We start from the raw sequence: 115,879 nt of genomic DNA, 5'->3' as shown, positions 1-115,879 counted from the left end.
TACTCCTGGCGGAGCTCGGAGCCTGGGGGACCATGTGGGATGCTGGGAATCGGACCTGGGTTGACCTCATGCAAGGCAAACACTCTACCTGCTATGCTATTGTTCTGGTCCCAAGGGAGGTGACACTTTTTTTTTTTTTTTTTGATTTTTGGGTCACACCCGGCGATCACAGGGCTTACTCCTGGCTCTGCACTCAGGAATTACTCCTGGGACCATATGGGATGCTGGGATTTGAACCCGGGTCAGCCACGTGTGAGGCAAACACCCTATCCGCTGTGCTATTGCTCCAGCCCCGGGAGGTGACACTCTTTGCCCGTCTGAACACTTGTTGGCCATGCATGTTGCCGCCAGCCATGCTCGTGGGAGTCCACACCCATGCCCCGGCCTGCGTGTTCCTGGCAGGATCCCCACACAGCAAGATGCTCGGGGCTGCTGGGCGCAGAGTGTGTGGGAGCCAGGAAGGAGGAGGAGGAGGGCGGCCTTCACAGCTGTGCTGGATGGGGAAGGGGGAGTGTTGTGTGGGCTGGGCCGATAAAGACCTAAGCACAGAGCAGTGGGTCAGGCAGGGGTGCGGGGAGAAGAGGCTGGGAAGTGCAGGGCATCAGAGGGCCAAGGGACACTGCGCAGGCGGGGAAAAGGGGACGTGCCTGTACGGGGCACAGGGACCCCAGCCCTGGATATGGGTCCCCCCGATCCCCGCTGGCTAGCCCAGGAAGCCTCCCCTGCCCCCTCCCCTCCCCGCCCTTCGCTGCTCCAGCCCAGGCCAGCCTGGCCCTGCCTTCCCTCCCTTCCTGGGCCACATTTGGGGGGTGGGGGATACCGGGGGAGCTGGAGTCACTCTCCTGAGGCCATTTCCCTAGTGGGCCTCAGTTTCCCTATGGTCATGGAAATGGTGAGACTGGACATGGGTCTGGAGCACAGGCCTGGCTGCAGAGTCCAGATGTTTCGCTTCAGTCCAGCAAACAGGACGGATGGGACACAGCGGGCTGGGCAGGGCTCCAAGCAACTGCAGTTTTCGGAAGCAGCCCCCCCACCCCCGCCAGATCCCCCGTCACTGCGAGCTGGAAGATCCAGTCAGCGGGCAGCCTTGCCCAAGCCGCCCCACCTGGTTCCATCCACACTGACCATTGCTCCCTCCCCACCCCCGACTCTTGCCAGCCGATGCTTCAGAAGCCTGACCCCAGGACAGAGTTAAGGTCAGCGTAAAGCAGGGGCAGGACGCGGGGGCGTGGGGGGAGCAGAGTCTCCTATTGTGTCCCCGCCTCCTCCAGCTCCGGAGAAACCAGCTGGGGTCCAGCTCATTTGCAAGACGAGGGGGCTCCCACCGGGAGCACCGATGTGCACAGGGTCCGGCTCCCGAGAGGCCATGAGGTGCTTCCCTCCAGCTCCCCGTGGTCTGGGCCTGGGAGGGGCCACAGAGCTCCTGGGCAGGCACCCACCTCCTGGGCAGCACCTCGTTCTACCAAGGGTGGTGCTGAGGCCGGTCTCCCTCGGGTGTCTTGCCCGGAAACTGGGCCTCCCTCTTGAGGATTCCTCCCGGGGCTGGGCTGCTCGGAGCAGAAGCGAGGCCTCAGTTTCTCAATCAGTACAAGTCCCTGAGAGAATCACCCTACCTACAGGGGTTATTTAGTACTCTGGTCAGTTGTTTTTGTTTTTGTTTTTCTTTTGGGGATAGCACAGCGGGTAGGGCGTTTGCCTTGCACGCAGCTGACCCGGGTTCGATTCCTCCATCCCTCTCGGAGAGCCTGGCAAGCTACTGAGAGTATCTTGCCCACATGGCGGAGCCTGGCAAGCTACCTGTGGCGTATCTGATATGCCAAAAACAGTAACGACAAGTCTCACAATGGAGACGTTACTGGTGCCCACTCGAGCAAATTGATGAACAATGGGATGACAGTGACAGTGACAGCTTTTTGGGTCACACTTGGCGATGTACAGGGGTTATTTCTGGCTCATGCACTCAGGAATTACTCCTGGCAGTGCTCAGGGGACCATAGGGGATGCTGGGACTCGAACCCGGGTGGGCCGTGTGCAAGGCAAATGCTCGACCCGTTGTGCTATCACTCTAGCCCCACTGGTCAGTTTTTTTAAATACACGCTAAAGACTCAGTGTTTTATTCTGCTGCAGGGGGAAATGGTCTCCTGCCTGGGCTTCTGAGGACACTGGAGTTCAGAGAGGGGCAGGAGTGGACTCTCCTCGACACACGGTCTGGAGGGGGAGAGAGATGGGCTGCTGACCAGCATGAGGCAGGTCCGGGGTCTCCACCCGGCCTCCACTTTCCTTCCTCCCCACCCTCAGCAAAGCTGGGCCCTGGAGGAGAGCAGGGCTGGGAATAGTGTTTTAGACCCCTGCGGCTTGTGGGTCAGGGTGGCGGCTGTGCTTTGTTCTAAGGGGGAGAGTCAAAGCCTCGCCAGGTGCCCGCCAAGGACCCTTAGGTGGCCCTCGAGAACAGGACCAGCATCCGGGAGGCCTCAGGCCCCAAAAGTCAAACTTTCCATGAACCACCACTAAAAGAATGAGTGTGGGGCCAGATTAATAGTACACACAGCCGGTCGGGCGCTTGTCTTGCATGTGGCTGACCGGGGTTTGATCTCTGGCATCCCATATGGTCCCCGAAGCACTGCCAGGAGTGGTCCCTGATTGCAGAGCCAGGTGTGAGCCCCGCGCACTGCTGGGTACGGTCTCCAGACAAGCAAAAGCAATTCATGTCGAGGGTCCCACAGATCTAGGCCCTTGTCGCCGAGTTCCACAGCATCCCAGGGGCCCAGGCTCTCTGAGCTCCACGTTGGCTGGCCCAGAAGCCAGCAGCCTAACACCTCCCGTGCAAAGCTGGAGGCCAGCTGTGCTATGGTCCTTCCGGCCACACACCAGAAGGACAGGGAGGGCCCACACCCAGGAATCTGAGTGTCCACCCCTGGCGCAGTGCTGCGGCCCTGGGGCTAGAAGCATGCGGGAAAGAGCCTGGACTCGGCTCAGCAGCGGGGCCAGCTCCCAGGATTAGCAGGTGTCAGACCCTGGCAGGGAGATGGAGGAGTGGCCTCAGGGGAGACAGGAAGTTAATGGACAGGAGGGACAGGAAGTCCAGCTGGTGAAGGGAAGGAGCTGCAGCAGGGAGCCTGGGCTGCTCACGGCCCACGCAGAGATGAACTCGGCTGGGTGGTGAAGGCTTCCGGGCCCCGTGAGGCTGGATCTCAGTGTGACACCAGGAGTTGTCTGTTGACCTTCACTTCACCTGGGGAATATGGCTGGCTTCCTGGTAGGGTGAGGTGCCCGCCCCCCATTGACCCCTGATCCTGGGCTCAGCAAATCTCAGCCAAGTTACAAAACAGGAAGGAAGGTTCCAGGAACCTACCCCAGACCCCAGTCAGGCAGATCTGCTTCCTCCCAGGGTCCCCCCATCGACCCTAGTGATCTGCTGGGACAGGAAGCTGAGCACTGAAGGGGGAAGGAGTTCTAGCACATTCTCCTAGAAAACATGGGCAGGTCCCACTGAGCTCAGGCTGCCTTGCATCTTCTGAATCAGTTCCCTGCATTAAAAAATGGGAAACTTCAAGATCTGAGTAATAGTATAGCGGGTAGGGCTTTTGCCTTGCAGATGGCTGTCCCGGGTTTGATTCCCCGAATCCCATGTGGTCCCCCAAGCACTGTCAGGAGTAACTCCTGAGTGCAGAACTGGGAGTAGCCCCTGAGCATCTCCAGGTGTTTTTTTTTCTTTTTTGGTCACACCCAGCGATGCTCAGGGGTTACTCCTGGCTCTGCACTCAGGAATTTCTTCTGGCAGTGCTCGGGGATGCTGGGAATCGAACCCAGGTTGGCTGCGTGCAAGGCAAATGCCCTACCTGCCGTGCTGCCGATCCAGCCCCAGATCATCTGCAGGTGTGACCCAAAAGACAAGACAAAAAAAAAAAGAGGTAAAAAAGTAAAAACTAGAAAATTTCTCTTTGGCACCTAGCATTTCAGCTTTTCCCTCTGTGCACAATGCCAGCACCACAACCTGGGACATTAGTAGCTTGGATAAATCTGTGCTCTCTCTCTCGAACCCTTTTCTCTCTCTCTTTCTTGCCCCTCACATTTCTCTACATAAATTTCTTTATTTCATTGAAAAAAAAGTGTAGAGTTTTAACTCCTCTTAAAAAGTCAGGAGGGGTCAGAGAGCTCTGGTAGAGCACTTTTCATGCATGTGTCTGACCTGGGTTCGATCCCTGGGACTCCATATGGTCCCCCGAGCTGGCCAAAAGTGATTCCTGAGCACAAAGCCAGGAGCAAGCCCTGAGCACCAGCGGGTGTGGTCCCCAAACAAAAACAACAAAAACAAATAAAAAGTCAGAATACCTGGAGCTATGCTTCCGAGGGGCACCTCCCTGCCCCCCGCCCCACACACCTCCTCTCATCACGAGTCCCACCTCTTCTCTTGGCAGCCACACCTTGTGGGGCCCTCCTTGCTCTCCCACACACCTCCTCTCGCTCACAGTCGCCCCTCCTTTCCCTGCAGCTTCTGCTGGGTTTGGCTCCTCACTCCTCCCCTCAGCTTTGCTCTTGGACTCCCTGCCTGGCCTGCGGCCCTGGGCACGGAAGCTTCTAGAACCCTCTAGAGCCCCTACTGGTCCCCCCACCCCACCCCACACAGGGCTGATGACCCTTCTGGAGGGCTCACTGCTGTCTCAGGACCAGGGAGACTGAGGCCGGGGAGGGGAGCAGTGGGAAGGGGCAGAGCAGAGCTGCAGGAGGGAGGGAGTGGGCGCAGACCCCCAGGAGTGTGTGCAGTCGAGTGGAACACGCAGGGTTCTGGCCCCACAGTGGGAGCGGTCTGTGAGGGGTCAAGAGCTCCAGAGCAGAGGCACCCTGAAGGGTTCCCTCAGCCTGTCCCCGGGGGACGGCACCCCAGCCTGTCAGGGCCGCCCTTGTAGCCTCTGCAAATGAGCATCCCTGCCCCTCTGGGTCCCACAGTGACAGGGACGAGGGCTGGCCCGAGGCTAGGGGACTTTTTTTTTTTTTTTGCTCAATGCACAGAGGTTACTCCTGGCTCTGCACTCAGGAATCACCCCTGGTGGTGCTCAGGGGACCATATGGGATGCTGGGAATCGAACCCGGGTCGGCCGCATACAAGGAAAACACCCTACCTGCTGTGCTATTGCTCCAGCCCCAGAGGCTAGGGGACATTTACCCATGTGGCAAACACACAGCCCCTTCCTCCCGCTCTGCCCTCCCCACTGGGGCCTTCAGGTGCCCCAGGCCTGGTCTTCCTGCTCCCCGCACTGGGCTGGGGGCAGCCTGGGAGGGTAGAGGGTCCTGAGGAAAGGAGGTGCCCGTCCCTGGCATGTCCCCTGGGCCACCGGCACAAGGCTCATGCCTTGGTGAGTCCATAGAATGGAGGCCTGGGGGTCTCTGAGGGGCTTCCTCCTCACCCCTCGCTCCCCACCCCCGAGTGCCCCCCACCACTGGCACCCCAGCCCCCAGCCCAGCAGAGTGGAAGGCGAGATGTCCAGAGGGCAGCATCACTGGTGTTTATTAACAAGGAGCCAGGACACGAGTGGGCTGGGGACACAGCAGGACGGGGACAGGAACCCACACGGTATATGCAGGGGACGGCTCAGGCGTTGTCCCTCCCTAGCCCATCTCTCGGGGGAGCGGGGCCCCCGGAGCTGCCCCTCTCAGGCCGGGGCGCCGCTGCCCTCCACGGGGCCGAGGACGCATCCCGGATCAGAGAGCCACAGGCACGGGCCCCCTCCGACTCTCTCCGAACCCTGGGCCGTCCACAGCCGACGCCAATGTCCTGGCAGTACCTGGAGCTGGAGGGGACAGTAAGGGCCACCAGGGCGAGGGAGAAGAGAAGAGAAGGGACCTGCAGCCTGACCGTGCCCGCTCAGAGCATCCCCACAGCTCGGGGTCGGCCTCCCCAGCCCCACCAGCCCAAGGTCCATGGGGGGCCGCTATGGGCCCCTCTCGAGTGCAAGTTCCCCTCCCGCCTGCCAGCTCAGTCACCCAGTGCCCTGCCCTCCTGCACAGGAGTCCCGCCCCCCACAGTCTTCTAGCTGAAGCACAGCCAAACCATGCAGAGCCCCACGTGCCCACCCGGCTTTTCCCCTGTGGCGGCTGCCTGGCTGGGGTGGGCTTCGGCTGAGGCACAAGTTGCACTTTGGTTGTCTTTGCCCCTCCTCCCAAGATCACCCACCCGCCACCCTTCCCTTGCCCCATCTGCCTCTCCTCCTGGACCTTGCACCCCCCTGCTGGAGACGCCCCCCCATGACACACCCAACTGTAGACCCTCCCTCCAAGGGCCTCAGGTTGCTCTGAGCCCCCCTCCACTGTGTTCTGGCTGGGTGAGGGCAGGCACCCCCAGAAAAGAGAGGGGCTGGGCCCTCGGCAGAGGTCAAGGGTGGTCCCGGTGGCAGTTTGGAGGGGCCTGGGCTGGGGTGATGGGTGGAGGAGAGATAGGAGGGGTCAATATCACTACGCACCCCCCGCCCCCCGTCGTGCTGCCCCCTCCTCCTGCCTCCCGCCTCACATCATAGACTCCTCCTCCTCCTCCTCGGCCATCTCGCGGTCCACCTCGATGGCGGTGTTCTCGAAGCTGGTGATGCCCCCATACTTGCGCATGTGCACCATCAGCGGCTTGGGCGACTGGCTCCCAGCCAGCGTGGCCACGTACATGCCTGTGCGGTTCTCCTCCAGTGACGGGCCCCAGTCCATGGCCGGCCGGCTGGCCTGCTGGAGCCGCTGCAGCACAGCAAGGAGGGCTGAAGCTCTGGGAGTGCTCCCTGCCCCCCACAGGCCTTCTGGGAGTGCTCCCCAGCCCAAGAGGCCTTCTGGGAGGGCTCCCTGCCTCCCCACAGGCCTTCTAGGAGCACTCCTGGTCCTACAAAGACTTTCCAGGAGTGTTCCCACCCCCCACAGACCTTCCAGGAGTGCTCCCCACTCCATAGCTCTTCCAGGAGTACTCCCCACCCGCATAAACCTTCCAAGAGTGCTCCCCACTCCATGACCTATCAGGAGTGTTCCCCACCCCCAGACCTTTCAGGAATGTTCCCCAGACCCCATAGACCTTCCGGGAGTGCTCCCCATCCCATAGACCTTCCAGGAGTGCTCCCCAGCCCAACAGGCCTCTGGGAGTGCTTCCTGGTCCCCCACAGGCCTCCCGGGCTCCCGGGATTAATCCTGGGACACACCCTAGGGAGGGTGCTAGTATCCCCAGGACGCCATCTCCCACCCTCAGAGACCATCCTGTGGCCACACGCTTGGAGGCATTTGGGGCACAGATCAGCTGCTGTTCCTTCTCTGCAGGGTGCTGAGGACAGGCAAGGCCCATCAGAGGTGCTCCCGCCTCGGAGCTTCTGAGGCCCCAACTCGGGCCTCATCCCCAGCGCTGAGCACAGAGGCCCGGGGCCTCCCCAGGGAGAAGGCCTCGGCTCGGCCTCTGCCTCAGTCTCCGTGGAGGAGGGCAGGGCTCGAGTGGGGGTGCAGCCTGGCAGCCCTAGAGCTCTTCCTTCCTCAAGCCCACTCTCGAAGCCCTGCCCTGCCCCCTGCCCCCTGACCCACAACATGACTCAGCCACCTTAGGTGGCACCTCAGGGCGCAGCTTCTGGGAGGGCCTGTGTGTGCCTGCAGCCCAGGCCTGAGTCCACAGGAACACAGAACCCGGGTACTCCCGGAGCCCGAGAACGCCTGCCCGGGGCTGGCCTCTGCCACGGGCCCTGCCGTGCTGACCGCGGCCACCGGGACCCCTGCTCCAGCTCTGCTCAGTGGCCCGAGTCCTGCCACTCTCCTCACACCCCTCACTGTGTGCCTTTGCCTCCAGCTCACCCTGTCCCTCAGGTCAGGCCTCTGTCACATCTCAGAAAGCCTGACCAAAGCCTGGCCCTCTGCTTGGTCCCTCTGCTTCTGCTTGGCTCTGAAGCATGGCACGCCCCTGCCGGATATGCCCGTCGCCGTTTCCTCTGCTACCATTCGGGCCCGAGAGCAAGGACTGGGGGCCGGGGCGATAGTCCCGAGGGGAAAGCATTTGCCTTGCACACAGCCGACCCGGGTAGGGTCCCCTCAGCAGCACCAGGGGTGATTCCTGAGTGCAGAGCCCAGAGTAGCCCCTGAGCATTGCCTGGTGTGGTCCCCCAAAATAAAATAAAATAAAAAACTTAAAGAAAAAGAGCAAGGGCTGGGGTTTGTTTCTGCTACTGTAACCCCCGCAAGGGGTTTCTCACCTGCAGGCTGCTGACCGCGGGTGCCGGAGCTCTACCACCTCTGTCCCCAGAACCAGGGCTGCAGACAGGCCGGCAGTCCCCAGAGGGCACTGAGAACCCGGCCTCAGCGCGGGCTGCTGCCAGCTGTGCCCTGCCCCACCCTGACAGCTCAGGGCCTCGCACAGACCAGCTCATCTGCCCCTCTACACACTACCCCCCGAATCTCCCCTTACCCCCATGGCCAGGCTGCCCTCCTCATCCAGCCCATGAAGAGCTGCCAAGCAGAGAGGGGCTTCACTGCGTAGCAGAGCAGCTGGCGGCCCGGGACCCCTGCAGCTACCCCCTGATGCTCCCCGTGCCCAGCAACACAGCCCAAGGGGAGCGGAGGCAGAACAAAGCCAAAAATCAGCTTCTGGGGTGCAACCCCCACTCAGCAGCCCCCTCTCCTGCTCTCGTGTAATAGATGGGGGAGGGGGAGGGGAGGTGCAGAGACGGGAAGGGGCTGCCTAACAGCAGACAGGGACAGACGGGCAGCCTCAGGGACGCGGGGACAGGCGTGCAGGCAGGAAGAGACCAGACCGTAGGGGGTCAGGGCAGGCTGGAGGCGGGGTACGGGGTTCTCAGAGTGTGACTCTATGCACACATCAGTGTCAGCTCTCAGAGGTTTCATGGGCCACCGCACCTCTGAGGAGTGACCGTCAGGGCTAGAGGGTCACAGGAGCTCCGAGGGCCTGTGTTGGGCTGGGGGATGTATAAGAAGCACAAAGTCATTGTGGGCTATTGGGGTGTATGGTGCTGGGCGAGGTCTGGGAGTATAAGGGTGCATAGGGATGTACAGAGGTGTGTGTTGGGGCGTGTGGGCATATATTGGGGTGTGGGGGGTGTTCAGAGGTGTGTGTTGGGACGGTAGGGGTGTGTCCCAGGTGTGAGGCTGTGGAGAGATACGGGCGTACACTGGGACTCCAGGGGTGTTAGGGGTGTATGGGAGTGTGTGGGGCCTGTGGAGGAGGGGACTGTATAGGGGCGTGAGGGGGTGGGGGTGTGAGGGGTGGGGGTGCTCAGTCTCTCCTGCAGGCCAGGCTCACTCAACACCCCTTATTGCGGGGGGTCTCCATGGGCTCAGGTTCCGGTGCCAGTGCATCCCTCTGGTCAGATCTCACATTGTCACCCCCTCCCCAGCTCACCGACTCCCCCCGACGTCTGAGCAGGGTGCAGGGGCCAGGGTTAGGTCTGGCCCTGGCCCACCTCCCGCCCTTGTCCACTCAACTGTCTCTGAGACATGTGGACACTGGCCAGTGATGGCGTCCTCAGAGCGTGCCCCTCCACACCAGAAGGGGGGCGGCTAGAGTCCCACAGGACAGGATTCGAGCGCCCCCTCCTCCCGACCCCCCACCCCCACCCCACAGGCCTGAACCACATGGAGCTCAGGGGACAGGCTGCAAAAACTGCCGCAGGACCCGAGTGAGGATTTGGTGAGGTGGGAGAGCCCTGGTGGAGGGGGAGGGGACAGGACAGAAAGACAGACAGACAGACAAGAGACAGATGGACTCACCTCCCCGAGCGGGCCCGCCTCTCAGTACAGCCACCAGCATGCCGGCCGGGATCATGAGGCAGGGCAGACAGACAGACGGACGGACAGACGGACAGACTCACCTCCCAGAGTGTGCCCTCCCCTCGCAGGACAGACAGACAGACAGGCAGATGGGCAGACGGACAGACTCACCTCCCAGAGTGAGCCCTCCTCTCGCAGCACGGCCACCAGCATGCCGGCGGGGACCACGAGGCAGGACAGACAGACAGACAGACGGACAGACGGACGGGTGGGCAGGCGGACAGACTCACCTCCCAGAGCGAGCCCTCCTCTCGCAGCACGGCCACCAGCATGCCGGCGGGGATCATGAGGCAGGACAGCAGCCCCATGAGGATGCCCAGCAGCTCGGCCCAGGCGGGGAAGCGGTAGCTGCCGTACTCGGACGGCTGGTACTTGACGATGCTGTACACCAGCAGGGCCTGCGGGCAGGGGCTCCCACACTCACGGGGGGGCTCCGCAGCCCGCCCAGAACCTGCCACACCAGCGCCTGGCACGGGCCCCGCTCCCTGATGACCCCACCTCAAGGTAGGGGACAGACGTGCTGCGAGGCACCGGGCGGACTCCTGAGAGAGCACCTTCAGAGCCGCGCCAGGCGCCCTGCAGAGCAGACTGGGGGATGCCCCGCCCCCACCCCACCCTGCTGGTCGGCAGTGCAGCCAGATGCAGGGTCGACAACTGCTGGGACGGGGAGAGCAGGTCCTGACTCGTGTCCCACCCCCAGGCCCTGCCTGCCGTTACCAGGAGCGTGGCCGGCGACAGGAACAGCCAGCAGGCCCTGAAGTAGAGGCCCGGCTTGAAGCCCAGCATCATGTGGATGTCCCTGCAGAACCTCTGGATGCCTGTGCGGGAGGGAGAAGGGCCACACGGAGCTCCCATGCGGGCGGGGACCCAGGGCAGGGCCTCCCACGACCCTCCCGCCCCGGAGCCCGGCTCACCATACACCCGGGTGACCGCAAGGCACGTGGTGATCACCACCACCATGAGCCCGAAGCTGGCGCTGTAGTCATCCAGAAGCACGAGCCAGTACATGCCCCCCTGGAACGAGACACAGAGCTGGGGCCCTGGCCTGGCACCTAGCAAGCATCTCACGGCGTCTCCCTAACTCCAGATGGGGTGACCCCTGGGTGGGAGGGACCGCAGGCTCTGGGGACATCACACAGCAGGGGCACAGCACTGGGGCGCAGGCCTGGCTGTGCTTGGGGCCGAGGGTCTGGGGGGAGAGGCCCGGCCTGGAGTCAACCTGGCTGCAGACCCCCACGGCGTCTCCTGCCCTGCCGTCCAGACCGCCACTCACATCAGTGGTGAGGACCAGCCCCATCAGGTACATGGACACACAGATGAGCCCCGAGAACACAGCCTTCTTGGGCCGCAGGTAATAGGGGAATTCATCCGTCACAGCTGTCACGATGGTCTCCAGAAAGGCGAACTGGTGGGGGTGGGAGGGAACGGTGTGATGGAGTCCTGCTCCGTGTACTGACACACAGCACACACACACACACATGCACACACATGCACAGACACACAGTCTCACATCTCACACAGTACACACATGCGCACACATGCACACACACACAGTCCCTAATCTCTCACACACACATATGCACAGATACACAGTCCCCCATCTCACATGGTACACACACATGCACACACACATGTGCACGCACACACACATGCACACAGTCCCACCTCTCACACAGCAGGTACACACACATGCACACACAGACATGCAGTCCCACATCTCACACAGTACACACACATACATGCACACACAGACATGCAGTCCCACATCTCACACAGCACGCACACACACATACATGCACACACAGACATGCAGTCCCACATCTCACACAGCACACACACACATACATGCACACACAGACATGCAGTCCCACATCTCACACAGCACACACACACATACATGCACACATAGACATACAGTCCCACATCTCACACAGCACACACACATACATGCACACACAGACATGCAGTCCCACATCTCACACAGCACACACACACATACATGCACACACAGACATGCAGTCCCACATCTCACACAGCACGCACACACACATACATGCACACACAGACATGCAGTCCCACATCTCACACAGCACACACACACATACATGAACACACAGACATGCAGTCCCACATCTCACACAGCACACACACACATACATGCACACACAGACATGCAGTCCCACATCTTACACAGCACACACACATACATGCACACACAGACATGCAGTCCCACCTCTCACACAGCACACACACATACATGCACACACAGATATGCAGTCCCACCTCTCACACAGCACACACACATACATGCACACACAGACATGCAGTCCCACCTCTCACACAGCACACACACATACATGCACACACAGACATGCAGTCCCACCTCTCACACAGCACACACACATACATGCACACACAGACATGCAGTCCCACATTTCACACAGCACATACACATGCATGCACACACAGACATGCAGTCCCACATCTCACACAGCACACACACACATACATGCACACACAGACATGCAGTCCCACATCTCACACAGCATGCACATACACATACATGAACACACAGACATGGAGTCCCACATCTCACACAGCACACACACACATACATGAACACACAGACATGCAGTCCCACATCTCACACAGCATGCACACACACATACATGCACACACAGACATGCAATCCCACCTCTCACACAGCACACACACAGACATGCACACACAGACATGCAGTCCCACATCTCACACAGCACACACACACATACATGCACACACAGACATGCAGTCCCACATCTCACACAGCACACACACATACATGAAAACACAGACATGCAGTCCCACATCTTACACAGCACACACACACATACATGAACACACAGACATGCAGTCCCACCTCTCACACAGCACACACACAGACATGCACACACAGACATGCAGTCCCACATCTCACACAGCATGCACACACACATACATGCACACACAGACATGCAGTCCCACATCTCACACAGCACACACACACATACATGCACACACAGACATGCAGTCCCACATCTCACACAGCACACACACACATACATGCACACACAGGCACGCACACACATGCACACAGTCCCACATCTCACCCAGCATGCACACACACGCACAGACACGAGCACCTCACCCCACCCCCACAGCAGTGTGGACGAGGCCCACCTGGCTGTCCAAGCCGAGGGTCAGCAGCATGAAGAAGAAGAGGAAGGACCAGAAGGGGGCCAGTGGCAGCATGGTCATGGCCTGTGGGTACACAACAAAGGCCAGGCCGGGGCCTGGGCCCAGGGCACACGGTGTCAGCAGCCAGGGCATGCACACATGCACCTCTCTTGACTCAGGCGCATGACACGAGTCACACACATGCTCACACACAGACACAAGGCCCAGGACAGTCCGCACTTGAATACAGTGCTACAAAAGCATCACACCAGCCGTCACACGCACACACCCTGCACGGGACACAGCTCTCTGGGCAAACAGGAAGCCACGCAGACGTGTTGACTCTTGAGCGAGGGGCCAGAGAAGAGAGGAGCGTGCACAGAAGCGTGACACGGTCCCCTGCACATGTGGACAACACGGGCCCTCGCTGGCCTCGATGACCAGGTCTCGCCCTGGGTACCTGGCACCCTGCACACCTGCTTTGGCCACTTGGTCCACAGGCACGTCCAGCTCCTGGGACATGTAGCCCAGCACGGAGAAGATGGCGAAGCCCGCCAGGATGCTGGTGATGGCGTTGCCCAGGGTGACGATGAAAGTGTCTCTGCAGCAGGTGGGAGCACAGGCCAGGTGAGCCTCCCTGCACCTGACGCCCCCCGCCCCCGCCACCACCATCTTTCTCCCCCCGTGTCTGAAGGCTGTGCTCACCGGTAGATGTTCTGGTGAAACGTATTGTAGGAGGCAAAGGTGAGGAGCCCCCCGAAGCCCACGCCCAGGGAGTAGAATATCTGCAGAGCAGCTTCAATCCACACCTGGGGACAGGGGTCCTGGTCACAAGCTCAGGACCTCGCACTGGGCCTGTTTTCCCCCCTCCAGAACCTGGGTGGTCCCTGAGCTGGGTGGGCCCAGTTCTGAAGGAGCCAGCACCCCGAGCACCACCCATGGGTTCATGTGCATGGGGAGCCCATGGGAGCTCTTGCCCTCCTCCCCAAAGCTGGGGGGCCTGGGACCCCCACTATGTAGCCTGCACAAGCCATGTGGCCAGCCTGCCCCCTTCACCTGCTACGGGAAGTGATGGGGAAAGCATGTTCTTCCAGGGAGGGGGTAAATGACTGTGGCCATGCCAACACCCCTGTGGTCTCTGGGGCCCCAAGGAGACGCGGGGTGAGACAGACCCAGCTGGACTCCCCCGTCCCGGATCTCCCTGCTGTGTGACCTTAAGCTCCTGCTGGGCCCTTGGGGCCTTCGCTTCTTCCCTCCCAGGAAGGAGAGCCGTGTCCCCTTCCCTGGCTCCGCGCAGTGCTGGGTACTGGGGCGGGCTCGGGGGCAATCCCCAGCCTGCCCGCCCTCCCCGCGCCCGCCTCACCTTGGAAGACAGGAGGTGGTGGAACTGGGGGGTGAGATAGAACTGGATGCCCTTCCAGGCCCCCGGGAGCGTGACCCCGCGAACCAGCAGCATGAGCAGGATGAGGTAGGGGAACGTGGCCGTGAAATACACCACCTGTGGCGGGGGCGCACGGAGGGCTGTCACCCCTCACACCCCGCTCCCCTCACCAGAGCCCTACCCCGCCCCCACTCTGCAGCTCCCACCCCCCACCCCCCGCTGTGGGGCCTCCCGCTCTCCAGGGTGCCCCCTGCCTGCCCTGCAAAGCCACCTTGAGTGACTGTGGACCTCTGGCAGGTCTGACCTGCTTCCCTCTGTTGCAAACGTCCCGCCACCACCTGAGCCCTCCCTGCCTCCTCCACACCACCTTCCCTCGCCTTCTTTTTGCTTGCTCATTGGTTTGTGTTGGGGGCCACACCCGGTGATGCGCAGGGGTTACTCCTGGCTCTGCACTCAGGAATGACTCCAGGTGGTGCTCGGGGACCGTACGCAATGCCAGGAATCAAACCTGGGTCGGCCGCATGCAAGGCACACGCCCTCCCCTCTGTGCTGTCTCTCCAGCCCGTCTCCTCACCATCTAATGCTCCCGCCCCGTGCCTCTAGTCTTGGCACACAGATGCTTCTCCACACTCACAGGGGGACACACTCTAAGTCACGAGTGAGGAGAGAAGTCCCGCAGGTTCCCTAGTCCTTGCCGAGCAGCTGGGTGGCTGACACGCGCACCCCTGGCTCCCCCGTCTGCAGCGATGCCCTTAGAGGACAGGCCCAGCCCAGGGTGCTCTCCACCTTCTGGGCCACGAGGCAGGCTCCGTTCTAGGATGTCTGCACACTGGGGAAAGGTCGGCTCCTTCTCCAGGCAGAAGGGCCTGCAGCGGCTAGCGGCAACCCCACAAAGCCTGAAGCCTGGGAGGAGCCAACACTGGGGGAAGAGTTGCCGAGAGGCCAAGAGAACCACATCCTGATAAACCAATAAAGCCCCTTGACCGAGCTGGGCCTGAAGTCCACCCTCCGCACTTTCCAGCTGCGCATGGACACTGGGCTCCAGTCATAGCATCTGAAAGTGTCTGATGATATTTACCCTCCAAGCTTTTTTTTTTTTTTTTTTTTTTTTTTTTTGCTTTTTGGGTCACACCCGGCGATGCTCCTGGCTCTGCACTCAGGAATTACTCCTGGCGGTGCTCAGGGGACCATGTGGGATGCTGGGAATCGAACCCGGGTCGGCCGCGTGCAAGGCAAACGCCCTACCCGCTGTGCTATTGCTCCAGCCCCGCTTTCTCTTTTTTTTTTATTTTGGCTTTTTGGGTCACACCTGGCGATGCTCAGGGGTCACTCCTGGCTCTGCACTCAGGAATTAACCCTGGCAGTGCTCAGGGGACCATATGGGACGCTGGGAATTGAACCCGGGTCAGCCATGTGCAAGGCAAACGTCCTACCCGCTGTGCTATGGCTCCAGCCCCTTCCCTCCAAGCTTTCGGCACATTTGGCCCCTTTAGAGCGGCAGGCTCTTTTTTTGTTTTGTTTTGTTTTTTGCTTTTTGCTTTTTGGGTCATACCCGGCAATGCACAGAGGTTACTCCTGGCTCTGCACTCAGGAATCACCCCGGCAGTGCTCAGGGGACCATATGGGATGCTGGGAATCGAACCCGGGTAGGCTGAGTGCAAGGCAAACGCCCTACCTGCTGTGCTATTGCTCCAGCCCCCCAGGCTCCTTTTTAAAGATTCCATCTTAAATAACAATAGATCCTTCTCTTGGCCCCTTAATAGTCTAGTGAGCCCACCTAGCAGTTATATCCCTGCCCCCCACCTCCTTCTTCCGGCCCCCCACCACCCCCCATGCCTGAACCTCCTTGTCTTCCCCTTCTCCTCCCAGTCAAACCCTGTATCCCCCTCCCCAGCTCCCACCCGGCTCAGGCCCCACCCCGCCACCCCCACATCCCGCTCCCAGTGTCACCTTGCCCGAGGACTTCACCCCCTTGAGGATGCAGAGGAACACGATGACCCAGGCGAGGAGCAGGCAGAGGCAGAGGTTCCAGCGGATGTCACCGGGGCTGCCGATGCCCTGGCTGCCTTGGATGTGCAGGACGTAGCGACTGCGGAGGGAGACAGAGTCTGAGTGAGCCCGGGGTCCACCCCGGTGACGCTCAGCAGCATCCTGTAGGTGGTACCGGGGAACCTGTGTGGTGCTGGGGGTTGCCGTGTGCTCCCCCACCTTGCCTGGCCCCTCCCTCTCCCTCTGCTGTCCTTACTAACAGAGACCCAGGGCTCTACCTACGCAAAGAGGGGTGCTGCATTAGTCCTTATGAAACAGTGAAGGAGCGGGGAGAAGCCGGTGGGGTCAGAGCTGCCAGGAGACTGGGCCCCAAGCTCCCTGTGGCCTCCGTTTGTGATCTTCTATGCCAGGAGCACCAGAAGCACCAATTCGGGCACTCACGCCAACCAGGCCACCACACCATTTACTTGCACGCCTGCTGCCTTCCCTTGGCAATCATGCCACCATACCCACATCAAAGGAGAGGCCAAACGTATCATCAAAAGGCCCAGGAGCAGCCAGTGTTGGTTGGGCTGTGGTGAGAAAGGACCCCCCTCCACCCACTGCCAAGGGCGTTGTCAGGTTCAGCCTAAGTGGAAAGCAACATGGAGATCCTGCCAAAAATTGGGACTAGAACTGCCACGTGACCCAGAAATATCACTCACTGGCACCTATCCTCTGGATCCAACAGCATTAATTTAAAATTATGTGATGAATGGGGCCAGAGTGATAGTACAGCAGGTAGGGCATTTGCCTTGCATGTGGCCAACCAGGGTTCGATCCCTGGCATCCCACATGGTTCCCCAAGCACTGCCAGGAGTAATTCCTGAGTGCAGAGCCAGGAGTAACCCCTGGGCATCGCTGGGTGTGATCCAAAGAGCAAAGAAACAAACAAAAAAATAAAATTATGCACACACCGAGGTTCACCGCCGCACAGTAGCCAAGCTCTGGGAATAGCCCACAAGCCCAACTCCAGGTGAACAAATCAAGAATGACACGGCTCTGAGAAAGAACAAAAGCGTGCCATTCATAGCACACAGAACCAGAGGACATCATGCTGAGTGAAGTGAGTCAGAAAGGAAAGAGAGATATAGAACCATCTCTCTCATGGGAAATACACAGCAAGGTAGCAACACAGTGCCCAAAGAGACATAACGAGATGGGGCTGGGGGTGCTTTCAGAGGGAAAGTCCTTGGGGAGGGAGGTGGGTGAGGGGTGCAGTGCTGGAAATATGTGCATCAGACACCATTATTAACAGTATTGTAGGGCCGGAGGGATAGCACAAACGGGGAGGGCGTTTGCCTTGCATGCGGCCAACCCAGGTTCGATCCCTAGCATCCCATATGAAATAATCCCTGAGTGGAGAGCCAGGAGTAGCCCCTGAGCATTGCCGGGTGTGACCCAAAAAGCCAAAAATAAACAAACAAAACCCAAACCAATAATATTGTAAACCACAGCATTATTATTATTATTATTATTATTATTATTATTATTATTTTTGCTTTTGGGGTCACACCCGGTGTTGCACAGGGGTTACTCCTGGTAGTGCTCAGGGGACCATTTGGGATGCTGGGAATTGAACCCGGGTTGGCCGCGTACAAGGCAAATGCCCTCCCCAATGTATTAGCTCCAGCCCCAAACCACAGCATTTCAATCAACGGCAACAACAATTTTATATATATATTTTTTAAGAAGCCGAATAAATGGTTCAAGGTCACGCGACTGTTCAGGTCAGAGCCTGAGTCCACCTGCCCCAGGGTCGCCCCCTGTGCTGAGCCGCGCACGGCCAGCTGCGCTGACCTCCAGTACTCCTCGCTGGGGCTGACGGTGCTGCTGAGGTTGAGGGCCAGGGCCCCGTTGCCGCCCCGGTGCTCGCGGCACAGGTCCGTGTTCCACCAGTTCCCGCAGTGCTCCCAAGGCAGGTTACTGGTGAGGGAGGCGAAGAGGTAGAAGAGGACGTAGGCGATGATCATGTTGTAGTAGATGGCCACCAGGCCTACGATGAGCAGCATGGCCGCACCGGCACCTGGGGGGAGAGGGCCTCAGGCCTCTGGAGGACACCCCCCCTGCTCTGCCGGAGGGGGTGGGGGGCATGGTGGGGCGGGGTGGGGGGGGCACGGGCGGAGGCCTCACCTTTGAAGAGCGGGCTGAACTTCCACACAGCCAGCGGCCCCAGGCTGGAGAACTGGCCCAGAGAGAGCTCCAGGAAGAAGAGAGGGATGCCGCAGATGGCCAGCATGAGGAAGTAGGGCACCAGGAAAGCACCTGCGGGCACAGCGGGACGGGGAGCACCCGGCTCCTGGCCTGCCCCCAGGCTCCCCAGCCACCGGGAGGAAACCCGCTTCTTCCACACCAGGAACCCCAAAAGACCAAGGCTGGGGTGGGCAGACCACCCTCCTCCTCCCCGCCATATAGACACACACAGACACAGACACACACACAGACACACAGACACACAGACACACACACACAGCCCCACACCCGGACCAGCACTGGCTGCCACGTGAAGCATAGAGGAGTAAATGAATGAATCAGTGGATTCCCTGCCCCCTCCCAGGTATCCTTCTGCCTTCTCCCCACTTGCTCATACGCCCCAGCCAGGCCGCTAAGGGACCTGGCCGCCCTCCCCCCACCTCCAATTCTATCCAGATTCACCCAGACAGCGGCTGGGAGGGAGAAGGCAGCCCAGAGCCGCCTCAGGACAGAGAGGGTAGGCACAGGCGGTGGTGTGGGGAGAGGGGGAGCCGAGGAACATGAGCAGAGAGGCCCACTCAGAAACCAGCTCCAGGGGCTGGAGTGATAGCACAGCAGGTAGGGCGTTTGCCTTGCACGCGGCCGACCCGGGTTCAAGTCCCAGCATCCCATAGGGTCCCCTGAGCACAGCCAGGGGTGATTCCTGAGTGCATGAGCCAGGAGTGACCCCTGTGCATCACTGGGTGTGACCCCAAAAAGCAAAAAAAAAAAACAGCTCCAGCCCCCCAGGGAGGGTCTTCCCAGCTTCCCCTGCTTCTCTCTCTCTCTCTCTGAATTCCTGTCCCCCCACCAGTCTGTGATAAGCTGGGAGGATGGGGAGGGGACCTAGGGGTGCATGCACGGTGGCTCTAGAGGTTCGGGGGGGCCTGTGGACACAGCCACCCTGTGACGGTGGGCAAGGAGTCCGATCCCACCAGGCTCCATGTCCTCATCCAGACAAGCGACCCTCACTCTCACCCCCGCTGTCACCAGAGCATGGAGGGTCCAGCCCGGGTGAGTGTTCAGCCCACCCGGTGAGAGACCAGAGACCAAGACTCACGGGACAGTCAGGGCTAAGATGGGAGGAAAGAGGCTGGAGCAACAGTATGGCAGAGAGGCCACTTGCCTAGGGCTGACCTGGGCTCCGTCCCTCCATTCCATGTGCTTCCCCAAGCCCACGAGCAGTCACTCTTGAGTGCAGAGCCAGACGTAAGGCAGAGCCCAGGAAATGCCCATCTAGGGGCGAGAACAGCGTGGTCTCCATGGGAGAGGAGAGGGGCCGAGGAGCCTGCCTGTCTCCGCCTTAAGAAACCCCTGAGAGGGGCTGGAGCCATAGCACAGCGGGTAGGGCGTTTGCCTTGCACATGGCTGACCCGGGTTCAATTCCCAGCATCCCATATGGTCCCCGAGCACCGCCAGGAGTAATTCCTGAGTGCATGAGCCAGGAGTAACCCCTGAGCATTGCCGGATGTGACACCCCCCCCCCCAAAAAAAAAGAACCCCCTGAGAGGCTGGAGTGATAGCACAGTGGGTAGGGCATTTGCCTTGCACACAGTCGACCCGAGTTCAATTCCCAGCATCCCATATGGCCCCCCAAGCACTGCCAAGAGTAATTCCTGAGTGCATGAGCCAGGAGTAACACCTGTGTATTGCCCAATGTGACCCAAAAACACACACACACAAAAGGAAGTAGAAGCCCTTGAGAGTGAGCGCCCTCCTCCAGCCGCAGGGCCCTAGAAACTGCCCAAGTCTGCACAGGAGCGGCCAGCAGCCAAAGTCTCAAAACTTCAGTGGGCACTGGCCCAGGCCCTGGACACCCCTTGGGCAGGCCCGGGAGCCACGCCTACCTCCTCCATTGGTGTAGGCGCGGTAGGGGAAGCGCCAGACATTACCCAGACCCACGCAGTAGCCAATGCATGACAGCAGGAAGTCCAGTTTGCCTGTCCAGTTCCCCCGGTCAGCAGCAAAGTCCACATCCAGGTCCACATCACCCTGGTCACTGGGTGTCATCAGCAGGTCTGGGGTGACCGGCTGCCAGGGAGAGACCAAAGGGGCGGGTGGGAAAAGTGAAGTCAGGTTGAAACATGACCCCCTACTGCCAAACAAGAATTTAATTGAACAAGGGCTACAGGGAGATGAGGACTACCGGTTTAGGTCACTAACTGCACTCCTGGCTAGCATCAGCATATGTGGGGGTGGCCTGGGGTTTGGGGCAACAATGTAACAGGTTAGCAGGTGGCCTGGGGTGTGGGGAGGCAACAATGTAACAGAGTCAGCAGTAGCCTGGGGTTTGGAGGGGCAACAATGTAACAGGGTCAGCAAGTGGCCTGGGTTTAGGGGGGCAACAATGTAATTGGGCCAGCAGGTGGCTCACCTATAAGAACAGTTGCTTTGGGGGCCAGGGAGAAAGCACAGGAGTCAAGATGCACAGGCTGGGGCTGGAGCAATAGCACAGCGGGTAGGGCATTTGCCTTGCACGCGGCCGACCCGGGTTCGATTCCCAGCATCCCATATGGATCCCTGAGCACCGCCAGGGATAATACCTGAGTGCAGAGCCAGGAGTAACCCCTGTGCATCACCGGGTATGACCCAAAAAGCAAAAAAAAAAAAAAAAAATGCACAAGACCCTAGTTCCATCCCTGGTGTCACATGGTCCCCTGAGCCCACCTGGGTTAATCCTGCAGGTTCAATGAGCACAGCTGGGTGTGCTCATTGGACCGACCGGTCCCCACCACCACAGAATGCTAGCACTGACCACTACTGTCCAAGCTATTTATTGAAGTATTGCTAGGAGAGGTTCCAGGGACCCCTGAGGATTATTTGGGAGCCCCTTGCAACCCCGCAAAAAAAAAAAATCTGCTTTGATCTTAGTCTGGTTCACACAGAGCCCCAGTGGAAGGATGGTCTCGATGGCAGTGATAAGATAATAATGGCGGTGGCAGTGGTGGCGACTCATGAGCACAGTCTCTGCTCAGGGGCCCGACTCGCTCTCAGAACAGGCGGACTGAGCCAAGGAGCTCTGTACTCGCTCCGATGATGGTGAGGCTGGCTGCGGCTCCCAGAGGCAGCAGGCAGCGGGGAGAGCTCGCACCCCAGCCTGGCCTCTGTCCTGCCCCAGCCCACGTCTTCAGCCTCCACGTGCTGTCTTGCTGTCACACTTTGTTTTGTTTTGTTTGCTTTCTGGGTCACACCGGCGATGCTCAGGGGTTACTCCTGGCTTTGCACTCAGGAATTACTCCTGGCAGTGCTCCGGGAACCATATGGGATGCTGGGAATCGAACCCGGGTCGGCCACATGCAAGGCAAACACCCTAAGCTGTACTATCACTCCAGCCCTGCAGCCACCTTCTAAGAAGGGCAAAGACAGGTGGAGCGTGTCCAGAGGAGAAGAGGCCAGACGGAACAGGAGGGAGGGGAGTGGGGTCATGACACAAAAAGGAGAGGCTCTGGGGGTCCATGGGCCTCGGGAGGGAGGGCTTAGACGCCAGCTCAAGGACGTCTATGGCGTAGTTCTTGGGCAGCAGGAAGCTCAGCAGCCCTGACAGGTCTCGGAAAGAGCCCTGATGGATGTGGCCCCTGGCACAGAGGGAAGCTGGCCGGGACCTCCATCTGGCCTCCTTTCCTCAGGAGCTGGCCCCAGGACTGTGAGTTGGCACGTCCAGGGCTGTCTGGGTATAGGGCCTGGCCAGCAGCCACAGCTACCAGGACTGTCTGGACCTCAGAGCCAAGCTCAGCAAGTCACTCCAGGAAAGGGTCTGGAGGAAGGGACAGTCACACCATCCTGCCTGTCTCGGAGATGCCAGCCCCTGGCGGGAAAAGGCCTAGTAGACCCCAGCGCTCGGGCAGGACCCTGTGCCCCCTCAGCAAGACTCCGGGCTGGGAAGCAGGACACAGACACCGAGTCCCCAGCTGGCTCAGGGTACTGGGCCGCTTCAGCGAAAAGTCCCCTGAGCCGAGGTTACCCCGGGAGGATACTGTGCACATCGGGCATACCAGTGTTCCCCAAAACACATCGTGTGGGGTTTTGGTGTGTATCGGTTGAAATGAAGTTTCTACTTGGGAGACTGGGGAACGCTGGGTTAACACAGTCAACAGTCTCTGCTGCAGGGCAGGCTCCCACAGACCTGGGGACCCCACCATTCTCCAAAAAGGACATGGAACAGCCTATGTTCTCCAGTTCTAGCTTAAAAATGGCCCGCTGAGGAGAGACAGTATTATATGGGCATGGCATTTGGCTTGCACGCAGCCAACCTGAGTTTTATCCCTGGTACCCCATAGAGTCCCCCCAAGAACTGCCAGGAGCGCTCCCTAAGTGCAGAGCCAGGAGTAAGCCCTGAGCATTGCCAGGTGTGGCCCCAAACCCAAATTAAGTGAAAAGGTCAGGGGCCAGTGAGATAGTACAGGGGTCAAGGTTGCTCTGCACATATTCCCAGGCACTACATAGAGTTCCTCTTGCCAGCAGGAGGAAGTCAAGAGCACTTCCAGGTGTGGCCCAAACCTCCCTCCCCTCCCAAACAGCTTCAGTGAGTTACTAGCTTAGACCATCTACAGTAGCTGTGGGGCAAAGGTCATGAAAGCAATGTCCCTGGAAGGGCTGGAGGGACAGTACAGCAGGTAAGGTGCCTGTCTTGCACGTGACCAACCCGGGTTTGATCCCGGGCTTCCCATATAGTCGATCCCCTGAGCATTGCCAGGAACAATCCCTGAGCGCACCACTGGGTGTGGCCCTCAGACAAATACAAACAAGAAGAAATATCCCTGGGGACACTGGCAGCAGTGGGGGGACCAGACCAGACTCCCGCATGGGGACTTGGCAGCTGGATCAGGCTTTTCTCTAATGCCACCCTCTGCCATGGCAGGAGAGGCTGTGCGGGGCCTGGGCATGGAGCCAGGAGGGAGACAGCGAGAACAAGTCAGGGGGTGAGGGGGGCTGGCCACAGCAAGGGGCAGGACAGGCGGGTCAGGATGGGTGACAGTCGGCTGACTCACACTGGCAGTGACAATCAAGGGGGGGGGGCATCCTGCTGACTTCCGAGTTGTGACAAGGGGGACAGCCTGGCACAACATTGGGTGATGGTGACTGTGACGAAGCATGTGAAAAAGCTGCTTTCAAAATCACTGTGCTGCAAAGCTTGAAGTGATTATGTGTCAGTCCCGAGAGGCGATCCCAGGGGTGCAGAGGGAAGAGGAGGGGACAGCAGTTCCCACATCTTTCAGCCCTCTCAGCCCACCCCCCAGGTCTCTCTCCAGCTGGGTGAGCAGCGCCAGTACCCCGGAAAAACCCAGGTGGGCCCCTGAAAGGCCTGTCACCCTGCGACCCCAGCCCCATGCGGGCTGGCTGGCAGGAGGGCCCAGGAATGATGTTCCTCTGATCCCTCCGAGGAGAGACAAGGCTGCCCTTTCTCTGCTGGCAGAGCAGGTCCCTCTGTTTCCATGGTGACAAGAGTTCCCAGAGCAAGATGCTGCTAGTTCTTCTGTCCCCTCACCCCCAATCACAGAGGAGCCAGCTCCTCCCCAGGCCAGGATATTGGGGTCCTCCAAAGCTAAGCCCATCTAAACCCCAGGCGGCCCCCGGAGCCCTCTCCCTCAAACCACCCCCCACTGGGTGAGCCTTGGTAAGCGGGCATGGACAGGACCAAGGGCAGGGCTGGAAACCTGGGTGAGGTTCCTGGCTGACTTCCACAGCAGAAGTCACACCCGAGCATGGACCCTATCCGTATCCTCATAGGAACCAGCAGAAGGACCCTGGGAGACAGAGTCTTAAGGTAAGGCCCTCAACCTTTGCCAGGGTGAATGAGACCAGGCTTCAGGGGCCAAATTCCTCATTGTACAGCCTGAAACAGAGCGATGGGGAGGGGTGGGGAGGGTGGAGCCTGGCTGTGGCTCTCACCGAGAGCTCCCCTGCCTGGGCTGAACAGACCATCGAGGGCAGGCGGACCCACGTCCCCCATGTTGGTCTTAGGAGGCGGCACCCCTCTATGCCTTGGTTTCCTGTTCTATCTAGTGGGGGGGGGTGACAATGCCCCCACTAAATTGTGGCAAGCTTACATGAGCAGAGGCTTTACCAAAAAGCCACGCAAACCCCTAACGTGGGGTCCAGAGTGGGGTAGGGGAGGGGAGGAAGGGGAGGCAAGAACAGGGGGCAGGTTCCTGGAGACCTGAGAGCTTCAGGAATGATCGCCAAAGTCACTCAGGTCAGTGAATTACAAAGTCCTTAGGGGTGGGAGAGAGGGTATAGCAGGTAAGGTGCTGGCCTTGTACATGGCTGGCCAGGGTTCAAGTCCCAGCATTGCCTCTCCTTCCCCAATATCACCAGGAGTGATCCCTGGGCATAGAGCCAGGAGTATGCCCTGAGCACTGATGGGAGCACTCCCCCACCCCCCAACACACAGACCCTTTAATGACAGGGGTGCTCAGGTCGGGAGGACTGCAGGCATGAATGAGTGTGTGATGGGCAGGACAAGAGAGGGGGAGGAGGCCAGGGTGCTTAGTGGCAACCTCTAGCTATAACTCTCTCACTGCTTGGGGGAGGACGGGCCTCGGGAGATCTAACCCCCCCCCACCAGGGTGGCAGGGCTGCTCTGGTGCCCACACTCAGACCAGTGCAGCCCAAAGTCACAGGGTGGGTGGCAGCTACAGAAACTGCACCCAGGGGTCCCCACTCCTTAGCCAGAAACTGCCCCCAATTTTATCCCTCCCACTCAGCTAGGCTGGGGGTCCAGCCCATAGATGCTGGAGAGCTGAGCTCTGCCCCCCTGCCCCCCCCACACACACTCAGGTCTGACCAGCTCTTCCGCCCCACCCCCCATCGTGTTGGGTCCCCTCATCTCACCTTCCCTGTCTTTGCCCTTCAGGGCCTTGCCTGGGGTCCCACAGGGAGTGCTGGGGGGAGGGTGTTACAGCTACCTGGCCAAAGAAGGGGGTGGAAGGAAGCTGGAAGGAAGCTGGAAGGAAGCTGGGTCCCAGGGCAACCGGGCAGCCGGGACCCCTCCGCTGCCCCCCCCCCCAGGCTGCACCAACCAACCGGTAAAGATGTGGGCCAGATCCGTGCCCCCGCCCCCGCGGGCAGCCTCCCCTCGGGGGAAGGAGCGGGCGCGGGAAGGAGGGGTGCCTCCAGGGACCACAGACACCTGTTCCTGGGTCTGGTCCCTCAACCCTACACGGCGACCCCCAGACAGGTAGCGGGTGAGGTGGGGGCTCCCCGCGACCCCGCCCCTCCCTGCAACCTGCTCGCGGTCTCTGTGTACCCTGAGAGGGGCAGGGTCCCCTAGTCTCCTCCGCTCCCGGGCCTCGCCAGCCGCGATGGGGGTGGGTGCTGGGCGGGGGAAGGGCGGGCCGCGCCCGGCCCTCCCTCAGGTGCGCCCTACCTTGCGGAGGTGAGCGCCCTGGAGCTTCTTCATCCTGGAGGGCGGGCGCCCGGCTGGTCTCCGGGATTGGCCGGGGCGCCGGGAGCGAGCGAGCCGCGGGGAGAAGCGGCCGCGCCTTGGCCCCGGCTGCGGGCTGGGGGCGCGGGCGCGGGCGCTGCCGTCTCGGCGGGGCTGCGGGAGCGGGGCGCGGGGAGGGGCTGCACGGCTGCGCCCGCCGAGACTCGCAGACGGACGGCGCGGGATGGACCGCGGGGGGGATGCGCGCGCCCCCGCACGCAGAGCTGCGGATTGGAGGGGCCGGAGCGCGGGAGGTGGGGGGGGGGGCCGGTGGTTGTCCGTGACGGAGATGCGGGAGGTCTGGAGGCCCTGGCCACCACCGGCTCCTGTGTGACCTTGGGCAAGTAACCTGCCCTCTCAGGTCTCCCTGTTGCCCCGTTGGGCTTGAGACAGGCAAGCAGTGGTGTGGACACTGTCCACCCTGGGTGGGGGGTGGGGGGCAGGGAGCAGGCACTCTGTTTCCAGCACCCCTGTGCCTGCCTCTCTTCACTGTGTGACCTTGCCTGCCTTACCAAGATCGGGGGCCACTTCTTCATCTGCAAAATGGACAGAAGCAGCTCAAACCCCTTTCAGGGACAAAGCTTGTGTGCAGAAAACCATTTTGCCTGTGGCTAAATACAGCATTTACTGACAGGCCATGTGGCTGAGGGCTGCTCTGGCTGCCCGTGGAAGGACAAGGGCATGCATCAGCCTTCCCTCCAGAGCACTGTCTAGAGCACGTAGAGGCACATCCATGGCAGGGCTCGTGAGCACTGCGCAGTGAGCAGGAGAGACGGAGCACTTAGCTGCATGCAGATGAGGAAGCTGAGGGGATGGTTCCTCACTCGGGGCTGCAGAGCTAACCTAACTGGCTGAGTGTGGCCTCAGGGGCCTGCCTAGCCGTGGGGGGTCTTTGCCATGCCTATTCTGGGAGGAGGAGGACGGGGAGTTCCGGGCAGGAGGGGTTGTGACTTAGATCTTGGCCCAGGTTTCTGGCCCCACCTCAGGAAGGTTATGATTTCGCGTCTGTGCCCTGACTACCTGCAGGCCCAGGCCCGACTGACCTGTCAGCGTGTGGACAGGGGCTGGGGAGGCTGAGATGGGAAATGATTTAGCCAGAGCAATTGTTCACAGTGGCTGATGGGAAAGAACCAGGATATGCACGTGGAACTCAGCTATGTGGCCGGGCATGTTAGGAAGCAGACTCCTTCCTTCCCTCAGTTCAAAGGGTCACCCTCCATCAACCCACACGCACATGCGCACATGCGCAGGCCTTGGGGAGGTGAGGGTTCCTGGCTCCAGGAAGGAGCTGCAGAGATTAGCTGGAAGCTAGAATGAGGGCTGCCAGCCTCCAGGGGTCCCCACACTCCCAGGTGCCGCCAGCTGCTCCCTCCCTCAGGGAGGACCAGGGACTCGGGAGAGGAAACCTTCCTTTGCCCCTATCGCTGCATTCCAAGGTCCACTCTTCAACTCTTTCCAGCAGTGTGGAGAGACAAGGGCTGGGAGGCTGAGGGGGGGGGGGTCCTTTCACTTTGCACCTGAGAAAATACCTCAGAGGGCCAAAGCCAGATGCTCTGGCACAGCCTGTGACCTCTTCCAAACGTTGCCTAGGACAGGGACAGTGTAGCCCTGCTGAGCTCCTCCCTGGAGTCGGTGTTCCTTCATTAAACCCTAGGGGAGGCCAAGGGGCCCCAGGGACCAGGAGCAGAGCGTGGGTCAAGGGCCCCAGGGGGCTGCTCCGCCCAGCAGCACCTGCTCGGACCCTGGTACAGCCCCGGGTGTTGTGCAAACAGGGCCCTCCCCCCCAACCTTGCACACAGATGTACGTATGCACACACACATGTGCACACACACACACACACACACACACGAGGACATTAGCCTCCCTTGGACAAACACATCAAAGGTGAGCACTGGACATCTGCAGCAGCTGCTGGGCTGTGAGAGCAGCCAAGGGGGTCAGGCCCAGAAGGGGCACCACTTGCCAGATCTCAGTGGCACTGTGGGAGTGTCAGGCCTGGGGTCAGCCGCGCCCAGGCATTTGGTTGGCCCTCCTTTCCCCTCCAACACAACCTTGTTGGCCAAGCCCGTACCTTCACGCAACAAGCAAACCACCCCCAAGGTTTTCTAAACAACACTGTCCATGTCAGCCGCTGCTCCAGCCACCTGGCATGGCTGAAAGCCAGTGGCGGCTCCCCTCGCCCTGTCCCCAGGAATCTGAGTTCTGCTTGGCAAAGTTACTCCTTGGGGATGAGGCCCAGTAACCCAGCTCTGGCTCCCTCCCTCCCTCCACTCCTTTTGTCTCTCCCTCTCTCTGGTTTTCTGGTCTCACATGGAATCACAAGTGCAAAGGCGATGTGTGCTGATTTAAGGCAAGTGTGAGATGAAAATGTCCTTCCTTTTCGTATACAGGGAGATATTTTTATATGCATATAAATAAACACTTTTAATTTGCTTCGACGTACAGACTTTATCACAGCAGAGCATGTGTTTTGTTACCCCAGTGAAGGGAGGCTGTGAGAAATGAGGCTCCAGGCAGCTAATCCATCTGGTGTGGCTCAGAGAAAGTGGTTCCGGAGCAGCCAGGCCAGAACGGAAGTGCTCCCTAGCCCCACTGTGCCCCCAGGCCTCCCTCAGAGAGGAAATATTAACTCAGCAGAGGCACAGAGGAAGCAGCAGAGGCTGCCCCGGCAGGAGAGATGGACAGCTCCGAGCAGTGGGCTGGGCACAGGTTCTGCAGGAACCAGGGGGCCCCCTTTTTGGATCATTGCAATAGTGGGGTTCAGGACTGGAGACATAGTTCAGCAGGCGGGGTGCTTGCCTTGCCGACAGCTCCCGAGTTCCCACCAGGAGTGATCCCTGATCACAGAGCCAGGAGTAAGCTCTGAGCACCACTGTGGGCCAAAAAAAATAATGCAGGGGCTGGATCGATAGTACAGCGGGTAGGGCGTTTGCCTTGCACGCGGCTGACCCAAGTTCAATTCCCAGCAACCCATATGGTCCCCTGAGCACCGCCAGGAGTCATTCCTGAGTGCAGAGCCAGGAGTAACCCCGGTGCATTGCCAGATGTGACCCAAAAAGAAACAAAAGAGGGGGCTGAAGTGATAGCACAGTGGGTAGGGCGTTTGCCTTGCACACGGTTGACCCGGGTTCGATTCCAAGCATCCCATATGGTCCTCCAAGCACTGCCAGGAGTAATTCCTGAGTGCAGAGCCAGGAGTAACCCCTGTGCACCGCTGGGTATGACCAAAAAAGCACATCCAGAAAGAAAAGAAAAGAAAGGAAGGAAGGAAGGAAGGAAGGAAGGAAGGAAGGAAGGAAGGAAGGAAGGAAGGAAGGAAGGAAGGAAGGAAGGAAGAAGGAAGGAAAGAAACAAAGGAAGAAAGAAAGAAAGAAAGAAAGAAAGAAAGAAAGGAAGGAAGGAAGGAAGGAAGGAAGAAAGAAAGAAAGAAAGAAAGAAAGAAAGAAAGAAAGAAAGAAAGAAAGAAAGAAAGAAAGAAAGAAAGAAAGAAAGAAAGGGAGGAAGGAAGAAGGAAAGGAAGGAAGAAGGAAAGGAAGAAAGGAAGGAAGGAAGGAAGGAAGGAAGGAAGGAAGGAAGGAAGGAAGGAAGAAAGGAAGGAAGAAAGGAAGGAAGAAAGCAAGCAATGGCTAGCCTCTGGGAGGGCTCTGGCCACAGGGAAGTCCTCCTCTCCTGGTGCCGTAGTGCTCCTGCCATGGAGCACGTGCTCGAGAGCAGGGACTGTGAGCTCCCCTAATCTCAGGGCTTCCGAGTGGTGACCAGCTCCCCCAGCCCACACCCTCCTGGCTGGCAACGGTCTGCCTGTGGCTGGGGAGCACGCAGACCTTCACAGTCACCGTGTGTGCTCCGTAGCTGGGCTGGGAGACGGTTCCCAGGGCTGAGTGCACGCTTTGCGAGTGGGGGGGCCAAGTTTCGTGCCCCGAGCACCAGGCCCGGAGTGGTGCTCAGCCCAAGCCCGCCAGCCCCTCCGGCTGCTGTGTGCCGGGCAGGCCTTCATCCCTCTGCCTCTGAAGGGTGCGGAGCAGCTCGTGCTAACCTGGAGCCTCACAGCTGGGAAGGAGGAACCGGGCTGCCTCCAGCACCCGACACTGCAGGGGACCATGGGTCCTGCAGGGCTCCTGGACGGTGGGGCCTGGGGAGGGCGGCATGAGGCAAGCTCGGGGGGTTCCAAGGCTGCAGGACTGTCTGAGCCTTTGATGAGCCAGGGAACTGCCCCAGAGGGCTAAGTCACATTTCTCCCCCAAACCCAGTGGCCTGGAGTCCCTGCTTCTCGCCCACACAGGCCTCCCAGCTTGATTGATGTGGGAACAGGAAGAGGAAGCGATTACCCCGGGCCACACAGCAAACGTTTCTGAAGGTCAGGAAAGCGTGTTGGCTGGCTGCCAGCCCCTCCCACCCCCCCAGGCCCTCCTCCTCTGCTGGGGACACCTGGAGTCCCCCTAACTCTGTGTGCTGAGCCTGCCTTCCATGTCCACCCTCCCTGGAGAGACGACAGTGTCCTCAGGACACCGGAACAAGAGCAGGACCTGTGAGTCCAGGGGTCCGAGTGGGGAGGGACCCCTGCGGGTGTGGCTGTCACGGGCTCCAAGTGCAAAGGGCAGGCAGGCTTTGCACGTTATGGGCCGCCTCCCAGAACAGTAAACAGAGGCCCGGCCTTGGCACGGGGTCTCCAGGGAGGAGGCCCACTTGGACACGCTCACGAGAGGGGATCTGAGAATAGCCACGGTTGTTTTTTTCTTTTTGGGTCACACCCGGTGATGCTCAGGGGTTACTCCTGGCTCTGCACTCAGGAATTACCCCTGGCGGTGTCAGGGGACCATATGGGATGCTGGGAATTGAACCCGGGTCAGACACGTGCAAGGCAAACGCCCTCCCCACTGTGCTATTGCTCTAGCCCCCAGCCGCTTCTTTATGCTTTTATCTCTACACTCTAGTTTGGGGGTGGGGGTGGGGCTGGGAACCACACCTGGCAGCGCTGCGGGCTACTCCCGGGCTCAGCTCTGGGCTTGCTCCAGACGGCACCCAGTGGATGGAGAGGTGCCGGGGATGACAGGGGCGGGCTGCGTGCGGGGCGAGGGCCGGACCCCTCACCTGGCTCACTCTCCTGAAGTCCGCTGACTCGGACTTGTGCGAGATTTCCCTCCAGTGACGTATAGTGATTTTTATACATTTTTGAAAAACGAGTCGAACGTTTATTCTCCAAGCTTCGTCCCAAAGATTCGGCTCTATGTGCGACAGGCATGAGGCCTGCTCGGGGGCTCCCAGGGGGCCGGCCCAACAGCAACGCCTTTCTCCCCCTCCCCAATAACAGGAGGGAGGCAGGCAGGGCAGGGAGCCTGGGCTGGAGGCAGGGGTGGGGGACACTGTGGGAGAGCAGTGGTGGTGGTGGGGGGGGTCTATCACCCGGTGTCCCCAGGGGCTGGTCTGGAATCATCGCCTCCCCCAGGGTCAGTTCTAGCAGCCTCTGGCAGAGGGGGGACTGTGACCTTATGAGGGGTGACCGCCATCCCGGGTCCCTGATAGCCCTGAGCCCTAGAGCTCAGGAGCCGGAAACTGTCTTTCTCGGCAGCTCCCAGGACAGCCGGTCAGCAGGGCTGGGGGGTGGGGAGTTGGGGGGGCTCGTTCCGGGTGAGCAGAGGTGAGGGTCAGGGCTGGACTGAGGCCAGACCGCCGGGCCCCGGGGGAGGCACAGTCCCGGCACCACCCCCACAGCCGGGCCAGGCTAGGGCAGAAACTCTTCCTTGACAGGCAGCGGGGAGGAGGCCCCCAGGAGGACGGCAGAGCCGGGGCACAGGCCCCCGAGGGGAGGCCTCGGTGCTGGAACCTCGGGGGCCGGGGCCGGGGGCTGGGCCGGAGGCGGAGGCTGCTGTTGCTTCTTATTCACCTTGCGCTCCTTCGCCCGGCGGTTTTGGAACCAGATCTTCACCTGGGAGAGGGAGCGCAGAGAAGGGGTGGGAGAGGGGAGCAAGGGCCGGCAGCGAGGGGGGCTGGAGACAGCTGAGCTCCAGACCCCCAGACACCAGACCCCCCAGACATCGGTGGGTCCCGCACAGGTCCCTCTGGAAAGAAACCGCCCCCACCCCACACCTTTCAGGACGCTGTGCCCCTGTGACACCTTCCTTCACTCCATCTTCTCAAGACAGCGCTAAGTTGCCGCCTCCAGGAAGCCCTCCCTGTTGTCCCCATAAGTGGACCCTCTCATCTACAGAGAGGGGATCACAGACCGCTATAACCAATAGCTAAGAGACCTCCTTTCTTCCTAGTATAGGCCAGAGAAGTTGGGTTTGGAGTAAGGGGCTGGGTTTTGGCATTGGCTCAGTTGCGACTGTGCTGTGCGGTCATGGCCAGGAGCAGCAACCTCTCTGTTGTTCCTCAGCTGAGTTTGCCAATCTGCCTGGTAGGAGGGAGGAGACTCAGGCCTGGGGCCCCACGTACCTGCCGCTCGGTGAGCCCCAGGTTGGCAGCCAGCTCTGACTTGCGCCGGATGGTGATGTACCGGCTGTAGTGGAACTCCTTCTCCAGCTCCAGGCGCTGGTGGTCGGTGTAGACCACGCGGTACTTGTCCTTGGTCCGGGTCTTACCTGGGAGCAGCCGGGCCAAGAGGGGGGGTGAGTGGGGAGAGGCGGCACAGGGCCTGGGCAGCTCCCCGGGGGCACAGCAGTCTGGGCCCCGAAGGATCCCGGGAGGGCAGTGGAGGAAGACCCAGCGCTTCGGGCACTCCCGGCCGGGCACGCAGGTGCTTCTCCCAGGGAGGGCCAGCGAGCAGGGTCCTGCTCCAGAGCCGGGTTCTCGTCCCTGCCTCCTGCCCCCAGCCTGTCCTGATCACGGGTCCCAGCTTGGCCCAGCAGTGGCCACCGCGGCCTTGTGGGAACAGCTTCTGGGACGGCCCTGAGCGAAGGAGGCAGAAGCCTGGGAAAGACATGCGTGTTGTGTGTTTGGTCGTTTTTGTTTGTTGGGGGGCCACACCTGGCTTAGCCCGGGCTCTGCACTCAGGGATCGCCCCTGGCACTGCTCAGGGGCCCCTAGGTGGTGCCGGGGAGGGAACCCGGGCCAGCCACATGCAAGGCAGGCAAGCGCCCTCTCTGCTATAGGACTGCTCTGGCCCCGGGAAGGTGCATTTTTAACAAACTGCTCAGGTGGTGTCTCAGGTCCCAAGTCTGAGCGAATGCCAGAGGCACGGAGGCCACCGGCAGGCCAGGACGAAAGGGGCACTGAGCACTCTCGTTCCCTGTGATGCGGACGAGAGCTGGGGAGGAAAGGCACCACAAGCAGCGTAGGTCGAGGGGCTCGGCTTCTGCAGGTGCCTGCAAGCCGCGGGCCCCCAAAGCCAACCAGAAAGGATAGAGGCCTCAGAGGGCCCCGGCGTGGACCCCACCCTGGGCTGGGGCTGCTGCTGGCCACCGGTCACCACACAGACCCAGCACCGGCCTCGGCAGGGGGCAAGTGCACCCTGGACCGTGGGGCACTTCTGCTCTCACGGAGGCGGCAGCAACATGACGAGAAGGTGGATGAGAAATGCTCTGATGAGCCTGTATTGATCTCGGGACCGCAGGCTCCCCTGAGTACTGCTAGGGAGCAGCCCACCAGCACCAAACCGGGAATAGCCCCTCGAGCGTGGGGCCGGGAGATATTTCATCTGTTATTGATCTATTTCAGAGAAAAGAAAGACAGGGTGGGAGACTGAGGGGTTAGGGAAGATAAGAGTGCCATCTTTCTCTTTTTCTACCTCTCTTTTATTTTTTTTCTTTTTGGGTCATACCCAGCGATGCACAGGGGTTACTCCTGGCTCTGCACTAAGGAATTACTCCTGGTCGTGCTCGGGGGACCACATGGGAAGCTGGGAATCGAACCAGGGTCAGCCACATGCAAGGGAACTGCCCTGTGCTATCACTCCAGTCCCGCCCCTTTCTCTCTCTTTCTTTCTCTCTCTCTCTCTCTCTTTCTTTCTTTCTTTCTTTCTTTCTTTCTTTCTTTCTTTCTTTCTTTCTTTCTTTCTTTCTCTCTTCCTTCCTCCCTTCCTTTCTCTTCTTCCTTCCTTCCTTCCTTCCTTTCTTTCTTTCTTTCTTTCTTTCTTTCTTTCTTTCTTTCTTTCTTTCTTTCTTTCTTTCTTTCTTTCTTTCTTTCTTTCTCTCTCTTTCTCTCTCTCTCTTTCTTTCTTTCTTTCTTTCTTTCTTTCTTTCTTTCTTTCTTTCTTTCTTTCTTTCTTTCTTTCTCTCTTCCTTCCTTCCTCCCTTCCTTTCTCTTCTTTCTTTCTTTCTTTCTTCCTTTCTTTCTTTCTTTCTTTCTTTCTTTCTTTCTTTCTTCCTTTCTTCCTTTCTTTCTTTCTTTCTTTCTTTCTTTCTTTCTTTCTTTCTTTCTTTCTTTCTTTCTTTCTTTCTCTCTTCCTTCCTTCCTCCCTTCCTTTCTCTTCTTCCTTCCTTCCTTCCTTCCTTCCTTCCTTCCTTCCTTCCTTCCTTCCTTCCTTCCTTCCTTTCTTTCTCTCCCTCTCTCTCTTCCTTCCTTCCTTCCTTCCTTCCTTCCTTCCTTCCTTCCTTCCTTCCTTTCTTTCTCTCTCTGTTCCTTCCTTCCTCCCTTCCTTTCTCTTCTTTCTTTCTCTTCTTTCTTTCTCTTCTTTCTTTCTTTCTTTCTTTCTTTCTTTCTTTCTTTCTTTCTTTCTTTCTTTCTTTCTTTCTTTCTCCCTTCCTCCCTTCCTTTCTCTTCTTCCTTCCTTCCTTCCTTCCTTCCTTCCTTCCTTTCTTTCTTTCTTTCTTTCTTTCTTTCTTTCTTTCTCTCTTTCTTTCTTTTTCTTTCTTTCTCTCTCTCTTTCTTTTTCTTTCTTTCTTTCTTTCTTTCTTTCTCTCTTTCTTTCTTTTTCTTTCTTTCTCTCTCTCTTTCTTTTTCTTTCTTTCTTTCTTTCTTTCTTTCTTTCTTTCTTTCTTTCTTTCTTTCTTTCTTTCTTTCTTTCTTTCTTTCTTTCCTCCCTTCTTCCCTCCCTTTCTTTCTCTTTCTCTTTTCTTTTTGGGCCACACCCACTCCTGGCTCTGCACTCAGGAATCACATCTGGCAGTGCTCAGGGGACCGTATGGGATGGCCAGGTCGAACTGGGCTGGCCGTGTGCAAGGCAAACGCCCTCCCCATTATACTACGACTCTGGCCCTGAGAGTATGATCTTTCAGTGGAGTGGTCAGTCCCTGAGGGCCGGGGGAGAAGGGGACTGAAGCAAAGATAGAGAGATGAGAGAAGACTCGGGTGCCACGGTGGAGGGGCAGGAGCAGAGTTATGTGAGGGCAGCGGGGGACACCGCAGAGGGTGCTGAACCTCCAGGTCGCAGAGAGGAACTTGGGGTCCACTGCATCTGGGATGTCTGCCCTGGCCGGGTCCTGGCAGGAGACAGGCCTGACCAAGTGAGGTCCAGTCTCATTCTGGCCGCTGCTCAGATCAGGGACAGGAAATGCAGGCCGGCCCCATGAGCCAGGGCCTGGGCTCAGTCGAGTCCACTGGGTTGGTGGCCAGGGCTGTGTCTGGGGCCCGAGCTGAAGGCCTGGGTGGAGAAAAGCCCGAGAGTCCTGCTGGGCCTGGCTGGCGTGAGGGTCAGCTAAACACATCTCCTGGGTAAGATTCTGGACACGGGGCTATAAATAGGACGGCTCTCGGCCGCACCATGTACCCCAGCAGGCCTGGAGACACACACCCCCTCGGAACTAACGCTGCCCTGCCTCGCCCGAGAGCCCCCAGCAGTCCTGGGGGACCCTCGTGTCCCATCTGCCCCTCTGGGCCCTTTCGCTCCAGTTACTCCGTCCCGCAAAGCCCAACAGCTTGGCAGGGAGGCGAGGGGCTCCAGGAGCCAAACCCTGCGTCTGGCAGGAGGCGGCAGATGTTCCCGGGTCCCTGCCAGGGCGGCGGGACTGCCCCGGACACTTCCACATGCACTGACCTCAGCCCACCGCCCGACTCAGCTGCGGCCCCCGGCCAGGCCCGGCCTGGCTGGCGGTCAAAGGGAGGGGCTGCCGATGCCTTGGCTCCAGCGGGGGCCCCTCCTTGGGCTGGAAAATAGAAGTCAGCCTCCAAACCGGCTCTGCGGACGCTGCGAGCCCGCCCCGTGACTTCATCGTGCTGGAGTCAGCAGGGATCCCGAGCACACGTCCCCTCCCTTTGTGCAGACGGAGCAACCACGGGTCAGAGTGACCATACGGCTGCAGGGGCCCGAGGGACAGGGGTTCTCTCCCATGTGACCCTCCGGGGCTCCTCCTCTGGCACCCACAGCCCCCGCGTCGGGGTGTCCACTCCCCGTTCCTGGGCAAAGAACTCAGGCCTCCGTGTTGGGCACAGAGAGCTGCTCTGGACACCCCCCCACACCCGAAATGCTGGCAGCAGAAGCTTAGATGGCCGAGCACCCCTCTACTTGTTCTGGGAGGCCCAGGGTCCAGACCATGGTGTGGGAGGGGCTGATGGCCATGGGCAGGAGCCTCAAGATGGCCACCCACTGTCCAGCCCAAGCGAGAGACTGGTGGTGGAGGCAGCTTCTCCTGGGCACCCGGCTCCCGGCCCTCTCTGAAGGGCACGCAGGGAGCTCTGCACCCGCCGGCCTGCGGGGCTGTGGATGGACAGGGCCCCGATGGCTGCCTCCGCCCAGGCTCTCCACAGAGCTGAGGGGTGCAGAGGGGGGCAGGCGGTGGGGACAGCTTTCACTGCATGATTGTTCCTCTCCTGCTGGCCACCAGTGCTTAGCCAGCCAAGGGCCCTGCTACCCCCTCTGGGCCCAGGAGAAGGAGGGTCCAGGAACCCCTTGGCCATCCTCTGTCTAGGGGAGCTGCCAAAGCACGCAATGCCATGGCTAGGAAGGGGGACTAGGTGTCTGGGTACCACCCTGTGGGCCAGGGACTAGGACCCCACCAAGTGCAGTCTAGGGAGGGATACTGGAGCCTCCTCCTTGGAGCCCAGCGTGGTGACTTCTAGCCTCTGGGAGCATTCACATGACCTTGAACCCGTGAGTCATATTTCCAGAAACCCATATGCAGATTGCTGGCCAGAGCCAAAGCTCTGCTAAATGATGCAAGCCCCCAGCACACGTGCCTACTGCCAGGAGCTGGTTGCCAAGGGTGGCACAGCCTAGAGGGACATAGCGGGCTTAAAAAAAAAGACATGACAAAGGCCCTTGGTTACAATATGGAGCAAGTTCTCGTGTGCTATGATGAAGAAAGCAAGAGTCAAGCAAAAGTCAATAGTTCACAATACACAACTGTTTTTAGACTCTGCGTAACTCCTGGCTCTGTCCTCAGTAATCAGTCCTGGTAGACTCGGGGGACCCTATGGGCTATTGGGGATTGAACCGGGGTCGACTGCATGCAAGGCAAGGGCCTTACCTACTGTCCTATCTCTCTGGCACCAAGAGAGTCTTTGCAACGTTTGAATTTTCACCTCGTGCACTTGGGAGTTAGTATTTTGTAAGGACAATCAGGAGACCTGGGCTCCCTCCCTGTGAGCACCAGTCCCTCAGGGAGCCCAGGAAGGAGGCAGGTGGTGTGTGAGGATTGACTGAGCCAGAGACCGAGCTACCCGCAAGGGAAGGAGAGGTCAGGTGAGAGATTTACAGGCCCTCAGGACAGCTCCAAGGGGGAAGTCCAAGCATTCGGAACAGGTGTCCTATGAGAGCCAATTGCTCCCAGTCACCTAATGACTAACCTCAGGGCCCATCCCACGGCCCTGGCAGGGAGGGAGAGTGGCAGAGAGGGTGGGAGCCGCCAGCTCTCCTAGGATGAGTGCCCTAGGGAAGTGCTCTGGATAACTCACCCAGGGGGCAGGCTTCCTCTCTGCTCGGCCTGGGGACTCACTGGTGCCAGGCTGCCATGAAGATGCAAACCTCCCTCCCCAAATATGCACAGCCAATGGCTTAGGGAGGACAGATGCTGGTCCAGTCATTCAGACTCAGGGGGGGCCCACAGGGGCTCAGGGGTCACTAAGCCTCTAGGTTTCCAGGGGCCCTTGTCATTCAGGTGTCAGGCCAGCAGACCTCTGGATGTGCAAGCCAGCTTCTCTCCAGGTGGAACTGCAAATTTTTTTTGGGGGGGGGGGTGTTGAGGGCCATATCTGGTGATGCTCAGGGTTCCTCCTGGCTCTGCACTCGGGGAACCACATGGGATGCCAGGGTTGAACCTGGGTCTGTCACATGCAAGGTAAATGCCCTACCCGCATGCAAGGTTATGCCTCCAGCCTTGCCGCCTCACTTCTTGGGGCCTCATTTTCAGTATCTCTAACGTGGGGGTTACATTATTCTGCTAAGGACCAACATGCCCGTACACAGAGCCTTTGACACAGTGCAGCTCAGCTCGGATTTCCCAGCTGGACAGCCCAGGCCTGGAGCGCCCACACACAGCCACAGCGGGACTCTAGAGGCTGTTACCAGCCTCAGAAACTGCACCAGAAGCGCCCGCCCTGGGGCGGTGGGCGATGCCTGGCACAGAGTCGGTGCTCAGGGCAGGGGAACTTTTGCCCATTTCCAAGCATGGCCGGCAAGGGGGCTGGGAGTGCGTCTGGGCCCTGGTTGACCTGTTGCATGAAACTGTTTATTTAGAAGGTTCCTTCCAACTGGGAAACATGACGCACCCGCACCCAACTGTTTGTTGATTCTTGATTATATTTATTTTTGCACAAAAAAGAATTTTAAGAGCCACTTCCCCGAGAGCCTCGAGAGGCCTGGCCCACTGCAGGGAGAGGCCAGGAGCCCAGCAGCCTGAGTGGGCCGTCCCTCGAGCGGGCGGTTAAGGAGAGTCACACTTCTGCCTCCGTGGCAAGGGCGGGGGGGGTGCCAAGAAAATCAAGTGACCCCTACACTGCTTTCTGCTGGCTGCGTGGCACTCAGGGCCGGGGTGCGAATCCCACGGAACCCCTGCATGACTCATCCTGCACGGTCCAGTCATCCCAGCTGTGCATGGCCGTGTGCCCAGACACACAGGGAAGCACTCTGAGCCGTGCACAGAGGTTGGAAACCATGTTTGTTCCCGACTCCACCGTCACCTCTGCATCCTGGTCCCTGAGTACTGGGGGCTCTGAAACAGCAGCTGGGGGCTGGAGGGGGCGGGGCATGTGTGACCGTACCGTGGAGCTTCAGACGTCCCTCCCAGTGGGCTCCCTTGCGCCTGTGCCTTAGAGGAGGACTGAGCATCACTTCCCAGCACCCAGAGACTCGGCAGGGCCCTCCCACGAGGTCCTGGGCCCAAGTATCCCTCAGCGGAAGGACCTGACGAGCTTTGGGTGTCATGGCGGTTTGGCAGAGAGCAAGGACGGAGACAAGATGGGGAAGGGAGCTATTTGCAGGAGCGGATGTCGGCGGGAGCCCTTGGGAGAGGAAGGAATGTCGCCTGATGGGAGACACGGGACAAAGGACACTCTGGCCCGGGAGAGGGGTGATCCAGCCAGCCCACAGCTGGGGGACATGTGAGGTCCTGAGAAGCCTTATTCCCGAACCCCCAGGGGCGGGGACTTTCTGGAGGCCTGTGGCGGTCCTCCCCGGCCCAGGAGGCTTTCTGGTGGGCTGGCGGCTGGGTCCTGCTCTGGGGGAGAGGCCAGTCCCGGTTCCTCAGTGCAGCCCGGAGCCGGGGAGGGGCTGACACCTACACCCAGCCCCCCTGCAGCACTCTCTGTACCACTGTAACTCCCCCCACCCCACCCTGCCACCCACCCACGCATGCACACACACACACACACACACACACACACACACACACACACACACACACACACACACCAGGCCAACTCTGCATCATCTTTTCCTGGCTCGGGGCGGCAGGAGGCGAACAGCAGACAGCTCCGGGGCCACACTCGGAGCCCGGCCCAGCCTGGCTCTGTGCGTGGACGCAGGCGGGTCACAGGATGTGTGTGTGTGTGTGTGTGTGTGTGTGTGTGTGTGTGTGTGCGGGGCCCAGCTGACTCACGGGTGAATCGAGGACAGGAAGCCTCCCGCTTCGCAGGGAACCGGCCACCTTCTCTGCGGTCAGCCAGCAAGGCCGCTGGTCGTCCCTGATGATGAAGAAGATGCCTGAGGTGGCAGGGCGGGGAGCGAGGAGGCAGGGGCGAGGCAGGGATGGGCTGTCTCCCCGAAGCGCTGCAGAGGGGTTTCCCTGCCTGCCTGCCTGCCTGAGCCGCAGGAGCCACAAGCGGTGGTTCCGCTGGGACCAATTAAGGAAGATGGAAAGTTGGGCTTGCAGTCTCACTGGGGGGGTGTTAAGGTCCCAGACGCCACGTCTCCGACCCCCGCCAGAGTGCCTCCTCTGCCTGCACACGCTCCCCGCACGGAGGACAGGCTGCCACCCACCACCTGTATCTTCTTCCTTTCTTTTGTTTTTCAATCAGGAAGCCCCCTAATAAGGGGCACTCCTGGCCCAAAGCAGCCTCCCGGAGGCCTGCCTCCCGGCAGCCTGAGTCCCACCGCTAGGAAGCCCCTTCCTGCCGTGTCCAGGCCTCTGCTACGCAGCTCTGGGGGTGTGGAAGCGAAGCCCGGGGCACCGCTGGGTGCAGGCTGAGGTTAGGGTTCAACTCCAGCCCCGTCTGCCTCCCTGCTGACTCTGGCCCCCCTTGGCACCCCGTGCGGGTGGGGAATGTGCCAGCTAGCTTGCCGGACACGTGCAAAGGCCTGACACTGCCGTGTTGGAACTGTCACCGTGAACCCACTGTCTCCCGCTCTTCCTCTGCTCCGGGACTGGGGGCCCTTCCCCCCAGCCCCTCAGCCCAGAGGCCTTGGACACATTTCCTGCCCGTTAACACGGGTCCAGTTCTCCTGCTGCTACAACCCTGAGTGAGGCCACTGGCCTAGTAGGACTGCGTGTTGGTCATAAATGTGCATGTCTGAAGACACCACTGAGCCCCCCAAGTCGTACCGTTACTGGGGCAGAGTCTGGGGGCGGGGGCTGACTCACTCAAGGGAACCTCACTGGTGGGGCCAGAAGGTAGGGGTTGCGAAAGATTGAAAAATTTAAAAAAAGGCAAAGAAATTGTCCCACTCTGATTTATAAAAAGCAAGCACAAAGCTGAGAGAGGACTGAATTGGGGCGGGGGAGGGGAGAGAGTTCTCCCAAAAGAGATGCTTAAACCAAGGCCTGGGGTTGAGAAGGTTCTTGAGTCTTAATAGGGGAGAACATTGCAAGGCAAAGAGAATAGCCCGGGTACCCCGAGCTGGGGCATTGCAGGGCCGCAGACAGAGCCTGGTCACCTTGTTCTGGCCAGGAGTGCCAGACCCGGACTGGAGCGATAGTAGAGGGGGTAAGGTGTTTGCCTCGTAAGCGGCCGACCCGGTTTCAATCGCCGGCATCCCATATGGTCCCCCAAGCACTGCCAGGAGTAATGCTGAGTGCAGAGCCAGGAGTAACCCTGGGCATCACCAGTGTGACCCAAAAAGCAATCATCATCATCATCATCATCATCATCATCATCACTGCCATCCCGTTGCTCATCAATTTGTTCGAGCGGGCACAAGTAACGTCTCTCATTGAGAGACTTATTGTTACTGTTTTTGGCATATCCAATACACACGGGTAGCTTGCCAGGCTCTGCCGTTCAGGCTCGATTCTCTCGGTAGCTTGCCGGGCTCTCTGAGAGGGGTGGAGGAATCAAACAGGGGTCGGCTGCATGAAAGGCAAACGCCCAACCGCTGTGCTATTGCTCCAGCCCAATAATAATAATAATAATAATAATAATAATAGTAATAGTAATAATAAAAGAAACTCCAGACCCTAGAAGGATGCCTAGGAACAGAGCATTTCACCTGCATGAAGTGGGTGAGGGGCAGGGGGCAGGTGGGAGAGGAGAGAGGCCTGGGTGCCGGGGGAGGAGGGGATTTGATTTCAGGAGCCAGGGCAGTCCAGGGTGAGCCTGGACAGAGCGTTTTCTCTAGCACCGGCTCCCTCTCTCTGTGCCAAGGGTTCCACTGGGACCCTACAAACAGGAGGGCCGAGTGTTGGCATTTCCCACCCGACTCCAGATCGAAGCGCTATTTCCACCAACCCGTTTCCACGGGAGTGCCAGCTCTGAGCTGAGAGCAGCCCTCGAAGACCCTTTCCCGCAGCCGCCGTGCAGCCCCGTGGCTCACCCAGCAAGCTCCGAGCTCTCAGCCTCCAGCATCTGCCAACATGGGGGGAACCACCCAGCCAAAAAAAGCCTCCTGCCACCTGGTAACTGGGTCACTCCCCTTCCCACTGGCAGCTGAGAGAGGAGGTGTGACACCACTCTCTGTGGGGGGCAGGGGTGACTGCTGGGTCTCTCCGCCCCGCCCCCGCCCCCGCCCCTGGGAAGGGGTCTCGTCCTGGGAAGGGGGTCCTGGGAAGGGGTCTCGGTTTCTACGCCAGGAGCTGCTGCAGGCCTGGGGGGGCAGAGGCTGTGACCCACGGTGGGCTATAGCTCATATTTCTGAGCCTCCTCCCCGTCGCAGTGAGGCTGATAATGGGGCCTCACACTACTCAAGCGTGCTCTGGGACTAGAGAGGTCACCCAGGTCGCGTGTGCCTGGCGGGGCGTGGAGTTGGCCAGCGCACCATTACCAGCCTGCCTGTGAGTGCCCGCGATGTGCAAGGCATGGAGAGAAGGACGGGGGGACTGAGCACGGGGTCCAGCAGGCTGACCGCCTGTAGCTGGCAGGGCCAAACAGGTGTCTGCGGTAAATGTTAGAGCCGGGATCGGCAGGGGAGGAACCAAGGGGGACTTTTAGAGGAGGCAGCCTCGGGGGGAGGGGCAGCACGGAGGAGAGAGCAGGGAGGGCAGTCAGAGGGGAGAGGCAGGGGTGTGAGATGGGTGCTCCTGGGCTGGGCCCCCAAGGCAAAGAGCCAGAGCTGTGGCACATGAGCGATCTCTCTATGTCTGACTCAAGGCCACGCCCCCTGGCCACCACCACCTTGAGCTCCAGCCCAGTGTAGTGTCACAGTGGGGAAACTGAGGTGCCAAGCAGGTGTACCTGCCCAAGGCAAGGAAGCCACCGACAAATGCAATCTGAGGCCTGGAGCGGCCACGCTGGGCCTGTCTGCTGCCTGGCAGGGCGAGGATGGGGCCGGTTCTCAAGAAGGCTCTGGGTGCCCCAGAAGCGGGACTGGGCTTCCTAGAGATGCGGTGACCATCCCTGGTGGGACAGCTGTGGCTCGGCAGAAGCTGTGAGGAGAGGCCCCGGGCCAGGGTCTGGAAGGGAGTGTGTGTGTGTGTGTGTGTGTGTGTGTGTGTGTGTGTGTGTGTGTGTGTGTGGAGGCCATTCCCTCCTTGAGCCTCAGTTTCTCCATGGGAAGTTGGAGCCTGCAGCCATACTCCTCCTCTCCTGTCATCTGGGTGAAATCCCCTCAGCCACCCTCATGGGCCATTAACCTATTCCCGAGAGTCTTCAACGGAAAAGGATTTAAATCCTCCCTAATTTAAATTTAAATCCTCCCTAGCCACAGAGGGGAAGATGGAATGTGGAAATGCCTTGTACCGCTTCCTCTGCTGCCTCCATCCAGTCCAGTGATCACTCAGGGATTTGGGTCGGGGGGGGGGGGGGCGTCAGCCTCTGTTAGCACCCGCTTCTCAGAACAGCAGAACAGAGCTATGGGGACAGCAGATGTCCAGAGGGGGCAGAGGGGGAAGCAGGCCTGGCCCACTGGCACAGACAGCTCCGAGGTAGGTCCCCAATGCAGGGGTAGGGGCCCCGACACCTGAGCCACAGTCCAGATCTCATTTCTCCCCACCTCTCCCGGGGCTGCCCTGCTGTCCTCTCAGGTGCCCTGGTCATTCATTCATTCATTCAGCAAGACGCACGGAGTGACATACAGGGAAGAGTGCAGTGACCTTGGTGACTGAGGTGCAGTGGTGGCCCCCGGGCATTTGTCTGATGGACTTGGGAGTCTCCCCAGGGGTACCGACAACACCCAGACACACAGGCTGAGGAGTGAAATCCAGGAGACAGGGTGCTGGGGAGTTTTGCAAACTCCAGGGGACCTCTCTGAAGAAGTGAGGTGGGAAGGTGGCACACCTGGATCCCAGGAGTTTCCAGGGACGAGGAAGCAGCTCAGGCATGAAGCCTGCAGGGGACATGGCACGGCCAGAGGGCTGGGGTGTGGGAGCAGGAGCCGGGGGCCGCTGAGTGTGCAGTCTGCACGCCTCAGGACGGGGAGTTGATGGCGCTCCAGCTGGGAGGTGAAACCACTGGAAAATAGGAAACTGACTCATCCCACGTCTCTCCAGGCCACTAAGACTTGCACGAAACTAGAACATTCCTTGTGGTCTCTGGGCTTCAGATGCCATCTGTATGTCTGGTCTCTGAGTTGTCCAGTTTTGATATTCTAGAATGCTTGGGGAGCAAAGGGGGGTGGGAAGAAGGGGCAGGCATGGAGGGAACTGTAAGACCTGGGTCCAGGCCTTTGGCAGGGGGTAGTGACCTGCCCCGCGATGTTCTGGCCGACAACAGTACTCAGGAAGAACTCTGGAGCCCCCAAATCTTCATGACCCAGAAGAAGAAGAAACTGAGAGGCCAAAGAGAGAAAGGGCTTGGGGACCCCACCCCCATTCTGCCCCATCCAAGGAACACAGCCAGGCCAGACTCCCCGAAGCTCCCCTAGTCCTCCTCGGTGAGGGCCCAACCTATGGGCAGCCCCTTTTCTGGATTTGGGGGACCCCCACAATGCTCTTGGCTCTTCCTTCTACTTCCTGGGGGTAAAGGGGGGAAGTCCTTGCTTTGGGACAGGGCCCCTCCCTGTCTGGGGATAAATTTCCAGCTGAACTCAGAGATTAGACGTGGTTTGTGTTGGCTGTTCCTGTACTCAGACATAAGGACTGGATGCCCCCTCTGTCTCTCGACGGTGCCGGGAGCCCCCTCGACCCCCTCCCACCCTGGTGCTGTCTCCTCTCCGGGTCTCTCCCTTGGGGACCCTCCCCAGTCATCTCCTATATCACCGGGAGCAGCGGCACCCGAGGAGCAGGAGAAGTGAGTGGGCTTCCTTCTCCAGCGCCCCAAACACAGTGCTGCGGGACCCCCGAATGGTCCCTCCCAGCATCCTCATCTGGACCAGGTGGGTCAAGCCTCAGCGACCTCCAGAACCTTGGAAATGTGCTGTCCAGTCACCACACACGTGTTTCGAGGAAGATTTATACTTACCAGCGGATTTTTCAAAGGGAAACAAACATATCAGAACCTGGCCACTCGGATCACAGAGGGGAACAAGGAAATCCAGACAAGGACAAGGGAAATCAGTGTTTCCAGGACTGAAACACAGGCGGGGTGGGGGGGGAGGGAGAGGGTGGTTGAGAGAGGAAGGGAGCAGAAGACAGTCTGCCCAGGTTCAAACCCCAGTCCCCCAACTTCTGCTTCCACAGCTTAGCACAAGTATTGAGCCTCTCAGCACTGTCATTTCTCTGTGGCCCCAGCACCATGCCACGCTGTGTGACTAAATGAATGGATGTGTGCAGGTGGCCGGGCTGGGGCCTGCTCACGACCTAGAGGTGCCTTGAGACCATTCAGACACTCTGGGAACTGCGGGCAGAGCTGGGCCTCAACCCCGATTGCCGGAGGGCCTGTGTCCCTGGGTCTCTCTCCTAAAAAGTGGCGTGTCCCAGCCAGACCAGTAGACGGGCACCCTCCCTGGGCCCTGGAGAGCATGTGTGAGAGCACAGGGCAGGAGGTGGGGGAGTCCCCGGGCTCCCAGCTGGAGGAAGGGGAAGACACCTACATCAAAGGGTGGGAGGCCCCCTTTCCCGCCCCGCTGCCAGGTGGCCTTTGTCAGGAAGGGCTGACAGTTGGGACAATGGAGCATCCTGGTCACTTTCCGGCCAACAGGGGTCACTACCGAGCTCAGGCCCAGCCTGTTACATGACAAAGGGGACACCTATAAGGGAGGGGGGGTGCCGCCCCTCATTAGAGCCCAGTCTTTGTCAGTCCCTCCCCGGCCTTTGAAGAGGCAGGATCAGAGAGGCCTGCCTGCGGCACCGGCCAAACAGCAGCCACCTTCCCAAATGCTCCGATCCCCTCCCCCAGGGTCAAAAGTTCAGGGGGGGTTGGGATAGGGACCCCTCCCAATCCATCCTCTTCCTGCGCCCCTCTGGCTCCCCTCCACGCAGAGTGACCCGCGGGTGTCCACACGCGGCCTGGGGGGCTCTAAGCGCCCTGGGATAAAGGCTGGGACCCCCCCAGAGCTGCAGCCTCTGGGCGCGGTTGCTTCACCCTTGGGGACCCGGGTGAAGTCGGACAGTGACTGAGAAAGTGACTTTTCCCGGAGCAAGTCAGGCAGTGACTGAGGCACCGGGGAAGGGGTCAGAGACCAGGGCAGGGGACCACGTCCCCGAAGCCCAGCAGGGTGGGGGCAGAGGTCAGGCAGGGGCGCCCAGGGCCTCTCCCTGGCACCTGCCAGGCCCGGCGCAGTCTCGAGGGAGGGCTCCTTACCGCTGCCACCGCCGCCTCCAGCAGCCACGCTGCGCCGCATCCACTCGTAGGGCGTCCGCCTCTGCGCTCCCGGGGAGGACGGTGCGCCCGGGCCCCCGAGGGGCTGCACCAGGAGGCCCGGGCCGGGTCCCGGGGGCGCGGGCACCGGGCTAAAGTCCGGAGGCGGCCCGAATGCCAGTGGGGCTGGGCTGGCGGCGGGGGCCGCGGGCCCCGGGCCGTAGGCGGCGGCCCAGTCGTCCTTGGGCGCCGGGAAGGGCGCGCTCCAGGCGGCGGGGGGCGCGGGGGCCGGCTCCACGTGCGAGTAGCCGGTGAAGTCGGGGTACTGCGGGGGCGCGGGGTTGTAGGCTTGCGGGCTCAGGCCGAGCCCCGCGGGCCTGGCGGGGCCGGGGTACACGGGAGAGTCCTTGTCCAGCACATAGCCCACGTACATGGTGGCGGCGGGGCCCCGCGCGCATGCTGGGCCCGGAGCCGCCGCAGCCGGCCGCCCCGACGAGCCCCGGCTCACCTGAACCCGCCGGGCCGCCGCCGCGCCGCCCCACCCCGGCCTTTTATAGCCCCGGCCCGCAGCCCCGGCCCCGGCGGGTTTGCATTTCAAAGCGGGGGGAGCCTCCCGGCCGGCCGGGAATCAAAGGGGGAAACTCGTCCGGGGCGGGGGGTTCAAAAGGAGACAAATTGCCGCCCCAAGCAGGAGGCGGACGGACAGACGCACCCGCGCCCGGAGGGGGTGGGCGAGTGGCCGTCGGCACCTCGTTCCGCCCCGCGAGCCCATTCTACAGGTGAAACGGGGGTCGTCGGCGCCGCGGGGGACCCCGCGCCTGCGCCCCGTCGGTCCGGGCGCGCGCGGTGCCAGGGGCGCACGCAGACTTCAAACGGGGCGCCGTCTGCGGGGCGAGCGCCGGGCCCCGGGGTTTTGCGGAGGGCGGTGCGGAGGGGGCGGGGGACAGGTCACGACCCCTCGGGTAACCATGAAAGCCGGGATGTTTTCCTCGGAAAATGCAGGTATGCGCATCCGCCAGTCTGCGGCAGCAGCTGGGTGGTTGGTTCAACGGAGAAAGAGCGAGACAGCGGGTGGAGGCATTATTTGAAGAACGCTCGAGATAGAGAACTTTCTCAGGCGGCCCCTGAGAAATAATGAGAATTTCAAACACCAGAGAAGAACTGTAGAGTGAGCCTGCGCTAACCCTCACGCAGCACCCACCCCTATCAAGATGTTGCTGCACTTAGCTCATCCGCTGCCCTTTTTTTTTTCTCCCCTGTTACAGTATTTTAAAACAAAAGTCAAACATCATGTCATCTTATCCCCTGCAACACTTGGGCATTTTCTCACAGAACATGACATTATCATCCAACACAAGTGCCTGGATATTGTCCAACACCAGTTTATAGTTCAACACCGTTCCATCCAAGATAGTTTGGGGGGATCCGACCCAAAAGGATTCCATTCTCCCCACCTCCTATTTCAAGGTGGGAAGCACTCTCACCTGTGCTGGGGGCTTACTCCTGGCTGTGCACTCTGGCGTCACTCCTGGGTACTACTGGGATGCCAGTGATGCCAGGTGGATCGTGTGCAACACCCCGATTATCACTGGGTAGTTGATTCACCAGGGAAAGAGCGAGCCCTGATCCCATCTTTAGAGCAGGGGTCCTTTGCTCTAGCCAATGGCCCGTGCCCCTCCTCCCTGTAAATATGCTTCGTAAGCTGGGGTAGGAGATAGAGCTGAGTGGCCATCTGCCAGCTAGGAGTGGGGAGCCAAGTTGGGGGACTCGGAGAAAAAGATTCCTGTAGGAAGCTGGGATGCCTCCCACCCCACGCGTGCTCAGGGTCAAGCTCTCAAATGAGGTGCTGACATTTCCCAAGGGTTCCCTAAGTGTAGAGGGGCCTCCAGAGGTGGGCAAAAGTCAGGGTCTTATCTTCTCATCCTTCTCTTCCCAAGGTCATGCCGTGAACAGACCCGGGGGGCTTGACACAATGATTCCAGCCCTCCGGACCTGTGTTCCGAGATTCTGCAGGGCCAGAGAGACAGTGCAGCAGCCTAAGCCTGTGCTTTGCATGCAGAAGACCGGGTCTGAACCCCAACACGCATGGTTCCTGATGACCACAAGGAGAGAGCCCCTGAGCACCAAGCCAGGAGTAACTCCGGAGCACTGCTGGGTGACGCTCCCCCACCCACAGAGAGAGAGAGAGAGAGAGAGAGAGAGAGAGAGAGAGAGAGAGGCAGACAGAGAGACAGAGACAGACAGAGAGAGCGACAGAGACACAGAGACAGAGAGAGGGGGGATTCTCTAGGGTTTCACAATGGTGCCAACAGAGACTCCAGCCAAGCATGGACCCCGTGTCCCTGCCCGCCACCAGAATGAGGGGGAAAGCCCGCACAGAGCCAGAGCCTGGCCGGCCGGCCCAGGGCTCCCCCTGCTCAGAGAGATGCTTCCGTTGGGGACCCAGGAAGAGTGACTGCACCGAGAACAAGGCTCTGTGGGAGGCGAGAGGCCACCTGGGTGGTCTTGGATGTGGCACACACACGGTGGTCTCAGCAGGGGAGGCTCGGGCCCCAGCGCAGGTCTGTCCAGAGTGTTCCGTGCAGACACCATCAGGAGTGCTGTGACCCAAACCAGGCTTCCCAAGGCTCTGCTGTCACTGCGGGGCACAGGAAGGTGAAGGGGTCCCGAGCACTGAACCCTCCTCTCTGCTCAGAGTGGGCTTGGGGAGGAGGACAGGGTAGAAGTGGGGGGAGAAAGAGAGAGAGGGAGAGACAGAGACAGAGACAGAGGAGAGAAGGGAGGGAGGGAGGGAGGAAGGAGGGGGAGAGAGAGAGAGAGAGAGAGAGAGAGAGAGAGAGAGAGAGAGAGAGAGAGAGAGAGAGGGAGGGAGGGAGGGAGAGGGAGAGGGAGAGAGAGAGAGAGCCCTGTAAGCACAGAACTAGCTCCCTAGAGGGCGCCAGCATATCTGGGCTTGCATTAAAGAGGTAATGAACTCCCCATCCCAGGAGTATGCAAGTGGAGGCTCCCTGTCAGGGTGCTGAGAAAGGGTCCCTGTCTCGAGGAAAGCTCAGTGCCCTCAGATTCTAAGAAGATGCTAAATCAGACCCGGATGGGAGGCCTAAAGAATGTGTTTCTCTGGAGATGGATTTGTGCATCTGTCTAGTCACTTGATGAATATGTACTAATACAGGGCAACGCAATATTACAGCGGGTCTGGCACTTGCCTTGCCTGTGGTCAACCTGGGTTCTATCCCCGGTGGTCCCCTGACCCCCGCCAGGAGTGATGCCTGAGTGCAGAGCCGGGAGTCAGCCCCGAGCACGCGTGCAGCCCCAGGGGACCGAGGCCCTGCTGAAGCACAGGCCAGGGAGGGAGAAGGTGGGCAGTGGTCTCTAGGGTCTAGAGTGGAGGGACGAGCCGGGGGCGGGGGGTGGGAACCCCACAACAGGGCAGGAGAGAGAGGGAGACTCTGTCCAGCCTTGGTGGGGCTGTGACAAGGGCCTCCACGGGCCAAGCAGGGACTCTTTTTCTGATGAGGGAGAGGACAGATCCGGGGATCCTGAGCACCCCACAGGTGCCAGGTGCTGTCCCCACCCAGAGTGAAGGCTTGGTATGCCCCTGCCACCCCCCATATGCCCAGTGTTGGACAGGGCCGGGCACTGGGCTCAGTTGCAGGAGGACCCTGAGCACGGAGGTCCAGGCATCTGGTCAAGGTCACTTCAGCCCAGGAGGAGCGGCAGAAATTGGGGCTCCTGACCCAAGGGTTTCTCCCTGCCCAGTCTGTGTATCCCAGAGCCACCCAGGTTAGGAGTGAGCAGGGCATCCTGAGCCTCCGGGTCACCCATTCTCCAGAGAGAGAAACCGAGGCCCTGAAGCCTGAGGGAAGAAGGTCTCTGCATCGCCATAAGCCCCCTTGGCAGTGCCGGAGACAGTACAGCAGGTAAGGAAGGCATTTGCATTGCAGGTGGCTAACCCGGGTTCCATCTCTGGCCCCCTACGTGATGCCCTGAGCAGCCCCTGAACCCCTGATCTCCTCGGGCTGTGGCAGTCGGTCTGTCCGTCTGTCTGAGTCTGTCTGCACTGAGCTCAGGGCCCTGTGTGGGAACCCTGGGCCCTGCCCCTCACCTGCACCGCAGCGCCACCTGCAGGAGTGTTCCTGAGCCAGGCCTCACGCCTGCTGCCTGCCCGTACTCGGACTCACCTGCAGAGCGGCAGCCCACTGGGCCAGGCTGGCCGGCGGAGCTCAGGAAAGTGACACCACCTGCCCGAGGCAGCACAGGAGGGAGTGAATCCTTCACCCTCGAGCCCCTCCTCCTCCCCCCAGGAGACCCCCACCAGAGAGTGGAGCCAGCCTGGGTGAAGGATGAGCCAGGGCGGATGCTCGAAGCCTGGCTAAGCGTCCAGGGCTGGGGTCTGTGATTTAACCCCCTCCCCGACTCCCCTCACCCCGTAGGCCCTTGCCTGCTGGGTGCTCAGGGTCCCTGAGCAGGCGGGGAGCTACTGGCTCTGAAGGCGGCTTCTCTCGGGAGCGGCAGTCCGCGCCAAGCCTGCTCCTCTCCAGCTGCCCGGGAACACCCCTCTGCCTGTGGAAGCCCGCCCTATGCACCCCACCAGGGCTTCTGGGGAGCAGCCACATTAAGATCGTGCTGATAACTTGGTTCTTAAACCCACAGAGAAAAGATCTGGGCTTGGTGATGGCACATGAGGTTGTCTTAAGGGGCTCCGGAGTCACCAGTGAGCTTGTTCAAAGGGTTGGGGTGCAGGCTGTGTGTGTGAGGGTCGGGGTGCAGGCTGTGCGTGTGAGGGTCCGGGGTGCAGGCTGTGCGCGTGAGGGTCGGGGTGCAGGCTGTGTGTGTGTGCGTGTGTCTGTGTGTGTGTATGTGTGTATGTGTGTGTGTGTGTGTGTGTGTGTGTGTGTGCGTGTGTGTGTGTTGAGGCTGGGGGCCTGGTCCTCTCCCAGCGCCTCACTGCCCTTGAGCACTGCCAGGAGCCGGCTGGGAGCCTGAGCACTGCTGGGTGTGGCCCAATAACTGAACCCACATGCAGCAAAGAGCAGCTGGTGGGCGCCTGCCCCCATCTCCAGCCTTCTGGAAACTCTCCCAAGGGCTCCGCAGGGCTGCTCCCTCCCAAACTGCACCTCACGCTGTGAGGACGAGCCAGAACCCCTGCCCCCGCGCCCCAGGAAGCGGGGCTGCTAATTCCTGCTGTACTCCAGGCTCGCAGGGGGTGGGCGCTGGGGGAGGGGCGTGTCGAGGCCTCTGTGAGGGTCTTTGCCTTCCAGATCCCTTTCCTCCGTCCAACTGCTGGGCGCGCCCTCTGCTGGTCGTGATGGGTACTGCTGGAACGCCCCGGTTGCTTAGCTGTCACTGTGACCACTCGTCCCCCCTCACCCCCCCATGGAGGCCCATTTCCTGCAGGGCCGGAAGGCAGACCCTGTACACAGCCTCTCAGGGAGCAGAGGGCATGCTGAAACCACAGGCCCGGCACAGAATGTCCTCATCCCAGGAGATACCAAGGCCAGGGAAAGGAAAAAAGGTCACTTGGCCTGTCAATGGTCACGTAAAGACTGGGACCCGGAAGTTCCACTTGCTGTTGGGGTGTTCCTGCATCTTCCCCCATAGGTATCCGGGGCAGGAGCCTTCGTCTGTGACCCGCACGAGCCCCTGCCTACCTCTGCTAACCCACCACAGCACCCCCGTCCCAGCCGCCCCCTACGGTCCCGCAGGGTCCCACAGACAGAAACCAGGCTCTCCCCACAAGGGCTGGCAGCTGGCTCCTGCCACAGTGCTCTGCAGCATTCTGTGGGGGTGTGTCTGGGCTTTAAGCCCCAGCCCGGCCAAGCCCCCCAGTACTGCTGTGGGCCGTGGACAAAACAACGACAAATACCACAAACCTTTTTGGCCTTGCTTCTCTGGCAATGCTGTTCCCTCTGCTTAGAACTCTGTTCCTGCCATTGCATCATTGTCTCTGCATGTCGGGGCTCAGCTGAGAAGCTTCCAGAGAAGCTTTCATTGCCCTAGAGAGCAACAGCCCGGGGGCCACCGAAGCAATAATGCAGTGGGCAGGGCACTTGCCTTGCACGTGGCTGACTGGGCTCGATCCCTGCCACCCCAGGTGGGTCCCCAAGCTCCCCCAGGGGTGATCCCTGGGCCCAGAGACAGGAGTGAGCCCTGAGCATCTCCGTGTGTGGCTCCAGGACACAAAACTAAACAAACAAAACCCAGAAGCTGCCCAGTGCGTTCTCACGGCGGCTGCCCCACACCGGGGGTGATGCCGGTCGGGATCAGGCTGGCCCTGGTGGTGCTGTGAGCTCTAAGTAGGTGCCAGGCAAGCCGTCGCAGGGCTCCGTGGCGGCAGTGACAGTCTGTCTGGGCCTCAGGAGATGGTGTCCCCGGAGAAGGTGGGCTCTCCAGCCCCCAGCAGGGCCCAGGAGAGGCCTCGGGGCTGTCGGCGTCTGCTCTGCCCTGGTCAGCACAGCCCTAGGAATCGAGGGTGGGGTTGGAGCCCCAAGCCCCGACTCGTCCCTCTGCCTGGCCTGCGGACACTCCAGTGTCCAGGAGGAAGGGCCCATGTCGGCCTCTTCCGCCTGCAGCCCGCCCACCCCCAGTCCCCTTCTGTCCCCGCAGGCCTCAGTCAGCTATGTGCCCTCTGCTCTCCGGGCCACAGTTTCCTGCCGCTCAATGGACGTACAGGGCGGGGGAGGGGAGGGCGGGCGACGCTGCTGGGGACCCTCAGAGCCCAGCACGTGTGGACGCTGCGACCCCCATCCAGCCCCTGACTTGGGACACGCAGGCAGCTCCCCCGCGGCCCGAGGGGGCGGGCGGGCGGACGCAGGGAGCGTGGGAGAGGCAGATGCGAGTGTCTGCCGGCCTCCTGGGAGCTCTCCCACTCCCTGCCTTCCGGACACCCCTCCCCAGCCCCACGGAGAGCGGCAGGCTTCCGGCTGCGATGAGCTGGCGTGGGAGGGGGGCTGGGGTCACCGCCGCCTGATTCACTCCTCCAGAGCAGCATATGGGCCCCAGCATCCAGGCAGACGCCTCGAGCCCAGCCCGGTCCTGCTCCAACACCCGACCAGCCTCTAGAGTCGCTTTCCCAGCCTCAGTTGCACAAACGCCCCCAGCCCGGGCCGGAGGGGCCAGTGCGGGATTCAGCTTTCTCCCCGGCTTGCACAGGGCAGCCCAGACAACCAACCCCCTTGACAGCTGAGAGCCGGGAGGGTGCTGGCCCTGACTGGCCCTCCTGCCTGGGTCAGGACTGCTGGGTGTATGCCTGCTTGGGGGGCTGCAGCGTGAGAGCTGGGCCTCCCTCCTTCCCCCCTCCCTCCCTCTCTCCTCCCCTTCCTCCCTCCCTCCCTCTCTCTCTCTCCCTTTCTCTCTCTCTGAGACCCTCAGGCAGGGCGCCCTGTGCTCTCAGCTCTGTGCTGTGCCCACAGGGGACGGACACTCTGGGACCCAGGTCGGGGGGACATGGTGCTGGCTGCATGAGAACCCCTCCAGGGGCCTTGCCGTGCCCCGGAAGTGCACTGCAAACCACAGCAGCCCAAGCAATTGGGATTCGATTACCTTCCTCCAGGGGAAACTGAGGCTCAGAGAAGTGCAGGATGGACCCGCGGAAGCTGGGAATCAAGCTCGGCGCCACCTCCACCCCGCCCTGCCCTCCCTTCATTCATTCACAGATGGCCAGAGGTGTCTGGAGCACCTTGGGGCGCTCCCCGAGCCCCTGCCTCCCCCAGCCCGTGTCAGCAGCAGGGGAGGCAGAACCCCGGTGCCTGCCAAGGGTTAATGGTGGTAGGGGCTAAGTGATTCCAGATGGGCCAGTGGATGGCTGGGCTGGCCGGAAACTGCCGGCTGCCAGCTTCCCCCGGGAACCACCACCAGCCTTTCCCCGTGCTGGGCTGCCCCTCTGGCCCCCAGCTGTCCCCCTGTCCTGGGGCCCAGCAGCCTCCTCCCTCTAGCCAGCGCCCGGCCCTGAGGAGCTGGCGGACAGGAAGTCCTTCCAGTACACTGTGTGTGATGTGCAGGTTGGGACACGGAGGCGCAGTGAGGACGGCATGCCCGCCCTGTCCACGCAGCAGTCACGCTGACGCCTGAGCCCCTGACCGGCTTTTTGGAGAGGCTGGAGGTCACGATGCCTTCCTGCCAACCCCAGTCAGTCTGTTCTGGTCCCTGGGGCTGGGCCGAGGGGCAGCGAGTGGGCGGGGGGGGGGGGGGCTTAAATTCTGGGAGGGCGGGTTGTGAAGGCTGATGGGGCTCTGAGCCTGGCTCTGGGCTCCTTCCGGTCCCTCGTCCCTGTCTTAAGAGGAGACATGAGCTTTCTCAGACCCCATGACGTGGGGTCGGTGGACACCAGTGTCCTTCTGCGGGTTCTCGCCCAAACGTTCTGCTGGACAATCCCCTGGCCCCGGACAGAAGATGCTCACCAGTCCCAGCCCAGCCCTGCGTGAACCCTGACCTCTTGCTCGCTCTGTGACTCAGTTTCCCCCAGGTACAAGTGGGAGGGAAGTCAACTCCACTCTCTGAGCCCTTTTATTTACACACAGCATTTAATTTTGGTTTGGGGGCCACAGTCAGTGGTGTCCAGGGACCCTCCCAGCTCCGTGGTTGGGGGCTACTCTGGGAAACACAGGCAGGTGGTTCCCGGGACCGTGCTCAGAGCCCTCCAGCCCTCTGGAATGATGTCACAGCTTGGTGGGGCCCATGACTCTGAGAATGGGGTAAAGGAAGAAGGGGCGGAGTGGCCTTGGTCTGGGTGAGAGGAAGGGAAGGCCAGAGGGGGGAGACAGAAGAGAAGGGACCCTCCTCTGGTGGCTGTTAAGTGGCTCACCCGGTCAGAGGGGCAAGTCCCCAGCCCGACACTCGTAGGCCCGTCTACACTGCGCTTCTGTGGAGGTCAGGTGGTCGTGTTACTAACAAGACCTGCCTCCGCTCTGGCCTGCGGGGCGGTGGGAGCTCGGGAAGCCCACCACACTCCTCTGGGTCAGAGTTTTCTTGCCTGTGAAATGGGGGGAAACCCTTTCCGTGGGGACTGAGAGGGGGTTCAGTGGCTCAGGAGCTCGCCTCGCCCTTTGGTGAGGCCAGTCTGATCTCCAGCACCCTGTCTGGCCTCTTGGGCCCCGCTGGAGTGACCCCAGAGCACTGATCCCAGGGAGAGACCCACCCCCACCTCCACAAAACTCCTTTCCTCGGCCTTGCAAGTGTGAAGTGGGCAACCGTGAGGGTCTGACGCTCTGGAGTCCCCATGGACAGTCTTGGCAGGTGCTTCCCGGCATCCCCCCCTCCCCAGTTCCCTGAAGCTCCACCTCTTCAGTGTCCTTCCGGTCTCCTGTCCATTGTGGGGCCCCTGCCTGCGATGCTCCCTGGAGCCTGGGCACCCCTGCTCGGGAAACGCCATCCAACCCCCAGCACAGAGTCTGACACAGGCCACCCCCCACCCCCGCCTCATGGAATGGATGTCGACAGGATCAACTTGGGGATACTGAGGCACAGTGTGGGCCCCACCCGTAGGTGCCACCCGAGACAGGTCAGGCCGCTCTAATAAAAGTGACTCAGCGGCGGGGCTGGCGTGGGCCGTGGAATTTCTAAACATCCCCTCACATCCTGAGAGGGCAGGCGACGGGAGGGAGCGAGGGGAGGGAAAAGAAGAAAAACAAGAAACTTGGGGGAAAAGAGGGGAAGGGGGGGGACTGAAATTGAAAACAGACACACGCGTCCACCCTCCCCGCCCCGCTGCCCCCCTTCTCCCGAGCCGGCCAATCAGAGGCCGCCCTGCAGCCTTTCCCCCAGGGGGGCAGGGAAGCACACAGTGCGGAGAGCAACTCCCGCCCGCCCCGTCTGGGGCCGGGACGGCTGCTCTGCAAGCAACTTGGAGAGGAGCAGAGGCGCGGAGCGGAGAGCGAGAGCTGGCGCCAGGGCACAGCCCGCGGGCCGCAGCCGCTGCGCTGGACAGGCCAGCCCGCCCCGGGGCGCCTCTGGTCCTCTTGGGGATGCTGCGGGACTGAGCCCCCACCCCACCCCGTCCTGCCCCTGCAGCCCCGACTGCCGCCCCCACCGCGGCTCAGCCACAGTTCTTCCTTTCTCCTCCCTAGCCACTGCCCCGGGGGATAAGGGGAGAGGGTAGCGAGGAGGACTTCCTGGAGGGAGTGACGGCCAGCCCCGCGCCGCCGGGGCCCATGCCCACACCACCAGGCATCGGCAACAAGGTAAGAGCCAGCCCCCGCCTCTCCTCCTGTCCCCTCACCCGAGGCTGCGCCTTCTCAGTAGGTCACAAAATGGAAAATATTTTTAACAGAACCAGATGGGAGGTTCTGCGAGGTGGGAGGATGCAGCCTCTGCGGGGGCCCAGGGGCCAGCCCCCCCACCCCACTGTGCTGCCCAGCTGCTGGGCGGACCCGGGGCCAGAGGTTTCTGGGTGCCCTGAGGGGCTGCCCCAGGCACAGCTGCCCGTGGGGGTAGCGCTTGTGCTCAGAGATGGGGAGTGAGACGAGAGCGGGAAGTGAGACGTAAGCAGCAGATCAGCCAGGGGCCCGGGCCAGGGATGGGGGCCCCGCGGAGTCCAGCCCAGCCCGGGCGGGGGCCAAGCCGGCCCTGAAGAAGAATCTGGTTCTGGGCCAGTTGCCGCCAGGCAGTCTCCAGGGATTTAAATGGATTTGCAGATTTCCCAGATTCCTAAGACGCCCTTCCAAACCCCGTGGCCGGAAAGCTCGAGAGCTGGCAGAGGCCGGGCAGGCCTGGTGTGGAGCTGCAGGAGCGAGGGTCTGTCTCAACTTCGTTCCTTCCCATCGGGGACCCCCCCTGTGCAGATCGGGGCTTGCCCTGCGCCCTTGCCTCCGTGCCAGGCTGTGCCCCTCGCCCCCGGGAGGTCTCCCTTCTTTGGGAAGCTGCCCCTTCTCCACTCCGTGCTAGATAGGAAATCTGACTAGGGTTCTTCTGGGGCTCCCGACTGTAGCTGCCACGGCCTCCTACTGCGCGCAGGACTGTGGGGGTGTGGGGGTGTCCCCCCGCCCCCCATGGAACATGCATGCAGCTAGCACTCTAGAGGCAGGGTTGACTTTTTTTTTTCAGGGTTGACTTTTATATGCATTTGGGTGAGGTGGGGTGGGGGTGGGGTGGGGGTCCCACCCGATAAGGCTCAGGGGTTCCTCCTGGCTCTGCACTCAGAAATCACTCCTGGCAGTGCTCGGGGGAGCAAATAGAATACTGGGAAATGAAACCCAGGTTTGGCACACGCAAGGCAAGCGCCCTACGCACTGTCCTGTCTCTCCAGCCTCAGGATTTTTACATGCATTTGTGGCGTAAGGAAGCCGAGGCTCACAGAAGTCTCAGAAAATGTAGCACCGAGGGGCTGGAGTGATAGCACAGCGGGGAGGATGTTTGCCTTGCACACGGCCGACCCGGGTTCGATTCCCAGCATCCCATATGGTCCCCTGAGCACCGCCAGGACTGATTCCTGAGTGCATGAGCCAGGAGTGACCCCTGTGCATCCCTGGGTGTGACCCAAAAAAGCAAAAAAAAAAAAAAAAAAAAAAGTAGCACCTCCCTGTTCCCTCACTCCAGACGGGACTGAGTTCCTGCCACTCACACCTCAGAATTCCAGATGGTGTTTGAAAGATCCCAGCAGAGCACTGGGCTCCTGGGGCTCGCCCTGGAATACCCTTCCTCTCCTTCCACTTTCTTCTCAAGAGTCACCCTACTCCGCTTCCTCCAAGGAGCCCTCCTGGTTACTTCATCTTGCGTGTGCTTGCCCTGCCCTAGTACTGGAGCCTGTATCTGGGTCCTCTCTTCCTGTGAGTGTTCTCTTTGTCCCCTCGGGCTCCAGGCCTCTCCCTGTCCGGGCCGTTCCCCGGGTCTCCCGCCAGGTAGGCGGTGGGGCTGAGGACAAGCTGGGGAAGGCCAGGAGGCCCTCCACGGAGAGTGTAAGAGCAACACCCAGGCCTGCCACCGCCCAGAACATGCCTGGCAGCCGGGAGCACCCTCTTATCAAGTCACGCGCCCTCTGGGCACTCAGCCGGCACGCGACCAGGAATGTGTGGCCACCACAAGTGCTGACTCTGCCCTTGGCGTGGGGCCGGCAGCACCCCCCCCCATGCCAGTCCCACCGCAGGTCCTCATCAAATGCATTGTTGTTACCCATTTTGCAGATGAGTAAATGGGGGGCTTGGCGAGACTGAGTGACTTTCCCAGGACCACTCGGCAGAGAGGGAGGAGTCTCCATCTCTGAGTCCTTGTGCCCGCTCAGGGCCCTCAGTGCGGGAAACCTTCAGCTCAGGACTGCCCCGTGGGAGTAAGGCGCCGGACCCTCCCCTGTGCGGGGGGTGTGGGCACAGGGCTGTGGGTGACTGTGGGGCCACCAGAGCTCAGGATTCCAGAGTTCTCGGGCCCCTCCTTTCTGGGGAGCCTGTGCATCGGAGCGTGGACACCACGGAATGGGGGTCCACGGCCACACGTGCTCGCCTGGTTTGGTTCCAGTGTTGCATGTTATCACCCTGTTTCCAGCCATGCCCGGTGAAGCTCAGGGCTTGCCCCTGACTCTGTGCTCGCTCAGGGATCTCTCCTGGTGGTGCTCGGGGGACCCCTGGGGATGTACTTTAGTTTGGCGTCACTCACACTGGCCGAGTGGCCTGGGCTAGCACTCAGGGCCCCTTGGTGGCCACGGTGAAGTGATAGGAGCGGTCAGGCGCCCAGCTCTGGGCTAGGCCGGGTGCTGTTAACCGAGACCGTTGTTACTCTCCCTGCCTCCCGCACGGAGCAACTTTGCCGTGAACTCGGTCTGCAATCTTCAGAGGCCAAGCCACGAGGCCGGAGCCCTAGTACAGCGGGTCAGGCGCTTGCCTTGCATGCGGCCAACCCAGGTTTTATCTCCTTGGTATGGGCCCGGGCCCCATGAGGAGTCATCTCTGAGCACAGAGCCAGGAGTAAGTCCTGAGTACCACCACTAGGTGTGACCCTCCTGGGCCAACGCCACGGTAGGCAGATGCTGCCCGTGTCGAAAGGAGTCCAGGCCTGGGCGGTCTTTGGGTCTGGAGGAGGCATTTGGGGTGGTTTGCTCAGAATGGGTTGTTGAGTGTTGGGGGGAGGGAGGAAGGAATGACAATGACCCTTGACACCTGGAATGTATCCCCATTAGAATCTCAAGACTAAAGACTCTTATGGGGGTGGGGGGCGGAGATCTTCCCCCACTCCTTTGCCCAGTCCAGCCTGGGCAGCGGTGAGGAGAGATGAGGGTCCCTCCCCCAGGTCTGAGCTTGCTTCGTTTCAGCAAACCACCAGGCCCAGTGCTCTCTGAGCACTTCCGGAGAGCAGTGCCTCCAGGCCCGCAAGCTCACCGCTTAGCCCTCAGTCGAGAACAGGCAGGTCTGCAGCGAGAACTTTATAAATATTTGCTAAACTAATTTAATCATCACAACAAGTTTGAGAACAGATATAAACACTCTCTCCTTTATGGACGAGGAAATGACCAGAGAGGTGAAGTCAGTTGCCCAAAGTCCCAGAGCAGGGGTGGGGAGCTATAATTCACCCCTTGCATTTCCTGCTCCAGAGAGCTCAGGGGGTCCTGCGATCACTCGGGGTGGGGGTGCCGGGGTTTAGCCTCAGCTCTGAGCATTCTCGGTTGTGGTATGTGAAGGGTGGCCCGGAGCCCGTGCTGTGTGACGCCGAAGGAGCCAGTCCTTCGAGCCTCGGTCTTTTCCCCCTCAGCAAACCCGAATGATTGAACCATACGAGCTCCAAGTTGCTCCCGGCCCTCAAACAAGCCCAGATTCCAAGCCTGGATTGGCAGCCACACAAGCCCTGTTGTGTACTCAGCGATCATGCATATTTAACTTCACAATGAAAGGGTTTTTCTTGCCCGTTCCCACACGTTATGGGGGGTGTGGGGAGGTCAGAATCGATGACCGCTAAAGGAAGACTTCGACCTGAAGAATGTGGAGCGTTCTGGCCATCGGCCTGTCAGTGCCCTCTGGCTTCTGGGTACGAGGGCTGCCTCTTCCTGCACCCACGCGCCCGTCCAGCTCCATTTTCCCGGGGATGGAGGCCAGGTCTAGTGCCCGTTAGACGTGGAGGTGGACACTGGCCTCTCAGGCCCCTCCTGATGGGCCTGACTTCCTCTCGCCATTGCCGACGGGTGCTGAGTCGGGCACACAGGTGGGGCGGGGGAGGGAGGCAGTGATACCCCAATTCTGGGAGACTCTCTCGCTGCCATGCACACTCGTTCCTTCCAGCGTGGAATGTCTCTATCCTGACTGACACTCCAAGGCCCCAGCACCCCAGCACCCCACCCAGATGCTCTCTGGGCGTCCCCCCCACCCCCAAACTCAGAGCTCTAGCTGAAACATCAAAGCATATTCCTCTCGAAGCCCTAATGCCCCATCTTCTCCTCCCTCCAAGCAAGGCTATTTGATGTCTCAGGTTCCGAAGCCTTTCATCTGCCCGAGGGGCTGGCACCCCCACCCTGTGATGGAGAGTGAGGTCCCCTGAGGGACGGGGCCACAGCAGCTCTGAAGGGCAGAGATGAGGATGATTTTTTTTTTTTTTTTTTTTTTGCTTTTTGGGTCACACCCGGCGATGCACAGGGGTCACTCCTGGTTCTACACTCAGGAATTACTCCTGGCGGTGCTCAGGGGACCATATGGGATGCTGGGATTCGAACCTGGGTCGGCCGCGTGCAAGGCAAACGCCCTACCCACTGTGCTATCGCTCCATCCCCGAGGATGACTTTTGAAGGGAGTTGGTCCAGCCTCCACGGAGTGTGGGTGTGAGTCTGGGGTGCAGAAAGGGAGCAGAAGGCGGCTGGTTCAGGCCAGCACTAAGTGCAGGTGCAGCCCACAGACCTGGTTCGTCCGGGCTGGCTTCACTGTCCACATGCATGTCCCCAAGGCTCAGCCCCCATCCTCTCTGGGGTGAGGCCACGGGGAAGTTTGGGCTGAAGCATTACCCTCATCTGGGCTAGGAAGCCCCTGGACAGTGTTATGTACCAGGAAACCGTGGTCAGGACCCTTCTTCATTGTTTTCCTTTATTTTAAATTTTTAATTGGATATCCGTGAGATAGACCATTACAAAGCTGTTCTTAATTGGGTTTCAGTCATACAATGAGCCAGCACCCATCCCTCCACCAGTGCACATTTCCACACCAATGTCCCCTGTTTCCTTACCACCATCCCCCAACCCCTAACCCCCACACCCAGCCTCCCTCTATGGGAGGCATTTTCCTTCTTGCTCGCTCTCTCTCCTTTTCCTTTTGTGCATTATGGTTTGCAATACAGGTGCCAAGAGGCTATGGTGTTTGTTCAGGGCATTTGGTATTTTTATCTGGACGATAAGGCTGGAGTAGATTTTTAACTGGGTGGCAGCTTTGGGGTGTGGATGTGACTGCCGAGGCTTCGAGAAGTACAGGGAGGTAGGGGGAGGTAGCCCATCCAACCCCTGAGAAAGCCTGGAGATTCAGTCACAAAACCCGCACACTCAAATTTTCAGCAGATTATATCTTTGGTGAGGTCCGTCCTGAGGTGGTGGAGTCAGGCCGGGGGTATGGCAATGATTTTGGATTGTGGAGGCAAGTGGCTGCCTGGGGCTCTGCTTGGGCGGGCCCCTGGCCAACCTGCCCCCCTCCAATTTACCCCCGTCTGTTATGCCATGTGTGGATCTGGGATTAACTGCAGCTTTCGATCTCTTTTGAGATTTATTTATGGGATTCTGGCCCTTCTTCATTGTGACCACAATTTCTTTTTGCAGATAGTGTGAGACTGGCCCAGGGGCAGTTGTACGGGCTTACTGTATTTGTGGTCTTATCAACTCCTAGGCTGGTCCTATCTACTGATTGGTGAAAATAGACAAATATTTGCACACAAAGATGCCACAACAGATTAGTGGAGGATGGATGATGAATAGATGGATGGATGAATGGATGGATGGATGGGTGGATGGATGAATGGATGTAACGAATGAATGGATGCTTAGGTAGATGATTTGATGAATAGATGAGTGGATGGATAAATGGATGGGTAGATGATTTTATGAATGGATGGTGGATGAAATTATAGATGAATGGATGGATGGGTTGGTGCATTGGTGGATGGATGTGTGGATGAGTGGATGGATGGATGTGGATGAATGGATGGATGGGTAGGTGGATGAATTGATAGATAGATGGGTGGATGGATGGTGGGGGGGTTTGTGGGGGGATGGGTAGATGGATGGATAGATAGCTAGATGAGTGGATGGATGGATGAATGGGTGGGTAGACAAATGAATGCATGGATGGAACAATGGATTAAAAGACAATGGAGGGGCTAGAGAAATAGCACAGCGGGTAGGGAATTTGCCTTGCAAACGCGGCCGACCCAGGTTCAAATCCCAGCATCCCATATGGTCCCCTGAGCACCGCCAGGAGTAATTCTTAAGTGCATAAGCCAGGAATAACCCCTGTGCATCACTGGATGTGACCCAAAAAGAAAAAAAATGAATGGACAGACAGATGGGTGGACAGATAGACTGTTTTCATTAGAAAGCAAAAATAATGTCCCCTGCATTTACCTTTTGCAGTCCTAGAGGCCCTGCATGAAGACCCTGATCTTGAAGTTCCTGATAAGTTTTTAACAAGTGGCCCTGGCTTTCATTTTGCGCTCAGACCCACAACTGTGTAGCTAGTCCTGCCAGGTGAGTCAGTCTGGGTTTGAGGCTTCTTCTCCCTGAAACTGTCCTCTAGCCCAGCGTCTCTCAACTGGGGCTGTATGGGTCCACTGAGGGTATTCAGGAGCCAGAGATGAACACCGTGCAGTGGCAGGGGACAGACTAGAGAAGCAGCTGGCAGGACAGGGGTCTGGGACGGAAGTACCATCAGAAGTGGCTATCACTGGGGACAGGGTCAAAAGCAACAATCTTGTCCATGTCGGCCTCCTGACATGTCCAGCACAAGCCCAACCAATAGCCTCATAGCCCAAAACCTTCCTGAAGTGAGGGCTGTGCTTTTTCCCTGCTGAAGGGACCTGGTCTCTGGCTGCCCGGATCTCCCCCTGCTCTTCCTCCTCAAAGCCTTGTGCTCTCCACTCCCTAAGCCTCACACGAGTCTTTGAGAAGCCCCATCCCTGGCACTGACCACCAAATAGCCCAACTCACCTGGGACATAGAGCTCCAACATAACTGTAGAAGTTACACTTTCCCGAGCTCCTCAGAGACGTTGGCCCTGTCGCACTTTCCAGCCGTGGAGGTTAGACTCGGTTCCGGGGGTCAGAGCCCAGAACTGGGACCTCAGGCCCCAGAAAGTGGGGTCAGGCTGGACTCGGGCCCCAGCTGGCTCCGTGTTGCTGCCCATGGAGCGTGAACGCAGCCTGCCGGCTCCAGGGTCCCGTGTCTCTTCTGCCCCCTCCCCAGCCTGTTCCCCCAGCCCCTGCCTGGCGTACTGGAGTTATGAGGGATATAAGTGACAGCGATGACATCCAAGTTAGTAGGGGGCAGCTGAGCACGGAAGAGCCAACGCAACACAGCCATCGTGCATGTTTCTCATGCACCCACTGTGATCCTGATCCCATTCCAGAAACACAGAGTTATTGGGCTGGAGCGATAGCCTTGCATGCGGCCCATCCGGGTTCAATCCCTGGCATCCCATATGGTCCCCCTGGGCACTGCTAGGAGTAATTCCTGAGTACAGAGCCAGGAATAACCCCTGAGCATCGCTGGGTGTGACCCAAAAGGCTGAGAGAGAGAGAGAGAGAGAGAGAGAGAGAGAGAGAGAGAGAGAGAGAGAGAGAGAGAGAGAGAGAGAGAGAGAGAGAGAGAGAGAGAGAGAGAGAGAGAGAAATCTTCTAAACCACAAATGCAGAAGAATCCTGGTTGGCAGACCAGACCTGCAGCTCGTGATCTGGACTGACCGGCGGGAGAGTCCTGGTTCGGCCTCTGAGTCCCCAAGGAGGCTGGGCAGGACATCCCACACCCCAAGTCTGCTGACCGGTAACAGTTCCCAGATGCCTGGGGACTGCCGCCATGTCCCGTTCCTCTAACACCCCCCCCACCCCCAGAGCTCAGCTCATACTTGGTCACATGCACTCCCGGCCACAGCAGGCTCCCTCCCCCCCGACCCGAGTGACTCAGTGGGAACGTGACCCCCTCCGTGTGCCAGGTTCTGCTACAAGGCTCAGGCTTGCCATCAGCCTCTCGGGGGGACCTTAACAACTAAATGACAATCCCTGACTTACAGAAGGGAAACTGAGGTCCAGGAGCTGTAAGCCAGCAAACGGGAGAGTTGGAGGTGGTGAGGGAAGACGCGCAAGAGAGCAAACGCTGAGAAAGCAGCAAATGGGAAGCGGGCCTTGACTCTCCTTGGGCCTCCACAGTGCTCCGAGGGGGGTCCTGATGCTCCTGGGTGGCAGCAGTGGATGGCAGGTGCTCTGCAAGTTAGCCAGCCCTGCCGGACTTGCAGGCCCAGGCTGCTGCAGGTGGGCAGAGCTGGTGGGTCTGCGGGAAGGGCCGGCCTCCCTGCCCCTGCCGCCTTGGCTCTGAGAACCCATTCTGTGTGGCCCCCGCCTGGCCCCGGGCTGAAGCCCCGGCTGGCAGCAGCACCGGGAACAGAAGGTTTGCTTGTCTGCGCCTGCTGGACGCCCATCCCCAGCCGCAGCCTCGGACCCCGCTCGGGGGGGCCCCTTTGGCTGCCAGGGCCTGGCGCTGTTAGTTGCCATGGCACCAGTGAGAGATGAAACTCTGGGGGCGGGGAGGGTGGTCAGGGAGGGGGGAGGGGAGGCCTCTGTGACCAGGGTGCCGGGGCCCTGAGCCCAGCTCACTGCCCAGCTGACTGCCTAGACGTCCCCTCAGAGCCCGGCAGCCCCCGGCAGATCTCTGCAGGGCCCCTCTCTTCTGGGGGTGCTCCGGCCCCTCGGGGTGGGGGGTGGGGTGCTGCAGAGAAGTCTCCAGAAGCTTCTTAGTCCTACCCTGGGCAGGGCAGGTCTGGGGGTGAGGCAGGGCACTCGGTCCAGTGGGTAGGGGACTGTCCAGGCACAGCAGGGACCCTGTGGCCCGTGTGATCCAGCCAGTGTGACGCAGGCCCCCTTGGGGCGTAGTTTTCCTCTCTGTGCAGTGGGGATGTGCCAGCTGCCCTCGCCTGGTGCCCGGCCGACCCATTGAACAGAGTCCCTGGCCGCAGACATCCAGAGCTCTTGCGTACTGGGCTCTGATGGCGGAGGGCTTCAGGTGAAAGATGGGAGAAGGCTGGGGTGGGTGTGCTTGGGGGAAGGGCCAACAGGTGGAGACAGAGGCCGACTGCACCCCGCCCAAGGGAACTTTGCTTACGGCCTAGCCTCTGCCGTGCCGAGCTGTCCCAGAATGGAACGGGCAGTGGGTGTGTGGGTGTGTCGTTGAGAGACCATCAGGGAAGGTGAGCAACTCTGCAGGGTAGATGGGGGAGGTGAGGACAGGGGGTCTTTGTGGCCCCTGGCACTGAGATGGCGCACGTCCCCTGGGGTCTGTAAGACTGAGAGGATGATCAGACTGGGGTGAGAGACCAGGCAGGAGCCTGGTGGGGTTCGTGTGGGATGGGGACAGGGGTCAGAGCGGCCATTGGGGGCCGTCAGGGGGCATCTGCTCAGGATGACCCTTTTCCTCCTGCCTCGATTTCCCTGTCTGTGAAATGGGCGAACAAGGCTGCGGGCAGATCTCTGGCAAGGCGGGCTGGGCCCAGGCAGCAGGTAATCGCACGGGAGTGTAGGACAGTCGCTTGCTCTTCTCCAGGCCTTCCAAGTCCCTGCTGCAGGACCGGGTGGGACCCAGGGGACTCCGGCAGGGGCAGAGTGAGACCACGTGGCCTTGGGGAGCTGTGGGAGGTGTGCAGAGGCTGGAGGCACCTGCCAGGGCCGTCCAGAAGTAGACAGCAGGCGGCGGCGGTCTCCGTCTCCCTCCTCCCTCTCCCTCCCCTGCTTCTCCTAGCCCCCACCTGTGTGGGGACACAGTGCCTGCCCAGGAACCCAGGCCGAGGCGCTGGGCTCCCCTCCCCGGGCACACGCTGTGGGTGAGGGGCGTGCTGCCAGAAGGGGCGCCGGCAGCGGCACCGACCCTTTATCAGCCCGGCCCCCAGCCAGCCAGATGTTTCATCTTCTCCCGGACTTCCAGAAAATAGGACATTCCTTTCCACTGTGTCCCGGGGAGGCTCCTGGGGAGCAGAGCACAGAGCCACTACCCCTGTGTGGCCGGGGAGGGGGCGGTGGGGACCACCCAGGTGCCAAGGAAAGGGTCCTGGGGCTGCAGAGGAGGACAGGAAGTGAGGAGTGCCTGGGGGTGATGCCTGTTCTGAGAAGCAGGGCGGGGTCAGAGCGACATTGACAGAACCAGCCGTGCCACCCGCGTCCTTGGCTTTCCCCATCAAGTCAAACCCTTCAAGCCCATACCTCAACCCCAGCCTCCTCGGCTTCTGCCTCGACTTCTGGGGCCGTGGCCTGGGGAAAGCCCTGGGCTCAGGAAGCACTGGGGCTGGACAGGGCTGTTCAGAGAGAGGGCAGTGGCCTGGGGCGAGGGGAGGCACAGAGGGAGGAGGAGGGGGAGGGGGAGACCCCTGCAGGGGGAGGTGCTGAGTCTTCCCCCCCCCCCCCGAGACTGAAGTGGGGTAGGGAATTCTGGGGAGCAGGTGGGAGCCCCAGGGCTCCACCCCTCTTGGGTTTCTACCCCCTGCCCATAACTGCCCTCACCTAACAGACTCTGTTGTTTCCCCCCCACCCCCCAGCACCCAGAATGGGGTTCCCACGAGCACACTTCCAGAGAGATGGCACCCAGTCTCAGCCTGCCTTCCTGGCCCCCTTGCAGACAGCCCCGCACCCACTGTGACCGCCTCTTGCCCCCACGCACTCCGACCTCTCAGAGCTGAGCCGTGACCCCCTGCCAGGGCCCGCCCCACCTCCCCACCCCCAGCTCAGCAGGGCTGCCTTCCACAGCAGGGGGGCAGGGGGCAGGGGTCCTGGAGTCTGCAGCTCAGCCTTGCCCCCTTGGGTGCTCATGGGGAAACTGAGGCTCCCAGAAGGACAGGACTGCATTCCTGGGCATGCCCCCCCACCAACAGGCCGACCCCCTCCAGGTCTGAGTGGAGGGGGTGGGGATGGGTACCCCTTCCCTCAGGGGTCCCTGCCCGCCGGGGGCGAAGCTGAGAAGAGAGCTGAGATGAAAGGACTGTCTGAGGAGGGGAGCCTGGCAGGGACCCTGTGGGATTGACCCTGGCCTTTCTTGGAGCCTCGGTTTCTCCACCTGCTGGGCAGGGTGGGTGAGGACAGGCCTTGGAGCCCCTGGTCCCCGAGGGCCTTGGAGCGCTGACATTCCAGGGCTCTAACTCTGTAGCCCCGAGTGCAGGCCTCCTCCTCTCTCTGGCATCTCGTTTATTCAGAGCATCCCTGGCCTGAGCCCAGAAACTGCCAGGCACCCCTTCCTCCCCGCAGCAGCCCCCTCCCTCCCCACCCCCCTGCCTTTTCTTCCTGGCCTGGCCCCTTCTGCACCCCAGCCCGCCTTGCCTCGTTCTCACCTCAGAAAGCAGCTCTACTGGGCTGCAAGGGCATCCCCGCCCCCGGCCCCTGCTGTTCCAAGCCGGAGCAGGCTGGGCACTCACTTATGATAGAGTCCCTGGGCCTCCCAGACCTGCCCGTCCTGGGCTGATCTCGCACTCATTCCCCTCTGTTCCCACTGCCGGTTCCCCATCCAGCAGAGGTGCGGAGGGCGAGGAGTCTGAGCTGGGAGAGCATCGCCTAGGCTCAATTTCTTCTTCTTGTTTGTTTGTGTTTGGGGACCAGACCTGACTGATGGTGCTCAGGGCTTACTCCTGGCTCTGCACTCAGGGGACCACAGGGCCCCCGGGGATGGAACCCGGGTCAGCCGTGTGCAAGGCCAACGCCCTCCCCGCTGTACCATCACTTCAGCCCCTGCAGGCTCAATCTGCTCTGTGTTCCTAGGCTAGTTCCTTTAATGGCCCTGCCTCAGTTTCCCCATCTCAAAGGGCTTTTATTACTTTTCTTCTTGTGTCTTGGGTCACACCCAAGGATGCTCCCCAGAGGTGGTGCTTGCGGGACCATAAGGAACATGGGGAATCGAACCCAGGTGCTTGCAAGGCAAACGCCCTCCCCGCTGTACTATTGCTCCAGCCCTGACAAGGTGGGGATTTTTGATCACTGCCAGCCCAGTGGAGTTGACGGGGGAGCCCAGGTGTGGCTGGGCCGTGGCTGCTCTGCTCTCACAGGTTCGGGGCCGGGTGGGCTCCGCGCATGCGCAGTTTCGTCTGGGCCAGCTCCACGTGGGAAGGACTGGCCGTGCGGCATGGTCCTGGGCGTGTGGGCGAGCCGTGTGCATGTGTGTGTGCGTGTGGAGTCGAACACACGTGGCGGGGCTGCGAGGGGCCGGGGGTCCCCGAGGGCTGTGTGGGCCGCGTGGGAATCGGCGCGGGGGCAGGAGCGTGCGCGGAGACAGACGCGGGCCCCCGCCCCCGCTGGCAGCCCTGCCGGCCTGTGTCGTGGGAGCCGCGGGACCCCGCGGGGGGGGGGGGAGGGAGGGGGGCCGCTGCTGGCGGATGTGGCCAAGATGGACTGGATTTATTTAGATTACGGCTGTGGGAAAGGGCTGGAGGCGCCCATGTGTGCAGGGGGGCGACTGGGCTCGGAGGGTGACTCCGCTCTGCTCTAGCCCCACCTTCGCAGGGCTCCATCTGGCCCCGGGGGGGACCGCCGCCCCCTCTCTGTTCCTGGTGTCCCCCTCCCAGCTAGGAGGCTATGTGGGAAGGGGTGCCAGGTCCCTGGGGGCGCCGCCCTGTGCTGTCAGAGATAAGGACCCCCGAACCTGGCGCCTGTCTGTGCTCTGGGAACATCATAGGACGTCCCTGAGGGAGTCAGGGAGGCATGTCTGGGGGCCTGAGCCCTGCTCTGACCCTCTCACCCCTGCACACCGTCTGTCCCTGCCTCCTCCCTGACTTCTGCATCCCGGAAAGGAGCCAGGAAATCACCTAAGGCAGAATAGGAGCTGGGGGGTGGGGGTGTGTGCGGGAGACTGGAAGATCGTGCAGGGGTCCAGGGCCTTGCGTGCAGTTCACCCGGGTTCAACCCTTGACACCTATCTCGTCCCCTGAGCCAGGCCTGAGCCCCGAGCACCAGCGGTGTGACTCTCAGGGACGGGAAGGACCATGGCCCACGGTGTGCACGGTGTGTGTGGGGCTGCTCGGGGGTTCCTTCTGCTCCTTCTCACCAGCACCTCCTCCCCAAGCCCATCAACCCCCCCAGAGACCTCCAGCTGGGGACCTTCTCTCCGGCCACCGACCGTCTCTTGCAGGGTCCCTGCCGCTGGACGCACGAGACTGTGGGTGGACACCCAGGACCCCGTGTGCATGCTCAGGGCGAGCTCAGGCTCTCCGGGGGCCCTTCAGCGGGTCAGTGGGAGCGAGGCTGGGTTTCTGCCCTCTGGACTTCCCCCAGCGGCCCAGCAGGGAACCCAGCAGGACAGGAGCCAGACAGGGGGCCCGGCCCACAGCGGTCAGCCTTCCAGAGCCAGGCCGACCTGGGCCCAGTGACCTCCCTCGGCAGCCAAGGGCTGAATTCCTCCCTTAGAATAATAAACAGTGTGGCTGGCCGGTGGCCCCTCCCCCAGCCCGGCTGCTAATGATTTTCTTTGGCTGAGCTCTCGGGCAGGAAGGGGGGCAGAGGGGTACCCACTGAGGGGCAGCAAGGCCTCTGTGGGGCTGCTGGCTCCACCGTGGTGCTGCTCCCCGCGGGTGGGGGAGGCCTGGCCTCCAGCTGCAAGGGTGGGCTGGGAGGGATGGCGTGGGGGGCGCTGCCTGAGCTGCAGGACAGAAAGGAAGGCAGTGGGAGAAACGGGGAAGGGGAGACATCGCTCAGAGCGTGGCCCCGGAGGGTGGTGGGCGGCGCACAGCGGGGTCCCACCTGGTGCTGCACTGTCTCTGCAGGGGCAGAACCGTGGCTCCTGGCCTGGCTGGGGATGAGAAGGGGTGGGCTGGGTGGGGTGCGGACAGCCCCACGGTCACGTGGTCACTCCCCGCATTTCTTGCCCTGGGACCCTCCCACTCCCTGCCATCTGCTGCTTCCCTACTGCTGCGGACCCCGCAAGCCGGGGTGGAGCCAAGGGAGGCGGAGCAGAGGCCCATCCATCACGCCGCCCCTGGCCCCGCTGTCTGCGCTCAGTCCGTCTGTCAGTCTCTTACTAGCGCCCAGCTTCGCTCTGGTTTGTGGGCGGGGGAGGAGGGGTCGGGGCAGCTCTAGCTGTGCTCAAGGGCGACCCCTGGTGGTCTCCAGGGGCCAGCTGCAGGGCGGGCGATTTGGACTGAGGTGTGAGGGCATGTCTTCTTGGTCTCTCCATGTTCGTCTCTGCATCCCTCCATCCCCATCTCTCTCTCCTCTCTTTCTCCCTCTCTCTCTTGCTCTCACTCCCTCTCTCTCTCCCGCTCTCCCTCCCTCTCTCTCTTTCTCCCTCCCTCTCTCTCTCTCTCCCTCCCTCTCTCTCTCTCTCTCTCTCTCTCGCTCTCCCTCCCTCTCTCTCTTTCTCCCTCCCTCTCTCTCTCCCTCTCTCTCTCCCGCTCTCCCTCCCTCTCTCTCTTTCTCCCTCCCTCTCTCTCTCCCACTCTCCCTCCCTCCCTCTCTCTCTTTCTCCCTCTCTCTCTCTCCCACTCTCCCTCCCTCTTTCTCTCTCTCCCACTCCCCCTCCCTCTCTCTTTCTTTCTCCCTCCCTCTCCGGCTCTCTCCTGCTTTCCCTCTCTCTCTCTGTCTCTCTCTGTCTCTTTCTCTTCCTCTCTCTCTCTCTCCCTCTCTCTCTCCTGCTTTCCCCCCCCCTCTGTCTCTCTCTGTCTCTCTGTCTCTCTGTCTCTCTCTCTCCTGTCTCTCCCTCTCTCTCTATCTCTCGGAAAAGCTGTCCTGGGTTGGTCAAACATTTCTCTCTCTCTCTCTCAGCCTCAGTTTCACCATCTGGGCACTGTGGGTAGGGCGGAGCCAGTGCGCTCCAAGGGGCTCCGAGTGGGCCCCCACATTCCATAGCCTTGCCTCCCCCACTTCCCTTCCCACAGCCGCCTCCGTTTCCTGTTGAGCCCCTGGAGCTGTGGGGCTTCTCGGGGTCCCGGCTTGCCCCCTCCTCCCCCCGGGGCCTTTCATCACACTTGCCCAAATATTTGTCCTGGCAAAGAGGAGTGTTGGGACTGTCACCCAGGGGACAGGCCGCCGGGGCCGCGCTGCCCCTGACCCATCTCCCACAGCCCAGACAGAGACAGGGTGGGGGTGGGGGGTGCTCATCCTGGCCGCAGGCAGAGCTAAATGGGGCCTTGAGGCTGAGCCGGAGACAGGGGCCCGTGGTGTGGGTGGGGGGCTGGACGGCCTGCGCCACCCCTGCCCAGCCGGGCCCTAACTGCCATGTAACCCTGCAGGACACCATGCGGCCCCCGAGTCCCAGGCCAGCTCCTGTCCTCCCAGGTAAGTAAACTGGGGACAGGGTAGGGGACCACTGCTGGTCTCCTGAGCCTGAGCATGTGCAGAGGCTCAGGGGGGCCTGGCCAGTGTGAGCGTGTCAGGGCCCTCACCAGTGTCCCCCCATCTCCCCTTTGTACCTGTGTGGCTGCAGGCTGCGGCTCACCCCAGATGACCTACCCCGGGGCGGGGGGCTCCTTAGGTTCAAAGGGGGTGGGGTGAGTGGCTTTCAGGTGCTCGGGAGGAAATGCCCAGGGCTAGGGCCCAATCATCTGTCCCCCTCCCAGCCCTGGTCCCCTGCAGCCCCTGGCCCCTGGCCTCTCTCCTGCCCCCGATCTGGGCCCTGGGAAGTCATGCAGGAACCCGAGGCCCGGGAATTGCTTCCCGAGGATTTCCTGCACTCCCGAGAGAGTGTGCCGGAGGCCGCCGAGGGGCTCCGAGGCAGGGGCAGGTCCCATGGCTGCTCGCAGCCAGGGGCCCCAGGCTGTGTTCTCAGGGTGGGGGCGGCCCCCCAGCTGCAGGGAGAGCCCCCCCCCCCCGCCTCGGGTGCTGATGCCGGGACTTCCTCTCCCACCCAGGCCCGGTGCTGCTGCTGCTCCTGCTGCTGCTGCCGGCGCCGGCCGCCTCCAGCCTGCTCGTCAGCCCCCCGGGACCAGAGCTCGTCCTCAACTTCTCCAGCACCCTGGTCCTGACCTGCGTGGGGTCGGCCCCCGTGGTGTGGGAACGGATGTCCCAAGTGCCGCAGCAGGAAACGGCCCAGACCCAGAATGCCACCTTCTCCAGCCGGCTGACGCTGGCCAACGTCACCGGGCTGGACACGGGAGAATACTTCTGCGTCTCCAGGGGCCCCGGGGGGCCAGAGTCGGGGGAGCGCACGCGGCTCTACATCTTCGTGCCAGGTGTGGGCCCCGCTCCTCGGCCCTGCAGGGCTGCTCCAGGCCCCAGCGTCTGCTCTGCAGGGGCCCTCTTCCCCCCCCCACCCCCGTGCCCACTCTGGGAACCCCGCTGCTGCCCACAGCTGCCCTCTGCCGACGCTCGGTGCCTGCCCCCATGGTCCCTATCTCAGAGATGAGGTTCTGTGCCTCGTCTCTCAGCGTCCGAGGCTAGAAGGGACCTCAGGGACCCCTCCTCTCTGTCTGACAGGAGGCGCCCCCTGACCCTCATTCTCTCCTTTGAAATATCACTCTATCACTGTCATCCCGTTGCTCATCGATTTTGCTCAAGCGGGCACCAGTAACATCTCCATTGTGAGACTTGTTACTGTTTTTGGCATATCGAATACGCCACGGGTAGCTTGCCAGGCTCTGCCGTGCGGGCGAGATACTCTTGGTAGCTTGCCAGGCTCTCCAAGAGGGGCGGAGGAATTGAACCCAGGTTGGCTGCGTGCAAGGCAAACACCCTACCCACTGTGCTATCGCTCCAGCCACTTTGAAATATGTTTTATTTATTTATTTTTTTTTTAATTTTAATTTTTTTAATTGAATCACCGTATCACTGTATCACTGTCATCCCGTTGTTTAATTGAATCACCGTGTTTAATTGAAACAACATAGTTACAAAGTTGTTCATGATCTCATATTGTTCATGGATTATTTTTATCTTCTTGTTATTTATATTTTATCTTATTGGGTTACTTTTATCTCTCACTCTCCTTTTTTTTTTTTATTTTTTGCTTTTTGGGTCACCCCCAGCAATATACTCAGGGGTCACTCTGGCTCTGCACTCAGGAATTACTCTGGGCGATGTTCAGGGGACCATATGGGATGCAGACGTGTGCAAAGCAAATGCCTTAACCACTGTGCTATTGCTCCAGCTCCCTTAACTTTTATCTTAATGGTGATAAAATAGACATAGAAACTTTTTTTAAAAAGTGATTTTGCCTACTAATGTTGTTTTTTTCTGATATAACTTTCTACTGTTTCTCTTCTTTCCTGTACACTCTTTATTTTTATTATTTACTTATTTATTTATTTATTTAATTGAATCCATGTGAGATACATAGTTACAAAGCTGTTCATGATTGGGTTTCAGTCATACACTGTTCCAATACCCATCCCTTCACCAGTGCATATATCCCACCACCAATGTCCCCCGTTTTCCTCCCACGCTCCCCCATGTCCCCCCCACCAGCCTGTCTCTATGGCAGGCACTTTTCTTTTCTCTCTTTCTCTCTTTCCCTCTGGGCATTATGGCTTGCGATACAGGGACTGAAAGTTCCTTTACCTCCTTTCAGCACTCAGTTCTTGCCCGGAGTGATCATTTCCAACTATCATTGTCATAGTGGTCCCTTCTCTATCCTAGCTGCCCTCTGCCCCCACACACTTAGGGCAAGCTTCCAATTGTGAACCAGTCCTCCTGGCCCTAGTTTTTATTATTGTCCTCGGGTATTAGTCTCATATTATGTTTGTTTGTTTTATGTCCCCAAAATGAGTGCGATCTTTCCCTGTCTGTCCCTTTCTTCCTGACTTATTTCACGCAGCCTGATACTCTCCATGTTCATCTATTTATATGCAAATTTCATGACATCATTTTTTTTCCTGATGGCTGCGTAGTATTCCATGGTGTTAGATATACTGTAGTTTTTTTTTCTTTTTTATCCACTCTCTGTTCTCGGGCACTCGGGTTGTTTCCAGATTCTGACTATTGTGCACAGTGCTGCAATGAGCAGAGCCGTGCAGATGGCTTTTCTGCTGTGTGTTTTGGGGCCTCGGGGGTATATTCCCAGAAGGGGTATTGCTGACCCGACTCCTCTCCTGACCCCGCCTCCCGCAGACCCCACCGTGGGCTTCCTCCCCGCCACCGCCGAGGAGCTCTTCATCTTCCTCACGGAAGTGACGGAGAACACCACCATCCCGTGCCGGGTGACGGACCCCACGCTGGTAGTGACGCTGCACGAGAAGAAAGTGGACGTGCCGCTGCCTGTCCCTTACGACCACCAACGCGGCTTCACCGGCAGCTTCGAGGACAAGAGCTACATCTGCAAGACGACCATCGGCGACAAGGAGGTGGACTCGGAGCCGTACTATGTCTACAGCCTCCAGGGTGAGCCGCGCCCTGGGCTGGTGGTTCAAAGAGGCCGGCATGCCCCCTCCCCACACCCGCAGCCTTTCTGGTCTGCAAAGTTTGCAAGGTCAGATTCCCCTGGGCAGGGAGAGAGAGGCACGCTATGGGGGCGAGGGCTGGGGCTGGAGAATTGGGTGGCGTTTGCCCACACCGCCTGGAACCTAAGTGGCGCAGCGGGGCTGTCTAACTGGCGGGCACACCTGGGCTGGCTGGATTTGTCACCTGCTCTGAGTGACTCTGCAGATGGCACTTGAACCCTCTGAGTCTGCGTCTTCCTCTGTCACCTGGAGATAGTCACTGTCCACTTCACAGCAGTGTTGGGAAGATGTAATACACCAAAGGCAATAGATCCCTTCTTTCCCGAGTGGACACAATAGATTTCTCCCGTCCTTCGACGCCAGGGGAGAGGAGATGTTTCTCCTGTGGTGTTTACTACTGAAACCCATTCTCTAGAGCACAGTCTTTGGCACGAAGTAGCTATTTAGCCACGTTTCGATGAATGAATCAATCTTCCACATGAGTGACCCCTAGGCAGGTAGCTGGCAGGCAGGTCTCTGACTCGGCACCACCGTCTTGCCCCCAGTGTCGTCCATCAACGTGTCCGTGAATGCCGTGCAGACCGTGGTCCGCCAGGGTGAGAACATCACCATCATGTGCATTGTGACGGGGAATGAGGTGGTCAACTTTGAGTGGACATATCCCCGTCTGGAGGTAATGCTGACCCAGAAAGTGTGGGGAAGGCTTAGACGGGGAATGGTGGTGGTGGTAGGGGGGGAGCATTGCAATTTAGGATAGACTTACCTGGGGTCTTGCCTGGCCTGTCCCTGCAGAGTGGGCGGGTGGTGGAGCCAGTGACCGACTTCCTCTTCAACACGCCCTCCCACATCCGCTCCATCCTCAACATCCCCAACGCCGAGCTGGAGGACTCGGGGACCTACATCTGCAACGTGTCTGAGAGCGTGAACGACCACAGGGATGAGAAGGATGTCAATATCACCGTGGTGGGTAAGTGCCCCAGACACCCCCAGAGCTGGGGTCCCCGTCCGCCATGCTTCCGGGGTGCTGCACCTGCACAGGTGCCAATCAGAACCCCAGGGCCAACCCCCAAGCCAACACCATTCCCAACCTCAAACCCCCAGCTAGCCCCTAATCCCAGCACCAGCCCCTCATTGTGGGCTGCTAACCTGTCCACTGCCTCGTGATCCGCAATGAGAGCTTCAAGTCCAAGCCCACTGTCCGCCATAGACCCTGCCCGCTGCCCCCTCAGCGGTACCTCTGCTCCAGTCCCAGCCAGAAGTCAACTCAGAGAAGCGCATCCCTGGTTCATTCGGGTTGGTAGTGGGCGGAAGTGGGGTTCCTAGAACCTCCGGCCCCCGCCCTACTCCAGGCCCACCCCCCACCCTGGACCTCACCTCTCCCCCGAGGTGCTGCCCCATTTGTGGCTGGTCAATTCCCTCCCGCTGATGACCGCCCCTTCCTTGCAGAGAGCGGCTACGTGCGGCTGCTGCAGGAGCTGGACACTGTACAATTCGCCGAGCTGCATCGCAGCCGGAGCCTGCAGGTGGTCTTCGAGTCCTACCCACCGCCCACCGTGGTGTGGTTCAAGGACAACCGCACCCTGGGTGACTCCAGCGCCGGCGAGTTCGCCCTGTCCACACGCAATGTGTCTGAGACCCGGTGAGTGTCACTCAGGGCCACTGGACACACCTAGGTCTGCCGCTCCTGAGAGCGACTGTGTGCCAGCACCCTGCCATGCCCAGGGAGTGCCCGCCCCACCCTCGCCCCCCACACAGCTGACTTTGATCTGTCTTAGGGGTCCTGAGTGGGGCACATTCTGGTCACTGGGGAGCCCAGACTCTCAGTTGTCCTTGTAGTGGGTGGGGCCAGCCGGGGTGGGCTGGGGGGAGGGGCAGGGAGGTCCAGGCTGCCGGGAGAGTAGGGATTAAAGCTGTGTCCACCCTTCTGAGATGTGCAAGGGGAGGGACGTGATCCCCGTTGCCTGTTGGGGGACTCAGGAGACGGGGTGCCAAGACCTGGCCTGGTCTGACTTTGGAAGCCCCTTCCCCTCCCAGGACCTGCTTTTCTGCCTGGCCGGGAGGGGCGGGGAGGGCGTACCATTGGGGTGACCTCTCCTGACCTGCTCCCCAGGTACGTGTCAGAACTGACCCTGGTGCGGGTGAAGGTGGCCGAGGCTGGCCGCTACACCATGCGGGCCTTCCACGAGGATGCAGAGGCCCAGCTGTCCTTTCAGCTGCAGGTGAACGGTGAGGACCCCCTCCCCCTGAGACCCTCCTCCTCCCACCTCACACCTGTCCCGAGGGGGCAGACTCTGCCTCTTGAGCTCTCAGTTTTCCCAGCTCTGCAAAGAAGCCTGCAGGCCGGACTGATGTTTCTTTCTTTCTTTTTTTTTTCTTTTTCTTTTTTTGCTTTTTGGGTCACACCCGGTGATGCACAGGAGTTACTCTTGGCTCATGCAGTCAGGAATTATTCCTGGCTCAGGGGACCCTATGGGATGCCCATAGGGGATGCTGGGAATTGAACCCGGGTCAGCCGCATGCAAGGCAAATGCCCTACCCGCTGTGCTACCGCTCCAGCCCCTGGACTGATGTTTCTATGAACCGTGGGGCATCCATGTACCGGCCATATGGTGACCCGAGTCTCTCTCTTCTCACGCTGGCTTCTGAGCGGCTGCTCCTTGGGTAGCTCCTGAGCACCGCCCTCTGCCTGTGCCTGGGGGGAGAGCAAAACCCGGCTGGTTCCCAGCGGGAGGGATGGAGGCACGGGAAAGCCAAGCGCGGAGCACTGGGTGGGTGGGTGTGTTGAGGGTGGGGGTGGGGGGGCAGCACAGTCCCAGTTCCAAGCCGCACCATTGGGTGTTTTCATGGAGAGGCGTTTACAGGAAGACGTGAGGAAGGTGAAGACATGGGCCAGGCAGCTCTTTGGGGAAGGGTCACGCCAGGGAGTGCAGACGAGCCCCACAGCAGGGTCGAGGGCCATGGGCAGTGGTGGGCACTGGGGACCTGGGCACAGCAGGCAGGCAGCCCCGGATGGGCCGGCCATAGAGCCCCCTGGGGACCCTGGTGGAGATTTGGGCTTTGAGGGTGACTGAGATCAAGGATTCTGAGCAGAGGAATGACACGATAATGGCTAATGTTTTCCCGATTGACATTCTAAAAATACATTTATTTTTAAACGGAATGTAACCTCCTCCGGGTCCTGGATGGAAAGTCCACGTCACGTGCTCTGAAGACAAAGCGTCCAGCAGAGGCGACAGTCAGGCTCTGCTGGGAGGGGGAGGGGGACCAGCAGGCCCCCTGGGGCTGCCCTTTGAAGTGCTCAGAAGGGCCTTTCAGGTTCACCTGCAGCCCGCCCCGCCCTGACCTTCCCCTGACTCTCTGACCTGGCCGCCCTCCCTGCCGCACCCCCTGCAGTGCCTGTGCGAGTGCTGGAGCTGAGTGAGAGTCACCCGGCCAGCGGGGAGCAGACGGTGCGCTGCCGTGGCCGCGGCATGCCCCAGCCGCAGCTGACCTGGTCTACCTGCAGCGACCTCAAGAGGTGAGCCGACGGGGAGGAAACCGGCCCGTGCGCCCTTCCTCTGCGCTGCGCGGCCCATCTTCTAGAACCTGGCTCTTGGGAGCAGGCGGTGGCCCTCCCTCTGCTCCCCAGGGGCCCTGACCCGGAGGATTCCACCAGTTTAGGGTGGGAGCGCCCCCTGCTGGCCAGGGATGAGCCGGCAGGAGCAACCCGCTCAGAAGCTGTTCCTTCTAGGACTCCCCGGCGCCCCACCTGCACCCCCTGAGGCTTCCTGCCCTGGGCCCCAGTTTTCCCACCCGTAAAAAGGGAGGAAGTGGAAGCTGACGGGCCGGGCTGCCCCCTCTGCCGGCAGGTGTCCGCGCGAGCTGCCGCCCACGCTGCTGGCCAACCTTTCCGAGGCCGAGAGCCAGCTGGAGACGAACGTGACGTTCCAGGCGGAGGAGAAGGAGTTCGAGGTGGTGAGCACGCTGCGCCTGGCCCGCGTGGACCGGCCGCTGGCCGTGCGCTGCACGCTGCGCAACCTGCTGGGCCAGGACATGCAGGAGGTCACGGTGGTGCCGCACGGTGAGTCTTCCGGCTGCCGCGGCCCTCCCCTCCCGGTCCACGGGGGCAGCGGGAGCCACAGCCGGCCGTGCTCAGGGGCTGCTCCTGGCTCTGTGCTCAGACATCACTCCTGGTGGGTTCTGGGCACTGTATGGGACGCCAAGGCTTGAGCCTGGGTCTGCTGTGTGCCAGGGAGAAAGCTAGAACGCGTGTCTGTGAGCACACAGCCTGCTTGGCTGGTCTGTCAGTCCTCCCGGTTCACACACCACGTCCAGCAGCGCACCCCACCCCCAGACATGCATGTAAGCCCATGCAGCTGCTACGCACCTGTGCAGACACGGGGCAGGTTCACGGCCTTGCTGCCGCCCGTGTGGGGTATAACCCCTCAACATCCACTGCCGCGCCGCGCACACCCGCCCACAGAACTCATGCATGGGCAAAAATGATCACTTTTTAATTTTGATTTGCTTGGGAGCCTGATCTGGCCATACTCGGGGCTTGTTCCTGGCTCTGCACTCTGGCATCACTCCTGGAGGTGCTCTGGGGCCACGTGTGGTGTCCAGGACATGAGCCTGGCTCAGCTGCATGCAGGGCAAGCACCCTGCCCACTGGACTGTCTCTTGGGCCGCGCCTGCAGAATTCTTGTCCAGATTACCACCAGTGCCAGCATGATTTTGCTCCCTGCCACCCCCAGGTGGCATGCTTAAGCCCATTCTCATATGTCTTCTCCCCTAACGGTCAGTTCTCCCTGAGGCAGTGAGAGGGCAGAGGCCCAGCCCAGCCCTCTGCTTGTGCCACAGCCCAGAGAAGTGGGCCAGGAACTGGGCAACCTCTCCCCGGGAATCAGCACGATGGGGGTCAGCCTGGAGGGAAGAGTGGCTCTGCAGTCTAGCTGTAGGATTTAGACAACTATTCTTTTTTTTCTTCTTTTTTGGGTCACACCCAGCATTGCACAGGGGTTAACTCCTGGCTCATGCACTCAGGAATTACTTCTGGTGGTGCTCGGGGGACCATATGGGATGCTGGGAATTGAACCCAGGTCAGCCACATGCAAGGCAAATGCCCTACTGGCTGTACTATTGCTTCAGCCCCTAGATAAATATTCTTGAAAGAAAGAAAACTTGGTGCCAAAACATTTGTGGTCACTAGCCGCATGCCTGGCATGTTCCAGCCAGAGCCCAGGGCCTGTGCACGGGCCCAGATGCAGAGCAGGCTGGATAAAGGACTTCCGTCTGGAGTGGGGGGATCAGGTGCCAGGTGTGGGTGCAGAGCAGGGCTGGAAGGTAAAAGGGCAGGGCTGTGGGGGCTTTCGTGTGCCCTGTGCATGCTCGGGGCAGGCCCTGGGCTGGCACACGCAGGTATCTCTGTGCACTGAGAGCTGCATAGCTTGGCTCCCCACCCTCCAACCCCCTGCCACCCAAACCTGCAAATCAGCGTGCTGCCCAGGCACTCCTCGGTTCCAGCTTGAGGAATGCATCTCTCTGCCATGTCTCCCCAGGCCCTTCTGGGCGCTCAGGCCCAGGATGGAGAAGGGGTGGGCTTTGCGTGGTCAGAGGGGCTCCAGTCCGGGGCACTCCATCAGGCAGAGCCCGAGAGGGCCCCGTGGGGTGGTGAGGGCAGGGGAGAGGCTGGGCTGCTGTGGCCAGAGTCTCTCTGGGGCACAGCTGTGCTCACAGCAGGCGCATTCCCCCAGGACTGGGCATAAGCAGACGCAGAGCAAGCTGGGGTCATTCCTGGGGTGGGGGGAGCACAGGTCTTGGTGGGAGAGGCTGAGGGTGGCAGCCTGGGCTCTGTCCTGCCGGAGGAGGGGTCTGTGCCGCGTCTGCCCGGCCCGTCAGCGCTCGTCTCTGCCCGCAGCTCTGCCCTTCAAGGTGGTGGTGATCTCCGCCATCCTGGCCTTGGTGGTCCTCACGGTCGTCTCCCTCATCATCCTCATCATGCTCTGGCAGAAGGTGAGTGCCCCTGCCTTCCGGCCTCCTCCCCCCGTGGCCCATTATCTTCTGGTGCCCCGGACACAGCCCGTCAGCGTAGTGCCCCTGGCAGACGTGGGGGCAGGGAGGGAGGCCCCAGAGGCGGAGGGTCCCCAGGGCCCCCTGCCTCTCCGCCTGCCTCAGCCTGCTCCGGTCTCAGCCTGCCCGTCCCAACCCTGGACCTCACGTGGACATGGAAGTGGGATATGCTCCCGACTCCCAGGGCTGTGCCCGCATGCACCGTGCCTGCATTCGCATGCACGCGGTGGTTTGCACGCTGCTCTGAGATGTCACCATCCTCTCTGATGCCCACACTTGAGGATTCCTGAGTTAGCACTGCCCAGCCCGCACCCGATTCTCTCACTGCAGAGCCTCATCCATGCGATTCCAAATGCCCCGATTTGCACGTCCAGAGGGGGGAGAGCTTTCTGATGGGCGCTCAGGTGCATGGAGCTGCAGCAGATGCAGCCCTGGGGCAGCCCCTGGGCACTTGACTTTCTGGGGCTCCTGCTCGGCTGCCCTGTGTGCAGAACTGCTGGGACGCTGTTGGGGGCTTCTGAGAGCTGCCCCTCCCTGCGAGGCATCAGACACTCACATACACCACAGCTCCTCCCGGGGCCTCCTGCCCTGGCTGTCCCATAAGGGCTGGACCGAGGAGCTGAGGCTCAGAGCCCCTCTGAGGGTCCCTCTGCGCTGGGTCTGGGCCCCACAGAAGCCGCGCTACGAGATCCGCTGGAAGGTGATTGAGTCCGTGAGCTCCGACGGCCATGAGTACATCTACGTGGACCCCATGCAGCTGCCTTACGACTCAACCTGGGAGCTGCCGAGGGACCAGCTCGTGCTGGGTGAGGCCGGTGGGGGCCTCTGGGGGTGGGCAGGCGGGAAGACCCTGAGGTCTGGCCCCAGCCTTGCCATCATCAGTTCTGAGACCAGGGGCCTTGTCTGGCCCTCAGTCTCCTCCTCTGTGCCGTGGGGACCGGGGGTCACCCAGCACCAAGGTCCCATATCTGGGGACCGGAGAGGGAGGGAGGGAGGGGGGCAGGCTGTGCTGGGTGCGATGGGGGCCCCCGCAGGGACAGCGAGGCCCTGAGGTAGGGCTGGCCGGCTGAGAACAGTCCCACAGGACAGGGAAGGCGCCCCCTGGGCGGCATGGTGGCCTGGGGAGGCCAGGAACTGAGGGGTCTTTCCACAGGACGCACCCTGGGCTCTGGCGCCTTCGGGCAGGTGGTGGAGGCCACGGCTCATGGCCTGAGCCACTCGCAGGCCACCATGAAAGTGGCCGTCAAGATGCTGAAATGTAAGTCCAGGAGCCACCCCCAGCACGGGCCCCTCCGACCCCAGAGGGCCCCTCCTGGGCTCTGGGGGCTGCAGGCCTTCAGGCTGCCATCCTGGGGTGGCTGTCCCTCCGGTTGGGGGTGTCTGGCTGGGCTCTGGCGGGGCCTCGGGCCCGAGAGCCGGCTCTGAGGCTCTCCCCCCCGCAGCCACCGCGCGCAGCAGCGAGAAGCAGGCGCTGATGTCGGAGCTGAAGATCATGAGCCACCTGGGGCCGCACCTGAACGTGGTCAACCTGCTGGGCGCCTGCACCAAAGGAGGTAGCCAGCCCTGCCGGGAGTGCGGGTGGGGGCCGCCCTACCTGTAGACACCTGCCCCTCCCGCCCCCACCCTGCAGTAACCTGTCCCCTCCCAACCCACCCTATAGTCACCTGCTCTTCTCCAGTCCCCACCCTGTAGTCACCTGCCCCCTCCCGCCCCCACCCTGCAGACACCTGCTCCTCCCACCCCTACCCTGCAGACACCTGCCCTCTACTGTCCTCACCTTGCAGACACCTGCTCCTCCCACCCCCACCCTGCAGACACCAGCCCTCTACTGTCCTCACCCTGCAGACACCTGCTCCTCCCACCCCCACTCTGCAGACATCTACCCTCTCCTATCCCCACCCTGCAGACATCTACCCCTCCCACCCCCAGATATCTTTCCCTTTCTGCCTCCACCCTGCACCTATCCCCTCCAGACCTACCCTGCAGACTCCTGCCCCCACCCTGCAGACACCTGTCCCCTCCCACCCCACCCTGCAGTCACCTGCCCCGTCCCACCCCCACTCTGCAGTCACCTGCCCCCTCCCACCCTCACTCTGCAGACACCTACCCTCCCCTGTCCCCACCCTGCAGACACCTGCCCCCTCCCACCCCCGCTCAGCAGTCACCTGCCCCCTCCCACCCCCACCCTGCAGTCACCTGCCCCCTCCCACCCCCACTCTGCAGACACCTACCCTCTCCTGTCCCCACCCTGCAGTCACCTGCCCCCTCAGACACCTGCCCCCTTTCATCTCACCCTGCAGACACCTACCTCTTGCACCCCCAGGTATCTTTTTCTTTCTGCCTCCACCCTGCACCTATTCCCTCCAGACCCACCCTGCAGACACCTATCCCCTCCCACCTCCACCCCCAGACACCTGTCTCTTCCTACACCCCCCCCAGACATCCACCCCTTCCCATCCTCACCCCTTCTTCGCTTTTCCTTTGTCCTCTCCTTAGTTCATGCACAATATAAACCTCCCCCCTCCCCCTTCCCACTTCCCTCCCCTTCCCAGTCCCAGGTACGCAGGGCATTTGCAAACTCAGGAAATCAAATCCCTTCATTCTCACCCAGTCTCACATGTTCCAAACCAAGGTCCTCTTTGATACAGAGGCTCACGACACACTTTAAAACCAGCTCATAGGACCCCAGGAGGCCTCCTTACACCCCTGGCCGCCCCCCACAACCCGGGCACTGCTGTCATTCTGGCCAGAGTGGCCCCAGCATGGTGCTTGTTTGAAGCTCTGTGACACAATCCGTGACAAGTTAGGGCCTTCGTTGCCATTTATAGCTGGGATTGTGCGATTTGGGAATTTCTTCAGAATTTTGCAACAGCAACGAAACAAAATACAGAAGTGTGTACGTCGCTGAGCCCATTTGTGGCCATGGCCAACCCCCAGTTTGAAACATCTGTGCTCCCTCTTTCCCGCCACGGCTTCAAGCCAGCACTGATGGATTTCAACAGGCACCCTAGGAAGCAGCTGTTTGTGTGCATTGATTTGGGGGCCCCACGGCCAGCAGAGCTCCGGGGTTACTCCTGCCGGGGTGGGAATGAACCTGGGGCTCCTGCTTGCAAATGCAGCCTGGCCAGCACGGCCCAGCCCCCCGGCCATTCCTTTCCTGTATACCGGCTCCCCAGATAAGCACTGATTTGCAAACCTCACATGACGTCCAGTGCCATGTGGTGGCACATCTGTGCCCGTGTGGTACACCTGTGCCTGTGGTACACCTGTGCCCGAGGTACACCTGTGCCCGTGTGGTACACCTGTGCCCGAGGTACACCTGTGTCCATGTGGTACACCTGTGTCCGTGTGGTACACCTGTGCCCGAGGTACACCTGTGTCCATGTGGTACACCTGTGTCCGTGTGGTACATCTGTGCCTGTGGTACACCTGTGCCCGAGGTACACCTGTGCCCGTGTGGTACACCTGTGCCCGTGGTACACCTGTGCCCATGTGGTACACCTGTGTCCGTGTGGTACACCTGTGCCCATGTGGTACACCTGTGCCCATGTGGTACACCTGTGTCCGTGTGGTACACCTGTGCCCATGTGGTACACCTGTGCCCGTGGTACACCTGTGCCCATGTGGTACACCTGTGTCCGTGTGGTACACCTGTGCCCGAGGTACACCTGTGCCCATGTGGTACACCTGTGCCCGTGGTACACCTGTGCCTGTGTGGTACACCTGTGTCCGTGTGGTACACCTGTGCCTGTGGTACACCTGTGCCCGAGGTACACCTGTGTCCGTGTGGTACACCTGTGCCCGTGGTACACCTGTGCCCGAGGTACACCTGTGCCCGTGTGGTACACCTGTGCCCGAGGTACACCTGTGCCCGTGTGGTTCACCTGTGCCCGAGGTACACCTGTGCCCGAGGTACACCTGTGCCCGAGGTACACCTGTGCCCGTGACCGCCCTCTCGGTGGCTCCCACAAGCCCCATGAACAGAGGAGGGCGGTAAGGCAGAGGGAGACCAGGGGCAGGGCAGAGGCCCGGTGGGCCCTTGGCCTCTCCTGCCCGTCCCGTCCCTGAGCCCCTGAGCCTGTCCCTCTGCAGGGCCCATCTACATCATCACCGAGTACTGCCGCTACGGGGACCTGGTGGATTACCTGCACCGCAACAAGCACACCTTCCTGCAGCTGCGCTCCGACAAGCGGCGCTCGCTCAGCTCCCAGCTCTACACCAACGCCCTGCCCAGGTGCCCGCCTCCGTGGCCCCGCTGCTCTCCCCCTCTCCCTGTCTGCTTCCTCCCTCCCTCTCCCACCCCTCTTCCTCCCACTCCTCTATCTCCCTCTCCACCCCTCTCTCCTTACCTCTTGCTCGCTCCCCTCTCGCTTTCTCCCTCTCTTTCTTTGACTCGCTGCTGCCCATCCCCACTCCCCTTCGGCCTCTCTCTTTTTCTCAGAGGCACTGGGACACCCCTGTCCCCCGCGCCCTGCCCTGTGCACTGTGTCTGGGCTGGGCTGAGCTGAGGACACACCCTGTAGTAGTAGTAGGTCCTGCTGCCATCCCCAGCCTGACTCAGAGCTGAGGGGTAGAAGGGTTCCCTAGTCACCCTGTTACCTGACAGACAGATAGCAGGAGAATGAGGGAGGGAGGAAATGGGGGCCCTGGGGGCTGAGTGGTAGGACTGGGGGGGAGGGGAGGTGCGGGAGGGGAAGGGAAGGGAAGGGAAGGAAAGGAGAGAGGAAGGGAGCGGAGGAGGGAAAGGGAAGGGGAGGGGAGAGAAGGGAAAGGGAGGAAAGGGAGGAGGGGAGGGAATGGACAGGAAGGGAAGAGATAGGATGGGAAGGGAAGGAAAGAGGAGGGGGGAGGGGAGGAAAGGGAAAGGGAAGGGAGGGGAGAGAAGGGAAAGGGGGAACAGAGGGAAGGGGAGGGAAGGAGAGGGGCGGAGAGGGGAGTAAAAGGGAGGTAGGAGAGGAGGAGAGGGGAGTGGAGGGGAGCAGAGGGGAGAGGAGGGGAGTGGAGGAGAGGTCTATCGTCTGCCCTCCCACAGCCCCGTGTCCCTGCCTGGGGAGAGTGACGGGGGCTACATGGACATGAGCAAGGACGAGTCGGTGGACTACGTGCCCATGCTGGACATGAAGGGGGACGTCAGATATGCCGACATCGAGTCCGCCCCCTACCTGGCGCCTTACGACAACTACGTCCCCTCCGGTGGGTGAGGAGGGCCCTGGGGGCCTGGTCTGGGTGAGGGGCACGTCGCAGAGCCCGGCACGGGCTGGGGAAGCTGGTCTGGGAGACAGGCCCCAGGGCATTGCCGCTGGGCTCGTGGCCTTTGGGGGTCAGGGACTGGGAGGGTGGGAGTGAAGGTCACCCCCGTCAGGGACGCTCGGCTCCGTGAGCGGAAGAGCAGGGGACGGTGGGCAGCGGGCACCTCTGCTTCTCTCCCAGCTCCCGAGAGGACCTACCGGGCCACCTTGATCAACGACTCCCCCATGCTCAGCTACACGGACCTTGTGGGCTTCAGCTACCAGGTGGCCAACGGCATGGAGTTCCTGGCCTCCAAGAACGTGCGTGAAGCCACAGTGGGGGGGCAGGGGACAGGACTCCCAGAACACGGTGCCATCGGTGGGGGGAGAGGGAGTGTGCACAAGGCCTGGCCCTCCGACCCCGTGCCCTCTGACCCACGTGCACTCCGACCCTGTGCCCTTTGACCCACATGCAATCTGACCCCGTGCACTCTGACCCTTGTGTCCTCTGATCATGTGCCCTCTGACCCCACATACATTCTGACAATGTGCTCTCTGACCCTGTGCCTTCTGACCCATATGTCCTCTGACCTATGTTTCCTCTCACCCGTGTGCCCGCTCACCTGAGTCCCCTCTCACCTGGGCCGTGGCCCTTCCCTCAGTCCTTGGCTGGGAGGCTCTTTCCCTCACACTGACCCCCGGCCTGAGCCTGTGTCTCCCTGCCCAGTGTGTCCACCGAGACCTGGCAGCGAGGAATGTGCTCATCTGCGAGGGCAAGCTGGTGAAGATCTGCGACTTCGGCCTGGCCCGGGACATCATGCGGGACTCCAACTACATCTCCAAGGGCAGCGTGAGTGCCCCCCGCCTGGGCACGGCGCCTCCCGCGCAGCCGGATCCGGGGCGGATGGAGGGCGGACAGGACAAAGGGGCCATTGCGAGGGGGCGGGGGGGCGCCGGGGGCCACAGAGGAGTAGGTGGAAGGTGTTGTGGGGCTAGACTATGGCCGCTCTGTAGAGCCGCGTCTATCCCACGAGGCTTCCCCGTGGCATAGCCCCTGAAGGCATACAGCTACGAGCACCCCTATGTTCGGCACCCAGTACAGTAGCCAGCTATTGAGACAGCCAGCGATTGCGCTGCATGGGGGGCTGCCTAGGTATATGCCCCCAGCACCCCAGATGGAAATAGGCCAAGTGACACGTGAACGTAGGAGTTGTGTTACCCACACAATGAGACACGGTTCCAAATACTAGAAAACAATGACATCGTGCCGTTGGCGCAGCCTGAGTGAAAACTGGAGGGGGTGATGTCAAGCACCCCGGGAAGTGGCCCAGGGGAGGAGAAATCCTGCTGGCCTCACCCCTCTGTGGTGTGAGAGTGGCAGAGTCAGAGCGTAGTGGAACTGGTGGTGACGGGCCCTGGCCTAGAGCGGAGGAGCAAGCCTCGGGGAGGGGTGGTGATGATGGGGGGGGGCAGCTCCCACAGGGATGGACACTTTGCCCAGGGGTAGGGGTGCGGTCAGTGCACGGCAGAGCCATACATGTTCTGGAAACATGCTACCTAGACTACAGTCACCTTTTCATTACAATTTCGGGCTGGGGTAGTTTTGCTTGTTTTGTTTCGTTTCGTTCGAGGGGCCACAATCATGCTGCTCAGGGCTTAATCCTGCCTCTCAAGTGTCAGAGGTCAAACCTGGGCCAGCGCCTACCCTGTGTACTGTGTCTCTCTGGCCCCTCACTAAAACAACAGAATGACCGTGGGGCTGGAGAGACGGGACAGCGGGTAGAGACTTTTCTTGAATTCAAGTTGGGAGGCCAGAGCAATAGTACAGTGGGGAGGGCAAGAGCATTGCATGCGGGGAACCCAGGTACAATCCCTGGGGGGCCCATACGGTCCCCTGGGCCCCACCAGGAATGACCCCTGGCAGAGTCAGGAATAAGCCTTGAGCGCCAAGTGTGGTCCCACCCCGCAAAATATCAAGCAAAACAAAACAAGAACAGCCACCCTGCTTCCCACTCATTTCCCCATCCTCCCCCAGAGCGCGCGAGCCCCAGAGCAGGGTGGCACCCCGGCCTGTCCCTGGCTCTGTCCCCTCTCCCCGGTGGATCCACCCCTGAGCCACCTCTGACCCTGGCACCTTTCCCCATCTCGGGGGCCTGCCGTGTCCCCAGCTCGGGGGAGGGGAAACCACCTTCTGCTCCCCGGGTTGCTCTGTGCTGGATGGGGGTGCCCGACCCCCAGCATGGCCCTGTGCCCCACAGACCTTCCTGCCCCTGAAGTGGATGGCGCCCGAGAGCATCTTCAACAGCCTTTACACCACCCTGAGTGACGTGTGGTCCTTCGGGATTCTGCTCTGGGAGATCTTCACGCTGGGTATGCCGCCTCCCCAGGGCCGTCTGCTTGCCCGCTGCCCCTGCCTCGGCCCTCATTCGCCCTCACCTGAACAGGGTGGGCGGGGCTGCCACACACACACACACGGACACCTGGCCTCGGCGGCGTTCTCCAGGGAGTGGTCTGGGCCTGGGAGGGAGCCTGCAGGACGAGGTGTCCAGCCACTGTCGTCCGGACTGGGCAGCCTCTCAGGTACCGTCCAGCCCCCGGAGCCTGGCATCTCTCATCTGCTCCCATCAGGTGGCACGCCTTACCCGGAGCTGCCCATGAACGAGCAGTTCTACAACGCCATCAAGCGGGGCTACCGCATGGCCCAGCCTGCGCACGCCTCCGATGAGATGTGAGTGGTCCTCGGACACGGGACAAGTGGTCACTCTGACCGGGGCCAGCGAGCGAGGGAACTCAGAGGCGGGGAGGGGGGGTCTGGGTGAATCTCCCCCACAGGGACCCCACCGCTGGCACCAGCTGCAGCTGCCTCTTCACTGTTCCCATCGGCCTTCCAGCCGGAGCCGACCACCAAGGGCTTGACTGGGGCCCAGGCCCACCCCGGGAACGCCTGCAGGCCGTGACCTCAGCGGGGGTCTCACTGAGCACTGCAGGCATGGGAGGCTTCCCCAGGGGTGGGGGTGTCGGGGAAGAGCTCACCTGTCCGCCCCTCCCTCCCATCATCACTCTCCCTGTTCTAGAAGGTTCCTCTTCCGGCTGCGCGCCCCACCCTGACCCCTTCTGTGCCCCTCTCCAGCTATGAGATCATGCAGAAGTGCTGGGAAGAGAAGTTTGAGATCCGGCCCCCCTTCTCACAGCTGGTGCTTCTGCTCGAACGGCTGCTGGGCGAGGGCTACAAGAAGGTAGGTGGGCCGGGAGGGCGGGGGGCTGAGCGGTCTGTCCCGCACGGCAGGACTGCCCTGGCCACCGGGCTGGGAGTGGCCTCTGAATAGTGGCAGTTGTGGCCCCGAACCGAAGCAGGAAGTGCACGAACAGTCCCTCGGACACTGGCCCCGGGACTGGGGCCTGCTTTGGCCCGTCTCGGCTTCGGTCTCCCCGACAGCCCAGGCGAGAAGGCCCTGAAGCCGGGGTCAGCAGCACAGAGACCTGGAAGGAAACCCGGGGCGGGGGCGGGGGGAGCAGCCTCAAACCAGAGCAGGAGGCGGGGAGGGGCAGCGTCCCTGAGCCGAGGGCAGGTGGGGTGTGGGGGACGTGCCCTGGCTGAGGGTCCCTGGTGCAGGCTCCACATGGGGGGGCCAGCGGTGGGAGGGAGGGGACCTAGCCCCGCCCCTCCTACCATGCTGCTCACGCCAGGGACCAGGACAGGAACGCCCGCTGTCCCCACTGTGCAGCAAGGGAAACTGAGGCCCGCCAAAGGGGCCTGGGGCAGGATGAGTGCCCACCCCACTCTAAAGTGGGGACTCTTGTGCTGTGGGGAGCTTCCGACGCCCCCTCGCCTGTCTGGGCCAGGCAGGGCCAGGGCTCGGGGACCCCCGTGCCTGGGCCCCAGCTGGCTCTCCCACGGTTTTGAGCGTCTGCTGTCGCCTCTCCCTGCAGAAGTACCAGCAGGTGGACGAGGAGTTCCTGAGGAGCGACCACCCAGCCGTCCTTCGCTCCCAAGCCCGCCTGCCCGGCTTCCACGGGCCCCGCTCCCCGCTGGGCGCCGGCTCTGTGCTCTACACGGCCGTGCAGCCCAACACGGGCGACAGCGACTACATCATCCCGCTGCCCGACCCCAAGCCCGAGGTCGCTGAGGAGGGGCCCCTGGAGGGCTCCCCCAGCCTCGCCAGGTAGCTGCATGCTTAGTGCGTGTGTGCATGTGTGCGTGGCATGCACACAATGTGTGCATGCTCTGTGTGCATGTGTGCGGTGTGTACATATGATGTGTGCATTCTGTGTGTATGTGTGTGTGCATATGATATGTGCATGCTGTGTACATGTGTGTGGTGAGTGCATACAATATGTACATGTTGTGGTATGTGCATATGATGTGTATATGATGTGTGTGATATGTTCATATGATGTTTTTATAATGTGTGCATGTGTGTGGTGTGTGAACATGATGTGTGTGTGGTATGTACGTGATGTGTGTGTGCTGTATGGTGTGTGCGCATAGTATGTGCACATATGTGCGTGATGTGGACACGTGTGCGTGTGGGCCTGTAAGCTTGCCCAAGCAGTGTCTCCCAGGCTGAGAGCACATTCCTGCATGAGCGGAAGTGAGACCAGCCCCCTGCTGACCCCTGGTGGCCAGGTTTCCTTTGCCCTTTCCCCTGGAGAAGCCTGAGGCCATTTCCTCCCTCCCCTCCCCGCCCCAGCCCGAGGGAGAGGACCCACCAGTCCCCGGCCCCAGCGTGCTAGGGGGCCCTCCCCTCGCAGCGTGGCTGGGCCAGGGAAGGCAGTCTCGGCTGTGGGGGCAGACAGGCCTGCAGGGCCGGGTCCAGCCGTAAGGAGCCGGGACAGTGAGAGGCCTGTGGGGTGGACACTGGCTTCCACGACCCCCGCCCCGCGCCGGGCACTCTGCTCTAAACCCGACGTGGGCGACAGTGACTGCATCAGTTGCTGCCCGGCCCCAAGCCTGAGGTCACCTTACGAAGGAGCATAGACGCACACGTGGGCCCAGCCTGGTAGTCACACGCTGGGCCAACCCTGCTCCCCGGACACACCAGCGGCGAGGTGTGGCAGGAGGCCCGGGCTGGGTTCAGCCCAAGCTCTGAGCCCAGCAGCCGTGCCCTCCATTCCCCCCCCTGTGTCTGGGCCTCAGTTTCCCCATTTGTACTACCAGCAGCCAGCGGACTTAGAAGGGTGTTGGCGGGGTGCGGCCTCAGGCCTCAGGCCTCAGGCGGCAGCTGCTGAGTGCAGGCTTCCAGGAGGGAGCGGCTGTGCTCTCCGCCCGCCTGCTGGGTGCTGCAGGGGAGGTGGGGCCGAGTGCCGCCCACCCCAGGCCCTCACTCTCACCCCCTCCATCCTAGCTCCACCCTGAACGAAGCGAACACGTCCTCGACCATCTCCTGTGACAGCCCGCTGGAGCCCCAGGAGGAGCCAGAAGCAGCCCCCCAGCCGCAGGGCGAGCCCGAGCCCCAGCCCGAGCGGCCGCCAGAGGCCAGTCGTGCCGCTTGTCAGGCTGAGGGGGAGGACAGCTTCCTGTAGGGGCCGGCCCCTCGCCGCCCTCCAGCACTCCCCTCTACCTCCCAGCACCTCCTGGTCCGGCCCCTACAGGAAGGCCCCTACCACGCCTGGTCGTGTCACTCCCCAATCCCTGGGGCGGACTTTGGCGGTAACAGAACTGCCAGGGCCATCACCAGCCTTCTGCCTCTGGAGAGACTCCGTGACTCTGAGCCAGGGTTCTCCTGGGACTCAGTTTGCCCATCTGTAAGATGGGAACGTTTGGATTCTCTGCCTCACTGAGGGATTTGAGTCCTGCGTAGATACAGGATGGAGGTTGGGGAGACGGGCCAGAGCCCTCTTCCGTTCCGTGGCTACCCCTCAGGGGATTGCAGCTCTCCCTCGCACTTTCAGCTTCCTGGGAGCTGGGAAGGCTCCTAGCCAGGGTTCACCATGGAGCCGGGGCCTGACAGTGCCTCCTTTCCCAGCAGCCGCGTCCCCTGGATTCCAATCTCTGCTTCCTCAGCCCAGGCTGGTCTGGGGCCACCCTGCTGACCTCTGCAGGCAACTGAACAAGCATCAAACTCCCAGCTCCCCACCCCCGGCCGCAGTGCGTGGGCCTGGCCACTTTCCTCATCACTGCAAGTCTTACAGCCCCGCCAGGAGTGCCAGGATCAGTGATGCATTTGCTGACACCCTTTCAAGAAGTGTCCATGGGGGTGGACCATGTGCGCCAGGGTGCCCCCTCAGCGGTGCCAGAGCCTCTCGCCTACTCTGGACCTGTCTTGTTGAAAAACAAGCGAAAAGCTGAACTCACTGACTGCCCGTGCCCCGCCAGCACTAACGTTCCGGAATCCAGACTATGTACATTTGCTCAGATGACCAAACACTCCAAACTCCGTCCAGGGTGCGGGGTGTGTGTGTGTGTGTGTGTGTGTGTGTGTGTGTGTGTGTGTGTGTGTGTGTGTGTGTATGCGTGTGTGTCAGCGGGCACCTGGACAGATGCCAGGCCTCGAGACACACCCCAGCCCTTTGGGAACTGTGCCACTCCCCCAGCCTCTGCACGAGTCCCGGAGCACCAGACCCTGACTTGAAGTGACAGCCCATGTCCTAGAAAGCCCCCACAGCTGCCCCTGGGCCACAGAGACACAGACCCCTCGTCACCCACAGTGACCTTTCGCTTTCCAGGGCCAGGGAAGCGGCCCCGGGCTGAGTGGATACCTGCTTGCAGCCCAGCTGGTCCTGCTGGCCATCGGATCTGTGCCCCTGACCCCCCAAACAGTGCAGGTCCCCGATGAAACCGTGGACGGGCAGCCTGAGAACAGACGTGGACTCTGGGGGTGGACGTCCAGGGCCCCTTCCTCACTGGCCAGGCCGGCTCACCTTGCTGTCTCAGCTGGCCACAGCCCAGTCCAGTGGACAAAGGGGATACCAGGCCTGGGACGGTGGCCCAGACCCTGGCGGGAGACTGTGCTGGGGGGACCAGCCTGGATGGGGCTCGCTCCTGGGCGCGGGGGGCTCACTGAGGTACCAAAGATGTAATGTAATGTAGATTTCCGAGCATTTTAGGGCCATATTAACTCGACTGTATACATCCGTCGTACTGTTTTCTGTGCTGTCATAGTTTCCTGTATGTATACTTTTCTAAGGGAGAAAGATTTTAATATTAAACATGGTGCTTACCATTCACGACGTGGTGGTCTCTTGGGGGCTTGGCCTCACCCCAACCACCTGTCTCCATGTGGGTCCCTTCAGTCCCGAGTCTCTTCTCCCTGTGTCAAAAGGGGTTACACATGCACCCACATACACACATTCATACACACGTGTGCAGACACACACACACACACACACACATGAGCGCATGCACACATACACACACACACACACACACACACGCACACACGCACACACATATACAAACACCTTGCTACTGTCTGGGCTTCCTGGATCCGAACTTTGACCCTCTTCCAGTTGGGAAAGAAGGAATTGCCTCCGGCTCAGCAGACTGGGGCCAGGCGCAGCCCTCCCAGGAGCTGAGCCCGCCCAGCCCCCACCTTATCTCACCATGTGCTCTGGCTTTGACTTTAAGCCGGGCACTGGCCTCTCCCGGGTCCCTCCGGGAGGCAGATAGAGGCTGGCATGACTGGTGAGAGGGTTCCAGATGCTGCCCGGGGTCGGTGAGTCATGGTGGGGCTCAGAGGAAGGGGACATGGTGGAGGAGGTGTGATGAGATGGGAAGGGCCACCAGCTGGGGTTCTGGTCCAGTCTCACCAAACTGCACACAGCCAGGTGGGCCTGGCGGAGTCCCGGCTTCTCAGAGGCGTGGTTCTGGCATGAGCCATGGGCCCTGGTGCCCGCCGGCCGATTCTGTACTAGCTGTGGCCTCCTTGCCCAGCCCTGTTCTAGGCCCTGGCAGCAGCGGGGAGTGCGGGCAGCTGGGGCAGAGGGCGGGCAGTGATGTAGGATGCTCTGGCTTGGGGCCTCCGACCCCTCCCCGGTTCTTCAGGAGGCCCCTGAGCTCCAAGCAGGTTGCGTTCAGCCCAAGACCTGAAGTTCCTTTCCATCAATTTTCTTTCAGGGCTGGGATGTTGGTGGGGGGTGGGGGGGGCCGGGCACACTCAGAGATGCTCAGGGATTCCTCCTTAGGAGTCACTCCTGGCGGTGCTCGGGGGGGCTGTCTGTGCTGCTGGAGATGAATCCAGGTCGGCCACATGCAAGGCAAGTGCCCGACCCACTGCACGCTGGTCTGGCACGGGGCCGGCCAGCCCTAAGCTGGGGAGGAGCGTCCTGGGGTCGGGCACCTCAGCTTGGACTCCCTTCAGACTGTCCCGGGGCTCTCTGCTGCTGGCAGGGAGAGGACGAAAGCAGGGATCGAGCTACCTCACAGGCGGAGCCCCCCCACGGCCTGGCGACACACGGCCCGCCTGCCTGGGGTCCCCCTTGTAGAGAAGGCCCAGCAGCGTGACCCCTTCTTTCCAACCTGTGGGGGATGAATCAGCCAAGGCACAGCTCTGCTCTGTCGGGAACCAGTCCACATTCCAGGCGGGGATTTTCCCAGCTCAAGAGAAAAATAAGCCTCATCTGACGGGTCAGGAGACTCCGCTCGCTCTGCCTCAGGCTCCTCGCAGACCACAGCAGGCCTCAGTTTCCCCTGTGGTGAGCGATGCTCCTGAGGCCCAGAGGAGAGAGAGAGAGAGGTGCTGCACTGCCAGCCCTGAGGGGAAGCCAGTGCCAGGGGTTGTGGGAAGAAACGTGCCCTGGTTCCTGGAGGGGGAGCCCAGGCCTGGCTGACCAGTCAGGGCGCAGGGGGTGAAATCATGGGGCTGTGCCTGGGTGCGGTGCCCCCAGATGTCTGTGTGTCCCGGAGGGAGGGGAGAGGGCTGAAGAGAACGTCCATCGTGGTTGCACAGAGCTGTGACTCTCGGACCCAGCCTGTGTCTGGGACCCTGCCCGACCTCACCACTGAGGCAGCCCAAGGGAACTGGTGAGCTGGAATTTTCCTCCCAGACAGATGAGCCACGCAGACCACATAATTCCTCTGTCGCCCTCCTCCCCCTCCCCACCCCTGCACTGCCAGTGCCCGGGTTCCTGGAAAAGGAGGGACGGGGTGCAAGGGCCACAGACCCCACACATGACCTGCAGCTGGTGTGGAGCCTCACAGCCCCCTTCTTCGAGTTAGGGGGCTGCTTCTCAAAGGACCTTTGGGGACCCGTTATTGCTTCATATTAACTGCAAAGCACTTGTATAGGAATATTTCTGGATCCCGTTGGAATGAAAACTATTGCATGATCAGGTCCCACTGCCCCAGCCTGACTCAGCCTCTGCTGCCCTGAGCCAAGTGAACTGGAAAAGAAAAATTAAAAAAAAAAAAAAAAGTTTTTTTTTTTCTTTTGTGGGTTTTGGGCCATACGTGGCAGTGCTCAGGGCTTAGTTCTGCCTCTGTGCTCAGGGATCACTCCTAGAGGGGTTTCAGGGATCCCATGAGGTACCAGGGATCGAACCTGGTTGGCCACATGCAAGGCATGCACCCTATCCAATGTACTAGCACTCTCCTGAAATAAATTTGCGAAACCACCAAAACACTTTAAAATTGATTATAGCCATTAGAGTATATACTACAGCGCCAGAGAGAGATAGTACAGGAGCCAAGGCCTTATTGCATGTAGCCAACCTCAGTTAGTATCTCTGGCACCCCACACGGTCCCCCGAACACCAAGAGTGATAATAAAGTGCAGAGCCAGGAGTTAGCCCTGAGCACCACCTGGTGTGGCTGAACCCTAGGTGTATATATGCATTAGAAAAAGTCTTCTCTGTGAGTTCTATATTTTATATTCCTATAGTTTTTTGTATGTTTGTCTAATGCCTACGGTCATGAGTTCAAATCCTCAGCGACAGTGCTACTTGTCTAATGCCTGGGACCTCAGGCAGCAGGACTGCCAGACTCAAACAACAGGCACATGTGGGATGCTGGGAATTTGAACTCATGCCCGTATGCTTGCAAGGGTTGCCACAGGGCACGTGCTCTAGGTGGCCGTCTCATCACTCTGGACTCCTCTAGTGATATTTTCAATGTTTATTTTCTCTAGTTAGCAACTGTGTAGGAATTTATCTTGAGGAAATTCCACCTTTCTCTGTTAATAGTTTGGTTATGTTCATGTAGGGTTTCCCCCTTTCTATTCATACTAATGTTTGTACTTTGTATCTGTGCTTACGTCAATATGTAATGATCATTTTAGACATAACTGCCATCAGCATTTGTCAACATACTTTCCACTGAATGTCACCCCCCCAGCATCCTCACAGGACAGTGGGACATACAAATGCTAATTGTCTCAAGAGCTCTCTAACTGAGAAGAAAGCTCTTAAATACTTAACCTATCCCTACTGATGGACATTTAATTTTTCAGAAGCTTTAAACTATACTAGAGTAACTGGTGCTCATAAAGTCCACCTATATATGCACAGTTATTTAAGTATTTGTCCTCAACGGGTAAATTCCTAAATTAGGGGCTGGAGCAATAGTATAGAGGTAGGGCATTTGTCTTGCATGCGACCAAAAACTACCCCAGCACCCCATATGATACCCCAAGCCCCACCAGGAGTGATCCCTGAGCCAGGAGTAAGACTGTCCCTGAGAAATACAAAGGACATAGAAGATTGTGTGTGGCCCAAGAAACAAAAACTATGCACACACACACACACACACACACACACACACACACACACACACATGCAGTTAAATAAGAATTCATAATAAGCACAAAAGTGTATAAATCTGTAACTGTACCCTCACGGTGATTCTCTAATTAAAAATAAATAAATTATTAAAAAATAAAATAATAATAAAAAAAAGAATTCATAGATTAAGATGCCAAGTAAAGAGAATTAATTAAAATTGTTACAGGACTTCAGGAGGTCCCAAACCAAGCTGGAACGTTGATGCAGCTCCGTGGCGGTGAGCCTGTGAGGTCTGGTTCCAGCCTGACATCAGAACCAAACCCAACCCAACCCCATAAGGACCAGAGGGATAGCACAACAGGTAGAGTGCTTGCCCTGCACACAGCCAACCTGGGTTTGGTCCCTGGTATCCCCTAGGGTCCTTTGAGCACCACCAGGAGTAATTCCTGAGCACAGAGCTAGGAGAAACTCCTTGAGCATGGCTGGGTGTGACCCCCAAGCCAAAACCAAAACCAAACAAAATAACCCCCCAAACATAACAATCTAATAGAATATACAAAACCCGAATACTAAGAAAATCACCATAAAGCGGAGACAAGTTGGTGTAGGAGTCGGAGCAGCGTCTTTGTATAGGGAAGAGAGTGGGGAGCCCCCGTGAGCAGCAGAGGAAGATTGCAGGTAGGAGTTTGCCCTGGGGATTCCCTGGGACCCGGGTCCCCAGCCGGCTTGTGTGTCCCTGTTTAGATCAGCACGTCACAGCGGTGTGGGCGCTGAGCCGAGTGGGGAAGGGCAGGTCCCCCCCGTGCCGGACTCCCCCAGGCCAGGAGGACCCAGACGGCCCGAGAAACTCTCCCCATCCAGGCTGATCCTGAGGCCCCGGGGCAGCGCCAGTCACAAGTGTCCAGTGAGAGGCCCCAGGCCTGGGAATCTCAAGAGCCAGTAGTGACTGGGGATGTGACAGAAGCCAGCCTGTGTCCTTGTGACCCGCGCCCACCCCCATTGCCTGCTGTCTCTGAGAAAGACCTTGGACACTGTGTCTGCCCCCTCCGGTCCCCAAGGCCTGGCTCCACACCTGCTAACACCCACGTCACGTCCCAGGTACCTCTCTGGTTTAGGGTTTTCCGGGGGCAGTCACTGCAGGAACTAGAAGCATCACAAACACGGGAAGTAGCACGGCATCTGGAAAACCACAGAATTCTCAGCGTCCTTGTTCCCCACTGAGGAGACAGGATGGAACTTTCCGTGCCTGACACTCTTCCTCCTCGTGCACCTCCTGAATCGTCCGATGAGCTCAGCCCTCTCCTGCGCGGGCACCTCCCGGGACTCCCCGTGGCCCTGCAGCCCCGGCCGGGACCCGCCACTGTCCTCCCCCAGGTCCTCCCTCGCCCGGCTCCAACCTCTCCAGTAGGACCAGGCTCGCTCCCCGGCCCTGCACAGGCCCCTGCGCTGCTGGGAGTGAGTGACCCCGACGCATGCCAGGAGTAGCCCGGGGCACTGCGGGGCATGATGACAAACCCAGCTCTGCCTGAGCCTCCCGCAGCTCTGGCTCCATGTGACCCAGAAGCCCCCCTCGCTCTCTCCCGGGCCCACATTATCACCCGCATGGTCCTTGCTTGTCCCTATGGAAACTGTCCTGACAGGTGGGGGCTGGGCTGGGGGTCCCTGATGCTCAGTGGCCCGCAGTCTCTGCGACTCCTGTCGGCATTTGTATATTCCCTGGGACGTGACCATTCGGGTCCTCGCTCCCATCCTCAGGGCCTTCTTCTGTGGCTATGGGGTTGGGTGAGCTCCTGCATTTTGGGGTCCTAGCCGCTGATCACATTGCAGACATGTTCCCCCTTTCTTTTTTTTTTTTTTTTTTTTTTTTTTTGGTTTTTGGGTCACACCTGGCGATGCACAGGGGTTACTCCTGGCTCTGCACTCAGGAATTACTCCTGGCGGTGCTCAGGGGACCATATGGGATGCTGGGATTTGAACCCGGGTCGGCCGCGTGCAAGGCAAACGCCCTACCCGCTATGCTATCACTCCAGCCCCTGTTCCCCCTTTCTGCAGGGGCCTTTTTTATTGCTGGGGAGCTTCTTTGCTGTGGATCTCTGCACTCTCTTGGGGCTATTCTCAACCCCAAGAACCCCCGGCTCTCTGTGGCTGAAGGGCAAAGGCAAGCTCTGGCCTCTGCACTCAGCACAGAGCCTCTTCCTCCAGGAAGTCTTCCTGATTGGTCACTTGGCTAGGAGGCATTCCTCCTCACCTCAGAGTCTAGTTTGTTGCCAAGCACATCCGCCTGACACCTTGGGCCCTGAGGTGTCCTGTGTGGACTCAACCCAGGCCTTTCTCTTGCCGGTTCTCTCCCCTGGACCTTCTTCCCTCCTCACCTCACACCATCTCTTCCTTGTCCCCCGCCAGCCCCCCCCCCCCCCCGCCTGCCAGGACACGTTGCAGCTTCCCTGATTTGGAGGCTTCTCTTCCAGATCTCCCCTGGGAAACCAGGCCCCCCCTCCTCTGCCTGCTTTGGGGGTGCCGCCTCCATTCATGGGTTCATTCATGCTTCCATCACCTCAGGGCTGTGGAGAACCACGATGTGCGATTCTGGGAAGTGACAGCCCCTCTGAGCCCCGCTCTGGGGCCGAGGAAAGTCCCAGCAGCTCATGGCTCAGTGCTCGGAGCACGGCTGAAAGACCTTGGAGGCCTGTGTGGTGGTGGGGAAACCGCCACCTTGTATTCCCAGGAGCCCCCAGGAAGGGAAAGGAGCCGGTGGGTGGGCAGACATGAAATGCGAGCAGCGTCTCCTGGGCTCGGAGACCACCCTCGGCCTCGACCACCCCCCGGGAGCACTGTCCCCCACCCCTTTCTCCAGACCAACCCCCTGCTGCAGAGGAGACGGCTGCTACCCTGAATCCGCGTGCAGGCCAGCACTCACCTGAGCACACACATGAGCTGTACCTACACTTGTGGGGTCCCAGGCCTTCTCGGGTGTGTGTGGGGGGGGGCGGGGGGAGCAGCTCCAGCCACGTCAGAATCCCCCAGGATGCTGTCTGTGAGGGGGCCCACTCCTGACCCTGATTCAGCCAGCCCAGGGGGTCCCGGAATCACCCCTGACCCCTGGGATTATGAGGTCCTAGGGTGAAGCCTGAGAGGGCCACTGTGAGTGGCCAGGAGGGTGCCCAGGCCTGCCCTCTGTACCTCGGGCTGCTGCAGGGGACAGGCTGGTCTCCTGCTGCCCCGGGCTTGTTCTTCTCCTGCGTTTTCCTTCAGCCTGGAGGATCCCTCCGGGCAGTAAGGCCAGTGCTCCGGATGCCCTCACAGCACCGTAGACTCCGTCCCCTGGCTGCCCTCCTCTCGGGCCTCTGTCACCATGCCAGTGTCCCCTAGTCGGCCAGGCTTGACTGCTCGGCAGCCAGGGGCTGTGTCTGCAGCCAGGAGGGTCGGGGCCTCGGGGGATGCTCTGTCTGGAGGCAGCTCGGGGCCCTGGGAAAGAGGCCAGAGGCAGCTTTCCGGCACGGGAGCTGCCAACAGGGTTTGGGGGTGTGGGAAAGGGCCCCCCTCCTAACACAGGAGAGTCACTCTCTGCTCCTGAGCCAGGAGTGAACCCCAACACCTGGGTGGGGGGGGAGAAGGAATTGTGAACCCAAGCTCCCCTAAGGTCATTGTGTGACCCCAGATAAGTGCTTCACCCTCTCTGACCTTCCCTTTTCTTATCTCTGCAGTGCAGATAATATGGCTTTCACTGGGGCCAGGCCTGCAGCAGAAAATGGAAATGAAAGTGCCTTGTAAACAATAAAGGGTTCATGGAACCCTGAAGCCAGGCATGAAAAGAACAACAGATTGACATTTTACCAGGGGAAATTAGGACACCAAAAGAGAAGTGGCTGATAGCGTGGTGGGAAATTTTTCAGCATATATGCTAATTAATAGGGAGGGTAGGCCTCTTATAGATGACAGAGTTGCAGCAAAACAAGTGACAAGCCCAGTGAAAACATGGACAGATATGACACCAATGCCCAATAGATATGTGGGCAGGAAAGTTCATCGTGCTACTCATCTAGGAAGCCCATATTAACATCTCAACAAAGGAACATTTTTTCCCCCTGTTAGATGGAAAGAATGTACAGATTCATGGTATCCGGAGTCAGCAGGATGCAGTGAGGCTGGGTCTCCCACACATGTGGGGGTTGTGGTGTACATAATCACCCATCGTTTTGGGGCGCAATTTAACAATTGTCACATTTTGATGCACCCACTCTTTGATTCAGCAGTTCTTCTAAGAACTCTGCTCAACCCAGAGAGCTAGTGCAGGGGTTAAGACATCTGCCTTGCATGCAGTAAACACTGACTCGATCCCAGGTATCTGGTCCCCTGAATCCTGCTAGGGGTCATTGTGAGCACAGAGACAGGAGTAAGTCCTGAGCACTGCCAGGTGTGCCTCACCTCCTCTACCCCCAGAGAATCCTGCTCAAATGATATTCCTGTGTTAAGAACTCAGAATGAGGGGCCGGATCAGTAGCACACGGGTAGGGCATTTGCCTTGCACGCGGCCGACCCGGGTTCAATCTCTGGCATCTTATACGGTCCCCCAAGCACTGCCAGGAGTAATTTCTGAGTGCAAAGCCAGGAGTAACCCCTGAGCATCGCTGAGTGTGACCCAAAAAGAAAAAAAAAAAAAGAAATCAGAATGAGCTCTTCCACTCCCAGAGGAATGGTGAAATAAATAGGATATGTTCATACCAAGAATATAATGCAGCAATTAAATGAAAACAAAGTTTGTCTTTATGAACAGACATGACAAGATTCACAAGATGAAGTTTAAAAAATCTATTTGATGCTACTTTTATTTTTAGGCCACGTCCCATGGTGCTCAGATCCTGACTGCAGGATCAAACGAGGCCAGGTTTGGAGGATGGTATGGAGTTCCAGGGATTGAACTTGGGTCAGCTGAGTGCAAGACAAGGACCTTACCCACTGTACTATCTCTCCAGTCCCTAATTGATGCTATCTTTGAAACTTCACGTCTAGCAGGTTCCCAGGACTATTAGGTTCCCAGATGAGCATGAGCATGAAGGACAAACAACTGGAAAGAAAACACACAAGATTGATCCAACAACAATTGGTTGTTGCTGGGGAATGGGAGATGGGTAGACAGGGGTTGGTTATGTTCTCACTTCTGACACACTTTGGTGTGAGTGTCTGACAGTGAGTGTGGTTGTTAAATCATAATGGGGAAAGCAAATGCTAACGAATGGGAGTAGGAAGGGAACCCTGTACAAACAGTTCTGCGGGGGTCTCCTATGGCTTCTAGTGTCCATGGAGAGGGGTGCTGCTGATAGCCTTTGCTGTTCATTTCTTTCCAGATGTTCTTTCCTGGGGGTAGGGAGGCCACACCTAGTGGTGATCAGGAGTTGTTCTGGCTCTACATTCAGGAATCACTACTAATGGTCTTGGGGGACCATATGGGATGCTGGGGATTGAACCCTAGTTGGCCTCATGCAAACTAAGTACCCTACCCACTGTACCACCTCTTTGGCCCCTATGGGTGGACTGTTTTTTCTTTTAAAATTTTAATTAAAATTTATTAATCCTCGTTAAAAAAATATGAATCACCAGACAGTGACTGCTGAATCTTAACTCCTTCTTTTTGCCGGCACCAACATTGGCCTTGGTGGTCCCCCTAAGTTTCTTTATTCTGTTCTCACATTCTATTCTCTGCTTGTGTGAGACCCTTTTCTTCTCATACAGGGTATGTCTTGCCAGTCTGTGTCTGGACTTGGTTTTCTTTTTATGATCCAAGGAATCATACCTGAGGTCAAAGTCAGTTCTTTTGACACTACCAAAATGGGTTCTGCATCTCAATACAAAGATGACATCTGGGTAGTCTTCTACATTTGGGCAAGTTTCTCTTGAATTTCTGTCTCAGGTACCATGGCCTTCCCAGGGTGAAGGACATCAATGACCATTTGCATCCACTGGAGCAGTCGGGTGGTCATGAACTTCCTGGTTCAGATAGTGACTGTCGTTGGTGATGGTGGCACGGTCCCCGGAGGCCAGGGAGCCAGGCATTCTTTTTATTTTTTTCTTTTTGGTCGCACCCAGCGTTGCTCAGGGTTACTCCTGGCTCTGCCCTCAGGAATTACTCCTGGCGGTGCTTGGGGGACCATATGGGATGCTGGGGATTGAACCCAGGTCAGCCGCGTGTAAGGCAAACACCCTACCTGCTGTGCTATCGCTGCGGCCCCCAGGCATTCTTTTTGAATGTCCTGCTTCTACCTGGAAAAAAATCTAACTTTCCCCAGGCCTGCACTTGGCCCAGCTCGCTATATTAGTTAGCTTCTGACACAGCGAACAGTCCTCTGTAAAGCCATGGTAGCAGATTGTGATGAATACATGATGAACCTCATTCTCACTCATTGGCACTCCTCATGGCTCATCAAGCTGGACTCATCACAGCTTGCTCTCATTCAGTGCATTAGAACAAGGCTTGGCAGTGGCACCTTGCCCCGCTGTTTCTCAGCTTTCTCTTAGGACCAGAAGCCCAGTGGGGCCAAATCTTTTTTGAAACATAAGATGGCAAAACTGCCTGTAGGATAACATGGGGTTTGTCCTTTTAGCCTTGCCGTAGGGAACTTAGTTTACCTTAAAGCAATGTCCTTTCTGTATGGACACAGGAAGACAGTTAATATTATGCTTTGTAAATTGGGAGCTGATTGACTCCAATAATATTTACTCTTGGGCATCTGCTTTCTCAACTCAGTTTCCCTTAGTTCCTAGTACCTCAAAAGCAGGGTCCTGACAAGGGACAGAATGGACCCAGGGCAATTTGTGAGCTACCCTGGCATAGAAATGGGCCAGGCCAAAGCGCTACATACTCAACTATAAGTTGAGAACATGGTCATAGACAAATGCTGTCATGATCCAAAAGTAACAGCAAGACTAGGACCCTGCTGGGGTTAGGAAGACTAACCTGGCCTGAGGACTGTGGTCTGGAATATATAGTGAATACTCTCAGGAAGAACCAAACTTTAAGTCAGATATATCTCTTACTGTGCTCATACAGAATGAAATTGCTAGAAATATTAGAAGTAAATTTACTATAACTATTTAAGTGGATTACTAGCTGAGGAAGGAAGAAAACAACACACCCTTATCTGGATCCCACCCTTGAGCAGATCTCCTAGTAATCTGGAGTAATCTCCTTAGATAAGATTTTGTTAATCTCCTGGAGAAATGGTCTTACCCCTCTTTGTTGATTTGTTAATGTTCAACCCACCTTTGTGTCACCACCCTATATGATTGCTATATGAACTAAAACTGTAAGAGAAGTAGAGAGAGGCAAGACAGAAACAGCAGAGAAGACATAGGGAGAGAGGTAAGACAGAAGCAAGGAGAAGAGACAGGAGCGGAAAGAAAGAGCAGAGGCAAGACAGAAGAAGCAGCAGAGAAGACACAGAAGGAGAGAGAAGACACAGAAGCAGAGACAGAGAGAGTTCGGAAGAGATCAGAGGAGAGACTACAGAGACAGAGACAGAGATAGACAGACAGACAGACAGAAGAGAGCACAGCGGCACACACAGAAGCAGAGCACAAGGAGGAACCATCCTGATCTGGTCCATACACAGCGGCTCGAGAGCACCAAACTTGAGCGGGGGGGAGCAGGGGGGAGAGAGAGAGAGAGAGAGAGAGAGAGAGAGAGAGAGAGAGAGAGAGAGAGAGAGAGAGAGAGAGAGAGAGAGAGAGAGCCGCCTCGAAAGCCTGTGAACAACACAACACAACACACACATCACCCCCTCCCACACATGCACCTTTGAATTTCTTACAACTGCCCTGGTCTCACATCAGCCCTTTCTACTGGCCACAAGACCCATGAAGAAGACCAGATTCAAGGGGCAAGTCTGGGGGCTGGAGTGATAGCACAGCGGGTAGGGCATTTGCCTTGCACGCGGCCGACCCGGGTTCGATTCCCAGCATCCTGTATGGTCCCCCAAGCACCACCAGGAGTAAGTCCTCAGTGAGAGCCAGGAGTAACCCCTGTGCATCACCAGGTGTGACCCAAAATGCCAAAAAAATAAAGGGGGGGGGCGGAATCTGCCAACTGGAGTTGGCAGCATTAGTAGCAGATGGAGTGAAGAGTGGGGGCTGTTGGTGTCATCAACTTCAGATATCACAGACAGAGGGGAAAACAAAACAAATCCCAGAGTGGAAGATTCTTGCAATCTGAATAACTATATTATTGTGTATAGTTTTATCTCCTTCTTCTCTGAGTTTTGTGTTATAAAAAAAAAATCCAATTTTTAAAATTGAAAAAAAAAATGTGGACTTCATGCCCACTTCAGTCAGCTTAGTCAGTGGCTGAATAAATAGCAATACTCCTACATTTAAAAAATAAAAAACCCAGGGCTGGAGCGATACCACAGCGGGTAGGGCGTTTGCCTTGCACGCGGCCGACCCAGGTTCGACTCCCAGCATCCCATATGGTCCTCTGAGCACTGCCAGTAGTGATTCCTGAGTGCAGAGCCAGGAGTAGCACCTGTGCATTGCCAGGTGTGACCCAAAAAGCAAAAAAAAAAAAAAAAATTTCACATATTCATTTTATTGTTGATTTGGGGGCTCTCTCCTGGAAGTGCTCTAGAGACCATGCAATGCTGGCAATTGACCCCAGGGATTCTGCATGCAGAGCACATACTCCAGCCCTTTGAGCCACCTCCCCGCCCCACAAAGCCACTGTCAACATTTGCATAGAGGATTCTGTATGAACAGACATTTCCATTTCACTTGGGTTACTGGATTTTCTTTTGAATATTATAAGGGTCTGCCAAACCGATTGCCCCCAGCAATAGATGAGAGTTCTGCTGTCCCCGCTTCGTCTCTGTCAGGGTTGTTATTTTGTGAGGGGCACAGAGGAGCATGTTCTTGTGGCTTTCATTTGCATTTCATGAGTTTTCAGGATGCAGGTCTTTGCAGGAACACCATGCTCCTCTGCCCAGGCACTAATAAAAATAGGCCAAACGCTTGAACAAAGACGCGTGACGTGCACGCAGAGATGAAAGCGCCGGTCTCTTAATAGTGTGCTTTGAAGCTTCTTTATGTATTCTGGATAAGAGATCTTTAGCTTTTTAAAAAAGATTTCTCTCCCACTTCCATGTGTTGGCGCTGCCTGGCTCTTGCACTGATGGGATCTCACACTTGGCTGCGGCCCTCACGCGTTCCAGCCCAGGGTGCTTCCCCGCTGTGCGTGCCCGGCTGCGGTTCTCAGACGATGCTCACTGAGCTTTGCTTTCCTTTGCCTGAATATTTGCTTCCCAGATCTCACAGTTTCACACACGCAAGTTTTGGTGGTGGTGCTCCCCTGGTAACTGTGTGGCTCACACAGATGCTGGCCCTGTCGCGCTCACATACTTTTCACTTCTACACGTCCTGGGGGCTGCATCCCGGGGGTGGTGCTTGTGCATGTAACTGGCCACGATGTGAGAGAAATGACTTGCGGTACCAGAGATCACAGACATCACAGCTGCCAAGCTCAAAGAGGAGAAACTGAAAGGTTCACATTCTGCAAACGTGATGACAACAGAGATCTGAACACATGGCCTTCTGCTTACAAAGCAGGAGCTCAGAGCTATTGCACAATTCCCCTGGGCTCCTGGAGAGAAGGCCTTTGTCATATAAGTTATTATTTTATTTTATAGCAATACTCCTACATTTAAAAAATAAAAAAAAAATTAAAAATACAATTTTCGCATATTCATTTTATTGTTGATTTGGGGGCTCTCTCCTGGAAGTGCTCTAGAGACCATGCAATGCTGGCAATTGACCCCAGGGATTCTGCATGCAGAGCACATACTCCAGTCCTTTGAGCCACCTCCCCGCCCCACAAAGCCACTGTCAACGTTTGCATAGAGGATTCTGTATGAACAGACATTTCCATTTCACTTGGGTTACTGGATTTTCTTTTGAATATTATAAGGGTCTGCCAAACCGATTGCCCCCAGCAATAGATGAGAGTTCTGTTGTTCGCGCTTTGTCTCTGTCAGGGTACAAAGTGACTGCATGACCTCTTATGGTCTAGCCCACTGATGTGCCTAAAGCAGCACACATGTGTTTGGTTTTAACATACTTGCTTGTATTCTCTGATATACATTCTCCGTCCCTCTCAGAGAGACTGGCAAGCTATCCAGAGTATTCCCCCCAAACAGAAGAGCCTGACAAGCTCTCCGTGGCATATTCCTTATGCCAAATACAGTAACAATAATAGGTCTTATTCCCCTGACTCTGAAAGAGCCTCCTACCATTGGGAAAGATGAGTAAGCAGAGGCTGCTAAAATCTCAGGGCTGGGGGACGCTTGGGTAGTCTCGGGCCGGGGCCAATACCGGCGCACGCTCTGCCGAGATTCGACCTGGGTGGCCACACTTTTGTGCGGCCGCTTTGCTGCTGATTGACCAGGATCCGGAGGCCAGCTAGACTACTTCTGGTCCCAGAAACTGCTTGCAGCCATGTCTCTAGACTGTGAAGTAAGCCATAGCCCCACGCAGGCCGAGGAAGGGAAAGATCCTTCTTTCTCGTTTTTTTTTTTTCCCTTTTTGGGGAGAAGCGGCGTAGTGTCTGCCATATTATGAGAACTATTAAGCAGGTACGAACTTGGTGGTGCGGGAAGGAGAAAAAAAAGAGTTATGTACTCGGAACAGCGGGACTTCATATCTCTTCATTCTCAGCAATGGAAAACTAATTATCAAATGCTTCCTTGGCAGTAGGGCTGTCTTTTTTGGGGAGAAACTCCAACAATAATAGTGAGTTTTGTGTTGAAATATGGAATGTAATCAAGGTAAAGAGAAAATGAAGTGAAATTTATCAGTTATGCAGGCGGGGGTGGGGGGGGGCGAGGGGTGGGAGGTATACTGGGGTTTTTGGTGGTGGAATATGGGCACTGGTGAAGGGACAGGTGTTTGAGCATTGTATAACTGAGACATAAGCCTGAGAACTTTGTAACTTTCCACATGGTGATTCAATAAAATAAATAACTTAAAAAAAATCTCAGGGCTGGGACAAATAGAGACGTTACTGGTGCCTGCTCAACGGATGACAGTGATACAGTGATACAGTAAATTTTATTTTTATAAAATTGTTCACAGTGATTTATTACATTCAATATTCCAATACCAATCCAACACCAACCACCATTACACCTTCTCAACACCACTGTTTCCTATTTTCCCAACCTCCACCCAAACCTAACCCAATAGCAGGCCCTAAATGATTTATTGCTTGTTATGGTTATTTTACTAAAAATAATCAAAAAAGATTTCCTTAAAAGAAAGTGTGTCATGGGCTGGAGCGATAGAACAGCAGGTAGGGCGTTTGCCTTGCATGCGGTCGACCCGGGTTCATTCCCAGCATCCTATATGGTCCCCCGAGCACTGCCAGGAGTAATTCCTGAGTGAAAAGCCAAAAGTAAGCCCTGGGCATCACCAGGTGTGACCCAAAAAAGAAAAAAAAAAAGAGTGTGAATATTGTTGTATCTCACCCTGGAGCAATTAAGCTCTTGTATAAGAGATTACTAACATGTTGTTACAGGTTAAGCCTGTGTGTTAATATTTTCTTAATCGAGATTGGTTGCCTTCTACGTTACATCCCATCCAATGTGGGTGCCAGTCCTGGTGTATGTGACGCAGAGTGGGGGATGTGGTGCAGCAGCAAATGCGGCAGTGCACTCCAGGAATTCTAAAATTTTGATGGAATGATACAGCTGAAAAGAAAAAAGCAGTTCCTTTTTTAAAAGAAAGACTTTTTTTTTTTTTAGCCTTTTGGACCCGGCTGTGGAAGGAGCATGATGGAGGGGCCCGAGGGAGCGCCCTCGGACCCCAAGCAGCCCACTGAACTAATTCCGGCATGGGACCAGAGACCCCACGGCGTGCTGAAGCTGTGGGACCCGGGCATCCCCCAATTCTTTTAACCTGTCTCTCTCTCAACTCCTCCCTCCTGAGCACAGCGCAGGGGCCGCGGTTTTCCTGAGCGCAAAACGGAGACGCCGAGCCTCTCTCTAGGTTTCTCCATCTTATGAGCACCATAAAAGGGTAAAAGTTTGTAGTGATGTTATTTCTGGTTGTACTTTCCCTGGACTTTATACAGAAACCCAAAACCGCGCGGCCGCTGCTGCGGCCGCGCGACTTAATGTTATCTTAGTATGAGCATTATGTAATGGTTCCTTTCTAATGGGGCGGACTTTTGTGGGAGATCCTAATAGTAAGTCTGTTGCTGAAATATTGAAGGCAATCAAAGTGGTAGCCATCTCACTAGACTGAACTAAGCTATATCCCCACGCCGGCCGAGAGGAAATTTTCTTCTTTCTCGGGAAGAAACGCGGTGTGTCATCAACTACAGTGTGATGTCCATTAAGCAAACAGACCTGGTGGCGTGGGAATGGGATATAAGGGGAAAAATTATGTACAAGGAACAGCGGGACGCTGGTGGAATCTCGAGCCGGAGCCGATACCAGCGCAAGACCTTCGGTTCCAGAGACTGCTTGCAGATACTCTACAAGTCTATCAACTAAGCCAGAGCCCCACGCCTGCTGATGACGGGAAATAACCATCCTTTTCGGTTTTTTTTTCCCTTGTCAGGCAGCGTGGAGATTACTAAAACAGGCGTGAACTCGGTGGCGCGGGGCAAGGGGGAAAAAGAAAAACTATGTAACAAACAGCGGGACTTAATATCTCTATATTCTTAGCAATGGAGAACTATCAAATGCCTCCTTGGCAATAGGACTGCTTTTCTTTTTTGGGGGAAACCCCAACAACGGTAGTGAGTTGTGTGTTGAAACATGGAATGTAATCGAAATAAGGCGTAAACGAAGTGAAACATATGTGCAAGGGTTGGGACTGGGGAGGTGGGAGGGGGTGGCAGGTATACTGGGGGGGTTGGTGATGGAAGATGGGCACTGGTGAAGTGAAGGGTGTTTGAGAACTGTATAACCGACATAATCCTGAGAACTATGTAACCCTCCACATGGTGATTCAATAAAATTTAAAAAAAAAAAAAAAAAAAAAGAAAGACTTTTTTATAGGACTTTTTTAGTGTGTTCATCTTCTTTGGATAAATACCCAGAGTGGAATTACTGTGTTACATGATATTTATAATTTTGTAAGGAAACTTCATACTGTTTTATGTTTTCGTACTTTACCACTTACTTTTCAAATACTTGGAAACAATTTGAATGTGTGAGAGCGACTCCTGGCTGGACTCTGGGGACTGAGGGGTGGTGTCTAGGGCTGAGCACAGGACAAGCACGTGTGTCCTGCTTGAGTCCCATCCCAGCCCTTGCTGGCTTTTGTGGGACCTCTTGGGCGAAGTGTCTATTCAAGCCATCTGCCTTTTTTTTTTATTTTTGGGGTGCTGGGAATCAAACCCGGGTCGGCCACGTGCAAGGCAAACGTCCTACCCACTGTGCTATTGCTCCAGCCCCAATCTGCATGTGTTTTAATTGAACTGGTTCTCTTTGCTTTTGAGTTGTTTGAATTCTTTGCAGATCTTGATTATCAGTCTTGTAAAAGGTTTACAAAGATTCTCCCCAAGCAGTCCTTTTTCCTTTTATTTTGTTGATGGCATCATTTGCGGTCCAGAAGCTTTTTAGTTTGATGTGTAACGACTTGCTTATTTTCCACTTCTGCTGCTGTCACTTTAAAGTAAGGTTCAAAAAAGGATTGCCAAGAGCTCTTGTCCGGGAAATTGCTGCCTATGTTTTCCTTTAGAAATTGTTTCGGATTCAGGTTTTGCATTCAAATTGAATCCGCTTTGAGTTCAGATGACCTCTGTGGCCTCTCTCTGAGAATTCTAAATAATATCCACTAGATGTGTTTCAAACCCAGAGTCTGTCCTTCAGGTTGATGGGCCTCAGATGCCTGCATCCCAGAAAGGAGTTGTTGCTTGGCGGGAGAGGCACCCCCACCCCACCCCTGCTTCTCTGACAGCCCCGCCCCGCCCCCAGCCTCCAGAGCCATACACTCAGGGAGTGTCTGTCTCTCGGGCAGCAGCAAAACAAAGAAGCAATCAGCAGCCCCTGCCTGCCACATGTAAAGTTCCTCCCCAGTCGCAGTGCCCTGGCCTGCAGCAGAGGCAGAGCCTGGAGATGGTGCCCAAGACGGGGGTCTCTGGGAGGATTCAGTCAGCCCTGCAATGTGCTGGCTTAGCAGCCGTCTCTTAGCTCCAGCTTGAGGATCAATGATTAATAAGGCTCCTTCACAGAAAGGCAGGACCCTGGGGTGTCGGATGGTGGGAACTTCCCCCATTGATTATGGGACTCAGAGCATGTAAGTCCCACAGGCCACGAGAACCAGAAGATGCTGAGGTTTAAGTAGAACTATTGGTTTTTCTTAGGATGCCAAGAGGGGGATAGTAGTTCCTTTCTTGAGATATTGATGAACGCTTGGTCTCCAGAGACAGGGAGTGAAAAGGCGTCCCTTGGGACAGCCAAAAAACTAGGACACCAGATGCAGATAAAAAGCTCCCCTCCAGAAGATATTGGTGTTCCAAGAGCATAGGGGCCAGCCAAAGGCAGGACAAAGATGGAAGCCCCAGTCTCCAGCCTGGAGGACACTCTGGCAGGTTGGCCTCAGACCAACATTTTGATGTAGGCTTGTCACTGTTGAAGCTACCCTACTGGGCAGGACTGGGCCCTGGGGCCATGAGCTTCAGACCATGAGCCCAGTTGGTTTCCCAAGTTAGATGTCGGGGGGCTCATTTCTCAAGTATAAGTTGAGGTATACATGCGGAGTTCAAACCTGTCATTCTTTGGGAAGATGCTCTGGGTTTGGAGCTCTCGCTGTGAGTTTCATGGAGGGTGGGTATTTAATTTTTTTAAATTCAATTTTATTTAATTTGGGCAGGGGGTGTTGAGCAACACCCAGCTGTGTTTAGGGATTACTCCTGCCTCTGTGCTCAGGGATCACTCCTGGTGTGCTTGGGGACCATGTGGAGTTCTGGGGGTCAGGCTCAGGTCAGCCATGTGTAAGGTGAGCACCCTGCTATTGCTCTGACCCTGGGGGTGGGTGTTTGTAGATAGTGTCCAACCTCTCTCGTTCACTCAGATATACTTTTTCCATCTTATAATTCTTCCATGTAGTCATTAACCAACCCATTATTTTCTTTTTTTTTCTTTTTGGGTCACACCCGGTGATGCACAGGGATTACTCCTGGCTTTGCACTTAAGAATTACTCCTACCGGTGCTCAGGGGACCATATGGGATGCGGGAGATCGAACCCGGGTCAGCCGCATGCAAGGCAAATGCCCTACCTGCTGTGCTAATACTCCAGCCCCTCTTTTTTTATTTTAATTTATTGAATCACTATGAGAACAGTTACAAAGCTTTCAAGTTTAAGCCTCAGTTATACGATGATCAAACACCCATCCCTTCACCAGTGCACATTTTCCACCCCCAAGAACCCCCATCCCACCCCTCCCCCTGCCTGTATGGCAAATGATTTCTACTTTACTCTCTCTCTGCTTTGATTAATTCAACACTTCGACAAAAGACACACCATTATTATTTGGAATTTTCTCCCAACAATCAGACCTGCTGAAAAGGCATATTAGATAATTTGTTTTCTATTGCTGATTGTGAAAAGCATATGACGTCATGCGGCCGATTTCGTGGCTGCATGATTTGGGGTTTCTGATATTTTAGTAATTAAGTCTGGAGGGATTTCTGCCAAAAGCCGCTGGGTTCCGAGATTGGTTTGTGTGCCTCTGGGATCATGGCTGTTCAGGAGCCGGAGGAGTCGTTCATGGGCGGCAACCAACCAACCAACCCATTTTTTGTTTTAAAGAGAAAACTATTTCTTAAGTAACAAGAAACTCTGCATGTCCCTGAGAGTTGAAGATCTTCCTGATGTGACATACTTAACCAGAATCTTTCATTCTTGATATTTGTCATTTATGTCTTTTTTCTTTTTCTTCTTTTAAAAATTTTGTCTTATTAAATCACCGTGAGATGGAGTTACAAAGCTTTCATGTTTGAGATTCAGCCATATAATGATTGAACACCCATCACTCCACCAGTGCACATTTTCCACCCCCAATGTCCCCAGTATCCACCCCCGCCACCCCCCACATCCCATCCTCACCCTGCCTCGATGGCAGACAATTTCCCCAATACTCTCTCTCTCTACTTTTGAGCATTATGGTTTGCTCAAATTTTCCCACCACCATTCAAGCCTACCTGCCAGGGGAAGACACTAGATAATTTGTTTTCCATTGCTCATTTTTGAATATCATGAGAGCTGCAAAAATGGATGCACGCTTCTGGAATTCTAGATTGTAAAATGGTTGGGTTCCATAGACATCTCTGTAGGACACTAATCCATTTTGGGATTCAGATGGGAATCTGGAGCAGGGCTTTGGTGCGCTAAGATGGTGCCCAGAGGCACATTGTGGGCATGACAGCCAGGCTGCTGTGAGGGCGAGGAGTCAGGGAGGGACAGTCGTGCTCCTCTGCCACCATGTGACCTGGAGATTTAGTCCTGGAACCCACATACCTGGGCCTTGCTTGTGGGAGCTCTTGGTCACCAGGATTCCATCTGGAATAGGCGGGGAGACTGCACCTGCTCCATCTGGGGTGCCCTGGCGAAATTGGCTTGGTATGGGACCCAGAGAGATCTCAGCGCTGTGGTGTCTTCTGGGACTCCATGCTGTGTCTCTGGACCAGGACTGTTGATGTGTTAAGATGCTTTTTTCTTTCTCTTGGCTGTTCTATTTTTATCAAAACAACATTTGTCAAATCACTGTTTTTAAAATGTTGGCATGGTGATTGACAATCATGCTAATAATGTTTTAGGAATTCTATACCTACAACCTGTATTATCTATATCTATGCTACAACAGGGAGTATCAGTGTCCCTCCACCACAGTGTCTACTTCCCCTACACAGAAAGATGAGACTCTTTCTGGTCCCCCAACCCCTTAGCAAACTTGATTCTCTAGGCAGACCGTCAAGGTGTATTTTCATTGGCCATTGTGTGTTCCCTTGCTATGTTGCTTTATACTCCACATATAAAAGAGATCATTTGGTGTTTGTCTTCTCCCTTTGACTCACTTGATACCCTCCCGTTCCATGCACATAGCAAACAATAGGATTTCATCTGCTCCTATAGCTGGATAGTGTGCCATTGTGTGTACAGACCATCGTTTCTTTATCCACTCATCTGTGGTTGGCACTTGGGTTGTTCTAGGTCTTGGCTATTATGAACAGCAATAAGCATAAGGAATACAAATAGTTTCTAATGTTTTTGAATTTTTTTCAGTAGATGCCAAGAAGCAGAAACAATGGGTCAGATAGAATTTTTGGTTTTAGTTTTTGAAGGAGTCTCTATACTCTTTCCATACAGGCTGACCAGATGACAGTCCCTCCAACAGTCGACGAAGATTCCTTTCATGCCACATCATCATCAACAATGTTTGTTTCTGGACCTTTTGTGTAGGCCAGTCTACTAGAGTGAGATTGGTTGGTTGTTTTTGTTTGTTTGTTTTGTTGTTGTTTTGGGCCACATTGGCAATGCTCAGGGCAAACTCCTAGCTCTGCACTCAGGAACCACTCCTGGTTGTGTCGGGGACACTGGGGATTGAATCTGGGTCAGACACCTGCAAGGTGAGCACCCCACCCACTGCACTACCACTCTGGCTGCTGAAATTGTTTTGATTTGCATTTGATCTCATTGTTTTGATTTGCATTTCCTTATTAATAAGTGAAGAACACTTTTCACCTATTGGCCTTCTGTATGTCTTCTGTGAGGATGTGTCTGTTCAGCTCCTGTGCCCATTTTTGACAGAATTGTTTTGTCTTTTGTTAAGGCTTGTGGGAATTTAATAAATATTAAGCATATTATTATGTAGTAATATTAATGGATATTAGTATTAAATTAATTAGCATTAGATGGGGCTGGAGCAATAGCACAGTGGGTAGGGCGTTTGCCTTGCACGCGGCCAACCCGGGTTCTAATCCCAGCATCCCATATGGTCCCCTGAGCACCGCCAGGGGTAATTCCTGAGTGAAGAGCCAGGAGTAACCCCTGTGCATCACCGGGTGTGACCCAAAAACCAAAAAAAAAATAAATTAATTAGCATTAGACATTAATGGATATTAGTTAATATGACATTAATGTCATGGTGAGCAAATAGCTCCTCCTATTCAGCAGGGTGTCTGTTTATCATAATTTTTTTTCAGTGCAGGAACCTTTTTTTTTCTTTTTTGGGTCACACCTGGCGATGCACAGGGATTACTCCCTGGCTCTGCACTCAGGAATTACCACCTGGCAGTACTCAGGGGACCATATGGGATGCTGGGAATCGAACCCGGGTCAGCCGCATGCAAGGCAAATGCCCTACCCGCTGTGCTATTTCTCCAGCCCCAGTGCAGGAACTTTTTAATGTGGTCCCATTAAATAATAAGTTTATCTAATTATTTGCGGGGTGGGCACACCCAACAGTACTCAGGGCTTACTCCTCACTCTGTGCTCAGAGATCACTCCTGGTGGTGCATGGGGAATCATATACAGTATTTGGGCTAGAACTTCTGTACTATCTCACTGGCCTACCAATAGTTATTTTTGTTTCTGCTTTCCTCACCAGTAGTATAGCATTATTGAAGATACCTCTAAAGTCAGGACTGGAGTGATAGCACAGCGGTAGGGTGTTTGCCTTGCATGCAGCCGACCCAGGTTTGATTCCTCCACCCCTCTTGGAGAGCCCGACAAGCTACCGAGAGTATCCCACCCTCATGGCAGAGCCTGGCAAGCTACCCGTGGTGTATTTGATATGCCAAAAACAGTAACAAGTCTCACAATGGAGACGTTACTGGTGCCCGCTCGAGTAATTTGATGAGCAACGGGACAATAGTGCTACAGTGCTACCTCTAAAGTCAATGTCATGGGGAGTTTGGCCTGTTTTTCTTGAAGTTCATGGATTTGGGTCAAACTAATACCAAGGTTTTAACCCATTTTGAATTAACATTTGTATATGGTGTGAGATAGGGATACAGATTTTTTAAAAAAATTTTTTTTCACAAGGCTAAGCAGTTCTTCAAACACAGTA

At 58.5% G+C, this 115,879-nt stretch overlaps 3 protein-coding genes and 1 pseudogene across 6 annotated transcripts; 1 reads left to right on the top strand and 3 right to left on the bottom strand.

Moving 5' to 3' along the window:
• Positions 1-5,482: 5,482 nt before the first annotated feature.
• On the bottom strand, positions 5,483-26,240 carry SLC6A7 (solute carrier family 6 member 7). Of its 2 annotated transcripts, XM_055141372.1 has the most exons (15): positions 25,990-26,238; positions 20,471-20,654; positions 18,525-18,656; positions 18,192-18,417; positions 16,314-16,452; positions 14,346-14,480; positions 13,688-13,791; positions 13,459-13,583; positions 12,986-13,098; positions 11,061-11,192; positions 10,702-10,801; positions 10,505-10,605; positions 10,018-10,185; positions 6,507-6,718; positions 5,483-5,790 (listed from the first exon to the last, which is right to left on the bottom strand). In XM_055141372.1, exons 1-15 carry the CDS (start codon positions 26,020-26,022, stop codon positions 5,592-5,594), a joined length of 2,103 nt encoding a protein of 700 aa, XP_054997347.1. In that variant the 5' UTR covers positions 26,023-26,238; the 3' UTR covers positions 5,483-5,591. The 2 variants fall into 2 exon arrangements, with proteins under 2 accessions (XP_054997347.1, XP_054997348.1); XM_055141373.1 differs by lacking the exon at positions 5,483-5,790 and having other exon boundaries at positions 6,503-6,718; positions 25,990-26,240.
• PDGFRB (platelet derived growth factor receptor beta) lies at positions 24,298-93,327 on the top strand. 3 transcript variants are annotated; one of them, XM_055141370.1, is made up of 24 exons: positions 56,198-56,580; positions 62,919-63,032; positions 71,746-71,791; positions 72,364-72,684; positions 74,558-74,827; positions 75,432-75,559; positions 75,679-75,853; positions 76,333-76,525; positions 76,997-77,112; positions 78,280-78,403; positions 78,735-78,946; positions 80,783-80,877; positions 81,608-81,740; positions 82,088-82,192; positions 82,377-82,487; positions 85,027-85,168; positions 85,967-86,127; positions 86,365-86,483; positions 86,890-87,012; positions 88,421-88,532; positions 88,791-88,890; positions 89,293-89,398; positions 90,093-90,325; positions 91,508-93,327. In XM_055141370.1, exons 3-24 carry the CDS (start codon positions 71,752-71,754, stop codon positions 91,683-91,685), a joined length of 3,297 nt encoding a protein of 1,098 aa, XP_054997345.1. In that variant the 5' UTR covers positions 56,198-56,580; positions 62,919-63,032; positions 71,746-71,751; the 3' UTR covers positions 91,686-93,327. The 3 variants fall into 3 exon arrangements, with proteins under 3 accessions (XP_054997346.1, XP_054997345.1, XP_054997344.1); XM_055141371.1 differs by lacking the exons at positions 56,198-56,580; positions 62,919-63,032 and adding an exon at positions 24,298-24,387; XM_055141369.1 differs by lacking the exon at positions 62,919-63,032.
• CDX1 (caudal type homeobox 1) lies at positions 31,767-46,871 on the bottom strand. Its single transcript, XM_004620606.2, has 3 exons — positions 46,406-46,871; positions 32,480-32,625; positions 31,767-31,970 (listed from the first exon to the last, which is right to left on the bottom strand). Exons 1-3 carry the CDS (start codon positions 46,833-46,835, stop codon positions 31,767-31,769), a joined length of 780 nt encoding a protein of 259 aa, XP_004620663.2. The 5' UTR covers positions 46,836-46,871.
• A 6,788-nt stretch (positions 93,328-100,115) lies between the features above and the next one.
• On the bottom strand, positions 100,116-106,309 carry LOC101539998 (40S ribosomal protein S24-like; annotated as a pseudogene).
• Between the last annotated feature and the right edge of the window lie 9,570 nt (positions 106,310-115,879).

The sequence above is a fragment of the Sorex araneus genome, chromosome 6 (genome assembly GCF_027595985.1).
Source record: "Sorex araneus isolate mSorAra2 chromosome 6, mSorAra2.pri, whole genome shotgun sequence".
NCBI classification, from domain to species: Eukaryota; Metazoa; Chordata; class Mammalia; order Eulipotyphla; family Soricidae; genus Sorex; species Sorex araneus.
This window is presented reverse-complemented; position numbering and strand designations above follow the sequence as displayed.

Coding starts and splice junctions, on each gene's coding strand:
- PDGFRB (XM_055141369.1), top strand. CDS start 56,551: ATGCCCACACCACCAGGCATCGGCAACAAG. Junction 80,878..81,607: donor TCATCATGCTCTGGCAGAAG/GTGAGTGCCCCT, acceptor TGGGCCCCACAG/AAGCCGCGCTACGAGATCCG. Junction 82,193..82,376: donor GGCCGTCAAGATGCTGAAAT/GTAAGTCCAGGA, acceptor TCCCCCCCGCAG/CCACCGCGCGCAGCAGCGAG.
- CDX1 (XM_004620606.2), bottom strand. CDS start 46,835: ATGTACGTGGGCTATGTGCTGGACAAGGACTCTCCCGTGTACCCCGGC. Junction 32,626..46,405: donor TGGAGGCGGCGGTGGCAGCG/GTAAGGAGCCCT, acceptor GGCTGCTCCCAG/GTAAGACCCGGACCAAGGAC. Junction 31,971..32,479: donor TGGGGCTCACCGAGCGGCAG/GTACGTGGGGCC, acceptor TCCCTCTCCCAG/GTGAAGATCTGGTTCCAAAA.
- SLC6A7 (XM_055141372.1), bottom strand. CDS start 26,022: ATGAAGAAGCTCCAGGGCGCTCACCTCCGCAAG. Junction 18,657..20,470: donor CGCCTACACCAATGGAGGAG/GTAGGCGTGGCT, acceptor CTGTGCCCGCAG/GTGCTTTCCTGGTGCCCTAC. Junction 10,186..10,504: donor TGTCGCCGGCCACGCTCCTG/GTAACGGCAGGC, acceptor CCCTGCCCGCAG/GCCCTGCTGGTGTACAGCAT.